The sequence below is a fragment of the Diadema antillarum genome, unplaced genomic scaffold (genome assembly GCF_040938485.1).
Source record: "Diadema antillarum isolate AM-2024a unplaced genomic scaffold, OU_Dant_1.0 scf00000074, whole genome shotgun sequence".
NCBI lineage: Eukaryota > Metazoa > Echinodermata > Echinoidea > Diadematoida > Diadematidae > Diadema > Diadema antillarum.
Window position 1 is genome coordinate 3,520,465 of NW_027270963.1, and position 107,036 is coordinate 3,627,500.

A 107,036-nucleotide genomic window follows, 5' to 3' on the forward strand; every position below is an offset into this window, starting at 1 on the left:
GGGGTGTTTCATAAAGCTGTTCGTAAAGTTACGAACGTCTTACGAGCGACTGGTGATCAGTTGTGATGTGCTATACATATCAGAATTGCCATAATTCAGCACAAGAACTGATCACCAGTCGCTCGTAAGATGTTTGTAACTTTACGAACAGCTTTATGAAACACCCCCCAGGTAAGTTAGGGTTAAAGGGGGGGGGGGAGCATTGCCTTCCGACCCCATCTTGAGCACTACCCCTATCACTTTGCCCCCCCCCCCCCCCACCCTAAAAAGATTCCATAGCCCCCGATGCTATTAACCCGTTGAGGGCGAGTCCAGAGTATACTCGGGCAAGTGTCTATGGGAAATGCGTGTTGTAGCAAAATCAGCCCGTCCTCAATGGGTTAAAAGGGAAAGACGATTGTGTATTTAAAGATTGTTGCTACACCATTGACTGTGGAGAAGAATGTAGCGCATTTGTCTGTGTGAGGTGTATTGTATTCATGACAAATTTGCAGTATTCGTCCAAGCAGTAATTCCCTCCAGTTTGCGCAGAACTGTTCAGAATGTATGATGGAACAGGCATCGGCCAATGAGACAGTGTATATGACTGTACAGGCAAGGTTTAATCACAGTACTTCATACGTCACCTTTCAAGTTCATGATGCATTGTTTTTTTTCACTGTGGTTCAAAGATACAATGTGTACCTGTGTATCACTAAGAAATAATAAAAAAACGACAAAAGAAACAACCACATAGAAATTAAATTACTATAGTTAATTCAACCCAATTACATTACCGTGCCTCTGCAAAATTTGAGTTGACATTGTGGCACATGGAGCCAAATATTTTCATCAGTGATGAAATTTGATAGCAGCTTGGATGACCTGCAATAGCTGCCTCTCAGTAATCATCCGTCATTAGTCATTTAACTCTCTTCGATTCTTTCTGGATGTGCTCAAATTTGTTTATGATCTGTTGCTGTCATACTTTAATTTTTTTTTTAAACTTTAGAATAAAAATACACAGAAACATATACACAGAACCAAGCCATTAGTTTCATGCAGTATTAGTAAGCCTTGAGTATTCTCATTCAGCTGAAAAGATTAAAAGCTGCAATGAGAATCCTCAAATTGGCAGCAGTAGATGAGATAGATGGTCTTCCATTCTGATGATGAATGACAGGTATCATTGCAAAGTTCATAATTGCCATCAAATTTCTGTTCCACCTGCTCCAAGGGACACCGTCACTGCATTGTAGCAGTGTTGCCAAAGTCTGCTATTCAACAAGCTGAATTTTTGCTTCCTTGTCTAGTAGATGTAAAACGTTTGTTGTGAGTACAGTTGCAACCCTGGGGCTATAATAATCTATTAAGCAATGTGGATCATTAACCAGCTGTGACCATGACGATCACTTCTTGAGCAAGCTGTTTTGTCTTTTCCCTGGTCTGAAGGGTATGCAAAGCTTGGGGGTAAACTGTTCTGGTTTCAGTGTGTTTTGATGAAGCAGATGGTTTCAGTAGCTTGATATGATTAAAGGTTGCATTCAGTGACTCTATGCTCAGTTCCCTTTAGTCCACCCTTGATGACATTATCCCACCTTTAGATACCATTCCTCATTACTGCAGAGATGCCAACCAACAGGATATTGTGGTACATTGTATTTGGTACAATTATCAGAGGGAAATACGATAATACAATATTGCCTCTTGAAAGTATGACTTTTCATCTTTCAGATAAAAAATGAAGCTGACATAAACTGCGGAAAAATGCAGAAAACTGCATCATCATCATCTTATCGAACAATGTACAACTAAATTCCTGCAACCTCTACAAAATGTTGAACAACGAGCCTAAATGTGGGGAGGGGGGGGGGAATATGCGAATGCTTTACAATTTTCTCATCAATGTTGATGAAGAAGCAACATTTTACTTGGCAGGCATGTTCTTTTACACCAGGGATACATTTTTTTCCCCCAAACATTTCACTGGCTCAGGGCCAACGACCTAGCGGTGGTGTCAAGATTTCATGAAAATCTGATTTTTTTAAAGGATATTCCATCTGTTTTTGTGTTGTTGGTTTTTTTACAGGAAGTTGGCATCTCGATCTGTTACTGTCGGAGGCAGTGGTTACAGTGTTTTATTAATGTTTTCCTGCTATTGGATCCACCCAGTTTTTATATAATTATATGAATCTACTTTTCCACCCCTCAAGCTGCCCCCCCCCCCCCCCCCACATGAATCATAGGATGGAGGATTTGATTGACCAACTGACTTAAACTTGTGTGTGTATATTTGTAGTGCTGTATGTCTGTCTCTTTAGTCAAGTCGGTCGGTCAATTTGGATGTGAAGATGATGGGTAATTTAGGTGTCGTGACATCATAAGAAAGTGCATTCTCTGGGTGATAAAAGGTCATTCTACAAGTCATGTATATCTGTACAGCGTTGTATGAAATATCGCACCCAATGATACCCAAGGCCAGTGCTGTAAATGATGTATATACATGTATGAAAGTCCTGTCAGGAATTGAATCAAGAAGAAGTTGTGTGATTTGAGACATCAGCAGCTCTAATGTGGTTGTGTGTGTGTGTGTGTGTGTGTGTGTGTTTGTGTGTGTGTGCATGTGCATGTAAAGTAAATAATTACAAAGTCTCATTCCTTTGTTTCTGTCGTGATGCGAGGATGTGGACTGAATGCTTCTTGTCGCACATAGTAGAAGATATTCGGTGTGGATTTTTATGGGACCATTCACACTAAAAAGTTGTTTGTTATTTCATGCAGTGGTGGATGCATTGTTACAAAGTGTATGCCTTGTTTTCAGTCATTTGCATTGCATTCAACACGACAATTATAGATGTTTATTACATAATATATAGACATTCTTTATTTTTTCACGTATGAAACGGGGAGTGATGAGAATTCTGTGATGATACAAAGTTTATATTTTTCTCGTTTATTTCATTATTTTTGATCTCCCTCCATGGATTCGATGCAACTCCTTGCAACAGTACTAAATGTGCCTACTTTTGAGAGATAGACACTGAGAGACATTTGCCGTATGGTAGTTGATGCAGGCAGTACCTCTGTCTTGGCACACGCATGTAATGATGCACACATTAGGATTTGGCGATCTAAAGATTAATATTTTTATTAATAAAATCAACCCAGAATGCATCTTGGGAAATGAGTTCCCACAGTACTTCTTTTGCGTGTGCTGGCAGAAAGCTGCGAGCGGCATTTTGTGCAATTAACAGAGCGCAGTTTGCAGTAATTGGTACCTACTGGAATTCCAGATGGCGGCACAACCACAAGATGTGTGCAGATGCGTGGATATGTCGTTGGTACGTGATGATGCACTGAGAATATTTCCAGATGTGTTAAGAAGTGTGAACCACCTGCTAAATACATGTCAGCATATCTGCAAGGGAACACTTTGAGAATCTAATAATGTTAATGTCACATTCCATATTGTCCCAATCACATTAGTATGTGTTGAGCCCTGTATATGAGTCTAATTTTTCACTAATCAGGACCCCACGACAATTGCACGAGTGGTTGGATATTGTAAAGCAATCATTGATTACAGGAATGACTGGGAAAAGGTATGCGTGCAAGTTTTATTCATGTCGGGATCTGACTTCATATCTTAGCTCGTTGTTAAAATGACGATTAGCACACAACTCTTTAAATTCACAAAGTAAATTGCATTTACAGTGATCATCCATCAAAGATACTGCCATCCTCCTTCAAAGATGTGAACAAAATGCTGCATAGCAGTGAAGAAAGAATTTGATGGCAATATGATTCTGCAGGCCAAGAGAATAGAAACATTTTGTGTGTTTTTCCACTGTAAGAATTTCTCTTTCAAACACATCAAGTTCTCTGAAACATAGTATTATTAGTCTTTATTTCATGATAATTTTGTAGCTTACTTATTACTGCAGTAGCATGTTCCAAGTTGCGCGAGTCGTTCAACTTCATCAAAGTTTGGCTATTGTGATAAAGGATCACAGAGGGGCTAACGAGGTACCAAACTTTGTGCCTGTAGCCCTGTAGTTTCGATGGAGCCTGTGTTTTTTGTCTTATTCACCCCGAAGCGAACATATGCATCATGTATTCCACAGCTTGGTACCTTTTAGACAAAATCAAGTGACTCAGGGATCACCAGTGTGATGGCTCAGGTTGAGAGGAGGAAATGTGTTCATGTGATAACGGGAAGCCTGCTGAAAGTTTATGTTAACCAGTTGAAGACTAGTCCCGAGTTTACCCTGGCAGGTACATGTATCTATGGGAAATGCGTGTTGTAGCAAAATCAGCCTGTCCTCATAAAATCAAACCAGCAGAATAGAATAAAGTTTGTTAAATTTGGACCTCATATGCAAATTAGATGTAGCAATGATAACATTGCATCATAATCTTCCCATAGAGTTATTAATAAAAATGATATAAAGATATGGTAAAGGTTGGTAATTCAGCAACAACAACCCCATTTCCTGTAGAATTAACTGTTGTATCGTTGTGATAACTTGTTACAAGTTTGGAATTAACAATCTAGTGGTTTGTGTTTGTGTGCCATTTTCAAAAAAAGGGGGCTTTAGTGAGGGTTTGTGTTCAACTTTATGGGAAACTTATGAGATGATGACATCATCACCTCTTCTACTTTGCATAATTATGTAATCGTAACCAACATTAATGAATTAATGATTTGTGTAAATGTGTGAAATGTACACATTTGGTATATTCTATACAACTGTAGTTTGTATCTTTGTGAAATTACACTTTAATCCTCTTATTCGTTTGATTTTGCTGTGGTTTGATAGCAAAGTTCTGTCTGTTTGATTTCATCGTTATTGTTGGAGCCATTTTGAACATGCGGCACAAAGTTTGACTCCATGTCTTCCCTTCCCATAGGTAGACATTGAGCAACTACTATAATCCTCCTACGTCACCCCGATTCCAAGTGCACGTAGCATTCATGTATTCCCATTCAGTAGCTTGTAGGATGGCTATTAGACTCAGGAACTGTCAACTGTGATGGCGTTACGATATCAAATTTTATGGTGAAACAAGAGTTGATATTTTAGGATCTGCGATGCCAGTTCACCTTCACTGCTTTTCTCCGTGAATGAACACGGAGCTAGTATTTTGTGTATAAATACTTCTGATTGAAGGATGTGCAGTTTGTATTCCAGTGCATTTATTATTATTATCATTATTTTTTTAATCCATTAAAATCCTTGTGGATTTACTACCTTGAAGACACAAGGCATTAAGACAGTGGGCTAAATACTCAAATCTGTGGCATATATATAATCTAACCTTCTGCCATTTCAGATGCAGACTAATGCCATGTGTATGAAACTTTATTTTCTGTAGCTTATCTGATTGCCATCATGACTGACCAGCATGAAATGAATGTAACATGACGATGATAGATTGTGTGGATATGATGTACTGTCATGTGAAAGTCACCTGCAAGTGTTGGTAGATTCCAAATGACTTGACAAACTTGCATCCAAACATTTGTGAGGGTCTTCTTTTTTTTTTAATTCCTGCATTGTGTTGGTGTTGTTGTTGAAACAAGAGAATTATCAAATATGCAGTTGACCTTAATTGAGATTTTGATTGCAGTTGAATACATGCGGTAAGATGTATGATTGTGGAAGCAACATACAAGTATATTTTAAGTGCTTTATCCATAGTTTGCCTTGATTCTCTGTATTTTTGTTGTAGAATGACATTCCTTTGCAAGATTTCTTTTTGTGCTGTGATTCAGTGCTTATGTTTTCATAGCAAGGTACAGTACGAGCAATGTGATACAAATTATATTGATTCAAAAGATATATTGCTGTACATAATGCTGCACTATATTCGAGAAATTCTATTATACTACACATAGGTTGCAATTTTCTGTGAATGATTTGAATTTCAACATTTTTGTGTTTTTCCTCCCGGTGGATTGGAATTTGCAATACTGGAAATAATGGAGGAGTTGTGTTTTGTGGCTCAGAAAGAATAGCACTATTGTTTTAATTTTGATGCAGTAGAGTGATGTTCATGTTCTTTGTGCAGGGGAAGGTTGCAATTTTAGCATTGAGATGGATGCTCAGCGTGTTTGTTTGGGAAAATATTTCACATTCCTTCATTGTTTCTTTCATTCACTTCCACTCTTTTGTTTTGATAGATACTACATGATACTTTTGAGATAACCTGAGGAAAATTCTTATCACACACAAGCTCATGAATGTTTACATAAAGGAAAGATACGATGTAGGAGAATGACAAGTGAGGATGTGATGATATCAATTTGTTACAACTTGCAGGCAATATATCAGTTGGGAAAAAAAAATTGAAATGTGTTTACAAGCCTCAGGATGTATGTGACAAGTTCTCAGAAAGGTGATATCTAGAGTATTGTAACAAAGTCTTGCAAGTGAGGATTTCTACCAAGAAATTAAAGTGACATTACTTTCCTTTGTATTAGAGGGATTGAAGGTGTGTTTTTTTTTTCTTTCAGAGTGGAGATTAATAATCTTGACGTAATACCTGTACAGCAGTAAAGTTTCTTAATATGATTTAAATCATAGCTTTAATATGGTTGCAGACAACAACAACAACAACAACTGACAACCACTGAAGCATGATGCACAATTTCTTTTGTGTTGTTTCACCACAGTTTAAGCTGTTTCCAGATAATTTTAGCTGTATAAAAGGAGGCTTATTTTCAAATCACAGCAAAGATGTGTATAAGCTGTTAACTTTACAAACTACATAATTTACAATATGTTGGGGTTTTTTGTTTTTTGTTTTCGAAATGGAGAAAAAAATTTAAGGCTTGTCCTGCTGAATGGCATCTACATTGTATAGATGTTGACATTTGGGCAAGCATTGGATATACATGTTGTATTATTCAATTTCGATGATTTCGTAACATCATGCCTTTTGAAGTGTGTGCATGTCACTTTCATTCCTTTCCTAGCTTCTTGACCCGCATATTGAGAATTATCAAGCATCCACAGTTGAGTTAAACTGCAAGTGTATGTGTGTGTGTGTGCGTGTGCGTGTGTGTGTGTGTGTGTGTGTGTGTGCGCGCGTGTGCACGAGGATTGTGTGGATGTGTGAATGTGTGTGAGTTTGATGCCTTTTATAAAGAGTACATTTGTAATAGTGTTCATATTGTAAATACATTGTATTTCTCCCATGATTCTGTCCTCACTTTACCGGTATAATCAAATCTTTGGGCTGTTTGTATAGTGCTTCACATGTGGCGACGGCGACTTTTTAGCTTGGGATCGAGTCACAACGAATGGCCACAAATGGAGGAGGAGGAGGCAACAATCTGCATAGCCCTCTATAGAGCTGACTGTGCTAGCTGCACATGCATATTTGAACAACTCACCTGCCATTTTTTAAGGGATGAAGAGCTTGACAATGTGGCAAGCTCCATGTGTGTGTGTGTGCGTGTGTGTGTGTGTGTGTGTGTGTGTGTGTGTGTGTGTGTGTGTGTGTGTGTTTGTATTGTGGGTACTATGAGTAAGAAGGTATGTATCACAAAATTCAAGAGAAAGAAGAGAAATGGCCTTGCCATGATTATGTGTACATGTACTTGATGTATATTTTTATATGATGATAACATGAAAACGTCCTTATAGATTTTTTCCTTGAGTGTATCATGTGTTTTGTCCACCCCCCTCCAAAAAGAAAAAGAAAAAAAAAAGAAAGTGATATATGTCACCTGCTGAAATCAGCAGTATAATTGTCAGAAGGTAACTATATTGTCATCATGTTTGAGTAGATATGGATGTTGATCTTGAATGCTCCATATTGAGGAGCCCCCGTAGCAAAGGTTGCACAAGAGTTCCAGCATTGTCATATGTATACAATTCATTCTGTTTTGTTGTGTTTTCAAGCAATTACGAGCTTGAAAAAAAAAAAGTTGGGGGAAACTGACAAGTGATTATTCCTGCACTGTAGGTTTACCAAACATATCTTCACTTTAAGGCATCGTTACATTCCATCCATACTGTACCTATTCCATTTTAAAAGAGAGCCCCACGAGGAAGAAAAAAAGACTCGGCAGTGTAAATGTGTCGTTGACCTCATCTCAGGTGATCATGTTGTTAGATAAGAAAAGGAAAAACAAATGATGAGGAAAGCGCCCTCTGGCTATGTCAAAATAACTCATGATTTATCATATCACTGCGTCATACGTATAGATCTGTGTAGGTGCTATTTTTACGAGGCATCATAATTCAGAATAAACCAACAAAAGCTTTTCCTAGTCACTGCACATTTTGTAGATTTATAGATGAAATGATCAGTAATCTAATGCAGACATCGTTTGTTGGTTGTTTTGCATTAACAGAGCATACACACACACACAGACAAACAGAATCAATAAATATCATATCTAGATAAAGAAAGGTACAGCAGATTTTCATATTTATTTTTTCAGACTTCTCATGACTGCCTTGGAGAAAAGATTAGGAACAAATACATTATTGTATTTTGTCACAAGTTGGTGAAATCAAAAGCAAAGTAGGCATAAATCTGCACTAACACGCATGTTCATTTGACACTGAGGTGAACTTTATCATTGCAAAATATATGGATATAGAGAGAGAGAATAGGAAACATGGTAGGGAATCACGCAATTCTTTCAAGGAATACATCTTTTCTTTTTTTCATTCACAATCTGTGGCATAATGTATCTTTTTCATAAAGCTTTCAAAAGGTCATATTGATTTGATCCCCCATAAGAAAGCAAATAAAAGAGTGATTTTTTTTTGTTTTTGGAACATGTCAGATAGAGTTTATGTAAAATTCTGTGAAATTATGAAAAAAAAATCTAGTAAATACAAACATTTTGTAGTCCATCAACTGATACGCTGTATTTTTAAAAACAGAAATCATCTTGTTCATGAGGTAACGGCTATCATGCCAAGGTCTGTGTTTTTTTAAGAGTACCTTGTACAATGTTTTCAGCATTCCTTGTCTGCACTGTGACACTCCCCTCACCCAGTCACTAAATCAGATTAAATATAGATTGGGTGTAGGTGGTGTGCAAGTATGGCGATCTGTCATCGATTGTGGGAAAAGGATCTATTGAAGTTGGAATTTTATGAGATATGATGAGTGACGAGGTTCATGGTGGGAGTGCAAGTATCACAATAATGGTCATAATTATATTCTCCATTGTTCAATTTGTTGTAACTTCACATGAGCTGTGCATACATTGTGTCTTATTGTAAACTGATGCTCGATGACAATTACTAATGTGAATAAACATGTTCTCTTTTTTTTTGTACACATCAAAATCACGATTTTTATAGCTTCTCTTTTAAAGCATGTTGTCCATTTTTTTCTCTTTTTTTAAGTTCCCGTTTCTCTGTTAATATTAAGAGAATTGTTCATAATGTTTACCTGTTTGTGTGTGTGTGTGTGTGCGTGTGCATGTGTTAAAATGTGTCCTTTAACTGTATGGGAAATTTCGTCATGATATGACTTTGCATTATGTGGAACAGAAAAATCATAGCAGATCAACAAAACTTTGGGGGAAATCAGACACACACGCACACACACACACAAAAGTTATGAACTAGTAAAGTTTAGAGAGTACCCCGGTAAAGAAAACTGGCAACTCTGTTCTGTAGGTGTTGAGTAGCTCTCCATTCCGTTTGTACATAAAAAGTCAACAATTTTTATTTTTCACAGGGGGAAAAAAATTGTCTTTGGACCTGCTCTTGGTACACTGTAGGAAGAGTATTACATGTTTGCATGTTCTTCTCAGCAGATAAGTTTTGTCTGTGCACAAACATTTGAGAAAAATGAAATTAGCGAAAAGTTGTTTACGAAACAAACGGAGGGCTGCTCAATACTTCATCACACAGAGTTGCCAATTTGTCATACTTTTTGTCTCCCAATTTTCCCCAAATTTTCGCCGATTTCTCTGATTTCTCTGTTTTCATACAAAGCAACATAATTATTTAGATGGAATATTCCTTAAAGCTACAACAACAAAAAAAATAGCAAGTTAAGGTCTATCACCCTTTTGTACTAGATTAAATAGTGCCTTCTCATAAGTGAGATTACTTTCAATTGTAAATCTCTTGTTCCCTGGCACACAACCCTTCACTAATATAAGTTGTTTATAATACTGTAAAACGAGGAATGTTAGCGTGCATTTTAATTTCGCGAATTTCGCGAGCGCCAAGATTCGCGAAATTAAAATGCACGCAAAATTTGTTGTCTACACTATATGCATTGAATGTCAGTGGCGATTTGCGAAAATTTCATGCCACAAGAAAGGCTGTCGGCTCCAATTCGCGAAAATTTCGTGCCGCGAATATATCATGTTTTACAGTAATTTAAAATGAAGGAAAGGTCCTTTTGCATGAACTTGTTCTAGAGATGAGTTGGTTTTAGCAATAACGAAAAATTAAAAAAACACACAAAGTGAAAGTATGGGAAGTAATAATCGAGGTGGATAAAACTTATGTAAAAAGATAAAGGGCAACATATCAATCACTACAAGGTCTGACTTAATTAATGCAAGTTATATCAGTAAGAGTTATGACGCCACCAAAAATACCAACAGAACACACATAAATAACTGCACACGGAAACAAAAACAGTGACATAATGAAGTCAGAAAGTATTGTACTATTGAAGAATAACACTTTATTTGACAAATATATATGCGTGACAATCTGTAAATAATTTGTACAGTCAGCATGGGGAATATTACAAGTTGAACAGAGCTTTATATAACCATTTCCATGATAATACTTCCAATTTTATTACAATTCTACAATTTACAAATTATATAAACAATGGTTTTCAACAAGTATGTACAGAGAAAGAGTCCATATCTTTACATCTGTAGTGTTGCAGAAGAAAAATATACCCAAGTTCTGAAGTGGACGGATGGTAAATACATCATTTCTAAATTTTATTGCGCAGCCCTACAGCTCCATTGGATTGTCACGGAGAGATTTCAACCCCATTATTTAATGTGTGCTTCCCATGTATGATTTGGGATCACAAAGGTGTCTCAACTTTGCACAGAGCCTTTGTTCACGTGCGTCTTAAAAGCAAAACAACCACGCACGTGTTCTTTACTCTTGACTGTTGAAAGTGAAAGCATGAGTGGAGAGAGAGCAATCACTTCAGAAGAACCACAAATGACCAGGACAAAATGGTCAAAATAAATTGCGGTTTTGATTAAGAGAAGACAATAGTCTTTCCCAGTTAAGTGGTTACAGCTGGGAAGCAACCATCTCTTAATTAATGAAGCGGTCAACAGATTGTTGATAGAAGCACAGAAAAAAGAGAAAACTTTCGATTGACTGGAAAAAGGTCAACAGCCTTCTGCAACTGACTGGTCTGTGTCCACTGAGACTCTGGAACTATTGTAGCTGATGATAGCTTTCGGTTTCGCACGAAAAACTTTTGTGCAACTGGGAAGTAAGAATTTCTTTAATAAATTGGTCAGCAGAAGGTTGGAAGGAGCACAAAAAAAAAACTTTGATTGACAGGAAAAAGGTAAACAGCCTTTTGCAACTGACTAGCGTGTGTCTACTGAGAAACTGAAACTATTGTAGCTGATGATTACTCTGAAGTCGGTTTTGCATGAAAAACTTTTGTGAAATTATTCACAGTGCTTCCCCCCCCCCCCCCCCTGCTCTTCCTGTGACGAATGAAAACAAGAATATGTATTTAGGGGTTACAGTCTTGTGGATTTATTTGACATTGACAGTAATGCATGTCAAACTACAAAAAACGCATGCTGAGAAAAACTGATATGAAGGATATTTGGGTTAAATGTATGTAGGGTTTTTTTCTTTGTCCTTTGTATCAATGCTACATCAAGAATAATGCCAAGCCACCCTGAAATTTTCCAGAGAAAGTGAATGATTGATAGTATACGAGTCAACTGTGGACAATGTGCCCTCTTAAAATCATAGCATTTCCTCAAAATTCCATGCCTAATGATGGCATATTTATACACATCATGCTGCTCTGCACAGAGAGTTACTGAACAAAATAATATTGTGAGACAATCCCACCTTACAGCAGGGTTGTGCAACTGGAGTACGGAGTACCAGCACTACGTACAAGTGCTCTAGAAGTGCAGTCGGCAGTAACTGAATTTTTGTAACTGACACAAGATGTGTCTTCAACTGGAGAGCGTATTTCATCTTGAATGTCTCAAGGCTGGTAGCATTTCGGATGTTGCTGGCGGATTCAGGCCTTGAGGGTGAGAGCGGGCCGGTTGGAGATACTCTTGCTCTCCTGCTTCCTCTGGGCTGCATTCTCGTGCATGATCTGCGCCATGCCCGGCAGTCGGGAGAAGTAGTTGCGCGCCCTCGTGTGCTTGGTCTTGATCTTGTGGCAGAACACGCGCCCGTACGCCTGCAAAGGGAGAAAGGGAAGATTGCATTACTGTCATCACTGACAATGTTAGAACATGACAATAACATAATATGGAAAAAAGTTTGAGATGAAATGAGACAACAGAATGTTAATCTCCATTGGCAGAGCATTTGGTTTTATGTCCATGTGCAGTTGGAATAGTTGGTTCAAATTTCTTGTTTCTTCTAGAAGAAGATACACAAGTCTGCATCTGCGAGTGCCCTCAAACACTGTCACTCTAACTGCACTGCAAAAAGTACCTCCTGCATTGACAAAATACATCCCAATAAAAGTACAGTCAAACCCGCCTTAGCGACCACCTGCTCTTAATGGCCACCCCAAAAGATATGCCACATTAAAGACCCTGTCTACAGTGGCCACCTGTCTATTACAGCCACTTTTTGTCTCCCTTAGGCAGCTGCTATAGACAGGTTTGACCATATATCACTGACAACACTCTGTCATCTGTTCGTGTGCTAAATAGTGTGGATGGAGTGACTTCTTTGCATCTGGTATAGTACATAGTACTTCTTTGCATCTAATATAGTACATTTCAGACTGTTTTATTCACTGACTTGCAGAGGGACTATAAATGAATAATTCTCGACGAGTCACATTACTTTACATCTGATGACACGGCAAAGTATTTGGCAGCTAGGAATTCCAATGCACATGGAATGCAGTAACTCGACCTGCTGTCGCTGTAGCAATATCCGTGTTGGCCTTACGTTATTTCAGAGACCTTCTTTACCCAACTTTCCATCACACACAAATGTGATGTCACCATTGTGAACACAAGACATTTAAAAAGTTCCACAGAATTTCAGCTAATTGAGTAGGACACAGAAGTTTTCAACACATGGTGGTAATGTCGGCTCTTATGGGATGCATCAAATGCACATATATCTATGTAGGGGATGAAATTCTGCCTCCTCTGTGAATGAATGAAGTAAAGGGTCACCTTTTCGAGGTCGTCGATCTGAGCATGCGCCTTGGCCTCATCCTTGGTGAGGAGGATGCAGTTCCAGGGTGACCACTCCTCGTCCTTGTCCCATCTCACCAGCACCAGGTCGTACAGGTCTTCCCAGCAGCTCAGGGCACTCTGGGAGCTCCAGATGTCCACCACCAGATACCTCAGGTCAGCCTCCTACCACAGGACAGAGGAAAAGAAAAAGATCATCAATAGGGAAACAGGCCATGCAAGACATAATTCATGTTTGTCTAGGTGGCTTTATTGTTTCAATCAACAACAAAAAAAGAATGAGTCAGTATAGATAGAAGTTTCATGGTTACCTGGGGTCCGTTTCATGAAAATCTTATAAGAGACCTTTCACTTATAAGACACATTTATAAGAGACTTCATGAAATGGATTTGAAAGTCTCATATATCTGTGTTCAGGACACCTGCAAGTAGCGTTAAGTGCGCCAGGTGTGAGACCTTGTTGCTACAAACGCGTGACCCCCTCTAAAAATATCTGATGGGGTACGCTTTCTCCAGAGAGCACTCTACTACTCCAAATCTGGCATGGTATCATATGGTATATGTTAGATTGGTTCACTTCTGAGTGCTCGAATGCGGCCGAAGAGGGAGGGAAGCTGTTTAGGTAAGAGGTGTCCAGTCACTCACCTGGAGCAAGAAGGCAATCCTTGACCCGTCCCCCATGGCCTCCTCCGACTTGCGCAGTCCCTTCAGCATGTAGCGGAAGTGGCTGTAGTCCTGGCGGGTGCGGGCGTCGTTGTCCAGCTTGGTGCAGCGCCGGCACCGCCCGACGTTGGACGAGTTGGAGGACAGCTGGAACTCGGTGGACGGGAGGTAGCTGCTGCAGCTGGGGCAGAAGTAGATGTTCTTGCGTAGCGTGGACGGGTCTTGAGGAACCTAGTGAGATGAGGAACAGAGTTTGAAATGTGTAAACTCTTGTATCATAGCAAGTACATCGTAAATCCTACAATTCCAGGGGAAGCAGGATTGATACGCAGACTAGATATTGAAATGTAGGAATCACGTTTAGACCTCAGCATTTGTGGAAATTGTAAATGTAGTATTCTTTCCCCAATATAGAGAATTTAAAAATTGCCAGATTTTTTTCTTCAAATTCTGAAAAGCATTTTGATAAGGAACTCTACATGATTGCAACTTGATGGGTTGTAGTCATTCAAATTTACACTGTAAGAAAACAAACACAAACTGTTCTAATCACTTCAGTCGCTACAACTGACGGTAGCTGTGATAAATAAAAGATATAGTGACAGGACTTTAATGAGAACGTAAGAACATTAAGCTGAACATGCATACCGTCAGATGCAATGGCATGGTGCTTAGGACAACAGTAAGGCGAAAAGACAACAGACACAGACAGAGAGAGAGAGATCAAAGATAGATTGTAACTTTGGCCAGTGAGACGCACCTTCAGGAGTCGTGCTGCCTCGGCGTTGAAGGTCGGAGTCTTGACATACTGCAGGAAGAGGGTGGATATTCTCTTCCTCAGTCCCTCCAGGTTGGACTCCCGCACCCCACGCATCAGTAGATCAGCCTCCCGATCAATCAGCTGGATGATTTCTTGCGTTAGCTTGCAGTCATGTTCCTAGGATGATTGAAGCATCACATAGTGTCAAAAATTTTAGGAATGCAAGGTGCGAGCTATAATTTCAGTGTGAATATTTAGAGGAATTATTCCACGCTTGTCATTTAAGTTGTTGGCACATACTGAAAAATACAACTGCTAGATTTCGCTTGTTAGAGGAACAATGTCTACAGTATCAAACAAGTTTGTTTTGGTTTGTTTCTCATTAAAAATCTGGGCCCTGTTTCATAAAACTTGTTATCAATCACAAGTTATGATAGTTGTTATAAGCTACTGAAATCTTTGCATCTGATTGGCCGAGAGCAAATTTGTCGTAGAAATGTGGCAGTTGTTACTGATAACTAGTTTCATGAAACGGGACCCTGGTCATAGATTGGTTTACTATGAATTTGTCACACATTTCACACTGGTGCACAAACAAATAACAAATTACAAACATTAATAAGGTAAAAACATTAACCGCTGCATAGTGTAATAGCTCCCTACCTTGACTGTATGCTTCAGCGTGAGCAGAACATCTAGGCGTTCGTCCTGCGTCAAGTACTTCATGTTGAGGCTGTTGTAGATGTCCTTCAGCTCCCTGGCCCTGATGGTGTAGGCCGTGTCCATCTCTGTGTACTTCCCATCAAAGGCCTTCCATCTCCTTGGAGCAGCAGCCTGTGGTGCATTGTTTGATACGCGGAAATGCATGATGCATAAAAAATCTCTACCCTCTTTTTCATTTTGATAAAAAAATACACTCTATGTGCCCATTTCATTATCAAACGCACCAATATCATGACAACTATCACATTTTCAAATCTTCACAGAAACTTGCTCTCTGTTGAACATATGTATATGTGTGTGTTTACGGATGAAGAGTTTGAGTGAAAGTTAGAAGTCCATGTAAACTGAAGCAGGTCAAACGATCAGTAAGAGCATAAAGTCAAATTTACAAAACAGTGTCATTAGTATATCAGTCGTGTTACATCCATCTTCGTTATAACGAGAATACACTGTATTCAGAAACAAGAATTTGATATTGATAGCGAGTCGGTGCAGTTGGTCAGGGAAGGTCTAGATATGTCTGGAATATATCAAAGAACATTGGGCTGACCACCCACTCACCTTGTCGAGGAAGCTCTGGATGGAGCGCTGTTTGTTCTCGCTGTCTGCCTGCAGCTTGTGTCGGCCGATGGCAGCAATAAGCTGGGTCTCCTGGTCCAGTAGGTGGCAGAGGGCAGCCTTGCGCTGGGCCCCGGTCATGCCTTCATCAATGGTGGTCAACTCCTCTTGTCTCCATTCTAGTTGTGAAAGCAAGGGAGAATATGTACACAAGGGAAAATTGATTACAATACTAACTGATGAATTTGATTCACACGGAGAAAATATCACTGTGATCACATGAAAGACCTGGGCCCCACTTCATAAAAGCAACTCTTGTTAGAATGGCAACTTCCCTTAGCAACAGCCAATCAAGAAGCGGGATTCTTGTCGTTACCATGACAACTGCCATTCCAGCAAAGAGTTGCTATCATATCAACTGTTTTTTAATGAAGTAAGGCGCTGGTAGCATGGGGATACAATAGAGCAGAAATGCTGGCCTGGCTTGGATATATTCCAGAATCCCTATAATGTGTTGTGTACAGCTTCTTCACTGATCTCTATGGAAGTACACACATAGTTGCAGAAGCTTGACTGGAATCGACTGTTACCAATGAGCATTCGCGTAATGCACATATTAGCTGATGGCCGCGATTTGTGGTCTTCCAACTGATCCTGGTGTGCAGCGAATAAAGATCAATTCAATAGACCCACCCGTGAATCCCCACATTACCACAACACGTAACTTCCTGCAACTGCCATATTTACAGGGCTTTTTAACTTGGCTGGGGCAACAAGACCTCGTATCTACAAAATGTCAAATGGTCAGGAGAGCAAAAAAACATGGCGGCCAAAGCACTATCTAAAATGGGACGGTCTGTCCCTTTACATGCTGTGGTCACTTCATTTTTGGGGTAAGACAGCTAGGATTTAAACAGGACATCACTTAATTGATTATATGGCTATTAATCAAAAGTCATTTTAACCAAAATTTGAGATACAAGGTCTTGTCACCCAAGCGACGATAAATTCATTTTCTTTTTTCCCACATGCTTTCATGTTTTGGTACGTGCAGCTTTTCTCTTGTTGTTGGTTGAAATGTAAAACATTCAAAATGAAATTGACAAACACCGACTTCTCTTCCCTTCAAATGACATTTTGTTGAATATATCTGTGTTTATTAAAGTTAAGGCTACAATTTCTATTTGTCAAACAGCTACGACTACCAAGGACTCACTCTCCAGTGCATGGTAGAGGAGGTCAAAGTCCTCCTTGGTGCGCGGGTTCATGCGACGCTCAAACTCCCGCCGGATGCGCTCCTCCTTTTCCTTGATCTTGCGTATCTCTTCCTTACGCTCCCACTCCCGACGCCTGATCAGATCCTCCTTCAGCTGCACCACGATGTTCTTGGCCTGCCAGCGCCGGAAGTAGGACTGCAAGATGATGACCTGAGTTGGCGACCCCAAGAAAAGATCAGAGAGGAGAGAGAAAAAAATGAATGTGATCAAAATAGGTGATGCTTCTGCACTTACTATCACATTAAATCATTGACAATTTCAATGTCCTTGTACACACAAGTTCCTTTGATTACTATGCAGAATGGCTTCATGAAAACCAAGATATGGTTGGGGCAATAAGTAATTGAAGAAAATTCTTAAGTGCCACACTTGTTTGGCACAAATATAATATATGAATAGACTACGCAAGGCAGTCCTCTGTTTGAAAGAAATTATTCAGAGAAATTAGTTCAAGCTATCCAATACGACATCCCATGAATCCTGAGCCCAAGAGTTGGATGGAAAATCAGCATGCACTGGATGACTACTGATTATTTTTATACAGAGTGACAATCTACAATAAAAGAAAAGACCGATAACCATCTTGAGTCACCAATCATAATGCAAACCATGAAAGTGGAATCAGAATTTTTAAAAATGTAACTACATGATCTGCATTAAATCCAGACTGGACCCCCCCCCCCACAATAAAAATGACCTTATGTAACAATTTTGAGATCTCTGAGAACAAAATTTTACCTTCTCGAGTCTCTTGGCATGATACTCATCAGCAGTTTCGTATCTGCCCGGCACCACCAGCTTGTCGGTCATGTTCGACACGTAGCATCCGATGGTGGTCATCTGAGTGGACGTGTCCAGTGTCGTCTGCTGCAGCCTGTTCTTGGCGGACACCGTCTGCGTGTCTCGGCAGAACCTTGTGATGCCGTCGTCGGCGCGCACTCTCCCCATGGTCTGGGCCGAGGCGTTGTGGAACTCCACCCCACTCATGCGGTGCCTGAAACCACCAAGGAATGGCTTGCGTCGCGTGGTCCGCTCAATCTCGACTACAACGTCCTCGAATGTACCATCCTCTGTAATAACAAGGAAAGGAATTTATGTCGCAATGGAAAGAACATCAGAGGGGTGACTAATATTGCAAGCTAACAGACCAATATGTTATGTCAAAAGTAGCGGATATGTATGTGAAACAAGCTTCTTTTACTTTTTAATGAAACCTTATAACTAATAAGAGTTAGCAGACTTGACCAGATTTAAACAAAAAAACAAAACAAACAAAAAGTCAGATAAGCTCTAATACACTTTAAATGAATATTACCTTTGTGGCATGTATTTGGTTCAAGATTGCAAGAAACTGTAAAAATACATGATTCTGACTAATGCTACTTTTTTCTGTGAGTGCCAGCATACCCCTATGTTTTAAACAAAAATCTAAGTGATAGTTTTTGAAAGTGATCCTGCAGGCAACATTATATTTTGTATTTTCACATCGACTAGATCTGTGAACGCAAAAAAAGTGCCCAGTATTCAACAGTTTACGTACCCCTTTCTATTCTGGTGGTGATAATATCGGGCATATTGTACTCTGGCTTGGGCTTTGGGGCTCTGAGAGGCACATTGACAGGATCCGAAGATGAAATCTCAAGCTGAACGGCCCCATTTGGACCCACTCCAATGGCAGCAAGAGTCGCCTCTGAATCAACATTGGAACCTAGGCAAAAACAGAAACAAAATAATTACAATTTTTTTTCAAATACATTAAACAATAATGGGCAAAAGGAAATAAAAGGGCTTGGACAATAGTTAATTAACAATAATAAAATTAAAGAAAAACAAAGGCGATGACATCAAAATTTTCAAACCTTTGGTGCCAGCGTTATGTGACATCCACTGAGAAGCAAAGGAAAAGCTGACAGTATTGGACCGTAGTGGGTTAACAGCCTTATCATATTAAAGCTTGATTGTTTACTTCTTGTTCTCAAATGGAAGTTTTTCGGGGTTTTTTTCTTTCTTTTTTGTATCTCTCTGGAGGCACTTTAGTAAAAATATAGCAAGCCACGATTAAAGTCATCTGCATAAATACCAGATGCCAATATTGTATGCATTCAAGCATCTGGCAGCCAACAAGGTAAAACTTTTAAGGCTACACACAGCATCCAAGCATCTCACAGAATGACAAGCACACAGAATCTTTCATGGCACAAACCTAGGGAAAAGAGAGTGTACAGAAGTTATAGCTTGCAAGATATTTTGCCGACGGGGTTCCTTACCATCAAACATGAAGACCAGTTTGTCTGCTGGCATGCGCAGCTCACTGGCGAGATGCTCCCTCAGCTCCTGCATGGTCTGGCCCAGAGCACAGGCCATGGTCGTTACTTGACCGCTCGGCATCAGTACGAATTTGACTGAAAAAAAAAATTGAATCATGGAAGAGGGTAATTTGCAGGGTGGGTAAAAATTCATTGATGAGTATATTACTCAGATGATAAAGATGAGCTGTAGCTTTTCAACCACACATGTAGAAATTGAAGAAAAAAAAGGGTTTCACTACTGCTCTTTTATGCTGATAAGGATGTTGAGAAAGTTATAGATTCTACATTGGTTGAGAAAACAGAAATTAATACCTTCCTGATTACTCACCTGTTGCAGTGGCATTGACAGTCACATCTGGGTCAGGCTGTGGTGAGGCAGCGTGTGGGTCCACCTCATGTGTCTCACCCGTCTCCTCAGTTGCCATAGCAACGTCCCCTGTGTCTGGGGCTGCTCCATCTGCATCCTGCTGCTGTTCCCCTTCAGCCTGCACCTCCTCGGCTCCTGCTGCTTCTCCCTCGGGTTGCTTGTCGCCTTCCCCTTCTCCTGCCTGCTGCTCTGTGGCAGCACTCTCTGGCTCCGCAGCACCTGCCTCAGGGGCTGCACCATCCGCTGCCGGCTGGTCTTCAGCCTGTGGTGGCTGCTGCTCCTCTCCTCCGGCATCTTGATTTTCTGCAGGAGCACCTTCCCCGGCAGGTTCCTCCTCAACCTTGCCATTAGCTTCTTCACCCTGGCCAGCATCCTTGTTCTCCTCCTGAGCAGCATCCTTGGCATCTCCTTCCCCCGCCTGCTCTGCACCCGCACCCTCCTTTGCCTCCTCATTTCCCGCCGCAGTCGCTTCCTGTGCATCTTTGGCAGCCTCTGCCTCCTGAGGTTGTTCTTGGACTTCACTGGCTGGCTGTTCCGCTGTACTGTCAGGAGCTGTCTCCTTACTTTCTGCTGCTGCTTCTCCTGCCTCCTGATTGTCTTGAGTTGTCACTGCCTGCTCTCCCTCCTGGGCAGGTGGTTGCTCTTGTCCCTCGGTTTGCTGAGCGTGATCCACTTCTTGCTTCTGAGCGTCGTGTTCGTCAGCCATCTTGAAATACTGCTTAAAGCTACATGAGTCAAAAGATGAACATAAAAACATGTAATAAACAACAAAACAACTCCAGCCACGTTAAAATGTATCTGATTAGAATCCTATGCCACCATAAATATAACGTAACTCTGTTATCACCAAAAAGATATCTTGTATCATATTTCACATACTAAGAATCTTGCTATAGTATTGGTCAAGAGCTAATCACGTGATTAAGTATAGTTTTGCCCATCACATCACCTGAGAAGAAAAGGTCGTTTCACACTATGTTGATAGTCCTTTTTGTTCCGCTGATCTCTTCAGTCCAAACAGTCCTAACGCGAGATGAGTACGCGCAAAATAAAAGTGTGTTGCACTGTGGACTATCACTTAACTAGATCAAATGATAGTCCACAGTGCAACGCACTTTTATTTCGGTGCCACGGGGCGCGGAGCAAATTTGTTGTTTTGTCATCTACGCGCATACGTCTAAAGTAAACTACATCCACTCATAGCCTAAGCCCTAAGGATACTCAAAGACAACTAAAACAGTTTCAGATGTGGAATAAAATGGGAATATCGAGGACCCTAGATGTGGAATATAAAGCAAATAATCAACTTTTAGTTTCAGGCAATGAGACAAACTATCACTTCTTCAGCGATCTGAATGGGTACGCTATCTTTCCTCAGCTCAGCTGCGCTTCCGAAAGATAGCTACAGTTGTACATCCAGATTGCTTCGGAAGTGATACTGTATTATACGCCAAATATTTCGCGAGGTTTTTATTTTCGCGAATTTTGTGAGTCAGCTGCTATTCATGAAATTAAAAACACATATATGATTGTGATGTATGCATATACATTTGACAGTTCAGTACAGGACTCCACGATCGCGAATTTAACCACTCGCGAAAGTGTCGGGAAGTCCCGATTCGCGAAAACTTAGACTCGCGAAATATATGGCCTTTAGGGGGTCTACAGTAGTTTGTCCCATCACCTTCACCGACGTTGATTATTTGCTTACTATCATCCTTAACCGCACCAGCGACTCCAACCCGTACCGAGTCGGGGTCGCATTGCAGCCCTATGGCTATTGATGATGTACAACCACCTGATATGGCTTATTATTTTGGTGACCAGAGACCAAAATACAGGGTTTTACACTGAAATTCGTAGCCATACTGTTAGATAAGATACTTGCAATCAGAGGCGCGGAAATCGATGTACAATGTGATCTGTTTTAAAAGCCCAGTGAAAGATTTTATCCGAGGTTTTATTCCTTCCGCACTTCATATCGTAGTACAACTTACACAGTGCATGCGCAAACAGCCTTGCTGTCGATTGGGTATGGATAAAACGTAGCACATATCATAATACACAAAGTAGGCTCTATGCATGTGGAAAAAAAAACAACAGGACAGCTAGGTGAGAACTGAAATGAATATTCATTTGCGCATGCGTAGATCACTTTTTTTCCGTGATAATTTTATGTTCAAAATGGCGAACTGCAGATCCCCAAGATGGTCTCAAAGATGATGACGATTAATCTTGTTTTCGGAGGTAATGGTGGTGAGGGATTCATAGTCCCCTATAATATTCAACAATATGGTATTACAACATGTGGCTTTTCGTTGCGAATCCACAAGTGTCGTTTTGAACGAGTTGTTTACAGAATTGCAAGCATCGCAGTGCACTTCACTTGATTACTTCACTAAACAAGTCGTCGGGGCGCTTTTACTGAATATGGTTGGGTGTTCATAATAACGGCCACCTAACGTTTTTCTATGAATAGAAACGTGAAAAATCTCACAATTTGCCTGAAATTTTACTTACGTGTGGAGAAAATACTCCGGATTCACAAGCGCGCACTGAAAATGCGATCTGAGGTACGCGCTCTAGATGGCGGCTTCGAACGCGTGGGGTCTCATTTTTTCCGCACTCAGTTGCCCTGCTCATTTCAACCGACCACCCTGACAATACGTATAAAGGGCACTTAAATGCGTTTTTTTCGACAGGCCGCTGTTTTTTTCTAGCCGTCATTTTTTCCCCAATAATATTTGAATATATTTTGAATCCTTCGATATTACTTTTGAAGGACTGTTTGATGAATTTGAATTGATTTTCATTAGGAAACTTTTCATCGTAATTGAAATAAATTAGATGAGTCGGTTTGTTTTTTCACATTCATTTCTCGTTTCTGCTTCAACTCGTACGGTCGTAGCGGGCGACAAAATAATAATGTCAATGTGTATGTGTAACATGTGTGCACAATCGTACAAGCGGCGGTGACAATTTTGCGGTCAAAATCGTCAAATTTATTACGGAAGGATACTCTACATCTAACAACGAGTCAGCAAAGGTAGGCCACTGCCGGCCTAGTTATAATATAGAGTCAGGTATCCTATTACCGAACGGTATCCTATTACCAAACGCGACTTTGTCTATGGAGCACGTACAACAACTCGAATACGCATTCATTGCACCACGCGCTGTTATCTCACAGGGGAAGCCAGTGCCGAAAATTGCTAAACTGCAGCAAAAAACAGAAAACATAATTTACCTTAAATTTACGTAATAATTGCTAAAATTTCGATGTTCGTTGTCCTGCGTTAATAAACATTGACCGAAAATACAATGTACCATTTTCCCCATACAGAGGGCGCACGTTCGGTAATACAATACGATTTGCGTCGGTAAAAAGAGACAACTTTTGTGGAAGGGTTATTTGAAATACGGATTTTTTCTAGAAGTAGGCTTATTTTTCAAGTATTTTCGTTACAGCTAAAGTCATCAGCATTTCAATTATCTATAAGGATATTTTTGGCTGAATTATTGCATAATGTTGCCCGTTTGGAGCAATAAAACAAAAATCGTTCAGTAATAGGATACACCTCCATAATGTAGTTACACGATAAATCTTATTCGATTTTGCTAAATTTCGTTAATTTAGAGGGAATACTTATTTGTTTTCGCCTCATTTTACTCGGTAGCGTAGCCCAGTGAAGAATCGAACACCGTTGCGCGTAGTCCCATGCGTACATTTTCTTTCTGTACGCGCAATGCCATGAATGCGCGGTCGGTCGTTATGCACCCGGTCGGTGGGTTGCACACCTACCATACCTGGTTAAATTATTACAGCGCCCCGCACCGGGGTTACATTGTATATCATCCGGCCATAGTCATAGAGATACTGTCATATTCGCAGGCCATGAATTTACCAATTGCATATAAATTTACCTTAGCTAACATCAACCTTCTCAGCATATTCAAAATGACAGAACAGAGGATCAAGAATACTGAATAGACAGAGTTTATCACAGACACAGAAGCAGTGCAGTTGAGTTGAGTTAGGAAACTAACAGAACACAGTTAAACTAGTCGTTACTTAGGACTTACATTTGTAAATAACGGGAAGTTTTCTGATCGTAGTAGATTGTCTACTTCTTCTACACCAACATCCTTGTGCTTCGCTTCGGAATTCAGAGGTCAGTCCTGAGATTCCTAGACTTTTTGCGAGTTCATGTCCACATCCATCCACGCAGTTTCGATACACACCGGGCGCAGAGAGAGAGAGAGCTATGGATCAACGATGGGGGATACACACGGGATGTGTTGAACGAGTAACTTATCTGCGCTAGTACACAACACGCACAAAACACGAGAGAGAATCGCACACCACTCGTAATTGTTCGTTCGAGTCCGAGCGAAAAAAAGTTGTTAGTAGACGTCATGTTGCTGCGCAACAGGGATAGGAGAACAAATTATCTATAAATAGATAATTTAATTTAATTGATTTTATTATAAATGTAAATAAATAGAATAAATTTAATTGATTTATATAAATTATATTATTATTAAGACAAAATATTGCCTAAATATTTTTATAAATTTTTCTATATAGTAAGTTCAATCAATCGAAGTTTTCTAACTCTTCGGTGTATACTCGGGTCTTTCCGGAAATTCACCCTAACAACCGACGCGAATCTAATGGAATCTTTCGTAAAAATTGTATGTGAGACGTAGTTGCCCGGCGAATATCTTACTCTCTGAAAATGATGTCTTCGATGACATTTGGTATTTCATAGCCTGAAAAGTATATGGAAATATTTCAGGTGTACACCGAATACGAAATATCTCACCAGGTAAGTTTTCAGAGGTTTTAGCCGATTTGGACATGTTGCGTAGTTGTGTTGACGTCCCAGCTCCCATGCAAGAACTACCTTGCCCTGCTGGCGCGACGGCCAGCGCAGCGAAGTGCTCGTGTGCCGCTGGTACTGGTGTCGCTGTCAGCTATACAAATTGTGCGTGGACCTGCAGCTAGGAACCTAGGATACAGGTTTACACCAACTCCACATTTAGCGAACAAATGGAAATGAAGATGCAACTGCACTGTTCTTGCTGATATTTCTGTATTTATGGAATGGCCTAATTACTAAATTACAAATGCAGAAAGTATTAACGCTAGAAGAAAAGTATCTGCCACTAGTGCCAGAGTAATGTATAGCGAGGTACCCGCACCTCGTCAGGGGCCCGAATACCGTCACCCCGCTTAAAATTGTTTTAAGCGCACTAAACAAAAATTTAAGCCCGGGACTGTGTTCAGTATGCTTGAAACTTGGCAGGGCAAAGCAAATTTTTGGTGAAAACCGAACAGTTTTTCGCGAAAATCGGAAATTTTAATCGGAATAGGACCCTACGTGTTATAAGTATCACCACTGTCCCCGCACGCATCTTTTACGTGTATGTCTATGGGAGCATCACGGTCACCCGCACACGTCTTTTACGTGCTTTGTCTATGGGAGCGCGGGTGACGAGTTGCGGGCCCCTTCCTTAGCGCACAACGATTTCGCATCGTTCGCGTTTGACGACGATAGCTGCAAATTTTCGATATCGATCAGTGAGCTTGTGATTCCATTGGAATTTTCAGCATTTTTCCTGTATGTGAGTTGAATTTCAAAGAATTTCAGTGGCGAAATGTGATTCAAATACGCGCAAACATTAACTATGACGAGGTGCGGGTCACCCAAGTATACATTGTACGTCGTTAGACTGATGGCTGATGGCAGAATTCCAGCTGTCTAGGTTTAACTTCGTTTCTTTAACACGTTTAATAACTCTGCGAATCTAACCAACATACAGTCAATCATGGAGTCGGAATGTATCAAATCCCCAAGACCTTTCTTTAGGAAGTAATATTAAGATCTTCGAGAGAAAACTTGCAGTTTAAACAGATGAACGTTTGTGACAAGAGTCAAAGACCGAACAAAAGAACATGAGGAGAAAAGACAATGGGAGCTGATTTAGGCCCTCGTTTGAAAGCATTTTAAGAAAATAAAGTTGTACGTTAGTTATTGAAATGTAAGAAAAAATACGGGTTATTTTCATTGTAGTAAATTCACACAGTAGTCACTCGCGTGTGGCTGTATCGATCCAGCGACCTGTACCATGGCTATAAAGCCTATAGAATGTACAACCACGTGTGTGGCTGTCTACACTGCCATCAACACAGTGCCTCACATTTCAGTTGGCCGTTTGAACTTGAAGCTTGCATTGATTGATAGCTGCCATGTAAAATATGCCTGTCACATTATTGCAGTATATGTGTACCATTGGTGTTACATACAAGTATCATTCTTTCTGTTTGCGCCCTGTTTTTATGGTGCAGAAAAATGTCCCGGGTCAACGGTCACAGTCCTGTGCACAATGGAACAGCAAATGGTGGGCCCACCCATGGGTCCAAGAGCCCAACCCATGGAGGGACCAAGACACAGAATGGAGGGTCACATCTGGTCAATGGTAAGCCACGTCTGCCGCCGATCAACACACCTGCCAGCTTGCTGTCCAGTCGAAACTCTCGAGACTACTCAAAGAGCAAGTTGATGAGACATCGGAGAGCCCATGAGACCCAGCAGCTACTGACGGAGAAAATCTATCAGAAGGCAGAAAAGATTAGGGAAGATGTGGAAGAGAAGAATAGGAAAAGACCACTCCTGTCAGAGGACCCAGACTATCCCATCACAGTAAGTTGGCTGCCACTGAAATTACAAAAAGATATATGTGATACTCTAAATGCCAATTACGATGAGCATATTCTACTTAGGTAATTAAGTTGTTGTGTAGTGACAACTCAATTTTCATACATGTAATTACCTAGAGTAATGAAAACAGTTTAGACTATTTTGACCAGTATAGTGCCAGACTCTGTATTCTTATCATTGTCACTGTTGTATTAAAGAAGAGAAATGATTGTGTAGCATGTGTGTGTTAAAGGGTGTGTACAGTTCTGGTCGAGGTGTAGATTTAGCTTTTAACGTTTTGCGAGATATTCAGAAACCACTCTATGAGATGTCAAAGAGCATGCAGTTCTAGGGGGTATCAAAAGTTTACTCGATGAAAATCAGTTTTGAAATGGCTGAAATATCCAAAAACAAGGTGAAACAAAGAGATCCTGATAAAGTTGGGGCATGTCGCCTTTTATTATTAGCACTTTTTTGGATATCTCAGCCATTTGATAACCAATTTTCATCAAATAAACGTTGAATCCTTCTTAAAATTACATGATCTTTCATATTTCATAAGAGGCTTTTCATTATCTCACTTAGGAATGTTCAAAACATGAATCCCTACCTCAACCAGTACTGTACAGTCCCTTTAAGAGTGTGCTACATGTAATTATTATTTTTTTCTTTTTCTATTAAAAACTTCTGTCATACAGAGTCATGCAATTACATAAATACATATCAAATTATGCTTCATATAATATGTACTTATCCTAGGTTAAATATGTACAAAGGAATGTGTTAGCATACCTTCTCGACAAAGAGATATTGAATGTTGAGTGTAATACTCCTGAATCTTACATGGTACCTCTGTTAAAATACATGTATTTGACATTTTTGGAATGCCCCTCCAGATGATGAGTAAGGATCGGATGACAAGGGTGAGTTAGTGTGCTTGCTGTCAACACAATATGTAATCATTCCCAAAGCTATCGTGGCACAAGTACTTGTATGTGTGTTGACCTCCTGATATGTATAATATCCTATCTGTGTGTGTATGTCATCTGAACACTAATTTGTCATTTTCTCAATTCATTCACCACCCAACCACCCATTTGCTTCCAAAAACAATAACAAAGTAGACAAGCCTTACATGTGAAATGTTGTTGTAGTTGTTTGTCTCACAGTCTCATATTGTGTATTGAATGTCCCACAGTCTCATATTGTGTATTTAATGTCCCACAGTCTCATATTGTGTATTTAATGTCCCACAGTCTCATATTGTGTATTTAATGTCTCACAGGGTTGTAAACATCCACTTTCAATGAAATATGTCGATACTTTCTCTTTCTTGGTATGTGCATGATACATCACATTTTAACTCACATTTTTTTTTTCATATGACTTGCAATGCTGTCTTTCTTTTTTCAAAGAGTGTAAATCTCCTTGAGCAATTATGTGTATTTGAAAGTCCCAAACCATCCTCTTACAATACTGTCACTTTCTCAGTGTTTCCTTTTTAAGAGAAATACTGTCATACAATGTATGCCCTCCGATGTGTGTGATAAATTGTGTGAATGCACCTTTTCTTCTCAAAACCACTGACTATTAACTTGTGTTTCATAGATTACTATTAACATCAGTGACATGATTGTAAGAGTTGGTTTTTTTGTTAACACCAAATGCCACAGACTTGTAAAGACTTGTTCACTTCATAGGAAAACTCAAGTGAACAAGAATAAAGAAAGCACTAAATGGCAGCTGATTTCCTGTGGAGATTAAAACCCTAATGTGTTCAAAACTGCCCTTGATAATTTGCAATTTCTCTTTGATTTCATTTTGATTGATAAGGCTTCATACAGGACCTTTGTGAAATCTTAGTTCATTCAAACATCATGTCAAAGTCATGAATTAGTAATTAGATAACTACAGTAAAGAAACTTTTCCTCATAAAGGGCCATGTGTTGTTCCATACGTATATACCAACATACAACTGTACACAGTTGTTGCAACATTTTGGGTGTGTGGCCTTCACCAAAATTTTTGTGGGTTTGTGTTGTGTACATGTGGATAGTCTGTGAAAGAAACAAACAAACGTCCATGCAATATGGGTTTTCTAAAAGTTTACATTGTATGGGATATAGGATTTTTCAAATGACATTCATATAATTAAGAACTCATCTTTACAGTTTCCTTTCAGCAAATTTGTACTCTTTGACAAATATTTCAAATTTCTTTTTGCATTTTCTTTTTGTGGGGTAAGGGGTTTGATACGGGGAAGGGGATGAAAAGGGGTTGGAACATTTGGTGTATGCTTTGCCAAACACTCACTTTTTCGTGCGCATTAATTTGCTCTTGAAACCCACCAGCAAAACTACCAGTACATGAAGCAGTGCGTGGAGAGCGGACCCATCCCCGACATGGAGCAGGAGCGCTTTGACAAAATCTTGAAGCTGATCCCCAGCCACCTCCAGCAATCTGCCTCCATGCTGGAGACTATCCAGGAGCTCTTCGGTGAGGTCCAGGTGGACTTCCACGGCAGCATGAAAAAATCCATGAGTGAGTGCGCCCTCTTGAGCTCTCGTAGTGCACCACTTTTTTTTTTTTTTTCGGCTGGAAGACAATTTGATTTCAATATTCTGCAGCAGTTCCATGTGTTTTAGCAACCTGTACCTGTTTCATTGGATTTTATTGTGACTCATCTTTACATTTTCAAAATGACATCCACAGAATATTTACATTATGACATTTATACCTTAGATATGAAAGCAAATAATCAAGCAAATATATGATTGCTTTAAAGTGCCACCCAAATTTTTAAGAAATTAGTGATTTAGAAGCATTTTGAATTTTTTGTCCCCGCCGAACGAGTTCGAGCAGGGGACTATGAAACGGGCTCCGTACGTGTGTGTGTCCGTGTGTCCGTCCGTCCGTGTGTCCGTCCGTCCGTCCGTCCGTCCGTCCGTGTGTCCGTGTGTGCGTCCATGTGTGATCAAAATCTTCAATTCGCTACTTCTCTGTCATTTATGAGCCAATTTTGATTCTGTTTGCTTTATATGATAGCACTACATGGGAGCTTTGAAACTTCTACACAGAATTTCAGTCGTGACCTTTGACCTTGACCTTTGACCTATATTGTACATTTTGCTACAAAATGCTACTCCTTCGCCATTTCTAACCCGATTTCGATTCCGTTTGCTTTATGTGATGGCACTAGGTGAGGGCTTCAAAACTTCTACACAGAATTTTGACCTTTGACTTCTTTGACCTTTGACCTTGATTTTTTGACCTATATTGTACATTTTGCTACAAAATGCTACTCCTTCGCCATTTCTAACCCGATTTCGATTCCGTTTGCTTTATGTGATGGCACTAGGTGAGGGCTTTAAAACTTCTACACAGAATTTTGACCTTTGACTTCTTTGACCTTTGACCTTGACCTTTGACCTATATTGTACATTTTGCTACGAAATGCTACTCCTTCGCCATTTTTAACCCGATTTCGATTCCGTTTGCTTTATATGATGGCACTAGTTGAGGGCTTCAAAACTTCTACACAGAATTTTGACCTTTGACTTCTTTGACCTTTGACCTTGATTTTTGACCTATATTGTGCATTTTGCTACAGAATGCTACTCCTTTGCCATTTCTAACCCGATTTCGTTTCCGTTTGCTTTATGTGATAGCACTAGGTGAGGGCTTCAAAACTTCTACACAGAATTTTGACCTTTGTCTTCTTTGACCTTTGACCTTGATTTTTGACCTATATTGTACATTGGCTACAAAATGCTACTCCTTCGCCATTTCTAACCCAATTTCGATTCCATTTGCTTTATGTGATGGCACTAGGTGAGGGCTTCAAAACTTCTACACAGAATTTTGACCTTTGACTTCTTTGACCTTTGACCTTGATTTTTTACCTATATTGCACATTTTGTTACAAAATGCTACTTCCGGCGGGGACATATGTTGCGCACCGCGTAATTTCTACTTTTCCTTGTTTTAACAAAGAGCAACACCACAAAGAATGTCTTATTCGACGTCCTGGTACATGTGTATATCACTTGCATCAGGACAGAAGTGTTTTACATAACTTTCATCCTGTTTCGGATATTCTGTTTAAAATAGTGCTGATATCATTTGGGGGAAAATGAGTTTATATGCAGAATATACAAGTTTACATATTTGTACTGGTACTTGTGTTATTTCTTTTTTGAAAAAGGCAAGAAAGGCAATGTTGAAGGAAGCAGTGTTAAGTGTCCCGTGAGAAAATATTGGTTTTAATTTGTTAAATTTGCCCATATGTCACACCTGCCAACTGTTCCTATTTTGTACTGAGTATTTTCTGATGCGACCATCAGATGATATAGTGAAGTATGGAAGATTGCCAAAAGTCACCATTTTTGCAAATTGTACTCCCACTTGTTATTGCTTGTTGAGCTATAGGGTTAGCAGGTATGTTATGTGGACATGCTTATATTTGAGTGGATGTTGCTGTGTTTTAAGGATATGATGCATATGTTCATTTAGTGTTTAGTCCATGACAACTTCTACCTTTTGTCTCTCACAGCACAACATGTCTTGGTCAAGCCAGATGTCAGAGGGTTGGACAATGATACCACTGGTGAACCTCCACAGGAACCAGTGTGAGTATTCAGTTACCCATTGATTCCATGTATTGTATGGGAAATATGTAAAGTGTGTAGGAGTTAAAGATTGTTTGAGGCATGAGGTTAACAATTCTGGTATATCATGAGATGGGTTGATGAATGACCAGGGAGGAGCGGTCAGAAGGGAAAAAACATTGTTGGCTGAGGTGCAATTTCTTTATTGCTCATTGCATACGTCAGAAATGTATCCTTGGTGTTGTTGGTTAAGTTCATATAGTTTTCCTTGTTCGAATATTTTGTGCATATGTACGTGCTGAAAGTTTTATTCATATGCTCGAGTCACCTTGTTTTGATGCTGTCACTGAATATGTATTAATGTTAGAAAACTGTGAAGAAGCATGCCATGTGGGATGGGTCTTTGAAATAGGAAATTTGTACCTAGCAGATACGATGTTTGTTGTGCAATATCTTGAATTGCTGATTGAAAGTTGGATTTTAAATTTTTCAAAATACACTTGTCATTCTTATTTTATGTGTATGTGCTGTAGTAGTATGGCTAATGCTTTTGAGGTGATATTGTGTCTTCAATCTGTGCTTAAATCTGTCAATACCATTATCCATACAATGTCAAAGGCATTTCAAGACAGTGGTCCCTGTAGGGTTTCATCGAAGCCCCTTCTCTTATCATTCCTACCCCCAGTGGCCTGGACTACTCCAGCCCATGGCACGAAGACTTCTTGAACACGGTGGAGGAGATGCGCATCAACTTGCACATTACGCACCCAAGCATGCAGATGGTGCTGGGCATGTGCCAGTCCAACCTGGGCAAACTCCTGCTGGTGGACCTCAGGGGTCAGAGGGCGCAGGGGCCGGTGGAGTGCGAGCACCTCAAGAACAACGTCATACTGGAGTGCGAGAAGATGGAGGAGAGGTAAGAGGAATGACACATGGGGGGAGGGGGTTCCCTCCCAAACAGAACATTGTTTGGTACATATGTGAGCATGGAAGTAAAGGTGAAAAGTGTGAATGTGAATTCAAGTCAAGCAGTCATGAAGAAGTATTTTGTATTAAGAAACTAAATTACCGACAATTCACAGATAAGGAGTACTAAGTACTGAAATTCCTAATCACATACCAGTAACCAAAACTGCTATTTTGTGGTGTCTACAGGAGGTTGTGGTAGGTGAAGAGATTAAAAGTCAAGACATATGCAAGTTTTAGATCTCACAGTCAAGGCCTTGAAAGTGCAGTTATAACATGTCAGACAGCCTCACTTGTTTGTAACGCTGTCATGTTGTTTCACATATCTGCTAGCAACAGTCACTTGATGCTGCTACGAGATATGTCTGTTTTCACCTTTTGGTGAAGTGTTTTATTTCAGTGAGTCAAGATGTGGAATGTTCTTCTTGCTTTTCCAATATCAGACTGATGCACAGTTGGTGGCCCGAGGTGCTCAACGTCTTTGTGGATCGCAAGAGGCTGTCAGATGTCCGTCAGGATAAACTGGAGAACTTCTACTGCAGCGTTTCCACCCTGATATCAAACCAGGTAGGAAAAGGAACTCACTGCTGAGATTATCTGAAGGGTGTAACCAATACTTGCTTCTACCACTGCAGTGTATCATATCATTGAACTTTCCATCATAGGTTTTTGTGTTCATTTTTGTTCCTTGATCTCAGAAAATGTCTCTTCTCAATTTTGTGTTTGTTGACAAAAAGTTTACCGGTTTTAATTCAATAACTAAGATTATCATTGTATTTTTTTTCTTTATATGTAGACAAGTAGGCTGTTGCACAAATTGAATATATGACTGAGTGCATGACTAAGAAGCCTATTCTCTGAAATAAGATACAAAATTATTGTTTTGTATTCCTATCAGAATATCTTTGTGGCAGACCTTTCAAACGTCAAACAAATTAAAAAAGAAAGGAAATCTTATGAATTTGTGAGAGATCTCTTGTGAATTTACTTTTTTTTTTCAAAAGTGAAAAATGCTTTTAGGAAAATGAAGGTCAGTGTATTACAGCATGTTTTCTCCGCCATGTTTACAAACTTGTGTGTCCTTCACTTTGAAACCATCAGCTGAAGGACCTCATCGTCCGCTCCATCGAGGCCTGGGTGGAGCTATTCGACCCAGAGGACACCCAGCAGCTGCCCATCTTCAAGATGGAGCTGACCTACGACAACGACAAGATGGAGTTTTACCCTTACTACTCAGACCTGGAGGAGTGTCTGCTCTTTGTGGTGGTGCAGCTGACCCGCACCATGCAGAGCGTGCCCACCGTCCAGTCCTGGCTGTCCGGTACCAACGAGCTCAGCAGCATCGACGTCATGGTCGCCGAGCACGTGGTGTCGCGGGCGCGGCAGAAGCTCAAGGAGGCCTGCAAGCGCAACTTTGAGGGCCCCCAGGCACATCTGGACTCCTACCGTAAATGAACAATATTTCAGAGGAGGGGAAATTTAGTTTGGAGGGGCATTGCTTAGCTACCATCAGCAGTGCACTTGAAAACTTTTTCATCTCTCAAAAGTTGTTTAAAGGGAACATCAGTGGAAATATTTGTGTCAGTCTATATATGATGTCAGATAGCAAAACTAGTTAGATTTTTTAAAACAGTCGTCAGAATTTTTAGCTCGAACACTTTCATTATCGTACATCTCTACATAGTGATGTTATTAGTTAAAGCAACAACCTGTTTAGTCACTTTACAAGAATTGAAGTGTACAAAGTCTTTCATTTTCATTCCCATATTGTGTGATATCAAAGACTGTGCAAATCAGGTTTTCAAGATCGAATACTGCCATATGTTTAAGAAATATAATGTTCATATTAGATTTCAGTTCACACAATCATTGTTCTTTCATGAATATGGTACTGTACTAATAATCATACATTTTTTAGAACCACTTCATGTTGTGAGAAATTGAAAACACATTCTTATATTTCTTTTTACATTTCAGTTGAAAAGTATGAACATCTTTGCAATGGAGAAGCTTTGTCCAAAGTCAACAAATTCTTGGAAGATGAACACACATTTGAAGAGTACTGCAAGGTAAGGAATTGTCAACCATTCCATTGCCCAGCACAGAGTGTGCATTGAAAATGTGTTCAAATTATTTTGCATGCAAACATTTCATGATGAATGTTTGGTATTCAGATGTGCCAAGGATGTTTTCCTGACAAAATTGCACTCATGTTTATGATCTTTTGTCTATTTCTCAAATATATAGCTTGCTTAAAATTATCATATGTAATTTCTGGTATTTGCTGTAGGGGAGTAGTAGTGTACTTATACAGAGCCAGAATGAGACATTTTGTATCTTCATGTCTGCAATGATTTTATATCTCAGTACATTCAAGAATTCCGCTCCCTGGCCAAGGAAATCATGGGCTTGGACAGCATCGTCCACTTCGACATGATCCGTCTCGACTGCGAGGACCTCAAGAGGGGCCTGGCAGAGAAATCTCGCAGCTACGCCAACATGCTCCTGGAGCGAGTCGCGTCCGACCACAGGACAGAGAACGAAAAGTGAGGAGTGCATCTTTACGATACCATTCTTTAGTCACTTGACATTTTTACAGAGGGGTGTACATATAAACAGATGCTGCTCCTCTTTGATAAAAAGTCTTCAGGTCTGCAACAAATACTCCCATTGTTGTGGCATTTTACACTTCAGCTGTATGATTTCTGTAGTTTCACAGGACTTTATGATTGTAAGGGGAGTGGAGTTATTTTCTGCATATTTGCTGTTTCTGTATATGTATATTTTTGAAAACGACCCACAATACTGAAGTAGGTATGTGATAGCATCAACACAGAAGTCGCATCTATTTTTAAAAAAAATCTTTGATTCGGTTTTTTATTTTCCAAATATTAAAAAAGAAAAAGCAGATGCAAGTCATATCGGGAAAAATGCACTACTTGACACAATCCAGGTAGTTGGTGTTCTCTGTTTCTCAACTGATATCTACATCTCTAAATAAGAAGCATAAACTTCTCCTCATCCTCCACATCATAGTATTCAACATGAAACCAAATCAATGTCCACACTCTATCAAATGATTTCTTATATATAACTATCTGTATAAGAGTGTTCTGTCGTCTATTTTTTTAACATCCAGTTTGTTGCTACTTTAGTTCAGCGATTTCAGGCAACATCAATGCTAAACTTTAATAAAATTGTGAAAAATAAGTTGGTTGATGACACTTCCACTTACCGGTAATGCAGAAAGATTAAAACCATACCTGATGTTTAGCTCTAGCAACCTCCCAGTCATCCCTTGAAGCACCATTGTCATCTTACTACATTTCTCTGTCTGTCATTAGCATCTGCAAGGAGTTTGAGACGATACAGGAGCGGGCGCTGAAGCTGCCCGACAGCTCCGAGGAGATGATGGAGATGATCGCCTACATCGAGAACGCCCGCGTCGCTGGCATCAAGAGCCTGAAGGAGCGCATCGGGGAGAGCACGCGGAGGATGAGCTTCCTGCTCGACATCTACTTCTTCCAGCCAGAGCACATCGAGCTCAACAAGACGGTGCTTATGTGGCCCAGCAACATCCAGCCAGTCTTCGATGAGAACGACGAGGTAATTGGTTCAATCTCAATTCTATGGTGTCAGTGTTTTCACCAAAGAGCAAAACCAAGCATGCAACCAGATTCAAATTACCAACTGGAGCAGTTTCCCGATGTACTGCCTCAAGTGCTCACTGAAATACACACCTACACAGACTGATAGATAATAAATTATCCTTTTTTTCTTTCATTTAACGTTCACTTTTTCCTATCTTGTCCATGTTGGGGCTTCTATCAGAGTCAACCCCATCCTATGATGGTAGTTGTCTTTTATCTCTCCTATAAAGATAATATGTACAATGCGTTTCTTTGGCAGATGCTATTATGTGTATGAGATTTCCTGCTACATTGTGAAATTGACTCTTCCAATATAGATATGTGTATATTTTTTGATAGCATGTTTCCATATATTGCATTTCATCTTGTAATGCAATTGGAGAAAGATGCAGTTATAAGTCAAGTCAAAACAAACCAAACAAAACCAAACCAAACCAAACCAAACCAAACCAAACCAAACCAAACCAAACCAAACCAAACCAAACCAAACCAAACCAAACCAAACCAAACCAAACCAAACCAAACCAAACCAAACCAAACCAAACCAAACCAAACCAAACCAAACCAAACCAAACCAAACCAAACCAAACCAAATCAAATCTAACGAACTCTCCATTGATTCCCCATCCTGCCCCTAGCTGGTGGAGTCCTCCAAGCGCAAGGGCGAGAGTGAGCTGCTGGAGAAACGGGAGAAGGTCATGCTGGAGCTGGAGAAGATCCGCAAGCGGGTGGCTGAGTTCACCGAGTACGGCGAGCTGGACATGATGGTGCAGTACGTCAACGACGTGCGCGCCGTGCAGAAGCGGCTGGCTGACGCACAGGAGAGCATCAATTTCATCAACAAGGTGAGCGGCAAATGCTTGGGCCGCTTTTTCTGTCACAAGGTCATATTTTGTAAGCAGTCTTCATTTGGCATGACCGAGCTGGCCTCTTTTTAGTTTTTTTTTCCCAAAGTGAGAGATTTCTTGTATGCTTTTCCAAAACAAGAAATAGCTGAGCTGAAAATATAACCCCACACAGTTTTATACTAGAGGATGTATTGAAGCACAGAACAGAAACAGTTTGGGTTTTCTCGAATCCCTGCATTCCTAACATCTTTGTCGGCAGAAAAAGCTGAAATTTTGATGTTATTGTTTTTGGCTGTCCCTGAGACTTACATGACTTTCCATAAATTCAGACAGAGAGATATTGACCTTATAAGCCAGATCATAGTACAGTTACACAAAGAACATAATGTATATGCATTACCATCTAGGCTACTGGACCATTGTGATATTATTTATCATCAAGCATTGTGATTGACATTTCAAACTGACTAACATGATCTTGCTTTGGTCTGGGAATGTTTGTTTGATAGGAGGAGAAGCTGTTCAAGTGGGATGGAACAGACTATCCAGAAATTGAGCAGATCACCGCGGCGATAGAACCCTACCAGAGACTCTTCAGCCTGGTCGTCAAGTGGCAGAGGGCAGAGAAGAAGTGAGTCTGCCTTTAAGACTAGTCATTAATATCCAAGTATAGACAGTCATGGCGTCATGTTTGAATTTAATTCCTATTTGTGTTTCATAGAAATTTGTAAGCGGGCTTGATATGGAAGATTTTAAAACAAGAATACATATGTTATTCAAGTGTCCCCTAGAGGCATACTTGATTAATTTTCTCTGCTTAAACAGTTAGTTCTCAGAAAATAAAGTTGCCCCCATTAATCATCATTCAATATTGAGCACTCATGTTTCAGAGACTCCAACCCAAAGCACCTTCTGATCTGGAGATTCTCCCGCCTGAAACCCCTCGCAAACGGGAGACTCCAAGTTGATGTGTGCGAAGCGCGAGGTTCCTAGGGTTCTAGATGCTCTCGGGTGCTATCTAGGGCTTATGTTTTTTCGACATACAATAGCAATAAGTAAGAAATCCTTTCAAACGGAAGACACAGAGCCAGGGCGGGAGAAATTAAATCTCAAGCGGGAGAACGGGAGATTTTGCAAAAATGGGTTTTCGGCGGGAGATCTCCCGTCGAAAACGGGAGAGTTGGAGTCTCTGATGTTTTGCCCTGTGGTCCTCTATCATCACATCACATTTGTCATGCAAAGTGAAATATCTGTGTAGTTAAAGAGTTCAAAATTTTGTTTGTGTCATATGCATACACATTGCATTCATAAGCTTCTTTGGTAGAAGAGACCACAATGAAACTGAAACCTTGATACGTCAGAAAATTTTTTTGAAGACAAAGTCAAGTTGTCCTGTATAAGCATTGATGAAATTAATCTCTGATGTTGTTTTTGAACTCCAGATGGATGGACGGCGCCTTCCTCGAGCTGAACTCGGAATCGATAGAGGGCGAGGCGGACGAGTACTGGAGGGACATCTACAAGATCACCAAGGGCTTCGTCTCTGCCAAGAAGAAAGAGGAGGCGGAGAAGGAGCGCAACGCCCCGCCCAAGAGGAAGAAGCGCATGGAGGATGCAGCGGAGGAGGAGGAGACCAAACCCGCAGAGGAGGAGACGGGATGGGCGGCCATCAAGGTGTGCAACACTGTGCAGGAGCAGATCAAGGAATTCAAGGTAAAGTGATCAACAGTTGACATTTATAGTGTCTTTAAACCAATATGTGTGTGTCTGTGTGTGAATATTTATTTTTCTGCCTATTTGTTGATTTGGCCTTCTGTTAATTAGAAATAAAAATAAACATATTTGATTGGGGATGGTAATCTGCAGCTAGTGCCACCTGCAAGATGCCATGCTGTGAAAAACAGAAAACAGAAAAAAAAAGTTAAAAAGAATCACTTGAGGTAACCATTTCATGAAACGGTTTACAGTTCATGTAAAAGAGGGTCAAAGTTCTGGTTAGTACTTGCTCTGTTGATTCTAAAAACAATAGTCATGTCTTCTGCGCCATATCTGCTTTGTACCACTTTATACTGATTCTGAACCTCACAGCTGATGGTTTAGTTTGAGAAAGCATGTTCGCTGCATTTTTGCGGCGTACTGGCTGTTGATTAATGTATTGCAAAGTGATTCTCAAACATGCTCTGGGCAGATAGAAGTCACATGCAGAGCAGATTCTAGTCCTTATTCAGTACTGTACCCTGAAAATATCTTTTGCATTGCAAGCGTTCGATTCATGTTTTTACATACGTACGTTTGTCCCTTATTCAACAGGAGTACATCCCTACCATAGCCATTCTGTGCAACCCCGGCATCAGGCCCCGCCACTGGAGCAAGATGTCGGACATCGCCGGCTTCGACCTGACGCCGGACTCGGGGAGCACTCTGCGCAAGGTGCTCAAGCTGAACCTTGGCACTTACATGGAAAAGTTTGAGTCCATCAGCGCTGCAGCTACAAAGGTCAGCTCCTTGGAGACAGTCATTATCAAAGAAAGCGATGTTACATCCTTCTCGGCTAAATTCTGTGCCATCAGATGTTGTTGGTTGAATTCTCAGAGCATTGTGTAGAGCACATACACTTGATGTAATGGAAAGTTTCCTATCTGTGCTATATCATCTGCAAGCAGATATTCTCGTCAGCATGCTTTACAAGGAAGCATATGGCCACAATTTTTTAGACACTTCTCCTTCCTAACTGCTTATTTGGTAATGATTTCATGTTTTTAGGCTTTTATGGGTCATTTGAATATGTAGAAGTTGTAAACAATATTGTGAACGCATTGTGTTAGCTGTTATGCAATAATGCATACTAAATTAAGAATTCCCCTTTTTCTCTTGATTTGTATGAAAGTTTGTTACATTTATATTCTATTTTGATATCATACATTAAAATTGTAGTGCAGTCTTGTGTATATAGCTGCTATGTAGACTGTTTGTTTTTTGGTCTTTACTTGTTTTGATTTTGAACTAGTAGCAATAAGAAAATTAAATTTTTTAATGCTTTAACTTGAACAGGAGTATTCCCTGGAGAAGGCTATGGCAAGGATGTTAGACGACTGGGAAACTGTCCAGTTCGGTCTGACCGCCTACCGTGACACTGGGGTCAAGATCTTGGCCTCGGTCGACGAGATCCAGACCATGCTCGACGACCAGATCGTGAAGACCCAGACGATGAGGGGATCCCCATTCATCAAGCCGTTTGAGAAGGAGATCAAGGTAAAGTAGGAGTGAGATGGTTTAGTGAGGACCCGTATTACTACAATAGCAGGTTTTCTTGAGTGACATACAACCTTAGAGAATTGTGTTGCTGGCTTACTCATTGCTACTTATACCAAGTTTGTTGTTTCTGCAGAATAATGATATGGCATGAAAAAAAGACATACTGACAAACCTGCCTGAGCGGCCACCTGTCTATAGTGGCCACCTGCCGTGTACAGTCACTAAAAATTCCCCCAAGAGAGAAACCATGCTAATGACCCTTTCTATAGTGGCCACCTGTCTATAACAACCCTGTCTATAGCAGCCACCTGTCTATAATGACCACTTTTTTTTCATCTCCCTTTGGTGGCCGCTATAGACAGATCTGACGATGTAAAGTATTTGCATTTTGAAAGTTCTGCATTGCTTTGACATTGAAAATTAAGCACTTACTGGTTCAAATTCAGTGGCACTCAGACTAACCCTTTACCAAATTTGCATCGAATACTATTCAAACATAATGTCCTTGGCCATGGATAAATTCCAGGAATGGGAGGAGAGACTGCTGCACATTCAAGAGACGATTGACGAGTGGCTGAAGGTCCAGGCCCAGTGGCTGTACCTGGAACCCATCTTCAGCTCCGAGGACATCATGCAGCAGATGCCGGAGGAGGGGCGGCTCTTCCAGACGGTGGACCGCCACTGGAAGGACGTCATGAAGCACACCTCCAAGGACTCAAAGGTAACAGTCTAAAACCTCTTACAAAGGTCAGATATTGGCACTAGTTGGCCATGCTGTAAAGAATCTGCTAGGGTTTGATAGTTTCGTTTTGTTGTTGTTGTTTTTTTCAGAAGGTTTAGAGTCAAGAAAGTTTGATTGCAATGTACAATGTATGATAAAGTACTTTGCCAGTGTGGAGAGTCATGTTATGTATCAGACATGCATGAAAAGTAGAGTTCATTATTTAGCTGGTGCAATCATTGTGTGTAGAGCTTAAACAAAAGACAGAAAAGTTAAACCTCTTAAGGGGGATCATAGAGGTGATATGTACATAGCTGTTTTCCTCATACAACAATACTATCCAGCATTTCATGGAAAAATTATGTAGCTATGGCATACTTTTTTATACATATTTGATGAAGGATAAATTCCAGGTATGAAAGAGATTTGCCAAAATAGATTGAGGATATTCCAAGAAGCAGGAGTGCAGAAAATGAGAGTATATCAATATTTTTATGGCCAGCATGTTCAGTTGTGAAAATCAATTGTGATTGTATTTTGCAACCACCTCAATTTCCCCCTTGACTGCAGGTTTTAGCTGCCACCTCCCTGACCGGTATCCTGGAGAAGCTGCAGGATAGCAACAACCTCCTGGACCGCATCCTCAAGGGTCTCAATGCGTACCTGGAGAAGAAGAGGTTGTTCTTCCCTCGGTGAGTGACGCATTTCCAAACGCTCCAGTATCTTGTGTAGATGTGGTGGTGAGAATGCTTTGCAATGTACAGTGATACGGTCTAAATGCTGCATTTTAAGCCAGCATAATTCATTTATCAATTCCATGAGTGCAAACTTTCTTTATTGTATGTGGAACCTGAAGACAAAAGGGATGTTAGTGGATTCCATTCATTTCTGTGACTCCTCATTTCAAACCTTTTGGCATTGAAACAAGTAGAAAATAAAAACTATTCAGGGAGCCTTGCTTACAGTGTCCATGTTCTATCTATCAATCAGTGAAAAAAAAAAGGAAATAAGTTTTCACACTACTTGCTACCTGGACATAAGACTTGTCTCAGGTCTTTAGGCCTTCATCCCTTTTTGATTTTTGGGAATGGCATGGTTGTACTCTGTGAATCTTCAAGCCGCAATGACACCATGCCATCAAATACCAGTATATTGGCATTTTCACTTGATTTGATCGTAGGCAGTGCTTGAGAGCCAGAAAGGTGTAAATGATGCTTAGTGTCTATTGTATCAATGCCTTTCTTGGTTTTGAACTGATAACGATATGATGCTCTGCCTCTGTCAACCCCAACAGATTCTTCTTCCTGTCCAATGATGAGATGCTGGAGATTCTGTCGGAGACCAAGGACCCCTTGCGTGTCCAGCCCCACCTCAAGAAGTGCTTTGAGGGCATCTCCAAGCTTGACTTTGATGCAGCACTGGACATCCACGCCATGTTCAGCAGTGAAGGGGAGAAGGTAAGTTTTCTCGAAATCTTTGAAGGCTTCTATGGCGGTAGAATGTTGGGTGTTTAGAAGGCTTATCGATGCACCATATATTCTTTCTTGGGTATGTACGGGCCTAGCATGTTCTTCAATGTAAGTAAGTTTTCTCATCATTAGTTTTCTGTGACTTTTGTGTTTATACATATATTCATTTTCTCTGGATGGTTAAGATCATCTTTTGTCACCTTAGGGTTAGATGGTTGGTTTCTCCTGTAATTAGTATATTCTTCTTAGGTTTAACGAATGAAACACATACAATGTAACTAGGCAGTTTAAGGTGCTTTACAGCTTTGAGTACAGCTCATGATTTCCAGCTGGATGCTGATGTGTTAGAATGTGTATGTTGCTGATGATCTTCCAGGTTGCCCTTAGCGACGTGATCTCCACCTCCGAGGCCCGTGGGGCGGTGGAGAAGTGGCTGCTGCAGGTACAGGATGTCATGCTGAGGAGTGTCAGGGATGTGGTGGAGGCTGCCCATGGGGTAAGATATTCACAAAACTTTAAACCCACTCTTTGTCTCTGGCTCTCTCTCTCTCTCACTCTCTCTCTCTCTCTTTTCTCTCTTTCTCCTTTTTTTTTTTTTTTTTTTTTGCTCTCTCAATACTTTTTAGTCTTGTCTCTTTTCCTGCGATGTATCTGGATTAGTCCTATCTGTCTTTACAACCATCTTCTTTAATTGTATCTGTCTTTCCATCAAACAGTCCCTTTTCATCTTTCTTGAAGTCATATATTCTGTATCATCATTATATCAATCACTCAAATTGGATTCACTTGGCAATTAGGCAAAGATGATCAGACTTGTATGTTTTATTCATAACTCTCAGTGAGATGATTTTGCAAGTTGCAGCTTAACACTGTTCATTGGGTCTCATTCGTTTCTTTCCCATCCCTCCCATAATCAGGCATATGCAGTGGAGCCCAGGGCCAACTGGGTCCAGGAGTGGCCCGGCCAGGTCGTCATCTGCGTCTCCCAGATCTACTGGACGGAGGAGGTCCACGAGGCCATCCGCAGCGGCCCCGGGGGTCTGAGGGAGTACCATAGCAAGCTGGAGTCCCAGCTACAAGACATCGTGGCCCTGGTGCGTGGCAAGCTGTCCAAGCAGACCCGTACCACCCTGGGAGCCCTGGTGACCATCGATGTGCACGCCAGGGACGTCGTCATGGAGATGGCTGAGCAAGGTATTGTTTGTTGCTAGGCAACAGGCAAGTGAATAGATAGATGAATGTATGAATGGTGATAGATGGATTTATATACACAAGTAGACACAAATAAAAGAATAACTGCATAGTTTAATGATAAAAGAAAAAAATACTGCATAAATAGATGAATATAAGAGAATAGATAAACATATACATTGATAAATGAGTAAATAGCTTTGTGTATAATTGACCATCCAGACAGGCATTACTGCCCTACGCAAACTGCAGGCACTCTGAGGAATGATACTTGGAGAGGGAATGGGTGCGTCATGTATTCATAACTTTTTATTGACATGAGATAAAAGTTTTTGATAGATTCAGAGCAATTAAAAATAACTAGCAGACAAAACAAATGAAATACAAATATTACCATGTCAAGACAGGTCACTTCCAGCTTGTCACTGATACTGAAAAAGTATATATTTTTGCAGTGTGTAAAGTTTTTTACATTCTACTCAACATGAAACCAGCATGAAAATAAAAGCACACAAATATTTTGTTTGTTGTATGTAACATTACATGTATCTTATATCTTGATCCCATGGAATTAAGAACAGGCAAAATTCATCTTACCCAGCCTAGCATGAAAAAAATACTTCCACAAAAAATGTCTACTTTTACAGTAATCATACTGCATGAAAAGTATCAAAGGGACTGTCTATGGACTATTCAAAACTTTGAGATGTGACCTGGTGAAATCGTTTGCTCGTTCCTGTTAATAGGTGTCAGTGCTGAGAGTGACTTCAACTGGCTGGCCCAGCTGCGCTACTACTGGGAGGACAGCAACACTCTCGTCCGTATCACCAACGCCACTGTCAAATACGCCAACGAGTATCTTGGAAACTCAGGAAGGTAATGTACACCTGTTTACTATGTAAACATCTGCAGGACATCAAAACATAGCCCCTTTTTTTAGCCTTCCCATGAAATCAAGGCTAATTCTTTTTTCACTTTTTTGCAGTATCATTGAGGCTAAATCATCCTTATGTGTTCTTCTAGATGTTTGAAGGATAAGGGTTTGTGAGGTCACTTTGATTGATACTGTGATTTAAAGGTAAAACATTTATGATTCCTGTTTATCATTTTCATATTCGGTATCATTTAGTTGGAAATGGGGTTTGAAAGCATAGCACCACACTAAGATAAAAAAGAATTATTGACTTATTAAGACTTTGATGACCACATAAAACTAGGGTTGTTTTTACTTCTTAATTTGCCAGCAATATGAAGGAAGATAATTGTTGATATCTTGTTATTAGATACTTGGTGTTAGTGAAAACTTCTTTGGGTATGTTTTTGTAGGTTGGTGATCACACCTCTCACCGATCGATGCTACCGCACCTTGGTCGGGGCCTTCCACCTCAATCTCGGCGGTGCCCCCGAGGGCCCAGCAGGCACGGGAAAGACCGAGACCACCAAGGATCTGGCCAAGGCACTGGCCGTCCAGTGCGTGGTCTTCAACTGCTCCGACGGCCTCGACTACCTGGCCATGAGCAAGTTTTTCAAGGGGCTGGCCAGCTCCGGCGCCTGGGCCTGCTTCGACGAGTTCAACCGCATCGAGCTGGAGGTGCTGTCCGTGGTGGCCCAGCAGATTCTGTGTATCCAGCGGGCCGTGCAGGCCCACGTGGAGACCTTCCTCTTTGAGGGCACCGAGCTGGTGCTGCGCCCATCCTGCTTCGTGGCCATCACCATGAACCCCGGCTATGCGGGTCGCTCGGAGCTGCCAGATAACTTGAAGGTAGAAATATGGCTGTGGATTGTATAGTGTTTATTGGGCAAGCTCGTTTATTAAGTGATTTTGATGTCTGGCTACACAATTGTAGGCCCACTGTGTAAGCAATGTGCTTGCTTGCTTGTTGTCCCCGCCGAAAGAATTCGAGCAGGGGACTATGAAACGGGCTCCGTACGTGTGTGTGTCCGTGTGTCCGTCCGTCCGTCCGTCTGTCCGTGCGTCCGTGTGTGATCAAAATGTTCAATTTGCTACTTCTCTGTCATTTATGAGCCAATTTTGATTCTGTTTGCTTTATATGATAGCACTACATGGGAGCTTTGAAACTTCTACATAAAATTTCAGTTGTGACCTTTGACCTTGACCTTTGACCTATATTGTACGTATTGCTTCAAAATGCTACTCCTTCGCCATTTCTAACCCGAGTTTGATTCCGTTTGCTTTATGTGATGGCACTAGGTGTGGGCTTCCAAAACTTCTACACAGAATTTTGACCTTTGACTTCTTTGACCTTTGACCTTGATTTTTGACCTATATTGTACATTGGCTACAAAATGCTACTCCGCCATTTCTAACCCGATTTCGATTCCATTTGCTTTATGTGATGGCACTAGATGAGGGCTTCAAAACTGCTACACAGAATTTTGACCTTTGACTTCTTTGACCTTTGACCTTGATTTTTGACCTATATTGTACATTTTGCTACAAAATGCTACTCCTTCGCTATTTCTAACCCGATTTCGATTCCGTTTGCTTTATGTGATGGCACTAGGTGAGGGCTTCAAAACTGCTACACAGAATTTTGACCTTTGACTTCTTTGACCTTTGACCTTGATTTTTGACCTATATTGTACATTGGCTACAAAATGCTACTCCTTCGCCATTTCTAACCCGATTTCGATTCCATTTGCTTTATGTGATGGCACTAGGTGAGGGCTTCAAAACTTCTACACAGAATTTTGACCTTTGACTTCTTTGACCTTTGACCTTGATTTTTGACCTATATTGTACATTTTGCTACAAAATGCCACTCCTTCGCCATTTCTAACCCGATTTCGATTCCGTTTGCTTTATGTGATGGCACTAGGTGAGGGCTTCAAAACTTTTACACAGAATTTTGACCTTTGACTTCTTTGACCTTTGACCTTGATTTTTGACCTATATTGTACATTTTGCTACAAAATGCTACTCCTTCGCCATTTCTAACCCAATTTCACTTCCGTTTGCTTTATGTGATGGCACTAGGTGAGGGCTTCAAAACTTCTACACAGAATTTTGACCTTTGACTTCTTTGACCTTTGACCTTGATTTTTGACCTATATTGTACATTTTGCTACAAAATGCTACTCCTTCGCCATTTCTAACCCAATTTCACTTCCGTTTGCTTTATGTGATGGCACTAGGTGAGGGCTTCAAAACTTCTACACAGAATTTTGACCTTTGACTTCTTTGACCTTTGACCTTGATTTTTTTTACCAATATTGTACATTGGCTACAAAATGCTACTCCTTCGCCATTTCTAACCCAATTTCGATTCCGTTTGCTTTATGTGATGGCACTAGGTGAGGGCTTCAAAACTTCTACACAGAATATTGACCTTTGACTTCTTTGACCTTTGACCTTGATTTTTGACCTATATTGTACATTGGCTACAAAATGCTACTCCTTCGCCATTTCTAACCCGATTTCGATTCCGTTTGCTTTATGTGATGGCACTAGGTGAGGGCTTCAAAACTTTTACACAGAATTTTGACCTTTGACTTCTTTGACCTTTGACCTTGATTTTTTACCTATATTGTACATTTTGCCACTAAATGCTACTTCCGGCGGGGACATATGTTACGCACCGCGTAATTTATACTTTTCCTTGTTCTATTTCATAAACTGAATAGACAAATGAAGTTATAGATGTGTATGTGTGTGTGTATGTGTGTGTCTGAATAGAAAATAAAAAAGGAAGGTGTATATGAACAAAGGAAGGCTAAAATCTCCTGCAGAACATGCAGAATTTACAGTTTAGTATCATAAGGCAACAAAGAAAAAAAATCATCAAATGAAGATATCATTTGATAAAACCTACATTCCTTGCATTATCTCAACTTATGTTTTATGTGGTCAAAATATCTGCCAAGTCACAATGACATCACTATTACCAGTAATCAAGTAAAATCACACGTACATTCTCACACTTTCAGGTACTCTTCAGAACGGTGGCGATGATGGTTCCCGACTACGCCATGATTGGAGAGATCATGCTCTACTCCTATGGTTTTGTCGATGCCAGGAACCTATCCGTCAAGATCGTGACCACGTACCGACTGTGCTCGGAGCAGCTGTCCTCCCAGTTCCACTACGACTACGGCATGAGGGCCGTGAAGGCTGTGCTCGCTGCAGCTGGCAACCTGAAGCTGAAGTTTCCTGAAGAGAATGAGGATATTCTGGTAAGTCTGGAAGTGATTGCTGCCTAGTTTTCTTTGTCTTCATGGTTTAAGCATTGGCAAGGCTTAAGAGAGAAAATCCAGGAGAAGTTGCTGTGCCATCATTCAGTCATTTGGGGAATGAGTTGAATGGAGTTGAAAAGAGGAAACTATGGTGAGAAGGAAATTCGGATCTGGCAAATGACTGTCTCTGATTTACATTTCTTGCATCTGTCAGTACCTTTTTTTTTTTGGTAAATTGTGTTACGGGTCAGATATAATTAGTCCAATGATAGACCAAGGAGATACTGTTTACTTTTAATTGGGCAGTCAATTTACAAACATATCCTTGAAGGGGGATTTTTAGGGCATCTCAATAGCATGTGTCTAGGCCTCCAATGATTTAACCCCGTCGAGGACGAGTCGTGATTATACTCGGGCAGGTGTCTATGGGAAATGTGTGTTATACCAAAATCAGCCTGTCCTCAACAGGTTCAAGATATGTTTTGGTTGACAGTGTTCTCTTTTGTCCTGGATGATCTGAAATTTAAAACAAGGTATAACCTTGGAAGATTAAACCATCCCTTTGTCTTGTTCTCCTCCAACCAACAGCTGCTCCGATCCATCATTGATGTCAACCTGCCCAAGTTTCTGTCCCACGACATCCCGCTCTTCGAGGGCATCATCTCCGACCTGTTTCCGGGCATCACCCTACCCAAGGCGGACTACCAGGTCTTCATGGAGGCGGTGCTGGAGATCTGCGAGAAGAGGAACCTCCAGCCGGTGGACAGCTTCAAGGAGAAGCTGATCCAGACCTACGAGATGATGATCGTACGACATGGGTGAGGTCATAGGTCATGGCGGCACGTGCCTTGATGTAGGCAATGCATACAGAATCCGGAAAGTGCAATGGTGCCCTTTGAGAAATCATGCATGGGACCTCATCATGTATTGTTATGATTATCGTGAGATAGTTTATAGAACTATTTTGATAGTAAGGAGCATTGATTAGGTGTTGTTGCAAAACTTTCTTCCAATGTGTTCACTATTTTTTTAAATTAGTACTTACCGCAGTTTCACAATCACAAGTAGCATAAAATTACAGTGAATGCATATTGAATTGATGACAGAAGTTCTGTTGGGCGTTTCTGTGTGTGTCCAAATTATTATTTCCGCAACATTACATACAAACAGTAAATGCAGTTTTTGGAAAAGAAATGAAGAATAAATGACACCCCTTGGTTAATAATGATTGAACTGTACATGTATGTTATATGAAAAAGCCTATCAAGAAGTTGAGGGAGTGCCACTGGAGCATAGTTCTGTGAAAGGACAAACTTGAGGTAAAAGTCCATAAATTAAAAAATCAGGGTACAAGAAATTTTTCTCCAAGAGCACACAACTTTTGGCGCACCTGACATGAACCTTGGTCACCTGAATGAACTCTTTCCATACTCTCTCCCCCTTCCCCACCACTCTTCTGCCAGTTTCATGTTGGTTGGCGAGCCCTTTGCCGGTAAAACCCAGGTTCTCCACGTGCTAGCTGACGCACTGACCCTCCTCAATGAGAAGGGTCTGAACGAGGAAGAGAAGGTCATCCACAGGACAGTCAACCCCAAGGCTGTTACCATGGGTCAGCTCTTTGGCCAGTTTGACCCAGTATCCCACGAGGTATGATCATTCAGTGTCCTTAGGGCAATATGTTTCTGTTGTGGCCCATGATGTCTATATGCCATTGTATGTAACTCTGGCTTATAAGCACAATAAAAGCCAGATCATTTTATTTATTCTATGTACATATTAAGCAGAGTCGATTCATTCCTTTTTCTTTCTAGCATAATGTTGCAACATATATTTACACTAAACGTGTCTGCAGTATTTCAGTAAAGGGCTGGTGCAATGTAGATTTCAGTTCAATGAAGGAAAGTGTGTTCTAATGCAAAATTGTAGTTGTAGTTATCATGATTTGACTGTACGTAAATATTTTGAATGTCATTTTCTTCTTCTAATCCTTTCAGTGGACAGATGGAATTGTGGCCAACACCTTCCGCGAGTTTGCCTCCACGGACACGCCCGACCGCAAGTGGGTGCTGTTTGACGGTCCCATCGACACACTTTGGATTGAGAGTATGAACACCGTGCTGGACGACAACAAGAAGCTGTGTCTGATGAGCGGTGAGATCATCCAGATGTCACCTCCAATGAGTCTCATCTTTGAGACTATGGATCTCTCACAGGCCTCGGTGAGTGTGTACTATAGAAATAAAGACTCTAGCCAATTCTTGGTTTGCTTTATTTGCCTTTTTCTTTTTGCCCTCAGTTCAACATTGAGCGTTGTTGTTATTGAAAGGTTACCTTCCTCTTTTTTTTCCCCTCCTCACTGATAACTCCTTCATTGTTATCATTCTTCGTTAGAAACCAGTCATATTTCAGGGCCTTCAACTTTTTGTTCCTCCTGTGTTTCCTTTCCTTCTATATCTATTTAGGTATAAAGTATGATTTGGTATTCAAACTAGGATGTATTAGAAGAAATGAGCCAGAAGTTGCACATTATCAACAAGAATAGAAAAGAATTCATCATTACTTTTCTCCTTTACATCCTCCCCCCCCCCCAAAAAAAAAACAACAACAACAACAACAAACAAACAATAGCCTGCTACTGTGAGCCGTTGCGGCATGATTTACCTGGAGCCATCTAGTCTCGGCTGGCGCCCGGTCTTCAAGTCCTGGTGTAATGAACTACCTGAGGAGCTACAGAAGGAGCTCCCGCTCATCAAGGCTCTCTTTGATTGGCTCGTCGAACCCTGCATCGACTACGTCCGCAGGAACTGCAAGGTTGGTTTGAAGACATTCCATCCATGCTTCTTGAGGTACTGTGACAGCTGCGACTGTGTCAGGTCATACTCGCCACTTGATTGATTCAGAGCCAAAGAATGATGACAGATTAGTGTCAAGTACAAGAAGTTAATTCTTGAATGGAATAGTAGTCATAGCAGCCAAAGTTCATTCTTGAATGGAATAGTAGTCATAGCAGCCAAAGTTAATTCTTGAGTATATGTAAAGTTTACATGTGTCTTTGGATATTTTCATTTATATCATTTCATCGTTTATATCATTTGATCAGTTTATATTTTTTATTAACTGTGACAATATGTAAATGCAATTAACAAATTCACGGATATGTTCTGTTCCAGGAATATGTGGCAACAAGCATAAACAACATGGCACGCTCGTTGATGTACTTCGTGAGGATGTTCATGGACGACAACCTGGCCAACTGTGACCCAAAGAACATGAAGCCTTGGCTCGTTGTAAGTATGGCATGGATTCAAATCCGTAGCGGTGAAATGTGCTGTTTAGAAGACTTAGTTCAACCCAAAGCCATAGACATTTGTAGTTCAATGGTCTGTGTATACACTTACAAACAAGAATCACCCTCTGGAACTTTAAATGTTCGGCACATTGTCTGTACATTGTTGGTAACTTTCTTTACTTTTCCTTGCATCAATTGTTTATTAAGGACTATTCTAGACCAGTGCACATGTTGATGGCAATGTTTCATCATCCTACATAGCATAGGTTTGTAGCTTTACCAAGTTTCTATGGGCTGGTTGAAGTGAAACACTGGGGAGACCTCCATTCAATAAAAGCTTTTTCAAAGACTTTCAATAACTTCTTTCTTGAAATAGACTGATGGCTTGCCTCTGGTTCAGAATTCAAATACAGCTTGAATAATTGCCAGTTTCAACATAGAGAATTGGGAATCAGAGATATTTCAATATCATGCAACTGCAGCTTTAACTGTTTGGAGTTTTCCAATGTATTCTCGTGTTTAGATTTTGAGTGTGTGCATACTGGCTCTCTTCTGCATCACTTTATTTCCCGTAAAAGTGAAAACACACATGAGATAACACAGGCAGAAGTTATGCAATGATACTTGATAGGAGTTTGTGTTGCTGAACTTTTTCTTTCAGTACTGTATGTTTTGGGAAAGAATGTCATATAAGTTCTCAAATCCTCCTCATTGCAATCCCAGAATACCTTCCTCTTCTCCATCATCTGGTCGGTGGGCTGCACGACGGACAACGACGGCCGCAGCAAGTTCGACCTGTACATGCGAGACATGATCACGGGCAAGGCGGAGGAGCACCCCATCCCACCAGAGGTTGGCAAGCTGGATGTGCCCCTCCCCCCTGAAGGGATGGTCTACGATTACCTCTTTGAGGTGAGTCTCTCTTCCTCGGCCCTTGCCCTCTCGAGTAGACCAGTTGCCAACAGGCGATTTATTCGAAATTCAGTGATCCCAAATCATTGATGCATTGGAATGCGATGTGCAATCTATTTATTACCTTGACTTTAAAACCAACTGCAGCATCATCCATTACTGCAATAAGTCAGAGTGGTTGTTGCTTTATGCGATCAGATCATAGATACAGCTGGAAAAAATTGGTGATTTCAAAGGAATGACATGTTAGCTCGTATTAGTTACAAGGTTGGCAAGATGATATCATCATTTTGAGGGATATGGAAGATTCTGAGTTTAGATATTGAGTTAGATATTTTGGTTGGTGTGGAATAGCAGCTATTGAACTTAAGTTTTGGTTGGTGTGGAATAGCAGCTATTGAACTTAAGTAAGTAAGAAGAGTCAATAGGCTATTGAGGATTGAGAATTTTCTTGTTCATCATGATCTTGATTGGATTATTGAGAGAAGAGAGGAATATATGAAAGAATGATGTAACAGACACGATTCCATATGCAATGCATACGTTAATGTATCGTATTGATATCCTCGTATACTTTTGATGGACTGAATCAGTACAAGGCCAGGGGCAAATGGACACACTGGAATGACACAATCCGGAACATGGACATCGGTCAAGGCCGCAAAGTGCAGGAGATCATCGTGCCAACCATGGACACAGCTCGCTACACATACCTCATGGACATTGCCATCAGACGAGAAAGGTAAAACACACTCACTGCTTATAGCCCACGCATTTTCCTATCAGCCTGAATCAGATCTCTATTGATAGTGATTCTTATGCAGTGAATATCAAAACCTGGCCCAGTTTTATGATATGATTCCAGTGACAAATCATAGATATGATCCATATAAAGCAGATTTATGTAGTGGCAGTTTGTTTAAGTCTTTAGATCTTGGAGTTATTCCACAATTTACATGGTTTGTTAAAGGGACTGTACAGTATTGGTTGAGGTAGGAATTCATGTTTTGAACATTCCTAACGTTAAGTGAGATAATGAAAAGCCTCTTATGAAATATGAAAGAGCATGTCATTTTAAGAAGGATTCAACGTTTATTTGATGAAAATTGGTTTTCAAATGGCTGAGATATCCAAAAAAGTGCTAATAATAAAAGGCGACATGCCACAACTTTATGAGGATCTCTTTGTTTCACCTTGTTTTTGGATATCTCAGCCATTTCAAAACCGATTTTCATCGAATAAACTTTTGATACCCCTTAAAACTGCATGCTCTTTGACATCTCATAGAATGGTTTCTGAATATCTCGCAAAATGTTAAAAGCTAAATCTACACCGTGACCAGAACTGTACACACCCTGTAAGTGATACCTGATCTAATTCTGATATTCTTGCTAAGTTATAACTTATCTAATTCTGATATTCTTGCTGCATAAAAACAATGGTGGTCTGTACTGCTTTGTAATCATGTAGTAAAGTAAGACATCCACTCTCACTGCTTTCCTTATTAGAGCAAGATAATGATGATGGTGGAATTGTTTCAATCCATTCGCTTACTTGAACAAAATTTTGAAAACTGTAAAACCATTTCCCTCAAATACATTTTATTTCTTAGATCTGATATCAAAGGAATTTCTTTTAAAATCATAAATGAGCTATAGTTCTTTGGCAGTAATCATTAGAGTGTGGTAATGTCCACTTGTTTCTAAGAGGTGTTAAACTTGTTTTATGTGTTTGAAGTTGTTGTTTTTGGGGTCGTGTCTCAATAAAAATCTCCCTGGCTCTCTGCCACCAGGGCTATCCTATTTGTTGGCCCCACCGGTACAGGCAAGAGTGTGTACGTCAAGGATAAGCTGATGAACAACCTGTCCAAGGATGACTACCTGCCTCTCTTCATTAACTTCTCAGCCCAGACCAGTGCCAACCAGACACAGGTTTGTAGACGACAGAATTTTATCAAACTACAGCAGCCTGCTTTCATTAAACCCCAGATACAGAGGCATGTACAATGTGGCTTTTGGAAGAAACATATACTTAAATTCAAGTTTCAAGTTTCGTTATTTCACCAAAGCAAGGAACATATTAAAAACAAACACATACATCAACTTTAGAATACAATAACAACAATTAAAGGGACTGTACAGTACTGGTTGAGGTGGGGATTCATGTTTTGAACATTCCTAGGTGAGATAATGAGAAACCTCTAATGAAATATGAAAGAGCATGTAATTTTAAGAAGGATTCAACGTTTATTTGATGAAAATTGGTTTTCAAATGGCTGAGATATCCAAAAAAAGTGATTATAATAAAAGGTGACAGGCCACACCTTTTATTAGGATCTCTTTGTTTCACCTTGTTTTTGGATATCTCAGCCATTTCAAAACCGATTTTCATCAAATAAACTTTTGAACCCCTTAGAATTGTATGCTCTTTGACATCTCATAGAGTGGTTTCTGAATATCTCGCAAAACATTAAAAGCTAAATCCTCGCCTCGACCAGTACTGTACACAGCCTTTAACATATCGCTTAAATATTGAAGGAAAGAAAAATTGCTAAAAAGAATGACAATTATACAAACATAGACTTACAGGTATGCTATGTTTGATTTCGAGGAGGGAGTATCTTAACCCTACCCAAGCCAGAGACTAGACTACCAAATGTAGTTTGCAGCTGAATTTTGAAGGCACAATCCTCAGAAAGTTAATCCAGACATAATGTGAAGATTAAATTTTTTACTGTCAAACTGGAGCCATTACAGTAGTTCTCATGTGACCACTTTGATGAAAATATGCTGTAAACCTACACTATGCAATGATTTTTCGGTTTGTCAAGAACACCGTTGGAGTTGTGTGTGTGTGTGTGTGTTTTATCTAAGTTTAGTTTATTTTTATTCAAATGTGATGAAGTTTGTTTGGCACATTCTACATAGAATCAGGGCAGTAAAATGAGGCATTAAGTACCAGGAAGTAAGTGGTATTGTTAGCTAAAGTTCATTCTTATGGGTCATAATCTATCTTCTTCAACATTGATTTCCTGAGTTGTCCGAGTTTCACTATACTGAGGTGTCTAAATATGCTGTAAATCCGCAGGACATCATCATGTCCAAGCTGGACAAGAGACGGAAGGGAGTGTTTGGTCCACCCATGGGCAAGCGGTCAGTCATCTTTGTGGACGATCTCAACATGCCTGCCAGGGAGGTGTATGGAGCCCAGCCGCCCATCGAGCTCCTGCGACAGTACTTTGACCACAAGAACTGGTCAGTTTGTTTGCGGTCCATTCGACTCACTTTCACTTCGACTGTAGGCCCCAAAGTTGGAGACTGTCAGACATTGCATTGATATATTGTAGTTTCTGTTACGAGATTATGATGTGTGCATCACATTTTGAATGTATAATGCTTCTTAGAATGGTGGTTGAAAGTTGTAGGAAAAAATAGAATCAGAGTAGAAATGGATTACCAAAAAATAGCCTTCTGGAAGACAGGAAGTTGTTTTTATATGTTGCATCCCTTGTATGCTGGCTTATGTTTATGTCTACAACTTCTTGAAAATTTAGGGATATTACAAGAGCATTAAGACAAGCTTGTATTTAATGCATTCACCACAATTTTTAGTGAAGACTAATTCTAAGATTATGCTGATTTGAAAAATTGTTGTTTCTAAGGGGGATTTTGTCTTACTCATAAGAGGGGAAAAATGCATTTTAATTCTTGGCAAAGGAGAAGTGTGTACACATACACCAAATAGTCTTCTTAGTCTGATGCTTCTCTTTCATATCTATTGAATTTGGTTTGAATCATCCATTTTATAAATGGGAAGTATTGTATTCAGAGTTGATAGCACATGCCGTCACTTCCATCAAATTTTGAAATAATACTGATTATATTTTGAAGAAATAAGTGATTTGAATATTGTTTTTGATGCAATGATCTGATTTCATCAGACAATGAACACTTGTCTGAGATATCAAAATGGAGAGGTTGATGGAAATGAATTTAGTTTTGTTGAAATTGAATGAATGAAATCTTAGAAGAAAATTATGGAAAGTAATTACAAAGAATTGTAATGGAGTAAATTATATTTAATCACCCGTATAAATCATGATTCATGATTGTGTGTTTGCCGACCTAGGTATGACAAGAAGGACACCAGTAAGATCAGTCTGATCGACATCCAGTACCTGTGTGCCATGGGCCCACCGGGAGGGGGCCGCAACCCCATCACGCCCCGGTTCCTGCGTCACTTCAACGTCATCGGCATCGTGCCCTTCAATGACGAGACCATGCAGCGGATCTTCACCACCATCGTTAGCTATTACCTCAGGGTGAGTCACTGTCCGCTCCTCTTCCTCATTTTAGAATATACAATGACTAGAATCACAGAGACAATTCAAATCTAGTCTGTAGATTTATGCATATTTTGATTGCATAAATGTATGTCTAAACACATTGGGTACCGCAACTGACATCCAGCGGTTACACACAAATACTATATGCAAGGTATGTTTGTTTTGCATTAGTTGCAGTCTGCAGACGAAATTCGAACAATGATTTAATTTTAAATTGCTTTCATGAATTCCGGCCATGGTCTGTTATCAGCCATCTCTGTCACAGTTATGAAATAATGTGGGTTTTTTTTTCAAATTTTCTCAGTGAAGTTAGTGGTGCATTGCAGTAGATCAAGATGTGAATATTAAGCTGTCTTGGATCTAGCTAACAATGCAATAATAGAATTAAACAAATCAGTAAAATTGCTTGCAATTTATATGAATAGTAATCAAATGGAAGTGCTGGAAGTTTGAATAACTGTTTATCAGTTTACATTAAATCTCAAAATACTCGTCTTGTACGTCATGATGTTACTCATACTTGCTAGGTCTATTTTGGAACAAATAGCTCCAAATGTGAGGATCTGTTACATAATTGAAGTTGTCAATCCTGATGATATTTATAGATTTTGGAAATCTAAAGTTTGCATTTGAAGTCTTTAGAAGTAAAGTGAAACAGAATTTCCATCAAGAGCTGAAATGTCTTACTCTGATCTTTGTCTTGTGAACCATCAGGCCAACGAGTTCCCTCCAGAAATCTTCACCTGCGGCAACATGGTGGTGACTGGCACCATGGAGGTGTACAAGCAGGCCATGGCCAACCTCCTGCCCACGCCGGCCAAATCCCACTACACCTTCAACCTGCGCGACTTTGCCCGCGTCGTCAACGGCGTGCTGCTCGTCAAGAAGCAGGCAGTGGAGAACAAGCGCACCTTCACGCGTCTCTGGGTGCACGAGGTCTTCCGCGTCTTCTACGACCGCCTCATCGACGACGCTGACAGGGAGTGGCTGTTCAAGTGAGTCTTGGCTTATTTGTCATCGTCATTTTGCTGCCCTCGTTATCACAGACACACGCACCCTCAATACATTGCTCGCTTGTGTGATATTTCCACTGATGGTCCTTAAACAGTACTCAGTAGAAGGTCATGGAATGGTTCTAACATCTTCTTGAAGTACACAACTGTTTATAAGCAATCCCTCTGAGAGAGGAAAGGGGTAGTCACTATTTCAGTATAACTGGAGATAGTTCAACGTTTTGTTGGGACATTCGTTTTCTTTTTCATTTTGATTGGTCCAATTCTAATTTGTGTAGTATAAAGTGCCTTGTTGGCTACAGAATGAAAGTCAGTCTTGATTTATCCCATGGTAGCTTCACTAAGTCAATGGGACAGGTAACCAGCTAAAATCAGCTCGTAAGTAGGAAACAACCAAGGGGAAATATCACATCGTTTCGAGTACACATGTATTTTGAAAGCATCTATCTTCCTCTCTTTAGGATGTAGCATACCAGTTATATTAGATGTTTTGTTGTCTTTTTTTTTTTTTGCAAGAAAATCTGTAGCCCTTCAAATTAGGTAACCCTCAATGGCAATGCACGTACAGGAAGGTGATATTATCTTGGTTGTAAGACGTCAAGACCTAACAGTTCTCATGATTTATGCTGACAGCCATCGATCTTCATGTGTGATCCCATTGAAGCAGCAGGATGCCTTGTTCTTGATTCTAAGCAATGCTCACCTTCTTTACCTTCGACCTCCGACCTCCCCCCCCCCCCCTCAATCTCACAGACTGTGTCAGACCCTGGTGAAGGACGTCTTCAAGGACAGCTTCGAGGCAGTCTTCGAGCACCTGGACCCGGACAAGCGGGGTATCAAGCAGGACAACATGCGCTCGCTGATGTTCGGTGACTACATGAACCCCGAGGCGGAGAATGAGGACAAGGTGTACGAGGAGGTGCAGTCGGTAGAGGAGTTCAACAAGGTGGTGGAGTACCAGCTGGATGAGTACAACCAGATGCACAAGACCGGGATGAACCTTGTCATCTTCCGGTAAGCCTTTGTTTTGTGTCGCAGAGCCTGACTCCAAATTGTGTTCCTCCGTCAGCTATAAATCTCATATTATGGTTCCCCCACCCCCGGAAACTCCTCCGCCATGAACACTCCCAATATTTTAAATACCCAGGTTGAAGGCAGTGTGGTAGTTGACCTTTCTTCCTCAATGGAGTCAGTTAATGTTTTGTTTTGTTTGTTTGTTTGTTTGTTTGTTTGTTTGTTTGTTTGTTTGTTTGGGGGGAGGGTAGTTCTCATAGATTAAAGTAATGAATTCAGATGTACAGTGCACCTCAGTGAAAATGTACTTTATTGATATTCTTCTGATACCGATGGTAGGATGATGGTTGTGATAGCACAAGAACAAGTTACGTATGAGCTACTGATGGAATCATGCTGAAAATTAGGACCTCGGTGGTTTTTGGAAGCAAAGCATGGCTTATGCTGACATACAATAAGCTGTTGTCACTTACCCCTTGGGGAAAATCTTCACTACTTTTTTTTTTTTTCATGTTAAAGGGCACTTCAACAAGTACAAGTATTACAAAGCAATCAAGTAAGGTTATGTGTCCATTCTTATTGTATGAGACAGAGAAACATCTGTGATGGTATCGGTTTAAGCAAACAATAATTAACTATTCATGTCTCTGTTGAAACGTGATATTACAGATATGTTCTGGAGCACCTGTCCCGCATCAGTCGAGTGCTGAAGCAGCCAGGAGGGAACGCCATGTTGGTGGGTGTAGGAGGCAGCGGACGACAGTCCCTCACGCGACTGGCTGCCCACATGGCCGGCTTCAGCCTCTTCCAGCCGGAGATCTCCAAGAGCTATGGCAAGAACGAATGGCGGGAGGACCTCAAGGTGAGTTGTTGAAGATGACACTGTCATTTTTCATCAGCTTTAGTGGTATTTATTCATAGCCTCCATGGCTTACAGACTTGTATGATTTTATTGCACCTGAAATTATTGTAGAGCATTGTTTCAAAACTTCCCAAAAGAAATTTTGAATTGCCATAAACTGATGCTCGCCTTGTATATGTGTGTAGTATTAGGCATTGCATACTTGATTTCACCTTCTCGATAATGGAATAATGACAAATGTGATCTCACCTGATATTGATTATAGATGTATGTACACATTGAAATAGAATTTTACACTGTCAAAGAGATAAAATGTGAACTGAGGAAAACTTTTGTCATTCCGATGTTAAAGGCATTATTTACCATTTGCAGATGAAACAAAAATCCAGCTTTGGTGCTTCAAAATAGTTCTAGAATGTGAGTTAGGGATAGAAACAACAAATGTAAATCAGTATAATCAATGTTAGGTATTGTTAAATATACAAAATGTGAACAATAGTTATAATAAAATTGTTTCCAGAATAAACCGTCTACAGTTATGGTTTATTGAAAAAATTGTGATATCTCCTTATATTTTAGACTTTATTGCTAAAATGTTTCTATGGTAAGATGTTTTGTGATACAACTGACCTACACATATGCATCAAATGTGATAACTCACTGTCCCCAATGGTATACAATACCTTTAAGTTGCACTTGCTAGCAAAGAGCGCTTTCACATTCCTTCATCACAGTCTGCCTTCTATACCAAAGCTAAGCTATAGCAGCTTCTGTGAGATGCATGCAATACAGTGGTAACGTACACAATATAAATCTAAGGAAAGTGATAACCATCTACCTTGACTGCGGAACTAAACTTGTGCACCCTGCTCCTGCCTCCTTGATAGTCCCTGCTGAAAAATGCCGGTGCCTTGGGTAAGCCCACAGCCTTCCTCATCACAGACACACAGATCAAGGAGGAGTCCTTCCTTGAGGACATTGACAACCTCCTCAATACGGGCGAGGTGCCAAACCTCTACGCCGTGGACGAGAAGCAAGAGCTTCTTGAGGTGAGCAGGCTTCATTCACATTGGTGATACCATGGCAACAGCTTAGCAATAGCCAATCAGACCTGTGCATAATAAGTTGTTGCTGCGGTGACTCCAGTTTAGATTATGTTGGATTACAATTATTTCAAGAATTACTCAAGGCCTTACAAATGGGGCTCCTTTTTGCCTTTTCCCGGTTCTTTATTTTGCTTTCTAGTTAATTTCGTTTCATCTATCATCTTAACAGAGAGAAGGCAGTCATCTTTTTCAACATTATGTAACCTGTTACCATGGTACTGTTGTTGTTTTTTATGCACTTCTTTAAAGTAAACTGTTTCTCAAGTAAATGAATACTTCAACTTTTACAACATAACATCAGAGTGAGTTCACATAAAGTTTATTAATATCTTTCTTTAATCAAATTATGCTTTCCTCCCTGTTTAGGAACTCTGTACCTCCATGAAGAAAAATTTTACTATAAAGATAAAATAAAAAATTATGAAATATATACAAACATGCATGACAACTTCTGTCACATCTTATGGATCATGAAGTGAAAAGGACAAATGATTTAGCCAAAGTACATGCATTGAAGTCCATACTGAAAATTTGCATCCTGCTTAACATTTGTACAATCTGTGGCATATATACTGCAACACTGTATAAACTTCTTTTCTTTATTTATTGTTAGTGGGGATATATTGCAATTGAGTGATCTCATTAAATGACTTCACTGAATGAGCTTTTCAATACGTCTTCTGCTGTGGAATCGTGGTATGTAATCACTGTCTTCCCCCCCCCCCCCCCACTTCCGTCAAATCACAGGCTGTCAGGCCAGTTGCCCAGGCAGGCGACAAAAACGCTGACTTCAGTCCCCTCGCCCTCTTTGCCTTCTTCGTCAACCGCTGCAAGGAGAACCTTCACATCATCATCGCCTTCTCGCCAATCGGCAACACCTTCAGGAACCGCCTCCGCCAGTTCCCCTCCCTCATCAACTGCTGCACCATTGATTGGTTTCAGGTTGGTCCAAACTTAAGTGTGCAGGGAGATTCAATGAGTCAGATACAGTAGTCTTCATTAAGTTAAACTAGCTGTAAACTAATGTAGTTTCTTGTGGACTCAGTAGTTAGTGAGGTGTTGTTTTTTTTTAGTTATCCTTTCTTTTTGTCATTCTTGGTTTTGTGAGATGTATGAATTTGTTGAACGAGATTTTTTCCTTCAAGAGTTCCTAAACAGGGGTTTGGAAAGTTTTAACTCATGTGCAACATTGAGAAGTGTTACAACATCTGTGAAGAAACTTCAGTACAGTCTACATGCATATTGGTGTAAAAAGAACCAGGTTATCAAATTCAGTAAGCATGTACGATGCTGTCCATCAGTTGTGTATCATTTGTCATAAGCAATCCAAACTGCACAAGCTGCTCCCACATACTTATCTGCATTAATTTTGTTGCTGTCATTGTCCTCCGTTGCTAGGCGTGGCCTGAAGATGCCTTGGAGAGGGTGGCCAACAAGTTCCTGGAGACTGTGGAGATGGAGGAGGAGGAGCGTGGAAGCGTGGTCCACATCTGTAAAAGCTTCCACACGAGTGCCAGGAACCTGTCTGAAAAGTGAGTGGATCTTCCTTGGGAAATCACGTATCATGGACTGTCAACATTCTGCACCATGTTTGAAAAAGGATACCGGTCTACTCTATTTAAAGATAGGCTGCTTTGTTATTTCAAAAGTAATCACTGACCCTATAGACTGCAGTTATCCATGTGTTGTACCAACACAAACTGAAAGAAGATATTCAGTGTGTCTGATAGTCTATACACCAAAATAAAAAAGCTCAATCTATGAAGTAATACGAAAGAGGGTTGCATGATAAATAATCTGGAGACAGAGTTTAAGCCAGTATGGTCATATTTTGCCCTATTCCCTCTTCCTGTCTCTCAGGTTCTTTGAGGAGCTCGGCAGACACAATTACGTGACCCCGACCTCGTACCTGGAGCTGATCTCGGCCTTCAAGACACTGCTGGGCAAGAAGCGGGACGAGATCGCCAAGGCCAAGCGCCGCTACGTGGTGGGCCTGGAGAAGCTGAAGTTTGCTGAGAACCAGGTGGGCGAGATGCAGGTGGAGCTGAAGGAACTCCAGCCCAAGCTGGTGGTCGCCGCCGAGGAGAACGAGAAGATGATGAAGGTGAGCTGAAAATGGAGGTCCCATGTTCGGGAGAGCAGGAGACGGAGCCAGTAGCCACGGTCTCACTGACAAAACATAGCGAAGTTTAACTTCGAGAAGTCTTTGCAAAGTTTTGCTCGTCCATCCACACTGGCGGCCAAACTTCTTGAAGTTTCAGTTCTCGAAGCTTGGGTCACTGATGTGCATATGCAGTATAGTGTAGAATTAAGTGTGTACCATCTGACAGCTAATGATTGCGATGTAACAATGCACACACATACCTCGCAATGAATGCACGCTTTGGAGGCACTGCAATGAACACACGCTTCGGACGTACCGCAATGGATTGGTCTTGTGACGGATCAGATTTCACAAAGTTTCAGTTGCGTGTGTCCAGACTGCATAAACTTCGAGAACTTAAACTTTGCAAACTTGGTTGGGTGCTGGAGTTAGAACTGTGCATGTAGGAGTAAATGTTCATGAAATCTGTATAGAATTAAGAGATTATTTTGCTTTTATTGTTTTGTTTTGGTGTCTCCAGTTTCTACATTTCACACTTTACATTGTTCATACAATTATAATTATGATTACGATTATCATGGAATTACACCTTACGCACTTGTGCTTCTCTTCTTCTAGTGCATGACCATTGCAATTTTTGTCTGTGCTATATATCACGGGTACACCATCAATGAATAACTCTATCTCACATGTCTCTCATGAACTTCATCACAAGTCAGAGAATGCCTTGTTTCTTCTCCCTGTGTAGGTGATTACCAAGGAGTCAATAGAAGTCCAGGCCACAAGCGAGATTGTCAAGAGAGACGAGGCGTCAGCCAATGAGCAAGCAGCCGCAGCCCAGGCCCTCAAGGATGAATGCGAGAGTGATCTGGCCGAGGCCATCCCAGCGCTTGAGGCTGCCCTGGCTGCTCTCAACACCCTGAAGGTATCTTCATCCTTTTTTTTTTTCTTGACATGGGATCCATAAAAGGGATGGCTCCTAGCTTTACATGATTACTTGCATAGTTTGACAAACAGTAACTGGGACATAGGTATTATGCTATAATGATTTCTATACGGATAAAACTCCTGTGTATTGCAATGGATGTTAGATGCCCAAAGTGTTGATAGAAAGTAGAGGTAAATTGAATTATTATCTAACTTTAACGTTCATGACTTTAGAAGTATTCGTAGTCCAAACTAGTAGCATGCTACCTTAATAAGAAATGCCGCATTGTGGGGGCCTGAGAATAGAAATTTGGCTGGATATAAGAAAAAAAAATTGCAACCATTTGGGATATTTGTGGAAGATATTGGCCTTAGCAGTTGAATCCTACAGTGTTGGAGGTGAAGATATGTCTTGTGAAAAATAATTGTAGATAGCTCGTTGCTGCTGAGCCTTGTCAGGTGCATGATAGAAATGTCATGCGACCTGTCAATGGTTGCCAGAAGTATTCATGAGACAAACAATTATTTTCACCCCTAATGTTGTAGGATTTGGGATATTGTTCTAAATGGGATAACCAAGGCTTATCTATCTCACACACCCTCTGGTCAGGTCTGGGGTCTTTTGTAACTTATTTTCCCTTCTTGTTGGTCTCCCTGCTTCTAGTGTTGCACCACTTCAAAGAATTCAAAACACAGCTGCTAGGCTTGTAACCCTTACAAAAAGATCTGACCACATTACTCCTGTTCTCCAATCCCTCCACTGGCTCCCCATACATCAACGTATCACCTTCAAAATCCTCCTTATCGTTTACAAGATATGTAATAATCTTGCTCCATCTTACCTCAAAGACTTAATTTCTTTCCGCTCCTCCACTTCAACCCGTTCTCTTCGTTCTTCCTCCACTCTCCAACTATCACATGGTCCCCGCACCTGCACCCGCTATGGTGATAGGGCCTTTTCTGTTATTTCCCCGTCTCTCTGGAATAAACTTCCTCTCCATATTCGTAATGCTGATAACGTTGATAAGTTCAAGTCATCGTTGAAAACTTATCTGTTTACTCAACTTTAATTATGTTGTTTTGCTGCTGTATGTTATATTATTATATGTATATTTACATAATGCTGTATTTTATCTTAATGTCATACTTTTTTTTTCTTTTCTTTTCTTTTTCCGGATCAATGCGCTTAGAAACATCAGTATTAAGCGCTATATAAATGTTATTCATTATCATTATCATTATTTTCGCTACGAACCTTTTCTTTAACCCATCATGCCCTGTTGGTACTTTGCAGCCTGCTGACATTGCTGTGGTGAAGACGATGAAGAACCCACCATCTGGCGTGAAGCTGGTCATGTCGGCTGTCTGCGTCATGAAGGACATCAAGCCGGAGAAGATCAACGACCCCGCGGGCACTGGAGGAAAGATCCTGGACTACTGGGGGCCCTCCAAGAAATTGGTCGGGGACATGAACTTCCTCAACATGCTGAAGACCTATGATAAAGACAATATTCCGGTAAAGAGGCATTTTTATTTTGTTACATTTCAAATAAAATGACCAAAAAAAAAAATTCATAATGAGGTTATCAAGGAATATTATGACATGTTTTTGTGGTATGTCATTTATTTGAAATACTTGTAAATGTCATGTTTCAGTGAGCCTGGTTTTTATAGAAGTGAAATATGGTATGGTTTTTCTCATCAATTTTGCCTTAAATGTTGAGTAATTTAGCTGTGCAATACCACTGGATGCATACCCCCATTTTGGATTTTTTTTTAAATCAATCAATTTCCTAAAATCCATCTTTCTTCTCTCAAATGTCCCAATTAAAATGATAGATGTTATATGAATGTCAGTTCTCATATGCAAGAAGAGCTACTTACCAATATCTGAAGGTAGGCCTATTTAAAACTTCTAATTGTCCTGCAGAAGAGAAAAATATCATGTTTCATGTGCTTCTTGTCATTTCTAAGCAATAATTCTAAACATCTTTTGTTTGTTCAAATTGGATTTGAAATCAGCGTATGTAATTATTTCAATTCCTTTCAATTTTTTCAACCAAGAGGTACTATGAGTTCAGGCTGTACCATGTTGCAGCTACCACTCACAGCTACCACTCACTGCGCATTGTCTGCTGTACATTCAGTTTATCAGTGAAAACTGCAACCAATACATGGTAGCACAACTTGAAATTAACACAAATAGATGCTTAATGGATGCTATAACTATCTGATGTTCTGGTTCACAGATTTGAAAAGAAATGTCACTATTAACTCATAGACATGAAATGCAAGAATCAATGTATGCATCTTCTCCTAGGTAAAGAAACTGCACTGTAGGTCATGCAAAATAAATAGATGTCTATACTCATACACATTTTTTTGGGTGGTTACTCCAAATAGGTTCCTACCATGAAGAAGATTCGCACAGAGTTCATCACCAATCCCGAGTTTGACCCTGCCAAGGTGGTCAAAGCCTCCTCTGCTGCCGAGGGCCTGTGTAAGTGGGTGATGGCCATGGAGGTGTACGACCGCGTGGCCAAGGTGGTGGCCCCCAAGAAGGAGAAACTGAAGGAGGCCGAGGAGTCCCTGGCTACCACCATGTCAATCCTCAATGGTAAGAGAGAGAAACCATGCCCTGTCCACATAATAATGATAATGATTATAATATGGATTTATATAGCACCAAATCCACTCTGTTAGAGTGCTCAAAGCACATACATCTTATCATTACTGCATACTGCAAAACAGAAACATTCGCGGCATGGAACTTTCGCAAATTGGAGCTGATGGCCTTTTTTGCAGCATGAAACTTTCACAAATTGCGGACCAAGAAAAGATTATGAGTATAGTTGGCATACTGGATTGTGTAGACAAAGACTTTTGTATGCATGTGACTTTCATGAATTGTGGCTCCTCATGAAACTCGCAAATGTTTCATGCATGCGAAAATGTCTGGTTTTACAGTAGCATTACACACATCCATAAAGCCAGCAGTATCACATGTATTGTCTCTAAGGCTGTGTTCATTTTGAGCCACAGTGAACGGTTGAGAAGGGGAAAGAAAGTTAGATTTTGATTATTTTTCACCCACTGAGATATATGCCAAACATCCAATTTAATGTTTGATTTTATTGTATCATTGTCAAACTGAATAAGTGCAGAAATTTGATAAGTAAACATTACATGCTCGAATGTGTAACAGACATACTTCATTAATGTGGTACTTATCATATAAATGCGCAAACTGTTCCGAACACTCAGCAGCAACATATTAGACAATGACTGATGTTTCTACAAGGGGCACAGCAACAATGACAGTTTAAAAGAAATAACAGTATATGTCTATTAAGCACATTGTGGCAAATGTCTCTTGTTAAACCCCAAACAGCCAAGCGGGCGGAGCTTAAGGCAGTGGAGGACCGGCTGCAGAACCTGAAGGACCAGTTCCAGGAGATGACCGACAAGAAGGACCAGCTGGAGAAACAGGTGGACCTCTGCGCCAAGAAGCTGGAGAGGGCGGAGAAGCTCATTGGTGGTCTCGGGGGCGAGAAAGAGAGGTAAGGGGGTGGGGGGAACCCTTCAGGGGGCTATTTTCTTCACGGGAAGCATACTGTAAATTGTGTGTTCATTCCGGATGACAATGAAACTGTCCTGTATTTACAATGCCTTTCCAATATGATTGTGATAATCACTTTAGTTCTGATACATTTATGTTCAAGGATGCACTCCAAGGTCACCTCCATTGTGATTAGCTACTTTGTACACATTCCCTAGTGCATCACAGTGCTGAATAATACTCTGCATTATCCAACGTTTTTCAGTGTATTAAATCCAGATCCAGATTACTGAAAGCCCCATTTGCATCTGATTCTATCATAGCTGGTGTCTGAAGTAATAGTGTCTTAGTTGCATAAAATTATATTTGTCACCCATAAATTTGACGACATTACTTTCAAGTCAAAGGAGAAAAAAAAAATGTTTTCAACCATGCTATGGGAAGCATGGCTCATGCAGATATACCTATATCTCACAAGTCATTAGTCCTACTCATTCCGCTTGCTTCGAGCAAGTTTGAGCAATCTTTTATCACTGAATCAATTTGAATGTCATGATGATAGAGTGTCCATAGTGGAGATGAAGTCGTGGAGACTGATCAGGGCTTGATGTTATAATTGTATTAAGACATGTGTGTACTAAGTAATGCTAAATTGATCTCATTTATGGCACTTCAGCGATTGATGTCTTCAGAGATTTAAGTTGTAAATAAACCTACTTTGATGTATATGATCAATTGTTTCAACAGTGTGACAAGGCAGTTGGTGTTATTGTGCAGTTAGCGTAATTGTGTAATGTAGCTTTGATAACGGCTCACAAAGCAAGGAATATTGAATGGTAAGGATGAGAAATAGAAGTGCTGAATAGAGGAATAAGATGTTTTAGGTCTTTGTTTGAAAATAGACAATTTTAAGCGATTTTGCATATCTACCTTTCTGTTCAGATGGACCATTGCTGCCGCCAACCTGCAAGACATCTACGACAACCTCATCGGTGACGTCCTGATCTCCTCAGGCGTCATCGCCTACCTGGGGGCGTTCACCTCTTCCTTCCGGTCAACCTGCACTAATGGCTGGAGTGCAGTGTGCAAGGTCAGTGGTTCAAGCCTCCTACTATAGGCATTTCAGACGACGATAGTAACAGTTCGACTACTGCCAAACCACATCAACCTCAATCTTTTATTATCATGATCTTTGCGTACCATGGAACATGGTATGTCTGATTTATTTTCTCTTGTGACCATTCAGATTGAAAGAAAAAAAGGCTCATGTATTTTTTTTGTAACTGCATCATTTAAGTTCAATGAAATGAAAAGACATTTTAAGGAAAAAACAGATTTTGGTGTGTATGTGTGTATGTAGAGGAGTTTTGGATGTTTTTTAGGATCACAAACCAAGTAGGGCCTAAAGCCCCATAAAATAAAATAGTGTGATAGCAAGAATGTCTTTCAATGACTTTACTCTATTGTCCGTGCAGGAGAAAGAAATTCCTTGCTCCAGTTCGTTCTCCCTGAGTAACACCCTCGGCGAGCCGATCAAAATCCGCGCCTGGAACATTGCTGGCCTCCCCACAGATAACTTCTCCATTGACAATGGTGTCATCGTCGACAACGCAAGGAGATGGTGAGCTGTCCAGCTTAGTTGTGTGTTGTTTGGTAGAGCAGCTCTCATTTTGTGTACTTAATTGTTTTTTACTTCATCTCTTACTCCCATTCACTGCTTTTTCTTCTCTTATTTATGCTTTATTTGTGCTTGGATTTTCCTAAGTTTGTTTTTCTTTGTTGGGGATGTGATTTCAAGATATAAATGTTTCCATATTTAGTGCTGGAATGTGGCTGCATGGAAGAGCCTTCAGTTTGGATATGTCGTGCAAACTTTGGTTTATTCAATGCAGAAAATTGATTTTGCTAATCCATTACAGATAATCCATTTCATTTTTCTTATGTGGCCACATGAGTTAATGTGGTTGATCTTCTCATTGTGTAAGGAGGCCATTGGCTACCATGTTGCTCTAAACTACGGAAGGACCCACCTCAGTTAAGTCGGTCACTAATGTCGTCGACCTCACTGACTATTCCTTCCTCATTCCTCAGGCCACTGATGATTGACCCGCAAGGCCAGGCCAACAAGTGGGTGAAGAACTCGGAGAAGGACAACAAGCTGTCGGTCATCAAGCTGACCGACAGTGACTACATGCGTATCCTGGAGAACTGCATCCAGTTTGGCACCCCGCTGCTCCTGGAGAACGTTGGGGAGGAGCTTGATCCATCTCTGGAACCCCTGCTCCTCAAACAGACCTTCAAGCAAGGTGGGTTGTGAAAGAATGTCTGAAAGTCACACAGATGTCATGTTATATGTCTTTGTATATTAGCACCCATCTGCCATTTATTGCGGTGCCTGGCAAATAGTGTAATGAGAAACAAAAAGGGCTCTGATGCCACCTTGAGTTTGAATACCTGTCTTATGCTCAGCCAACTGTAGGAATGCAGAGTAACTGATAATGGATTTAAAGAGAAAGGTCTGCATTATTTGCTTTCAGTTCGTTTTATGCTGGTAGAACTTTTCATGTCTCGAGCTCATTATTTACAATATTGCAGAGTTACATGTATGGTCATGGGAAAAATTACATACAGTATCATGGTATCATTGAACTTGAAATCATATCCAATTCATTGAATGATTGATGTAAGATTTAAGAGGTCAAGCAATCCCCCATGATAGCTAGCCCTCCTTTTGTGAGTACCCTCCTAGATGTAAGCTGGGGTTACTAGGTTTGATTTTCTTCAGTGTCATTTCAAGAGTGTGAGAGGGAGTAGTTGCATGTTCAGAGTGACACCAAAAACAACATCATTGGTTTGCATACACAGTGTTTTCAGTGATGTCAGACAGCCCAAGTCAGTCCAGTGACGTGGAATGTTTGATGGCATGATCTGGTAATTGGTGTCATTTTAGTGTGATGCAAGATCATCTACTATCATCTACTATAGGCAGACCATAATCTGATTAAGTTAGTTTTCTTTAAAAGGACAGAATAATTGGCATCAGCAATTCAAAATGAGGACTTGCACAATAAAGGATTACGCACAAGAGTTTACGTCTAAAAAAAAAAAATTCCCTGAACATATCCCCCCTCCATTTTTTGCCCTCTGTACCAGGTGGTATTGACTGCATCAAGCTAGGGGAGAGTGTGATAGAGTACTCCCAGGACTTCCGCTTCTACATCACCACCAAGCTGCGCAACCCCCACTACCTGCCCGAGCTCTCCGTCAAGGTCTCCCTCCTCAACTTCATGATCACGCCGGACGGTCTAGAGGACCAGCTGCTTGGGATCGTGGTCGCCAAGGAGAGGTCAGTCCCTGGGGGGGTCACAGGTCACAGGTCATGGGTGTGGCACGGAAGGGAGGTCTCATTGCCGTATTTGATAAGATAAAATATCAGGTGTGAGTTTCTTCAATTTGTCTCCCTCTACAATTGAAATCTGTTGAGATCGCGACTGCTGATCTGTAATTTAATGATTTGTAGAGGGAGACAAATTGAAGAAACTCACACCTAAACCTTCACCCCTCTGAATAATATCTTTCTTTCATTGAAGATAAAACATGTTCTGATTTTGATCAGAATATGGTTTTGATTTGATTCGGAGGATTTGGCAGAGGGGGACAACTGACAATAGTGTGGAAACTTGAAACTTGTGCCTTTAAAGGACAAGTTCACCTTCATAGACATGTGGGTTGAGTGAATGCAGCAATATTAGTAGAACACATCAGTGAGAGTTTGAGCAAAATCAGACAATCCGTTAAAAAGTTATGAATTTTTGAAGTTTCTACTCAGTCACGGCTGGATGAAAAGACTACTATTGCTTGTGATGTCACATGAGTACAACGATATAAAGAAAGAATAAAGAAAATTCAACATATTTCCATTTTTCTCGCATAACAAAAGAACACTCGACTTCTCTCTTTCAGAAGGAAGGGGGAATAATATTACCCTTAACATACGTCAGTAGCAAGTCGAAGAACTGCGCACTTTATTCAAAAAGTAAAGTTTTGTGAAATTCTCTTTTTATTTTCCTTATATAGTTGTACGCATGTGACATCATACACTGTAGTAGTCTTCTCTTCCAGCAGTGACTGCGCAGATATTTAAAAAATTCATAACTTTTGAACGGATTGTCCGATTTTCCTCAAACTTTCACTGATGTGTTCTACTAATATTGCTGCATTCACTCAATTCATATGTATATGAAGGTGGAATTGTCCTTTAAGTTCTGGAGTTTTTCATCACCTTACAGATAATTCCACTGTTCAGAAACTTGTCTTTTGCTATACTTCTTCAGTTTTAGTTCAAAGGACATCACTGTGTTTCAATGGATGCGCCAAAAATTGTTTTTCAATCTGTTATTAAGTATGGATGGATGCAATTAGATATTGGTCTTCAGTAGCGTATGATATCCCAATACACAGAAACATAATTCAGATTGCTGACATGTACTACTTTGTATGAGCCGACTTCATCTGGATTTGCTTCTGATGTCTTTCAGGTACCTGGAACAGTTGAAAATATAACAGAAATGTGTTGCAATCATAAGAATTTAACTTGCACGGCAGATGACAATGCAGAATAATTTCCAGCAATGTGTTAACAGATACCCATTAGCTGTACATCTGAACATTGTGCGATATCCTAGTCATAGGTTTGGCAGGGCTTTTTAAATGTTCTCTCAGGTTTTAGCTCGTAAGAGAATAATATTTCAAGAATAAGTATTGCAACCTGTTCAAGGGAGAGACATCGATTCGACCATGTCTGCTTTTCCCTCCTTTGCCCAGGCCGGAGTTGGAGGAGGAACGGCAAGCTCTCATCCTGCAGAGTGCTGCCAACAAGAAGCAGCTGAAGGAGATTGAGGACAAGATCCTGGAGACGCTCTCCTCTTCCGAAGGCAACATCCTGGAGGATGAGAGCGCCATCTTGGTCCTGGACTCGTCCAAGGTCCGTCCCCGTTTGACCCTACACGTGCTGATTTAATTATTTTCAAATAAAAGTTGACTTGAATTGAAAAGAGTTGTATATTACGGACTTGCACAAAGAAGGCTAATTTAGGTGACTGCTCAAGCAACCTGGCAGACATAGATGGTGGATATTATTCACATAAGACAGAAATGCATTTGCAAACAGTGATGCAGATGGTTTTATTGATTGGCAGTCCGTTATACAAGTGTAATTATTGTACCTTTCTAGCCTTTATGCAGTCCAAGGAGTATTGCAGTTTGACATGAGCTTTTAAGAAAAATAGTACTGAATTATCCCCATTCATTATCAGTACCCCGTATTATTATTATTGTTATTATTGTTGTTATTATTATTATCATTATTATTATTATTATTATTATTATTATTATTATTATTATTATTATTATTATTATTATCATTATTATCATTATTATTATCATTATTATTATTATTATCATTATTATTATTGTTGTTGTTGTTGTTATTGTTATTATTATTCACACTTGACAAGTGAATTGAAGTTATCCTTGTCAAAGCGTACCATCAATTATGCTGTTGTGAACTCGTAGATATTCCCATCCACATTTAACACTCAGTGTGTGCTGATGCAACTGCTGAGTTCATGCGTTTTTCTTTTCTTTTTCTGTCAAATGTGCTCTAGGTCCTTTCGGATGAGATCTCCAAGAAGCAGAAGATTGCCGAGGAAACAGAGAAGAAGCTGAACGAATCCCGCGCCGGCTACCGCCCCATCGCCAAGCACTCCAGCGTGCTCTTCTTCTCCATCGCCGATCTTCCCAACATCGATCCCATGTACCAGTACTCCCTGACCTGGTTTGTCAACCTCTACATCAACTCCATCTCGGACAGGTGAGTGGAGATACCTCGGAAGTGATAAGCGAGCATCCCTTGTTGCTTTCCAAGAAAAATCGTTTTCTCTGGGAGGAAGTTATCTGTTGTCACATATGAAACATAGTGCAAGTTAATATATCCTTAGCCTTTTTATCATTCATATGACAAAAACAAAACAAAAGAGTTTTCTCCTTGAGAGCAAGTTTATTGAGGAAACCACATATATGTTCTTCTTTCACATGTAATTCGTACTCTTTCTTTTTCATATATAATCATTTTACCAATATCTTGACTATGTTCTTCTGTATTTTCTCTTTAGTCCTCATCTTCTCCTGTAACCAATTTTCATAGTTGCAGCTTCCCACCTTGATTTCATATGGGTGTAGCTGAAGTATAAGGAAGTGCCTTTTTTCAGAGGGAGACATTAAACTTGCTCATACATGCTGATAATAAAAGGCGAGATGTATCGCCTCAGTATCTTAGAGCATAGACACCATCACATGCCAGAATTCCTTTGAACCCAATTTTCTCAATAATGCTATATTTTGGTTAGACTAGTGGTGCACATATCTCACACTCATTAATGGTTGACAGTTTGATTGACTGTGCATAATATCTGTGTGTTTAATTGTTTTTTTCCTCTCTCCATCAGCAACAAGTCCAAGATCCTAGAGAGGCGTCTCCGATATCTGTCCGACCACTTCACGTACAACCTGTACTGCAACGTCTGCCGCTCCCTGTTTGAAAAGGACAAACTCCTCTTTTCCTATCTCCTCTGCATCAACATCCTCTTGTAAGTGTTGCTGAAAGCAGTCTTTAAAGAAATGAATGATAGAACGTTCATAATAGTTCTATCTCTATCTCCATGTCATATGCGCTCTCTCCATACCTGCGAATCTTCGTCAGTGTGCCATTTCTTTTGGATTAGATACTTTTGATATCTTTGTTGTGATATGATGCATCAAGATTTTTTAGTAGTTCCATCTTCATGTCATGTACATACTATCCATGCCTATGAATCTTCATAATTTTGCTGTATCTTTTGGATCTGAGACTGTATCTTTGTTGTGACATGATGCATGAAGATTTCCCCCTGCCGTTTCTTTTACTGCTGACCTACCTGCAAACTCTAGGCCTATATGTCGCTCATTGGTTTGGCAGCAGCATGAGAATGATGGGTGTCTGTCAATTTTTCTTGATGATGGAGCGATAATATCTTTGCCATATTTTTTTCTGTAGCTGTATGATGCTTTCTTTGCAGCATTGTAATGTCTTTTAGCTGAATCACTCTGGCATGTATCTGGTATACTGTCATCTCGATTTTAATACAATGAACTGAAGACTTCACACTTTCTTCATCTAAAACCAGTCTACATTTGTACGTCTACATCACCTGTCGTATCAATCAACCACATCGGTTTCCACATCATTACTACTGTTTATGAGACTTGTATACAAAGTCATTTTCACGATGGATTCGATCGCGTACATGTACATCTTACAGATTGAAATAATTACCAGAAGTACGAAAGGTACACGCAATGGATTATAGACTGAGAACAGTGGTAGCCATAGTGCTGTGCATAGAGTGTAACTTGAATGACATACTTCATCTACACGTGTATGCAACATCTCAATTACCACTGGATGACCAAGTTCATATTTTTCATTTATTGAACTGACATCTGCCACTTCATACTAGTTTTGTTTGCATCATGCTTTATTTTCTGTCTCAACATCCGTGCACGACTTCATGTTTCATGCCATTATTCTTCCCTCCATCGAAATACATCCACCTCTCTTTTTACAGGGCTGCCACTGATACGTAAGTCTGAATTTAACAGGATTTATTTACACTAACACCAGAGTTCTTTTCCAGTAACGCTGCACTAATGTGGATTGTTTTGGTTTGTGCATAGTTTGGTGCATTTTTCTGTATGTTTTTTAATGGGTTTTCTGGTTGTATTTGTGGAGTTTTGCTCAACTTCTTGACTGATCACACTGGGGCAAAGGAGATTCTTTCTAATTTCTTTCCTTCCTCTGTGTGTGTGAGTGTGAAAAAGGGTATCTAGAAGCAAGGGAAATGTTATGGTTCTGTGCTAGATTAGTAGTATTCATCTAACTCTGCCTGCAACTGTTTGATGTTAACTTTGTGAGAATTAGATTTGTATTTTGATGAGTCTTGCTATAATTCTGCGCTAGGGATTGCTAACATTGTGGAAGTTTGGCAAGTTATTGGGCTTAGCTTTAAGACATACTTTTCAGCTGAGCTTATTCAGGAGAAATTGGACAAATGTAACAGGAAAGAAAGATTAAGTGTAGATTTGCTTTTTCAGTTTATGAGACTCGTAAAGCCTGTAATAGACTTCTCATTTAGTGACCTCCTATAGTCATGTTAAGGTTTTGTTATTTTAAGGCTTTATAGAATTATCTAAACTTCAAACTGTCGGATTGCAATAGATGTGAAATATTTTGCAACATGGAAACTTTCGAGAATTTTATGCTCCACTGAACACAGGCAAATATAAGAACTTGCTGATATTTTCTAACTTTTTGAGTTTTGTGCAAAAATACTATAATTTCAAACTGACACACAAGTATGGTGTACTGCTTTTGGTCCAGCACAGGAAACGAAGGGTATTAAAGTTTCCGCTTTTTGCAGTCTATCTCTGCACAATGACAATAAATTATATTCTGTAAACTTTTGTCAGCTTGCAACGCCTGATTCCATCGACTGGCATTCGTCAAATTCTTTCCCTCGTCCTTACATCCGTAGATGCCTCCCTTAGTTCACTCTTTACTCGTTAAAGAAGTTTAATTGAAAAATCAAATAGACTTTGAGTCTCTTCTGAGGATTTGTGTAATCTCGTAAGGAATAGAGAGGTGCACTTGTTCACTTTTCTCTGAGTGGTGTTTGAACAGTAATTCATTCGTTCTTTTTTAAAATGTTGTGTGTAGTGAAAAATCTTGGTAGTTTGTTTGTGTTTGGTGGTTGATACTGGGTCATTTCCAGAATGAAAACCTTGTTTGTTCCCATTTTCACCAGTGGCCTGAGCCCTGGTTTTCATTTGCCGGTGGCCTTAGGAAGATATGTTTGTCCAGTAAAGTGAATCATTTCTTGGTTTGGCACCTTGACAAATTCCACTGAGGTAACTAGTGAAAAGTGGGCAATTTTCATTCATTTTCACGGTCAGCAACTGTAATCCCCTACAGCTAAGGAATGTCTGTGATACAAGGTCACATCGTAATAAATAGCTTTTCCTGGAAAGCTAAACAAAACAAAACAAAACAAAAATAAGCGTGTGCCAAGCCTGTAGCAGTTTACAAGCTGAACAAATTATACTACATATCAGCAATTATGACACTGAAGGTCATGATCTACCGACTACTATCCAAAATGTGAATTGATGAACCAGATAAGAGTTGCTATCTGGTGAGAATTTTTTTCTTTTTTTATCAACTTCAAATCTATTAAATGGTGTCTTGCCATTTTCTTCTGTTTTAAGTGAAGGAACAAAAAGAAAAAAAAAGAAGATAAATAACTTGAAACTCCAGTATGTGCAATAACATAAAGCCAAAGAGCATAACATAATGGGGATACAACTAGACGTAGATGAATAAGAGAGGACGTACAAGAAGAAAGCAGAAATGATTGATATGTGGTTGGTTTGTCTGTGGCCCTTGCAGAGACAAGAAGGAGATGGACCAGGGGGAGTCCATGTTCTTCCTCACCGGAGGCGTGGGCCTGGAGAACAAGCTGGAGAACCCCGACCCCTCCTGGCTCTCCGACAAGAGCTGGGACGAGCTGTGCAGGATGTGCGACATGGCGGCCTACAAAGGTTTCAGGTGAGACGGACTCCAGGGCTGTTAGTAAGAATGTTGAGAGCTCTCTACGTAATTCCATTCAAAGACCTGCCTATATCTGTTGGTCACTAGTTGGGCAGGCAACATGATGCTATATGAATAGCTGTGTCTGAGGCATTATGCTCTGTTTGATTTGAACTGGGACAGATGAGTGGTGATGGCCGTTGCTTGGGCAACTTGAGACGATTGATTGCAAATTTATAGATTTTGGATGAATAGTTATCGCTGCTGCCATGGCAACAAGTAGGCAGCTACGAATCAGCCCTGAGCATGAGGAAGAAGATGCTAGTATTGCCATCCAGGCTCTGTCTGACTGAATCTCAGTTGGTCAGATAATCCTTTCCACTACAGAGCAGGTTGAAACTGAGGCTGATCAAGACAGGGTTTTGATAGGGGAGGGGAGGGGAGTCCTCAGACTATTCTCAACTATATAAAAATATAGCAATGATTTTTTAGAGGGGGTTTTGATGCTTTCTAGGTGTAGAACACTTTAAGTTTGTGTCTCAGTGTCTTTGTTTTCTGTTGTTTCATTTGCTCCTCTCCCATCAGTCTTGTGAGTTAAAGGACAAGTTCACCTTCATAAACATAAGGATTGAGAGAATGTAGCAATATTAGTAGAACACATCATTGAAAGTTTGAGGAAAATCAGACAATCCGTTCAAAAGTTATGAATTTTTGAAGTTTTTGTGCAGTACCCGCTGGATGAGAAGACTACTGCAGTGTATGAATAACTTCGATGTCACATGCGTACAACAATATAAGGAAAATATAAAGAGAATTTCACAAAATTCCATCTTTTGAAAAAAGTACAGATTCCCCTGACTCGTTACCGACAAATGTTATGGGTAATATTATTCCCCCTGCCTTTAGAAAGAGGCAAGTCAAGTGCACTTTTATTATGCCAAAAAAGTGAAAATATGTTGAATTTTCTTTTACATTTTCTTTATACTGTTGTACGCATATGACTCACAAGCTGTAGTAGTCTCCTCATCCAGCGGTTCCAACACAAAAATTTGAAAAATTCATAACTTTTGCATCGATTGTGCAATTTTCCTCAAACTTTCACTGATGTGTTCTACTAATATTGTGGCATTTTCTCAATCCTTATGTTTATGAAGGTGAACTTGTCCTTTAAAGACCTTTGATTTCAGAGTGATAGATTCTGCTGCCTACACAGCTTTTCCTGTAAATTTCATCCAAATCCATTCACAACTTTTGGAGTTATTTTGCAAACAGACAGAGAGACAAACAGACAGACAGGCACACAAACCAATGTTGGCAAAAACAGAGCCTTGTTGGCAGAGGTAATGAAAATTATAAGATCCCAGATGTACATCATCTTCATCTCACTCTCAGGGATAGTTTCCAGGACCACCTTGGAGAATGGAAGGCATTTTATGAGAGCAAGGAGCCACACAGGGAAGCTCTCCCAGTTCCCTGGCAGGAGAAACTCACTGACTTCCAGAGGGCCATCGTGGTGAGGTGTCTGCGGCCAGACAAGGTACAGGGAGTCTGCTAGAAATCTAACGACCTTGTCCGTCGTGAATGACTGACAGTTCTTGAATGTTTCTCATCAGGCTTGCGCCAACTTCCAGAATAGCTCAGCTTTATACTTATCTAGGTTTTGTTCCGGTTTGTGTTCCAGAGAAGAGTGTGAGGATAATGGGAGACAGAATTTGTGTAGTGAAGTATGTTTCTTTGCGTTCTTGATTGCTAAATTTCTTTACATTCTTAAATTGATACAGTTAGTGGTGCAAATACATAATATGCTCACATTAACTCTTGCTGGTCTCCTGCCAGAGTTCATCAAGTTTGACTGGAAGTTATTCCCAGCAAGTTGTTCTAGTCAAAGCATTTTCATGGGTCAAGGATTAGAACAAGGTTTTGCGGTGAACTATATTGATGGCTTTTCAGCAAGAATTTATCTGTAATTGTTTCATCTATAACTTTTTGGAATGAATTCACCTTTTGATTGTTGTACATTCTCTTGTTTTTGCCTTTGTTTCAGGTCTTGCCACTGGTCACTGACTTTGTGGTCAGCAAGCTTGGCCAGAAGTTTGTGCAGCCGCCGCCCTTTGACCTGGCCAAGAGTTTCACCGACTCCCACGCCTGCGCCCCGCTGATCTTCGTGCTTTCCCCCGGGGCCGACCCCATGGCAGCGCTACTCAAGTTTGCCGACGACAAGGGTTTCAGTGGGGACAAATTCAATGCGATATCACTTGGACAAGGACAGGTTTGTAATGCATTCCTCTAAGGCATTCCTCCTCATGATATTACACAATGGTTATAGAGGTGATGGTGTCCATGGTAGGTGTTCATGATACACCCTAGAGAGGAATTTGAAATCTGAAGAAGTACCTCGTCTTTGTTTTTGTTTTATTCATGCATTATTTGTGTTATTGAAGTGAAGAGCATAAATGAATAGTAGACTTGAAAGCGATGTTTTCAGTTGAAGAAATATTTTCAGAGAAATGGTGTCTCTGAACTTTTTAATACAAATGGATATTTTTGCCATTGAATAATTTAGAATTGCTCATTTTCAGCATTCGACATCAGTACGTATGAAAACATCTCAAGTATTTGCATTTGTATTGTTGCCGAGAATTCATTTGAGAATCATACAAAGTCAAATATGTACATAAAGGCAGAGAACTTCAGGAAAAAAAATCTGAATATGTTTAATGGCAATGTACAAGGGCCAGCATGGCTTGCAGGGTGTAATCCATCTATGCAGCTTTGTGATTGTGAAATGGAAAGATAGAACAAGATAAAGGGATGGGGTGAGGGAGACACAGTGATAAGATGGCAATCAGGGTTCCTTTCAATGACGGACTTCTCGTTTGACCCCACACCTGACCCGCAGGGACCTGTGGCCGCGGCGCTGATCACGTCAGCCGTCAAGGAGGGCACCTGGGTGGTGCTTCAGAACTGCCATCTGGCCGTCTCCTGGATGTCTGCCCTGGAGAAGATCTGCGAGGAGTTCAGCCCCGAGACCGTCAACCCAGAGTTCAGGCTCTGGCTCACCAGCTACCCGTCAAACAAGGTATGTAGAGTCTGAAGATACCTCTAAAACAAGATTTCTCCTGTCAGAAAACCCTTTTGATATGCCTTCAATATTTTGTTTGTACATACTACATGTTTTTCTCTCAATGGCAATGTTAACATCTAACTTTTTCATTTAGGGAAAAAAAATGTGATACATGTTCCTTGGAGTTCTTTCATTCATACTTTTTAGCTGAAATTATCTCCCAGTCATTAACCTATTGAGGATGAGTCCCGAGTATACTCGGGCAGGGGTCCATGGGAAATGCGTGTTTAGCAAAATCAGTTAATCCTCATTTGGTTAAAGTCCATGTAGCGTGGGGATACATGGATCTTGGAGTGGGAAGGGTGTCCCGATTCGGATATATTCAAGAATCCCTGTAACAAATTGCATACTGATCTCTATGTGAGTACACACACACAGCTGCAGAATCTTGACTGGAGTCGACTGTTTTCAGTGAGTTTACCCCTCAGTGCACATATCGAGTGGAACACTTAAACTTCTAATGATAGGTTCAAGCCTTAGCAGATGAATGTGTGCTATGTAGCTCAGTCACTACTTTATGCTAAAGTTGGCATATTTCTTTTCAATCCTCCCCCCCCCCCACCACCTTTTCCAATTATGCCTGCTAACTTCAAAAAGCTGTGGTTGTTACTTGCACACCGTCCTGAAGGGCAGGCTGTGGAATGGCAAGTGAAAATGTATAAATTGTAAATCTCACAGCATTTTCTTTCTTCATTCCGACATACATCTGTCATTCCAATTAAGCCCTGACCTTTTTTTTTTTTTCTTGTTCTCTCCTTCTCTTTTGTCTCAGTTTCCGGTGACCGTCCTCCAGAACGGGGTCAAGATGACCAATGAGCCTCCCACTGGCCTTCGCATGAACCTCCTACAGTCCTACATCAGTGATCCCATCAGTGACCCCGAATTCTTTGCCTCATGTCCGGAGAAAGAATTGGTAAGGACAGGAAGGATTTGGGATTCTTCCACTTCACTTAAGTGTATGTGCTGGTAGAACTCAAGTGTATCAACATGTGTTGTTTGTTTGTGTGTTTTTGTTTGTTGTTTGTTTGTTTGTTTCTTCGTTTGTACATAGAGCTCTGTTATCTGGATGGAAACTGAGAGTGTTAATAAGTTCCATTTTGGGGTGTCTTTTATTTGTAGCTTTTACCATACTTACTGAAGGAGGGATTTTGATTGATTTCAGGTCTAAAAGCTGATATTATAGAGTTTCTGGGAAAGTGAAGAATACATTTTTGGTGTCAAAGTGGTTTTTTTTATTAAAGGACAAGTTCACCTTCATAAACATAAGGATTGAGAGAATGCAACAGTATTAGTAGAACACATCAGTGAAAGTTTGAGGAAAATTGGACAATCGATGCAAAAGTTATGAATTTTTGAAATTTTTGTGTTGGAACCGCTGGATGAGGAGACTACTACAGCTTGTGAGTCATATGCGTACAACAGTATAAAGAAAATGTAAAAGAAAATTCAACATATTTTCACTTTTCTCGCATAATAAAAGAGCACTTGACTTGCCTCTTTCTAAAAGGAGGGGGAATAATAATACCCATAACATTTGTCGGTAACGAGTCAGGGGAATGTGTACTTTTTTTCAAAAGATGGAATTTTGTGAAATTCTCTTTATATTTTCCTTATATTGTTGTACGCATGTGACATCTAAGTTATTCATACACTGCAGTAGTCTTCTCATCCAGCGGTTACTGCACAAAAACTTCAAAAATTCATAACTTTTGAACGGATTGTCTGATTTTCCTCAAACTTTCAATGATGTGTTCTACTAATATTGCTACATTCTCTCAATCCTTATGTTTATGAAGGTGAACTTGTCCTTTAAGTTGTGTAATACCCATGCAAATCTGTTCCTTGCTTAGTGTTTGATATGTAGACTTTCACCTTTCAGTCTCTTTCAGTCTCTTGACATAACTAATCAGAATAACATATTTTACCATAATGATTATTGCATAGACCAAAGGCTTTTATTAGAAGAGATTTAGTGTCCTAAGGTGAAGCATGAGTGTCATTGATTTGTAGACCAACAAAAGCTCTTTAAAGAAGTGTTCAAATGAAGTCCTAAATATCCTTTGAAGAAATGTAATATGAGAGATTATGTGTCGGCAAGCAGCGAGCCTGTTTCCATTTTAACTCTGAGACACCCATTGAGATGTGGTATTCTGTTAAATTTTCTCGATCAGGTATGGGAGAAGCTGCTCTTTGGGTTGTGTTTCTTCCACGCCCTGGTCCAGGAGAGGCGCAAATTTGGCCCCCTGGGGTGGAACATCCCCTACGGCTTCAACGAGTCCGACCTGCGTATCAGCATCAGGCAACTCCAAGTAAGCTGAGATATCCCCCCTTGTCTCCTTGAGTATATCTGTTCATAATCACCAAGCAACTACTGTATATACCGTATATTTAGCGAGTCTAAATTTTCACAAATCGAGACTTCCCAATGGGAATGATTTCGCGAGTGGTTAAATTTGCAATCGTGGAGTACAGTACTGAAAGGTAATGTATATGTGTACGTCCCATTCATATCGGGATCAGTATTTTCGCGTGTCTGTAAATTCGCAAATAGCACCTGACTGGCAAACTTCAGAAAAATAAAAACGTTGCGAAATATTCGGCGAATACAGTACCTGGTATTGTGGGATGTGTGATGAGGATGCAAAAAGGATTCACATATCAGCAGGGCTGTGATTTCATTGTGGGGAAAATGTATCTTAGACTTTTGAAAGAAACATCAGAATAAACGTGATGCACTTGAATCAGCTTAGTTGTTGTCCATCTGCTTATCTTATCCTATCACAAGGACTTTCCTCTCTGCTCTAAATGCATTCATAAGATTGGAGTTATTTTAAAAGGATTACATTGGATGCCAGAAAGAAGGTTCTTCCTTATTTTTGAGAAATAGGCTGTGTACTTTCAGCCAAGCACATGACATATCTTACTCCTGCATTGTGACTGCCATTAACTTGTTTTTATAAGGATTTATCTGTCTATAACTTGAGTCTGTATGAGTGTAGGCCAACCAGTGAAAAATGTTCTAGGTGAAAAACTGCGGCCGTGTTAAAGGCATAATTTACCATTTGCAGATGAAACAAAACCCAGCATTAGTGCTCTAAAATAGTTCTAAAATGTGAGTTAGGGATAGAAACAACCACTGTAAAAATTTCATCTGGTAAAATCAATATTAGTGTTGTTGAATATACATAATGTGAACAATAGATATAACAAAAATATTTCCAGAGTAAACCGTCTAAAGTTACGGTTTATTAAGAAAAATACATATATCTCCCTATCTTTTAGGCTTTATCGTGAAAAAAATGCATTAAATGTGATATCTTGAAAATTGTTTAAAGCACTGTTCCCAAAGGTTAAAGATAATAAAAAGTTTTGGTACCTCAAAAGCTTCCCTGAATTTCCTTGTTTTGGTTTGTGTTTCGGGTTAAAGTACGTTGTCTGTGAGAATTACTCGCCCCAAAGTGCTCTCATGTCTTAGTAATCATGCAATAATGGTTTCGTACCAGAGCCGATGCTGACCACCGTCGATAAATATTGTACGAAACCAACTGACTGCGACCAGCAGCGTGCAGCCCATTGTACGCATAGCTAACTGCGACCAGCAGCCCCATACGCAGAGCGTAATGTGGCTTCGCATTGTAGCATTCAGGATCATGACAGATTTAGTATCGCGGGTAAATGTCAACTTAAAATCCAAAAATTTCTTCGATTTGAAGACTTACCAATTAAGTTGAAGTATTGAAAACAGGCTTCGAACAACGTTTGGTTCTGCCAATAGTCCCTTTCTGTTCGAATTGATGACTGAATGTGACTCCGTCGAGAGGACCTTGGGAGAGCTACATACACTGGATACTATGGCCAGCGCATGCGCACACAAACATCTTATCCGTTCATGGATTTGAAATTTGTGTGCGGACTGCATATGATGTGTTCGCAGGCACTGGCTGTAGTATTCAGTGTACTGTATGTAGCTCTCCTAAGGTCCTGTCGACCGAGTCACATTCAGTCATCAATTCGAACAGAAAGGGACTATAGGCAGAACCAAACGTTGCCCGAATACTGTTTTCAATACTTCAACTTAATTGGTAAGTCTTCAAATTGAAGAATTTATGGGATTTGAAGTTGACATTTACCCTGCGATACTAAATCTGTCATGATCCTGAATGCTACAATGCGAAGCCCGATTACCCTATGCGTATGGGACTGCTGGTCGCTATGCGTATGGGGCTGCTGGTCGCAGTTAATTGCATGATTACTAAGACATGAGAGCACTTTGGGGCGAGTAAGTCTCACAGTGTTAGTTATATGAAAGGTACTTTAACCTGAAACACAAACTAAGGCAAGGAAATTCAAGGACACTTTTGAGGTACCAAAACTTTTTATTATCTTTAACAGGACCTTTAAGAAGTAAAGAATGTGCATATATTTGCATATTATCATGACCATATGCGTGTTTGTGGTACATTTGCCACGGTATACATGTACATGCACTGTGTCATGCCTCACCATTCGCCCTTGATTTGCAGATGTTCGTGAATGACTACAATGAAGTGCAATATGCGGCCATCTCGTACCTGACGGGAGAGTGCAACTACGGTGGCCGTGTTACCCAGGAGTGGGACAGGCGCTGTCTCCTCACTATCCTGGCGGACTTCTACACCCCGGACATCATCACCGACCCCAAGTACAAGTTCTCGGCGAGTGGCAACTACTTTGCCCCGCCCAAGGGGTCGTACGAGAGCTACCTGGAGTTCATAAAGGTATTGGCACGAAACGAAGAGAGAGGGGGGATGTGAATTAGAGATGGGACAAAATTGGAAAGTGTCTCTGTATGGGGATTGCTTTGGGGATTAATTACCTTAAAAAAAATAGTTAACCTCTGTGGCAAAGTCTCCTATTATCTTTTTTTATTTGTCAGGGGACTCTGTTTCGTATCAGATTGGAGTGATTTAGATTTTGGATCGAGAAACTGACTTATTGCTTGACAGTGACAGTTTAAAAGGTTGCCTTTAATGTTTTGAAATTTTTAGGGGGAGAAGATCTGTCTTTCAGTGCTTGATAGGTTTTGCAGTCTCCTTCAAACAAACTAATCTCTAACAATAATGTCAAAGGTTTAATGTAACCATGAATAAAGCATTATCAGCTTGAACATAGCTGCATTATACGATCAACATATCCCATTTAAGAACCCATTGATTGCTCCTGTCTCCTTTCCCTTCAGTAGTAATACTTTTCAAATGAGACCTTATATATGTTTTAGTAAAGGTAACACACTTTTAAGGCAAGCTGCAACTTGAAACAAATGACAAAAATGTGTGACGTTGTTGTTAATTCTCCTACCCCTCCCCTTTCTGTCGTTCAGAACCTACCCACCTCCCAGGACCCAGAAGTGTTTGGCATGCACAGCAACGTGGACATCTCCAAGTCTCTACAGGAGACCAGGCAGCTCTTTGACAACATCCTCCTCACCATGGGAGGCAAAGGGATGGGAGGCAGCAGCGGCTCCACCGACAGCGTCCTCTCCGACATCGCCAAGGACATTGTCCAAAAGGTAGGGAAAAATTGGGCCAAAAACCCATATCTGTGAAAGAGTCTTCACTTTACACATTAAATATTCTCTTACAGAAGGTTCCTGTCCATCAAAGCATGATTTTAATGTCTGTCCGTACTTTGTGCATTATCCTCTCAGATATATCGACAACAACATTGTCCAGAAAGTGGGGAAAGTTTGAGCAAAAAGCCCCGTGAAGGTTGTGAAAAATTGCTCACTAACATGCTAAATCATCCCTAATACATGTTACCGTCAAACTGGTGTATGTGGCATTGGATGAGATTTTCATCAGTGATGATGGCTGCCAGCTGATAAACAGATTTCATGCTTGCCTGTTGAAGACTTGTCCTAAGTATACTCTACTCTTGCAAGCATCTGTGGGAAGTATGTGTTAAAGTAAAAACAGCTCATCCTCGGACAGCTTCAATTATAGAATCTCCTATTTAGTCCATGGGCCAGGCCAGATATTGGTACCATCTGAGGTGGCAAAACCTTTTTGGTGTCATTTTGTTTGTCGGGCATAGATATGCTTATCAAGCTATGATAGCATTTCCAAATGAGTAGCTTAGTCATAGTAAATGAATTTTTAACCAATTTGGTCTCGTTGTTATATCCCTATACTTCTGAATCGAAACTAACCGCTATACAAAGAAGAGCACTGTCTTCTGTATGTTCCATAGAGCTGTAAAATGCAGCTCTATGGTATGTTCACAGGTGTTCTGTTGTAAACGCGGTGCGCTTAGTCTTTATTCAAGGCAGCGAAGGGAATATCCAAGGTTATGATGTCCACAGCGCTTAGTCTTTATCTTAGACGGCGAAGGAAATATCCAAAGCGTATGATACAGTGTATATCCTTTTATCTAAAAACAACAACAACAACAAAAGCAATTCCTCGTGAATTTTACCGTATCTTTCAATTATTTATAATTTTCCGGCGAAAACGCTACGGTGAAAACGCTGATACCACGCCAATGTCGCTTTATTTCCCTCCAACAATATATGATAATGAAAAAACAATGTACCGGTACACTACGATACAATATAATGAATGATATTGTAAATGAACAGAGTGATTTTTGTTTAAAACTGATGTATTTGTTGATAGGGTAGTATAAAAACTGTATAGATAATCCCTTTTATGAGGACCTTTAGATATGATAACGGTACATTGGTCTAGATAAAGACTAAAGCGCACCGCGTGACAGCAGTGGACATCATAACCCTTTGGATATTCCCTTCGCTGCCTTGAACAAAGACTAAGCGCACCGCGTTTACAACAGAACACCTGTGGACATACAGAAGGCAGTGCTTTTCTTTGTATAGCGGTTTAGTTTCGATCCAGAAGTATAGGGATATAAAAACGAGACCAAATTGGTTAAAAATTCATTTATTATGACTAAGCTACTCATTTGGAAATGCTATCATAGCTTGATAAGCATATCTATGCCCGACAAACAAACTGACACCAAAAGGGTTGTGCCACCTCAGATGGTACCAACAACCCATTTTTCGGGTCTTGGCCCATGGACTAATTGGCCCTACTCGTGCCACAAAAGCATGGGTTATGCATCAAAACTCAAGGTCCAGATTTACTGCAGAGGCTTTATTCGCAGATACGTAATAATAGCATTATTTAGAATTGGGGTATGGTCCATGCCTTACAATTGTACATCTCAGTGCTGAAAAACTTCACCACAAATAAATTAGCATTATTATAGTGAAGACCAGTTTCCTTTCCATCATAGTATGTTTTTAATGTCTGTTTAATTTATAGATTGTAGTGAGGTTTCTTTGATCTTTTGATCAACCGCGGAAGTCTGACACGACAAAAGGAAACATGTTGCATTTGAGGTCACAACACTTTAAGGTCACATGAAATTTGGGGGAGTATGTTGCTCATTTTGTCAAGCATGATTCTGTGCACCTTGTATCCCTACATATGGTTTTCATTTGTCATATGACTTATGATAATGACAAACCCAAAAAAAAAAAAGAGTTTATGAAGGTTTGGTAGCCAAGTAACAAGAAGGCCACGCTGTTGACGTTTTTGCAAAGTGTGATTCCTGGAGCTGTGCTCCAGTTAGTCCGGCAGCAGCGATTTGGATGAATCTATAATGGGTATCATGACCAAGACGTGCCCTTGTTGTTGTCCGTTCCGCATCCACATGCAGCTACCAAAGGACTTTGACCTGGAGGCCGGTCTAGCCAAGTACCCTGTGACCTACAATGAGAGCATGAATACTGTGCTGGTGCAGGAAATGGAGAGATTTAATAAGTAAGCCACTTTTGATGTTTGTCATCTCACCATATATATATATTATGAATCCCTTTTGGTCTTAGCACAACTAGCTCTGAGGTATAAATATATTTTTACAGCAAATATCCTTGTACTCTTTTCAAACAAGCCCTTAGAGGATGTTGAAATCATATTTTTAGGCTGGAAGTTTAGAAAGGTTCCTAAAAATATAGTTACATTAATCCAGAGAGTTACGTGTACACTGTACATGTAAATGCACTTTTATAATATAGTTTTTATTTGTTTGTTGTTGTTTTTTGGGGGGTGCATTTTCTGTATTGAGGCTGTCATCCAAGTCAAAATGAGCTTATGGCAATGGCCATCACTTCTTCTTTCTTTGTGTGTGGATATGATATAACATTCACTTTGTTTTGCTGTTGCTGTTGCTGTTCTATTTTTATGAGGAGAAAAAAAGTATTTCAGATTTGCTTTGTCTACATTATTTCTGTCATGTACTCGTTTAGATTTATTACGATACACTTATTTTCAGGAAAAGATGCAAAATTCAAATAAACTCAAATACAGGTATGGACTGATCAGATTTGTGTCAAAATGGTAGGTGGAGCTTGTAAAACTCTGCCTGTAGTGCAATAAAGCAATCAAAGCAATTAATATGTAAGTGAATAAAGAAATACATCACAAAATCTGGTATTTGAGCTCATTTCTTGTTACTCTATCACCCAAGCCAACCCATTCCTTAGTTGGTCTGTTTTTAGATATGACTATGTGCTTTTTATGTGGGTTTTGCATATGAGCATCAGCATGAATTGATCAAGTAAATTCACTTCCAATATTGTGATCACTTTCTGTTTTGTTGATCATTTGACTCAATTCAATTCAATTCGATTCGATTCGATTCAATTCAATTCAATTCAATTCAATTCAATTCAGGTCACTTATTTTCTTCAATATCGCCTTAGCCATTTCAAATAAAATAATTAAAAGAAGTCACCCTAATACAATATGCATGAGCATTCAGTAAAACTTTCAGGGGGGAGCAAGTGTATTATCTTTCTCAAACTATTTAAATAAAATAATGGTTATTGGACCAGAGAGGTCCGTGCAGAACATGCAAAAGACAATCTTGTACAGATGTGTGTCACTCAATTGATTGGAAGTGCAAACCCAAAAGGTATGGTAATGGGAGCCTACAGAAATGCACACACACACAATTACAGGGGCATTCCAGATGATTAACATAATTTCACATCATGTACTAGTAGTACATAAACTGACAGCTCCATGTATAGATACGTGGAATTTATTGTGGTCATTGAGCAGGAAACAATACTCTGAAAAATCTTAAACAAATTACACTGAACGGTGTTGATGACATAGGAGCCTCACATATTTCAGAAATCTAGCAGTGTAATTCCATTACAATACCACTTGCTTAACAAGTTCACCTGTGTAGAATGTATGCATGCCCTCTTCTTTTGTTCTGCTTCCTTAAGCCCCAGCTCATGCATTCTTATGGTGAGGCTGCCATGTCATCATCCTTGTTCATTGCAATTTGTTGTGAATTTTGAAAACATTATTCCTCATCCCAAGCACAATGCATTCTGAAACTCTGTACTCGGTATAACTAATTTATGGTTGTTCAAATATAAAAATTTGAAAATCATTGGGAGGTCTCCTTTATTAATTCCTGAATGACTCTTCTACTCTGCCCCAGATTACTGGTGACCATCCGCAGCAGTCTGCTGAACCTGCAGAAAGCCATCAAGGGCTTGGTGGTCATGTCCTCCGATCTGGAAGGAGTGGCCCACAGTCTGCTCATTGGCAAGGTGAGTGTACCTCAAGCGAGGATGGCGGCCGGCCGGGAAGGGTTATCTGTCACGGCTTAACCTTTTAGTGGCATCCCTTTAGAAAGCCACAACAGGTATCACTGGAAGAGATACCCCTGATGGATTCTTCATTTCTCTCGAGATTTCGAAGTCCTCTGGATGGTGCTTTGTATTTTCATCCTCCTCTCTTTTAAGGAGACATTTGAATACATGAATTTTCACTCCCTAGATTTTTCACCTTAGTTATTCCTTGAAGTGTCGGAATTGAGGGAATGAATAAATGAGTGATTTTAGCCCCAAGTAGATTTACCAATAAGCAAACAAATAAATGAATCATCTTCCTATCACATCAATGTAATTTTGTTTACTTTTGTATGAGAATGATGGTTAGATAAGGTGGCCATAATTTGTCTCCCAGAGATTTAGCAGATTAATCTTAGATTAAACTTCGACTTAAAGATGTTTCAACAGCATGTGATGGTAGATGAATGTTGTAATGTACTAGCATTTAATTGTGATTTTTCCAAATACCTGTTCAGCTGCCCGAGATGTGGGCCAAGCGGTCCTACCCCAGCCTGAAGCCACTGGGCAGCTACGTCAACGACTTCCTGGCCCGGCTCAAGTTCCTGCAGGACTGGTACGACGAGGGCAAACCCACCGTCTTCTGGCTCTCTGGGTTCTTCTTCACTCAGGCCTTCCTGACGGGGGCCATGCAGAACTATGCCCGCAAGTACACCATCCCCATCGACAAGTGTGGCTTTCAGTTTGAGGTCAGTGTGTTAGAGGGGTACGCAGCAAAAGTTGGGTTTTTTACGGGTAGGGGGTTGGGGGTGGAAGAGAGATGGTGGACTTGTTAATGAAAGCAGCAGGCAAATATGGTTCATATCAATGTCACGAAATTCTCATGTGTCAGCAGCAGTAAAGTTTTATACTGTAAAACGAGGAATGTTCGCGTGCATTTTAATTTCGCAAATTTCGCGAGCGCCAAGATTCGCGAAATTAAAATGCACGTGAAAGTTCTTGTCTACACTATATGCATTAAATGCCAGTGGCAGTTCGCAAAAATTTCATGCCACTAAAAAGGCCGTCGGCTCCAATTCGAGAACAATTCATGCCGGGAATATATCATGTTTTACAGTATATAAGTTGTAAATGCAAGAGAATGTCATTTAATGTTTGTGAAGAGTCTCTGTATATCTAAACCACTTTGATAGTGCATACGCATATGCGCTCACTCACTTACGTGTATAAACAACCTTGCACATCACCCCATTTCACATGTCAATAAAGATGTTCAAACCCATTTTACATACATTGTACCTTAAGGTACTAATACAAATGCTCATCTCACAATCTGACATTATGACAAATTCTCATGTTGACGATAATCACGATAACACATCTACCACTACCTATATCCCTGATACAGGTCTTGCCCTCAGAGACAGCTGACCAGCCTCCTGAGGATGGTGTCTATGTAAATGGACTCTTCCTTGATGGCGCCAAATGGGACCGGAAAGCGTAAGTCATCTTAGTTTGTTGTTCAAATTACATGGTGAAAGTCCCAACCTTTCTAATTCCATGAGCATAGAAAAACCATGATTTGTTTAAATAAATTTTTGAGGGGCCAAGATTGGCAAAAGTAAACTGTTCCAGAAAGTGCTTGTCTACACAATGCAATGAATGCCAGTGGCGATTTACAGAACTTTTATTCTGCAGAAAGGGCCATCAGTTTCAGCTCAGGAATGTTTCTGGTTTTACAGTACATTTAGTTTTAAGACCATGCTTGAAAGATTCTTCTTCACGTTACTTCTTTCATGTACTTATCTGTGTAATACAGACTGTTTTAATTGTTGGTGGTATTCAAAATTAATGACAATGGAATACTTATCTTCTACCTCTTTTACATGACTTTTTAGAGCCAAATGGTTCAAATACCTCTCTTTAAAAAGTAAAAAAAGGGGAAAAACCTTATAGCTGAAATTTTTTACTATTACTCTTAAACATTCTGGATAATCTTGTATTGGTGTTCTTGGTGAGTTTGACATTGATGATATTACTCTCTGTTTCTTTTCTTTCTTTCTTTTTTTCTCCCTCTCCTTTGGCCAGTGGAATGCTGGGAGAATCACTGCCAAAGGTTCTCTTTGATGCCGTCCCAATCATTTGGATAAAGCCTGGTAAGTTATCAAGTTCTCTGTCACTTTTCTGTGTTTAAGAATCTTTGCCAACAGTGATGATATTGAATTCTGGAGAAAAAAAAATAGGAAAGTGGTGCTTTGTGAATTTGTTTGTGTAAATGTTGACACTGTCGCAAGATGACCTAGAATATTCATCAGGTTGTCAGGTCATTCTTTTCAACTGACCTTGACAAAAATGGCTCATCAGTTGACATTGGTAATGAATAAATTGCAAAGACATACACCATCCCAACCTTCTGTATGCTGTTAAATGGAGTTGGTCATCAGATATTATGGTTCTTCAACTAAGTTGATCTTCGTTCACTGCCCGCTGTGGTACGTTAAAAAACCACAACAAGCACAGGCCTGCTTAAATCGGATTACCTGTCAGTAAAATATGTGTACTGAAGCATACAATGGACAGTAACAGGCAACTCTAGTCAGGGGTGATTCTTTGGCTGTGTATGTTCTGTCTTACGGGGATTATGAGCCTAGCACAATTGTGTACAATTGAGATGAACTTGACAATGCTCAGGATCCAGTAGAGCAAACTTTGCACCAGATTCAGGCAGTCAGAAAGTGAGCAGTAAATTATTTATTGTTCACTACGAGCCTTGCACAGATACAAACCTCTGTGTCCTATACTAAGTGTGAATAAGTGAACATTAACAATCGTATATATCATCACAAGCTGACAACACTTAACTCTTTCTCTTTCTGCAGGAGTGAAAGCTGACTTCAAGTCCAAGGGTGACTACATCAGCCCCCTGTACAAGACTAGTGAGCGTAGGGGCACCCTGTCCACCACGGGCCACTCCACCAACTTTGTGCTTGCCATCCACCTGCCCACGGACCGCCCAGTGCAGCACTGGATCAAGAGGGGTGTGGCGTTGCTCTGCCAGCTGGATGATTGAAGGGCGTGGCACGTTTGGACGGTGGTTTGTATTCGATCAGAACCACCTGTTGCTGGCTGGTGTTACTGTTCATTTTTTTTTTCCATGGTACATTCTGTGGTTACATCCCGCAGTAAAGATGATATCATTACTGCGGATAGATGTGTGGTATTGGCAGGGTTTGAAGTACACTGTATTCTCTGATTTGAATTAATTCTTTCTGATTCCTCCCCCCCCCCCCCTTCTCAACATCATTTGTCATTCCACTTTGCTGTGATGCTTCTCCAAAGTTGCAGTATCAAAGATTACATCCGTTGAAATAGTGGGCATAACAACTGGCAGAACTAACTCCACAAAGAGCCTTAGAAAGATATGTGAGTCCTAAGGTCCATTAAGAATAACAGTGTGATGAGATCAGTGAAGGAAATGGCCTGTAAAAAGTATGCATTGCGTTGATGTTTGGATTCCGTGCAGTGCCAAGTGGGGTAATGCTGTATAGATGCTGTGAAGAACGTGTAATTCCTACAATTTTAATGAAACCCAAAATAATTATGACATTTCGCATGGTGTCCTGCACTATAAGAACATAATGGTGCAGATTTCCTCAGTTTATGAATATAATGTGCATGTATCTTCATAAATGGATCATATGGCAGTGGATATTCAAGAGTTATGTAAAGTAGAAGCCAATGGAATGGAATCCTACTGGCACATCAGGAAATGTGTACAAAGTATTAGTGCCTTGTTGGAGCCAAACTGTAGAGTTATGCAGTGTAAGCAGTGTATTCCCATGCACAAAACATTTCAATCTCTGTCATCAGATTGTGTAATATGTCATGCAGATTGGATTGACCAATAATGTAAATATATATCTTATAACAGAGGAAAGCAGTTGCAGTAAAGACTTTTGCAATTGACAAGTTTATGCATATGTACAGAAGAATTTCATTATGAAACCTCTGCAAATACTATGTTTTGTTTCTTTGTTTCAGTATTACTGCTAAGTATAACCATTCCTTTTTCTTCCCTTTTTGCCCGGTCAAGTCAAGGGGATATATATGTTACTGAAGCATAGCTGGAGCTCCTAGAAAAACCAAGATTCCCGCTTCTGATGTGATTGAATCTTAGCAAAGATATTTGTGCACTGAATGATGAACACCCTGTACATATATACACACCAATGAAGTGACAATAATAACTTCAGCAGATATATTTTACAGTAGACGGTGTAAAGGACAGTCACAGTATGAAAGGTTGTCGCACTTTTCACAGACTGAAATAAGAGCTTACAGCTGACATTGAACTCCATCCAGAGATTGTACTTGAACCCTGTGAGTGTGTGAGAAAAATTATGTACATGAGATATTGTATATAAAACAGCTAGGTAGAATTTGTACAGCTTTTCCTTTTCTCTTTTCTACATACTGCTGTGAATGCAAATTATCATATGTGCATGTGACTGTCTGTCCGAATCCTTAAAGGTACATTGTAGATATTCAGTAGATGATATACAAGGATGAGGAAGAAGAGATAAAGGGGAAGATAGTCAGCACAAAAACATAGGAAATGTCCGTCCAGTGTATTCATTGACCACCACCAATAAAATTACTTGAAACCTGCAGAATGTGTCTTACCTTAGTCGTGTCTTCAATGGTGTTTTTATCTTTGAAAATATATTGTATGTTTATATATATTTATATACCAAACAGTTTGTGTATATGTTTGCCGAGAGTACATTCAAGATACTCATTGCTTCATGATGTGGTGATATTCAAATGCAAAGATACCTTTATATGCCTTTGTACAATAGATAAGTGAAGTTTTAATTTTTGGCTAACACATCATATAAAAAAAGAACACCATGTACACTCTGTGAATAGAATCCTATTTTGAAATCTGCCTAGTGATTGATGGTTTTACAATTGCATTCATATTTGGTAAAATGTACATTTTGTTGAAATATATGTGAAATGCTCACAGTGTTGTGACTCTGTTTGCTCAACAATAAATTACTTTTAAAAAGCGACCGTTAAGTGTAATGTGTGTTTTTGTGATTATTCTGACAGTAGAAACTCTAACTTTCCTGCTATGAGGAAAAAGATTCTAGGAGGAGTTCAAAGTTCATTTAATGAAAATTGGTTTTGAAATGGCTGAGGTTTAAAAAATAATAAAAAAATAAAACATAGTGGTCCTAATAAAATGTCGGACCCATCTTTTATTGAGACCATTTTGTTTTCTGATATCTCAGCCATTTCAAAACTAATTTTCATCAAATAAACTTTTAATTCCTTGTATAATCATAATAGTGTTTTTTGATATTTCATATAAGTGGGTTCTAGTTGTCTCGCAAGTAGTTATAACCTGAATCTCCATCTCAACCAGAATAATACCAGCCCTTGCAAGTGGGCCCTAAATTCTGGCTGCAAGGGATGTGGAGGTCTGACCCATGTTTGTGCAATTAGAGTATCCAGTTTGCCGGGGATCCAGGCAGGAGAATGGAGAATCTTCAGTTTAAGAGATCCTTGGGGTCAAAGTCTGTGTGGCATTGTTTGAGATGCCTTTGGTAGCCGAGTGTGTGTTGATGGGCTTTATAATTATCAACTTGACCTGAGCCATATAGTGAGCTCCCGTTATAATGAACACAGTTATAACAAAATTCAATCTAAATGAAATGATAATTTTGGTCCCCAAGTTATTATCTATAGATTATAAAATACTGTATTTGTTTGGCTGTAACAAAATTTTGATACATGTATAAGGAAAGAAAACTGCCTTTCCTGAGGACTTCCCAAGACAGGAGTCACTTGTATGTACCCCAGGGTACTTTGAGTGAGTATCATGACGAGGGAGAATCAAATTTGTGCATTTTTGTATAGAAAAGAGATGTAATCACCCTTGTTAGTGCGTGTAGTTCCGTAGTTGTAAGAGTTAAACGCAGGGCATCTACACGTAAGGATGGTGTCGTGGTGACCATACAGCCTAACATGCATAGACAGACAGATGGGCAGACATATAAACAGACACTTGCACACACATATAGGCCTTCTCAAGCATACTTGAAATAGAAGTACACACACATGGATATCATTTACTCAAATTTACAACGGATGTACAATGACATGTGCAATGAGAAAAAAGACGAATCAGAAACAGCGAGACACTACCAGTAATATTGAGTTCATTTGTGCGTTCATGATATCCTCCACCTTTAGGCTGTTAGTAGCCATGATTTCAAATTAGGCTGGATGCAAGTTTTGCAGCTACCCCTCTTTATTCCCAACCCACAAAGAAATACCTGGATTAGATTTCATCCAAGGACAAACAGCAGGGACAGGCATCAGAACGATTAATTTTTTTTCTGCACTTATCTCTTCTCTGATCAGTAAACCAAATTTCCTGGATCATTTCACTTAGTCAAGGTTCCTGCAGTTGCCATGAGAACGAACTGTCATACATACTGGTCTCAAGAGTTATATTCATTTACTCCGTTGTACTGGGTATTTCATGATTTCGTTGATTTTTAAAGCTGTTCTTTCTCTTTAGTTTACAGGAGTGTCGAGAACATACGATAACATCAACACTACATTGATGTAATTATGTAAAACATCACATGTGACGTTTGATAAACATTATTTTTCCTTCAGTTGTCCCCACCCCCCAAAAAAGTCAGTATGTTCTGCATTTACATGCTCCTTCATCGATATCTAATAAATGTATTGCTTCTGAGGACTATTTTGACACGATTTCTAGCACATTTTGAGAAACGAGATCTCGGATGTCGCTTGACCGAAAGATCGGTTTGTATCTTGTCGGGAATACAGTGGCGGATCCAGGGGGGAGCGCATCGGACGCCCCACCTTTATTTTTTGTGTCAACAAAAGAAATAAAAAGAAAAAATGGGGGTGCGTGCGCCCCTCTTTAATTTTGTAAAGGCTCTCCCTCTTTGCGGAATTCCAGGGGCCCGTTGCATAAAAGTTACAATTATGGTAACTTTGCCATCCAATGGTAACTACCATGGCAACAATACTCAACAACCAATCAAAATCAAGAATTCCATGAAAGTTCCCATCGGATGGCAAAGTTACCATTATTGTAACTTTTATGCAACGGGCCCCTGGATCCGCGGGGACTACGTCTAGCTTCACGGACCCCCTCTCCTGTCTACGGAGGAGAGCCGTATGAATGTCCAAAAAAAAAAAAGATTTTGAAAAACTCCTCCGGGCAGATGGATTTTTCTGTCAAGGATATATCGCCATCTCGACCCCTTGAACTCTAAAAGGAGCGTGGAAAGACGAGATCTCATATCTCGCCTTCTCTGGCCGAGAATGTCCGGAAGATGAGACAAATTACAACTCGCTTTCGTCTCACCCCCCTGGTCGGACACGAGACGACATCTCGATCGCAGTTTTCCTCCTCCGTAAATCTCGCTCCCAGAAAAAAAAAAAAAAATGAGATGGCGATGAATTATCCCGTCTTCTCGTAGATTTATTCCTAAGCTTCCATACGAAGAAGTTGCTGAGAGGGAAAAATTTTCCCACGAAAACACGCACCAAACTTAAAACTGACGTCACTGCTGCACTTTCAGCGAAGGTGACATCCTTTTGTTGCGTCACACGCGGATGTTAAAACTGCGACAACTTTGACAGATAGCGAGGAGGCGGGACAGCCCCACTGTTGCCCATGAATTTTGTTCCTTCCCATTGATCGCGCTGTCGTACAGTTCTCTTCCATGTATTTAGCTTCTTGCTACCGCCAGCAGTGATGCCAGGTTCCACTGTTTGCAGATGACACAAACAAATAAAAGTAACAACAACAATTACAAACGATGCGTGGTTCTTGGATCAAGCAGCGACAGAGGTCGTTCCATAAGAATGCCAGATTTTTTAAATTCATTTTTTCTTTTCTTAAGAAAACGCTGCCAAATAACATTTCCTAATGGAGGCAAACTTAAGCTCAATTCCGGAAAAATTCATGCGTCATTTATGACCGTGGATAACCATTTAAACCTGCGTCCCGTGCACATACACGTGGTATTGTTTGAATAATCTGATGCCTCCTCACATTTGATTCGACTTGAACACGACTTTCTGATACGGGGATCGCTCAACACTGGTTTGTAATGATCTAAATGTGTTAGAGCTTACGAGAAAACCAATACGTCTTCAATCTATCTCTTTTATAACAGGTAAAGTTGAATAATTAGATTATAAATGTATTTTCTTCAAACTGATTGCGTTTCATGTTCACTATAACAGCAAATGAGAGTTACACTTGCATGGCCATTGATGATTATGGAATAAGGTGTTTATAATCATCAACTATAGCTACTGACTCTCAGACAGTGCGTATAACATCATTTAACAAGTTAAAAACTTATGCTCAAGTTTGCCCAAGGTTTCTGTTTACATTTTCCAGCTAGTATCGGAAGTAAATCTCTCATGTATTCCCTTTAAGGGTTAAGAGAGAGATACTGTGGACACCGACGATAGAGATGTCTTGAATTCATTCAAATAATTTAATTCTACCTTTGCGATCCAAGGTTATTATACATTGTTACTTCGCACTCATTGACCATGGTTATGTAAAATGATAATGTTATGGTCTTATTTTGGTCTCCTCATCAGTGTTGCCACCGATCGCTTGTATGAACGGCCCTGTCATTTTAATTCCCCTCACATTGCCAAAGCTACCGATCGCATTTATATTCATGCTCATGGGTCAAGAGGGGCATTTGGGCCAAAACATGTTGTCCAAGGAAGAACTTCCCGAATCCTAGATCTTCTGTTTACAAATCCTGAGCCTTTAAAACAATATGACGGTGCTCTCAAAGTTATGGCATAAGTATCAATCAAGCAATCATTCAAGCAATGAATGAATGAATGAATGAGTGAATCAATCAATCAATTAATCAATCAATCAATCAATCAATCAATCAATCAATCAATCAGTCAATCAATCAATCAATCAATCAATTGATATAATTGTAGACAGTACCGAATAAAACATGCCACTTTGGTGTCCTAAATCTATCAAATCAATCCAAACAAACAAACAAAAAGAATCCGAATCGAACGTAATCAAACAAAATAATTTCAGAGGGAAATTTACATTCTGTACTTCCTGAAGCTATAGATAAATCATTGATCAGGAATGTCAGATAGGGCGTGGCGAAAATGTGATTGGTTGTTTATTTCATAACTGCTATCTTGTTTGTCTGTTTTCGAGCAAACCTTTGGCATTTTCTTCGATAGGAAATGCTGTAACTTTTGTTGCCTTTTGTTGTTTATGAAGGGGTATAAAATGTGGTAGCTATCATCAATGTGATTACGTCCTCTCCCCATGTAGCGTAGGCGATCTTTCGCCGTTGTTCTCATTAAAGTTTGACGGCGGTTAGCCATCCTGTGGGTCACGAAAAGACAATAATTTTCCATTACTACGTCATTGAGTCACAGGTTGGTTTGCCTGTGTAGTCTAACCGCCAAACAATAGTGAACATTTTTTATCTTACTTTGTTATTTTGATCGATAGCACTGTGTTGTCGAAAAAAACAACATTGCGTAACATCATTACTTCATGACAAATTTTGATGATATCTCTGTCATGCCGTTAGCTTGACTTTGCTTCATTTATCAAAGTTAACTTACGATATGAAGTGACTCTCCGCTCTAATCCAGAGGAAAATGCAAAGGGAGTGGGCGTGGCAGGTGGTATACTCTAAGCAGGGAGTCCACTCTCCTGGTCTATATAAGGTCTACAAGATTAGAGCCTTACGGAGCAGCCAGGAGGAGGACGAGAGAGTCCTTCCGATAAAGCTCAATTACGAAGTTATGCCGGATATAAAAATGAGAGAACTACCGGAAGTAAAGCTATAATGTTGCGCCACCTGTGGTTTTTCAGTGTTGATGTTCGACATGATTGTGAAAGACGCTTAGTTAACTGCCAAAAATGGCTTCAACAGCTGCCTGTTACCATACCGACATTGAAAACATTTGAAAAAAAAATGATAGTATAGTTCCACTGCTTCTGTTTAGACTGTATGTCCGTACACATTTTTAGAAGCAAAATTACAAACTTAGGGAGTAAAACGCAATATATAAAGGATTACGTTATAAAACAGTTGTATATCGTGACGTGAAGAGGTCTGCAGATTATCTAGAGACAAACATACAAACACATAGGCCTACATCGATAGACAGGTGGATAGATAGAAAGAAAGAAAGATAGATAGATAGATAAAAATGAAGCATGTAAACAACATGGATCAGTAAACGTGTAGACAGGAAATGGAACCATATTTTATATGTGTTTCATAATGTACATTGCATGTTTTGAAATAAATACTTTCTCTTACTTATACATTGTACTTGAAAGCATGAACAACATATTATTGGTGTTCAGTTTTTATATCTAAATAGACACATAAAAATACGGGGAGATAAAGCAAAGATGCACACGTACATACCCTGCCAAGTATTGTATATATATATATATATATATATATATATATATATATATATATATATATATATATATATGTATATGTATATATATAATAATTTCAAACATATGAATAGCAATCTTGCTATTAAACCGATTAATCTATTTACGCATAGATTAATGCATTGAATAACATGACATCAAACTTCAGAAATTGTAATGTACTCAAACAAGTTGCTGCGACGATTACTCAAGTGAGGGGGTGTATTGATATCGGTGCCAGGTCGAGTACCTATGTAGGTGCTCTACAGTTGCATCAGGAACACGTCTTTATAGTGTTGCAGTAGAAGTCATTGTTCTCTGTATCTCTTCAAAGTACTTCTGCAGTGTTGTCATCACAAAAAGTTTTTGTTCAGAAAACTGTTTGTTTTGTATGTAGAGGTCGAAGGTCGACATGGAGGATTAATCGACTAGACCTTGATCAAGGGGCTTAAATCTCGATCATGCACGTCAGGTGACTATCCTGGAACCTAGTTGTTACGTCTGATAGTGAAAACGTATTTGATTGGAGCAGACAGTTCGTGAAAGAACGATTTCGCGGCAAAATCAATCTTTTTTTTGGGGAGGGCGTAGGAGACAGGAGAGACGTTATCCCGTCTCACCAGCGCCGGAAACATAAACTATTTTAACTCTCCCACTGTCTTCCCCTCTCCCCCCCCCCCCCTCCCTCTCTCTCTCTCTCTCTGTACGATGTACACATAGATATCGCACATAATTATTTCCATCACGCGCATAAGCATATTATGTATAAAATGTGCCTTGAAGAATCATTTGACTAATTGTAGTCAGAAAAAAGAAAGTATTTTCTGTCATGAATGAAAGTCAGAAGACATGAAGCATCAAATTTCTCAATCATCTCTCTGATTTTGTAGTGGTCAGTGTTTTTCTTTTTCGCTTGGCTCAGAAAGAATAAACAAACAACAACAACCACACCATCAACAACAACAACAACAACAGCAACAACAACAGCAACGATGTTAACCCCTTGATGTCCAGGTCGGATGCTGTTGAAACTGTGCAACAACTCCACATATCGGATGATGAGTAAAATAATATTATGTACCTCCGAAACAGAGATGTAAATGGGGGGGGGGGGGGAGGACTGAAATAAAAGTATTTTTGCTTGTCACTCCTCAAGGCGATACCTTCTATAAAGTGGAAGATAAACAAAAATTGAGGCTGACTTCCTCTTCTCGAAGGATAGATGGGGCGAAAAACTTTTGTTTCTGCTGTTGTTGTTTTTAAGCACTTACTTGTTATGGTCGCACGACCGTGTAACTCTGGCCTTTAAAAAAATAAAAAAATATTGGTTTGGTCAGAATCTCCCTCTTGAGCCAAGGATGAAAATGACGTCATGCTGGGCGCATGTGCAGATCGGCAACACTTTCCTACATGGGAAAAAACAAACATACAAACATTCGGTCTTTATATAAATTCGGCGCTTGATGCATGCACTTCTATCACAACACGGGTGTTTATAATTTCGCCACGGCATTATAGCCACTGGCGAACATCTGATTTATTCATCCGGGGACGAGTTGCATTTTAGCGGTGAGTTAACGTCTCTTGTTCTTAAGATTTGATGCTTTGATCTTCAACATGACTGCATCCTATCGAAAGAATTGAACAGTATTAAAGGTGCTAATTGCCATTTCTCGTTTTTGTTTCTCTCTTTTTTCTTTTTTCTTTTTTCTTTTTTTTTTGGGGGGGGGGGTGACTCTCCGTTAAACTTCACATGAAATTTGTGTCAATATTTTGCATTTGCATCATGCTTTGAAATTCAATCAATTAAGACGGTTGCCTATTCATTGGCACCATTCCGTGCACGTATTGAGCCAGTAAGAAAGAAATGAATGATTAAATACTTGGTGACACATGAATTTCAACCATGATTATCAACGTCTAACATTTTTTATCTTAGGATATCCCATATCTTCACCCCTCTGCTTATAATCTCTTGCATTCTAGTTTCATCTTTTTATTATAGATACAATGAACTTTATAAAGTCATTCCAGTGAAACACTGATTTAATGGTCTGTGTTGCTTGTATACCAAAAACTGTAGCACCAAGGTGATACTCGCCTAGTACCTCATTGATCGCACTGAATGCGTGGTATCGCTGTAAGGGATTATTATCGTTATGAACTATCTTCAAGATCGTCTGTCCAAGGACTATTCTTTAGTATTGTGAGATAAAATAGAAGGGAAGAGGAAAGTAATCATCTTGTTTGACAGGAACGAAAATTGATATGCTTGCATGCTGACCAAGAGTTTCGTTCTAAGTTCGTGCTATGTGAATACACTATGTCATAAACGTGTCACAAAGCCGGACTTACAGTCAGAGACTCCAACTCTCCCGTTTTCGACTGGAAATCTCCCGCCGAAAACCCATTTTTGCAAAATTTCCCGTTCTCCCGTTTGAGATTTAATTTCTCCCACCCTGGCTCTGTGTCTCCCGTTCGAAAGTATTTCTTACTTATTGCTATTGTATGTTACAAAAATGAGCCTTATATAGCACCAGAGAGCATCTAGAACCCTGGGAACTTCGCGCTTCGCACACATCAACTTGGAGTCTCCCGTTTGCTAGAGGTTTCAGGCGGGAGAATCTCCACTCAGAAGGTGCTTTGGGTTGGAGTCTCTGTACAGTTAATGAATTTTTGCCATCAGCTTAAAGTATACTGTCGATTCATTTGTGCGATGAACTGTCAAGTGCACGTCTATATTACTCTTAGTGCGCTTCCACGATTAGATTATGCTTTAGTCCTTTAGTTATACACTGAACTGTATTTCATAGTCGTTTGATTGGCATTGGGATGATTTGTCCAGCAATATCTGTAGCTTTTATATCGAGGTTCCAGCTTCATAGTCATGTTTGGGACAGCACAAAAGTTTTATTTTCTTTAAAACTTGTAACTTTCCGAGTTCCCTCCTGTATTAATAATGTTTTGATCCATGATGTAACATAATGATGCGAATAACTTATAGATGAAAATAAAACAAATAACTAAAAACAGATATTGCAACGTAACGTTGTAGCCATGACACTTGAAGACCATTTCACTAGGTGTACATGCTAGTCGCACTGTAATCCAAACGTTCTCCGGTATAGGTGCCCCAATGAAGTTTGAAATTACTGTGCTCCAAGACCTTTATGGTTCAAGAGACATTACATTTGCCAGAGGAGTGCAGGAGTATATATATTGAAGGTAATTCGAGTCCGTCAGTGAAATCAATCGCTGGTGGAAAATAATAAACAAACGTGAGAAAGCGCAATTGATGTTGCGTCTGATCACGCCAATCGACCAATGGCTCGTGAGCAGAGCCGATAATAATATACACGGAGGTAGGTGATGCTAGTGGTTGAAACTTTGTGGTACGAGGATTTTACCCTTTTCCACTTTTCTTCGCTGTTTTCCTTGAAAAGAAGATCGCTGAAGAACAATGGCTCTCATGGCTCGTATCGTTTCCGTGCTCGTCTTGGCTTTCGTCGTCGTCGACGGTGTCATTGGGTGTGTCATGAAGAATGGCGAAGGCTGGGATCTGACGGCGAGAAAGCAACCTAGTCAACCTGGTCAAGGGGTACGTGTGTATCATAAAGTGACCAATGAAAGATAGTCTGTACACTTAGAACATCCGGGTCAGAACTGACCCGGAAAGGGTCCATTGGGGTCACACCCCGTTCCGGGTCAGAAATGACAAGAAAAGGGGTCAGATATTACCCCATTCAGAGTCATGAATTGGGTCAGGTGAACCCCATTCCGGGTCTTCATGTTATTATGTCATTGCTCTGATTCGACTGTGTTAAAATTTCACTTGAAGAGAGTCCGTCATTCGTGATCACAGATTTCTTCCCAACGCACTGCGTACACTGCGTATCACCAGGGAGGTGGAAAATATCTCTTTCCACCTTCCTGGTTAGATATAGGTCTCCATGTCTTAGTTTCTTTTGTTTCTCCATTTTGTATGTATATTAGTCAATCAATCATAGAGTTTGTTGTATTACGTGTGGGGGGAATGCACCCTACAAGCACTGCTATTTAGCATTCGTCCCCACTTCCAGCAATTTCGTATACTTACAATATTTTGTAAACTTATCCTTATTTTGTATCATGATGAAATTTAAGTATTCAATATCTATCTGTTTCTACTGCAAATGGAAAAATGAATGGATGAATGAATGAATGAAAACGCATTGAATGTAATTTGTTATATAAAAAAAAGATGCTGGCAGGAGTGAGTTACTGGATCATTTGTAAGGGAGAATATATCTTTCAATTTTTCAAATTCATGAAATTCTTCCGTCGAGATGTTTTTCATTGCAACTGATTGACAAATTGCCCTACATCGACGTAAATAAGCACTGAATTGATCAGTGTTTTAGTAGTAGCCATGATAAAAAAACCACTGATCAATTCAGTGCTTCTTTACGTCGATGTAGGGCAATTTGTCAATCAGTTGCAATGAAAAACATCTCGACGGAAGAATTTCATGAATTTGAATAATCAATTAAGCAGTACCCGCTGCATGCTGTAAGGATTAGAACCAACACTTGCTGTCGGGCGAAAGCTCGGTGGTCTAGTGGAGATGACGCCTGTCCGGTGATCAGGAGGGCGTAGGTTCGAATCCTGCTCGAGTATGTACGTCTATGATCTTTCTTTATTTTTATCATGGCTACTACTAAAACACTGATCAATTCAGTGCTTATTTACATCGATGTAGGGCAATTTGTCGATCAGTTGCAATATCTTTCAATTTTGTTTACAAGTCAGTAATTGTCCATTTCAATCTTTCTCTTCACATTTCAGACACTTCCTTCAACGCCAGAGTGAGTATTGATAGAAAACACATGAAAACCATTCATACAGTCAATTCTTGCTGAACTTGGTAACTTATCTCATGCCCTCACGATTTCTTATTTCTTATTTCTTTAATTTCACAAACAGAATTGACAAAAATCATATATTTCAGCTGCATAAATATAAATCTTGCCCTAAAACTACTCAAAATAAACAAGGGACAATGTTAACCCTGATATATCTTAGTATGAAAACATGGTTTTATGTGCTTGCATTAGCTAAAAAATTACAATTTTCAAAATTTTATATAAAACGTGATAAGAAAAAATGTGAGGGTATGACATCATCAACTCGCTCATTTGAATATTCGTAAGGACTGGTTAAAAACGTTTTCCGAAAAATGTGAATGTTCAAAGTTCCATGTCTCCCTTATTTCTTATCCGATTTTTGTCATTTTTGTATCGTTCTGTGGGGAATATCTTTCTCTTTCTCTTGAAGTTCGTATATATTTTGGGTGGATTTTCTCTTTAGATAAAAACGTTGCCGTCTATACTGTAAAGGACCGGATTTTGAACATCAACCCAAAAGGATGGTATAGTAGGCCCTATCGGTTGAGATATGGATTGGGCATTGAACTTTTTGAGAGATACCAAGAAACTACTTACATACCAAGAAATAGTACAAAGCACGCCATTCTAAGAGGACCTCAAAGTTTATTAGATTAAAATCGGTTTTGAAATGTCTTAGACATCAAAACACAAAGTAAAACAAAGCGATCGTTTTAAAAGGTGGGTCAACCTTTTATTGGGATCGCTCTGCGTTGGATTTTCAGCCATTTTAAAACCAATTTTCATCAAAAATGAACGTTGAAATCCTCTTGGAATTATACACTCTTTCCCATTTCATTAGAGATTTCTCATTATCTCACCAAATATGCCAGAAACCTGAAGTTTGGTCTCAACCGAAACTATATGATCCCTTTTAAGTGCTTTTGCACTATAAAACGAACCACCACCTAATACTACAGCTAAAGGATAAGTACTATTGCACTACAAAACGAACCACCACCTAATACTACAGTTAAAGGATAAGTTCACCTTCATGGACATGTGGGTTGAGTAAATGCAGCAATATTAGTAGAGCACATCAGTGAGAGTTTGAGGAAAATTGGACAAATTGGACAAAAGTTACGAATTTCTGAATATCTGCTCAGTCACGGCTGGATAAGAAGACTACTATAGCGTGTGATGTCATATGTGTACAACGATATAAAGAAAGTATAAAGAAAATTCACAATTTTTTCTTACTTTTCTCGCAGAACAACAGAACACTCGACTTCTCTCTTTCAGAGGGCAATGGGAATAATATTACCCTTAACATACGTCAGTAATAAGTCGAAGAAATGCGCACTTTATTCAAAAAGTAAAGTTTTGTGAAATTCTCTGTTCATTTTCCTTATATTGTTTTAACGCATGTGGGTGCGCAGATTCTTTAGAAAATTCATAAGTTTTAAACGGATTGTCCGATTTTCCCCAAACTTTCACTGAAGTGTTCTATAAATATTGTTGCATTCACTCAATCCAAATGTCTATGAAGGTGAACTTGTCCTTTAAAAGGACTGCGGTCCAAACTTTTATTTGATTGTGCACATCTTCTTTCTTCCAACAGTTTGTCGTCCACGTTCTCTTTGAGTAGCACTTTCAACCTCATCGACAACAACAATGACGGCCTGGTAAGCAGTGAAGAGTGGGAGGCGCTCTTCACTCAGATGGTCGATAACTACGATACAAATGGTAAGGCTCTCCCTCCTTGCTCCCCTTCCCTTTCAGTTTAATCAAAAACAAAAACAAAAACAAAACAAAAACTCTGTCGCGCAGACGCAAACATCATATTACATGTTATGGAAAAACGGCACAAATGTTACGTAACAGGGCAATTGTACTGTAAAACACGATATATTCGCGGCATGAAAATTTCGCGAATTGGAGCTGACGGGCTTTCTTGCAGCATAAAATCTTCGCGAATTATCAATATGGCATCCAATGCATTGTGTAGCCAAGAACTTTTGCGTGCATCTTCATTTCGCGAAATCAAAATGTAAGCGAACAGTCCTCGTTTTACAGATAATAATGTTTATTATGCACTACCTGACATAGGATACGACATAGGGCTGCTAACCTAAGATCAAACAGCGTGCATGTATTATCATAACGTCGTATTTAGCCGTCAGTCCGTTGTACACATTATTAATCAGTTATGGAATAGTTAAAGAGAATTGACGTGATCGATTATTATAACCTCAATATATGAGTTCCGCAACAAACTTCTTGTAACTGCCCCTTCGTTTATCTAACCATTATTCTGTCGTTATTTTATCTTCTTGCAGGTGACGATATGCTCTCCCTGGCCGAACTCAGACCTTCTACGGGAGTACCCGCAGGGCCTGCGTCTATCCCAGATTTAACTA

General features: G+C 39.9%; 2 protein-coding genes across 2 annotated transcripts; one reads left to right on the forward strand and one right to left on the reverse strand.

The window, feature by feature from the left end:
* Positions 1 to 12,225: 12,225 nt before the first annotated feature.
* On the reverse strand, positions 12,226 to 24,260 carry LOC139717367 (IQ motif and ubiquitin-like domain-containing protein). The gene is made up of 12 exons (XM_071628871.1): positions 24,116 to 24,260; positions 19,994 to 20,757; positions 19,624 to 19,758; positions 18,897 to 19,064; positions 18,095 to 18,426; positions 17,296 to 17,506; positions 16,083 to 16,258; positions 15,462 to 15,632; positions 14,799 to 14,975; positions 14,021 to 14,269; positions 13,355 to 13,540; positions 12,226 to 12,393 (listed from the first exon to the last, which is right to left on the reverse strand). The coding sequence occupies exons 2-12, from the start codon at positions 20,736 to 20,738 to the stop codon at positions 12,226 to 12,228; spliced, it is 2,718 nt and encodes a 905-aa protein (XP_071484972.1). The 5' UTR covers positions 20,739 to 20,757; positions 24,116 to 24,260.
* Positions 24,261 to 24,737: 477 nt separating this feature from the next.
* On the forward strand, positions 24,738 to 92,296 carry LOC139717318 (dynein axonemal heavy chain 12-like). Its single transcript, XM_071628815.1, has 67 exons — positions 24,738 to 24,861; positions 26,385 to 26,739; positions 27,633 to 27,659; positions 29,088 to 29,277; positions 31,289 to 31,364; positions 32,029 to 32,259; positions 32,753 to 32,876; positions 33,411 to 33,756; positions 34,287 to 34,378; positions 34,677 to 34,855; positions 35,654 to 35,915; positions 36,598 to 36,804; positions 37,317 to 37,438; positions 38,250 to 38,520; positions 39,118 to 39,303; positions 39,859 to 40,059; positions 40,589 to 40,783; positions 41,354 to 41,475; positions 42,078 to 42,240; positions 42,629 to 42,748; positions 43,170 to 43,446; positions 44,190 to 44,319; positions 44,770 to 45,205; positions 47,392 to 47,637; positions 48,226 to 48,455; positions 49,101 to 49,284; positions 49,632 to 49,856; positions 50,266 to 50,448; positions 50,808 to 50,924; positions 51,650 to 51,838; positions 52,432 to 52,580; positions 53,631 to 53,769; positions 54,926 to 55,092; positions 55,967 to 56,159; positions 56,898 to 57,178; positions 57,950 to 58,210; positions 58,880 to 59,072; positions 59,960 to 60,121; positions 60,926 to 61,120; positions 61,577 to 61,710; positions 62,039 to 62,282; positions 63,031 to 63,207; positions 64,504 to 64,725; positions 65,613 to 65,826; positions 66,601 to 66,769; positions 67,711 to 67,858; positions 68,244 to 68,389; positions 68,860 to 69,074; positions 69,922 to 70,114; positions 71,593 to 71,752; positions 72,435 to 72,640; positions 73,275 to 73,415; positions 74,433 to 74,447; positions 76,310 to 76,468; positions 77,843 to 77,987; positions 78,495 to 78,719; positions 79,350 to 79,529; positions 80,347 to 80,487; positions 81,746 to 81,883; positions 84,098 to 84,331; positions 84,934 to 85,122; positions 87,294 to 87,397; positions 89,094 to 89,205; positions 89,745 to 89,975; positions 90,635 to 90,726; positions 91,315 to 91,382; positions 92,106 to 92,296. The coding sequence occupies exons 2-67, from the start codon at positions 26,389 to 26,391 to the stop codon at positions 92,294 to 92,296; spliced, it is 12,015 nt and encodes a 4,004-aa protein (XP_071484916.1). The 5' UTR covers positions 24,738 to 24,861; positions 26,385 to 26,388.
* Positions 92,297 to 107,036: the final 14,740 nt, after the last annotated feature.

Coding starts and splice junctions, on each gene's coding strand:
- LOC139717367 (XM_071628871.1), bottom strand. CDS start 20,738: ATGGCTGACGAACACGACGCTCAGAAGCAAGAAGTGGATCACGCTCAG. Junction 13,541..14,020: donor GGATTGCCTTCTTGCTCCAG/GTGAGTGACTGG, acceptor GTCCTGTGGTAG/GAGGCTGACCTGAGGTATCT. Junction 12,394..13,354: donor AGATCGACGACCTCGAAAAG/GTGACCCTTTAC, acceptor CTCCCTTTGCAG/GCGTACGGGCGCGTGTTCTG.
- LOC139717318 (XM_071628815.1), top strand. CDS start 26,389: ATGTCCCGGGTCAACGGTCACAGTCCTGTGCACAATGGAACAGCAAAT. Junction 53,770..54,925: donor CCAGTGCCAACCAGACACAG/GTTTGTAGACGA, acceptor GTAAATCCGCAG/GACATCATCATGTCCAAGCT. Junction 55,093..55,966: donor TACTTTGACCACAAGAACTG/GTCAGTTTGTTT, acceptor TTGCCGACCTAG/GTATGACAAGAAGGACACCA.